Consider the following 144,179-nt stretch of genomic DNA (forward strand, 5'->3'; position numbering starts at 1 on the left):
TGGTCTACTTGTAGTTAAATAGAGAAGTAAGCCAATAATACCTCGATAATTTGTTTCATCAACAGACTTACCAACTTTGTTTTTGGTTAACTTCTTATCTGTGACCATTGGAGTGGCCTTTGGATGAGAGTTTTCCATACCAAATTTCCTGATTATCTCTTTGATGTATTTTTGTTGGTGAATCATAATGGCTTCAATAGCTTGTTGAATTTGTAGTCCGAGGAAGAACTTGAGTTCTCCCATCATGCTCATTTTGAATTATGAGGTCATCAAATATGAAAAATACTTGCACAACCTATTATTAGTTGATCCAAAAATAATGTCATCAGCGTAAATTTGTACAACTAATAAATCGGAACCCTCGGATTTCAGGAACAAGGTTTTGTCAACAGATCCTCTTTTAAAATCATTATCGAGTAAAAATTTGGACAATCTGTCGTACCAAGCCCTGGGAGCTTGTTTCAAATCATATAAAGCTTTATCTAATTTGTAAACATGGTTTTGAAACTTGCTATCCAGAAATCCCGGGGTTGCTCTACAAAAGCTTCTTCATTCAAATTATCGTTAAGAAATCTAGTCTTAACGTCCATTTGAAATAATTTCATTCAGCTGCAAAAGCTATTAATAATCTAATAACTTCAAGACGAGCAACGGGAGCGAAGGTCTAGTCATAGTCAATCCCTTCTTGTTGATTGTATCCTTGTACAACCAATCTAGCTTTGTTTCGTACAATAACTCCTGTGTCATCCAGCTTGTTTCTGAACACCCATCTGGTGCCAATAACATATCGATCTTCAGGTCTCGGAACTAAGTGCCAAACTTTATTCCGTTCGAACTGTTGAAGCTCTTCTTGCATAACAACAATCCAATCTGGTTCAGCAAGAGCTTCTTTGATATTGGTTGGTTCAATAGTGGAGAGGAAGGAGTAGAAGGAGCAAAAGTTATTCAACGTTCTACGAGTTTGAACACCCTTCTTTAAACTTCCAAGAATACTCTCCATGGGATGCGAATCATTATATCTCCATTTCTTAGAAGCTGGAGGCACATCATTGTCATTTGAACTAGGCTCACCTTCTTCGAATGATTGGGATCCAAGAATTATTCCCCCTAAATCCAATCCTGGGGTTGTAGCAAAATCAGGTGTAACTTTGGATTCTGTACCTTGGTTTGGATTCGAAGATATAGCTTCATCAGTTATAACTTCAGTTTCCAAATTCTTGTTTTGAGAGGAGGTTATAGTATCATCAACTATAATCTCAGCTCTTTTTCCCTTATCATTTGAAGGACTTCCAAGTTCATCATTAGTGCCTTCAATTTCTTTATCTTCCTCATCCAATTCTGGAGGATCATCTCTAGATAGACAGAAATCTGGTTTATTCATATCTTCTTCCTCATCCTGCTCAGCTTTATCAAACATATTATTCTCATCAAAAATAACATGAGCACTTTCCTCGATGCATAAAGTTCTTTTATTAAAAACGTTATATGCTTAACTATAATTAGAGTATACAACGAAAACAGCTTCGTCACTTCTGGGATCTAATTTGCTTAAACGGTTTTTGCCATAGTTATGGACGAAGCATTTACCCCCTAAGCAACGTAGATGACAAATGTTAGGTGTTCGTCCTCTAAGAAGCTCATATGGAGTCTTCTTAATGATAGGTCTAATCAAAGCTTCATTGTGAACATAGCATGCAGTACTAATAGTTTCAGCCCAATAATTACGAGGTAGACCATTACACAATAACATAGTGTGTGCCATATCCTCAAGGGTTCTATTCATACGTTCAACAACACCATTTTGTTGTGGGGTTAGTGGTGCAGAAAAATTGTGACCTACACCATTTTCCCTACAAAATTCTATGAAAGCATGATTATCAAATTCGGTGCCATGATCGGTACATATAGAAACTAATTTTAATTTCTACTTATTTTGGACAAGCTTCATTAGAACGACAAACTCATCGAAAGTTTCATCTTTTGAATTTAGAAAGATAGGCCAAACATACCTTAAATAGTCATCAACTAGAACAAAAACATACCTGGATCCGCCTCTACTTCTACCTTAATTGGGCCACATAGATCCATATGTACTAGTTCCAGTGGTTCTTTGGTACTTACCACTCTTTTAGGTTTGAATGACGATCTCACGTGTTTGCAACGAGTACACGAGTCACATAGCGTTTCTTGATCAAATTTTATTGACGGCAACCCTTCAACCAAATCGCGTTTCTTGAGTTTATTGAGTATGGTGGAGCGAATGTGAGCAAACCTCTTATTCCACAAACACGGATCGTCTAAAGTAGCTTTTATGCATGTAAATGAGTTAGGAGGAATTTCATTCAAATCGATCATATAAACATTCCTTTTACGATGACCTTCAAGAATAACACTACTTGTTCCTTCAATTATTAAACGACAAGTATCTGAATGAAAAACAACTTTATTTCCTTTGTCACATAATTGAGAAATACTGAGTAGATTATGCTTGAGTCCTCTAACAAGATAAACATCACTAATAGCATGAGAAGTAGATATACCAACCTTGCCAACGCCAACAATCTTACCTTTCTTGTTATCTCCAAAGGTAACCTTACCTCCATCAAAGGGTTCAAATGAAAGAAACAGGTTTATATCTCCAATCATATGCCTTGAACAACTGCTATCAAGGTACCATAGATTATTTTATTTCACCACAACCTGCAAAGAGATCAGATACAGTTTTTAGGTACCCAAGCAAGGTTGGGTCCTTTAATGTTAGTCACCCTAAAGATTAGATCTTTTCTAACCCAGATTTGTCTAATGGTTTTTCGTTTGATGGACGAATGGGTTTGTATTGGAGATGTCCTAGTCTTAGGTTGAGCTCTAGGTATTCCACGTGGTTTTTTTTCAGGTTGTTTCAGGGGAGCCTTAGTCTTATGAGACTCTTTAGGCTTTTGTGGTTGTTTAGGTTCATTGCTCTTTTTCTTGTAATCAAAAATCATATCATAGAACCAACGGAAGTTATTATTTTTTTCTTCGTTTAAGTTAGTTTCATCCGTGGGTATATCATTTTCTTCAACTACTGTCTTTGACGCTTTAACAAATTGAATGCCTTTGCGTAAATCTTGCACGCTTTTAACACAGTTGTCTCGAATATGTCTCGTATGACCACAGTAATTATAAATCAAGTATTCAAGTAAATTATCATATTTTCTCTTCCTGAAATCTCGTTCGGAAGGAATTGATTTGCATTTAGAGTGGTCTCTACAACCATAGCACTCATGTCCTAAAACCATTTTCATATTATTGTCTTATTGCTCAATTAGGAAATTTAGGACTTTTGTGCTTCCTTCCCACTTATCATGATTCTTTTTAGCATGTAAGAGCAAATCCTTTAAAGATTGAATTTCTTTTAAACATTTGGAATGATCTAGTTCCACATCTTTAGAGGGATTATTCTCTTTAGAGTTGTCACGTAAGTCCTGGAATCTTTTATTAAGAACTCGTACCATTTCCGAATGTAGTTTCTTAGTGTCGGATAATAGGGTTTTAGATTCTTTCAATTGCTGATTTAGAGAATCAATTTCCTTCTTTTGATCTGAAATTATGGCTTCTCTAGCTGTAGCTTCAGATTTAAGAAGCTCTTTGACTTTTCTCAATTCTAAGGTTATAGCTTCATTAGTTATAACCTTGGCTTGAAGATGCTTAATGTTGAGATTTAGTTCTGAGGTTATAGCTTCATTAGCTATAACTTTAGACTCAAGAACCTTTTTCTTAGCATTTGTCGAATCTGAAGTTGTAGCAATACTAGCTATAACTCTAGATTTAAGCTTCTTGGCTTTAGCCTTTAGAAGATGATTCTCCTGAACAATATCTAGAATTTGTTCTTTCAAATCTTTCAATTCTAGATCTTGTTTGTGACAGTTATCAAGATATTGCTCACAATATTTGATTAAAGCATTCATAGGCAGTTTTTTAACTTGTTTCATAAGTTCAAGATAATTTACCTCTTCTTCTTCACCATCTGAGTCAGATTCTCCTAGGAAACAGAATTCTGACTTCGAACTCGTCATATCATCATCGCTTCCAGAAATTAGGTCAAGACTAACGTTGCTTAAGCATAGGTTAGCAACTTCTTTATCTTCAGACCTCTCGTCATCTTCTGTGTCAAGATCTCCCCAACATGACGCCATCATGACTTGCTTAAACTCCTTTTTGGTCTTTTCTCGTTTAGTCTTGTCTTTAATTTTCTCCCATGTGGGACAGTCTTTGCTCATATGATCAGACTCTCCACACTTGAAGCACCCTCTGTTAGCAAACAATGTTTTTGACTCAGTTGCTTTCTTATTAAAGGCCTTATTGTTATTGTTGGAGGATTTTGTTTGCTTGTATCTGAAGAGTTTATTTTTGACGCGTTTGGCAAACAATACCGTCTCATCCTCAATGTCAGACTCAGCGTTTTCACTTGTTGAGGCCTGCAGAGCCATAATTTTACCTTTATTTGGTTCGACTTCATCGTTATCTAGGACGAGATCATGAGCCATAAGAGCTCCTATAAGCTCTTGATAAGATAAAGAAGTAAGGTCTCTTGATTCCTCCATTGCTGTGACCTTAGGACGCATTTTTTTTTTCAAACTCCTAAGCACTTTTCTAGCAATGTCCTCAGACTCAAAATTTCTTCCAAGATTTTTCAATTCATTTATGATAGTGGAGAATCGTGCAGACATGCTATCAAGAGATTCGTTTGGCTCCATTGTAAAGAGCTCATATTTTTGAATAAGCAAGTCAATACGATATTTCTTTACAATAGTTGTTCCCTCATAAGCTAATTCAAGACCATCCCATATTTTCTTGGCCGAAGTACAAAAAGAAAAACGATCGAATTCATTAAATGTCATGCCGTTTTGCAACAGGCTTATTGCTTTCGAGTTTTTCTCAACTTTCTTGTAATCAGCCTCCACATAGTCTTCTTCCTTTTTCTCATAGGTAGTGCCTTCAGTAGATCCGACCAGAATTTTATTCGGTCCATTTTGTATGATCTTCCAGCACTCCCAATCATGTCTTTTTATGTAGTGTGTCATCATGTTTTTCCAAAGTTCATAATTCTTCCCATCAAAGACGGGACACTTTAGGTACTTGGAATCCATTTCACGTGTAAGGCAACGGAATAAAAAGTAAATAAATAAATAAAAGATAGACGGATCAGCCTCTTTGCGGTTAGGCAATCAAGAGCATGAGGCTCTGATACCAATTGAAGAGTCTATCGATCCGATATACTTAAGAGGAGGGTGAATTAAGTATATGTAAATGTACCCACTTTTTCGATTTGTCCGTATGAGCGTGATGTGTTAATTAATTACTCGAAATTTATGAATTAAATTCGACTAACTAATTAACAATGTAAAGCGTAAATAACGAAATAAAGAAAGATGCAAAGGACACCTGATATTTGAAGTGGTTCAGCTTCACACGTCCAAGCCTACGTCCACTATTCACGATTAATAATTTTAGTACCTTTTTACGGATTACAAAATTATCAACCCACTCGTACAACAAACTCTAGTTGTAACTCAATTTGAGTACCGTTAAATACTCGATTTGACTAACATACATTAATAAGAAAGTGCTTGATTGTTCTTCTAGTGTTCACAATATGAACGAGTAAGAAACAATATTTAAGCGCTATTATCTTATCACGATACTTAGGTGTCGTTTGGTTGCCTCATTAAAAGTGGGTGAATTGGAAATTCACGTGAATTGAAAAAATGGGGGTCGTTTGTTTGCCCAAAATCACGTGAATTGCATTTTCCTAGGAGTTTCCAATTCCTCCATTATGGAGGAGTTTAATTACCTAGCCCCCCCCCAGGTAATTGGAAACTCCCGCATGAATCCAACTCCCGCATGCCAACCAAACAAGTTTTGGACAATTCACGTGAATTGACCAATTCACGTGTTTTGTAAAATCACGGGAAATTAATTCTCGTATGGCAACCAAACGAGGCCTTAGAAATAATTGCAATATAAGATAGCACACGACTTTTCTAAAAACAACTTTATTTTGCAAAAAGAATAATAAACTTAAAGACGTTTGCAAAGGATGTTTTATTCGAATGTTGAAAAGTAGTTTAAATGAATTATTATGTGTAGTATTTATAGTAGAAAGGAGATCTAGGTTTTCATCTAAGAAACCCTAGATGTCGTGTGGATTGTTGCACAAGGAAGGAATTAGGTTAGATCTTATTTAATCATTTACAAATCATAAAATCTTGGAAGATAAGAAAGAATAAAATAAAAATAATATAAGGAGATAAGAAATCTCTAACAAATATTATTTTGATTTACCATGATTCTTATCCAAGGAAGAAAAAGATCTTAATCCATTTATTTATTCTAATAATATCTTAGTAAAAGATATGGAATAAATATAAGGAGATAAAATATCTTTAACAAATATTTTGTCTAAGATCTTTACCTAAACCCTAGATATGGTGAGGATCTCGTGTGCAATAAGAAAAGAATAAGATTTATCTTTTTCCTGTTTTAATCCAACAATATCTTAGATAAAAGATATAATATAAATATATAAGGAGATAAAATATCTCTAACAAATATTTATTTAAGATCTTTACCATAAAACCCTAGATACTATATAGATCACGTGTGAAGTATATAGTAAGTAGAAGATCCAATCATATTATTTAACCTAGCAATATCTTAGTAGAAGATATGGAATAAATCTAAATAACCATAAAGATGTAAAATATCTTTAATAATAATCTTATTCAGATTTACCCTAATCTTTACTTACACAAGGAGTATCACATAAGTAGAAGATGGCCCATAAGCCTACTACATCCAACGTGAAACCCTACTAAGATATTAGGTTAAATAAATTAGGGTTTAGATATGAATAAGTAGAAAACCCTAGTTAGCCACCAAGCAACAACCCATAAGTTATCACATAAGACGACCAAACTAAAAGGTAATTATCTATTCATAACCTAATTTAAGTACAAACTTCAATCTACTATAAAGTAGATTTTTTATTTAAAGAATATAAAGATAAGATCTGAAAAACTATTTTCAAAACAATTTAAAATATAAGTCGTGCATTTTTTATTAATGCATTTCAATGTTATAGCTAAATTACCTATAATATTGAGTCTGGTAGGTAATGTTATAACTATAACAGCTATAACTTTACTTACCAAATCATTTCATTAAGTACCGTTATAAGACGATGACCTACGCTATCTAATCTTCCTGGAGATCTTCAATGTAGAATTCATCTCTTCAATTTGATTATGAGCTCCTCTTGAGCTTTATTTGATCAATGCTTGAGAACATAATCTTCAAACTTGATCGCTGACTTTGCTACTTGATCATGAAATCTTCTTTAATATGAACTTGATCAACGAGTAGCGTTACTTGAGAACTTGAGCTTGAACACAAGATTCACTTTGATTTACTTGGAAACTTGTTATTGAAACTTGCCCAAATTATCTTGAAATAGTAGCTAGACCATCCATAACTTTACTTCACAAATCCTCAAAGTTATAGCTAAACCAACTATAACTTTGCTTGCCAATGATGTAACCATGCTTAATCTAATACGACTAAACAAACAATTACGAGCACAAGTATATATATAATTAAGCAAACTTGTCATTATCAAAACATCATCATATAACTATATGGTCCAACACTAGTAGTGGTTCTTACACGGTTAAGAGTTACTATGGTATTGTGTTTGGAAGATTTATGGAGCTGAAGGAGTCGCTTAAGGATAGGACGAGGTTAAGCGCTACTGGTAGGAGTTTTTGTAAATCTCGTTTATGGCACTTTTCTGGTCCTCATATGTGAAAGGTTTTGGTGTGGAAGATACTAATAAACTCATTGCCTGTGGGGAGTGAGTTTGCGAAGAGGAATTTATTGGTAGATCACTCTTGTTAGCTTTATGTTAAGGATAAGATGGAGATTCAATCGGTGGAGCACTTGTTTAGGGATTGTTGTATAGCAACAAAGGTTTGGGCGGACTCTCCTATGGGTATAAATACGAGTTAGAGTTCGAATGTGGATGTTGGGGAATGAATTATAAATTGGATTCATTACTTGGGTAAGATTGAGGAGAGTGAACATCGGATTTTGCAATTTCTAGCGACGCTGTGGAGTCCATGGTTGTTGCATAATAATGTTATCTTTAGAGGTGAAGACGTTCATTCCCCAGTTTTTTTTTTTTTAAGCTGTGGACACAAACAGTGGCGACGGCACTGAGAGGAGGGGAATTCTATAATTGGTCTGGGTAGGGATGATAGTACTCAGGCTATGATTAGCGAATGCCGACCTATCTATGTTATTGGTGGATCAGGGCAATGTCAAGCTGTAAGGGTGAAGGTGGATGCGAGTTGGCATAGTTTTTATGATGCCGCTATTGGTTGGGTTGCTTATGATAGGGTAGGAGATATTCTCTTTGAAGGGGGTGTCAAGACTAAAGCGGAGTCGGCTCTATAAGCCGAGGCTTTGGGAATTCGGAAAGTCTTGGAGTGGGTGCATGATCGTGGTCTACTACACCTGGACGTCTCTTTTGATTGACTTCAAATGCTGAATCAAATTGCAGGATTTGAGAGAAAACATCATTTCATTAAAGGGATACTTGAAGATATATTCCTTTTGTTTGCGTGTTTTCATTGTTTATGTTGTTTATGTTGTAGTTATCAACCTAGGTGGTTGAATAGAATCGTTCATGGACTTGCACATCAGGCCATGAGAATGTAGGAACCCTTTATTGTCGGTTGCCAAAAAAAAAGTATTCAAATTTTACATTCAATCGGTAGCAAGCTAAAGTAAATTTTCTCAAAACATTTAGGTCGGAGTTTTATTTTTTTTTTTTAAAAACATATCACATATCTGATTTCAAGTTTTGCCGATACATTTCTAAAACATTCGTATGTATGTGTTTTGGTAAAAATTTACCGGATTATTAATTTTGATAAGTGAGTGATAGTGATTAATCTATGGCCGATAATGGAATGAATGCGACGAATGTAACGTGAGAATAAACAACGAAATAAGAGAGTGACACGAGAAAATTTTTGGTGACGCGGAAAACCGATGTGGGAACAACTGCGGGGGGAGTCGGAATCCCACCAATTTGCACTATAATCGACACGGAATTATGCAATTATGGAAATACAAGACTTATTTTGCTAGCGAATTGTTGCTAAGTGTAGATGAAAAATTGGGAACTGATGTGTTGAATGTGCTTGAGTTTGAATGCCTTTGTTGCGTTGCTCTTCTATTGCTTATATAGCTGCCAGAGTCAGACTTAGAGTCATAGAACTTCCCTTGCTTCTGCTCCTAAATACCTTGTCAACTTCTTTAAGAATAGGGGTTTGTTGTTGACTCAATTCTTATTCCCCTTTGCACGTGTGTTTTTCCATTTTTTAATTTGTGTTTGTTGCGCTTTTGATCCTACGGCTCTCCACGCGCGACGTCATCAATCCCTCACAATTGCTTTCCTCCAATCGTCGTCTGACACGTCATAAGTGATAAAAGATGTAATTTTTATCCCTAACAATTACCCGCAATTTTCCTTCTCGGCCTCAAGATGGGGAGGGAAATTAGTCTTTCTTGTTTTAGATGCTATGTCGTCTGATATGTTGCTCTGCTTCTACTTTATTTGCAGTAATGCTGCTGCTCCTTGACTTGTTGTACTGTTGCTGCTGTTTCTTGACTTCTCACCTTCTTCCAGGATCTGCTAAGCCTAAGTCTACTTTGGAAATGATTCTGACTCAGAGGAGAAAAAGGGCCGCTGGGCTTCTCTTAAGCCTGCTGAGAAAAGAAAGGCAGATTCTGGTTCTGCATCTGGATCCAGCGCCAGAAAGAGGGCTACTGCTGATTCGGCCACGAAGTCTATTCCCAATGAGATTACTCCATTCGCAACCATGCCCCTGGTCCCTGGGTCTGCTACACCATTTGGCTTTGTTTCTGCCTCGGGGACTGTTCCTGTTTCTAGGTCTAACTCTGCATCTGGATCCCCCGCTGCTGGTGAATGATGGATCCAGCTGGTGGATGCTAGGTCCAGCCTTCTCCTGACTCTACTGTTCTGCGTCTGGTCGACATAGGTGATTCTGGTGCTGAGAACTCTGGCAAAACTTGCTTGCGCAGTTTATATGCAGGTGGTACCTGAGAAATGTTAGTAATGCAACCTAGGTGTGATGACCTTCCAATGTATGATCTAGCGATCTAGCCTATGTAGACACGTTATGAACTTATATGTCGTGAATGCAATGTTTATCAATGTGTCGTGAGAATCATCACGTTTGAGCGTGTGTTGCGAGTGTCGTGGGTGTTCTATCGTTTGCTTTGTATCTTGCCGTTTCTGGCATAATTTTGATTTGTGCATGCACGTTTTACTCTGTATGTTTGGCCATCGCTGTTTGATTGATGGCTTAGGGGTCTAGTACGCCTACTCGTTCAGAGAAGCGAGGCTTGCGTGGGTGCTAATGCAGCGCGGGAGACTGATTGTCCCGGTTGTACGTGCTTAGCCACGGACACACGTCTTCTGTAGTTAATGCAAGTTCCACCAGATTAGTTTGCACTTTATTCAATTAGCCATTTATTTGAAAGAGCATTTTAAATAAACGTAATTTTCATACTAATTTTGTGAAAGAGAATTCATATACTTGAAGCATTAACATGATGAATGTTTGCAAATAAAGTTTCTAAAACAAAAGAGCCTTTGTGTTCCATAATATATGTAGGCAAAAAATTTCATAGCCAGAGAATGTTGAAGTTAGAATATATGCAGGAAAATTTTCAGAACGAGAGAATGTTGAAATCAAAATATATGCAGGAAAATTTCCAGAACCATAAAACATTGAAGGTAAAAATATGCAAGAAAACATATATAAGTGAATTTTGGAGGTCAATCAGATTTTCATAGTCAGAGAATATTTAAGGCAAAATCTAGAACCTGGCGGAGTTGCATCTGGTAGGCTGAGTACCCGGTTGTTGACCGTGTTGGTCGCTTAGGTGAAATACTTTTCAAGCGGATAATTTTCCAGGATTTGGGAACCATTTGTTCCTCCATAGTCATGAGTTGGTAGGCTCTATTTCCCACTTTATAAAGGGTCATGGCGAAATGACTGGATGCAGAGCTTCTATTGGCTGGTGGCTGACATGTGCGTGCCTCTGACAGGCGTCACACCTTTTTGCAAATTCTACAGCATCTTTGCGCATTATGGGTTAGAAGTATCTCTGCCTCAGTACTTTATTTTATTGGACAGGCCTCCTGCCTCTGCATGATTTCCACATTCTCCATTGTAGAGAGCATGCAAAACAACCTGAGATTCTTCTCGATCCATGCATCTGAGGTAGGATCCAACGAGGGATTTCCTTCTTTTTATCTGCTGGCAGGATGTCATTCTGCAGCCAGTCATGGTATGGTTTCCTCCAGTCTAGAGTATCTTCTTCACCGCTGGTGCTGCAGAACCCTCCTACTTCTTGTTCAGGTATCAGTTTTGCTGGCTCCAGTACGTGAACAATTGGTATTTTGGAGATGGCTCCTGCTTTGAACGTTGCCCCCAGGCTGGTTAGAGCGCCTGCTTCTGCATTCTGATTTCTCGGAATTTCCTTGATGTTGAATGTAGTAAACCTGAGGGTCAACTCCTTTGCTAGGTTTAGGTATGCCATCATTCTGGAGTCCCTGGCTTCATAAGAGTCATTTACATGGCTAACTATAAGTTTAGAGTCACTGCAAACCTTGAGGTGTCCGATTTTCAGATCCAGAGCCAGCTTCAGACCCAGGATCAATGCCTCATACTCTGCTTCGTTGTTTGTGGCCTTGAATTCACATCGTATCGCCTAGACTATGAGATCTCCTTAGGGTGATTTAAGGACCAATCCTACTCCTGCTCCTCTTGCGTTGGAGGCTCCGTCCACATGCAGTTCCCACAATTGTTTTCCTTTATCTTCTTCCAGATTTCGAATGTTTTGTTCTGCCTGGGTCTGGAGAGCCGGGCAGAAGTCAGACACAAAGCCTTCCAGAGCCTGAGATTTTATTGCTGTACGAGGTTCAAATTTCAAGTCATAACCGCTCAGGTGTACGGACCACTTTGCCATCCTTCCTGACAATTCCGGTTTTCTCATGACAGTCTTAAAAGGATAATTAGTTATCACGGAAATTATATGAGATTCAAAATAAGGACGCAATTTATAAGATGTGGTAACTAGTGCAAGGCAGAGTTTTCCAGCGATGTGTACCTGGTCTCTGCAGGAAGCAGAGACTTACTGACGTAATATACTAGATGTTGTGATCCCTCCTGCTCTCGTACTAGTATCGTACTCACTGTTGCTTCTGTGACTGAAGGACAGATACAAGAATTGTGGCTCTCCTCGCTCTGGATTCAAATGAGTGGTGGAGTGCTGAGATAATGTTTCAATTCCTTAAATCCTTTCACGTGCTCCTCTATCCACTCAAATCTTTGAGTCTTCCTTTGGAGGTAGATATGCGTCGCCCTTCCCTTCTGTGCTTCCAGACACCTTATTCTCGCTTCTGCTGTAGGTTCCTGGTCTTTCGCTCCTCTTTTCTACTGGGGCCTTTCTGGATACTGAGTCTGAATCATAAGTGTATCTTCTGGGTCCAGAGTCCTCCTCCAGTCTCATGACAGCAATTGCCTTTGTTTGTACTTCCTCAAAGGTAGTGCATGGATGCATTGTAATACTACGTATTTATGAGTCTCTGGGTACTTTATCGAGTAGGCCTTACTCTGTCGAGTAAGGGCGAGTTGCAGTTTAAAATAGTTTCTGACCTGTTGGGTACTCGATCGAGTAACGTGGATACTCGATCGAGTAAGGGGGTACTCGATCGAGTACCTAAGCTACTCGATCGAGTAGCCGGTTTACAGGGGATGATTTCTCGGGTTTTGTTAATAATGCGATTAAATATATAATAGTTTCCGTCATTGTTCTTAAACACTTTTTAAAAACATAAATTACTGTCAAGAGAGAAAACAAAGTACGTCATTCACTTTAATCGCATTATTGGCAAATCCCGGAGCTTGGAAGGTCGGATTTCAGCTTTCTTTATACCGTTGTGATCCTTGCGTCGAGGGTAAGACCTATATACCATTTTTATGATGTTTCTTTAAAGTTGGTTAAACCCTAATTTGGGGATTTGGGGGTTTTGTTGTTTGTATGATTGGTAGTGATTATATGTTTGTATATTAGGAGGAGGATTCGTAGAGGAAGCGTTTTGATATCAGCTTTGAGATCGTCTGATTGTTGTGCTTTCCAGGTAGGGTTTCCCTACTCAGTAGTATTTACATAATGTGTGGTGATTGTGCTGTAGTTAGTGATTGTTGATTGATTCAGACGAATGTTGATGTTGTATTGTAATTGTGATTGTTTGTCTCTGGTTTTCGAGATGCGTTCTCGGCTGAGTGGAGTCACTTGCGGGAGTGGCTTCATGCCCTAGTTTTGCCCTTCGTGGAACCCGCCATGGAAGAGGATGTGCACATTAATGGGACAGGGTTATCGCTCGGTATGATGAGCGGGGATTTGGTGGGTACGGCTGCGGTCCCCCATCGCGGGCTGGTCCAAAGGGGATGCGTCGGTGACGGAGATGGATTGGTGTGGGTGATTGTGTGTGACTCATGAGCTGTGTTGTTTACTGTACTGTTGATTATATAGATTGTGTGAATAGTACTGGCCCCGGTTTATTATTTTAAAACCTGCGGTGATCCACTCGGGGATGGTGAGCAGATATTGAGCAGGTATGAGTTGAGTACTGGGATAGCTGGGATGTGCCACGATCTGACGATAGAAGTCTTCCGCTGTAGCTTAGTAGTTTTCATAAATAATTCAGTTAGATCAGTAGACAGTTGGTTTGAGAACATGTATACGTATTTTGGTTTGGTTTTTGGATTGTAACCTTTCACTAAAGTATTTCTATTTAAACGTTGTTTCATTATTGTTTATTTGATTATCATTGCCTCGGGCAACCGAGATGGTAACGTCCTTATACCTGGGTGGTCCTGGTAAGGCACTTGGAGTATGGGGGTGTTACAAAATGGTATCAGAGCGACGATCCTGAAACCTGTAACCAATGAACCTAATGAATATAGGGAGTCAAATTAAATGAACCCGAGGTAAAGGTTGTAGGAGCTAATGCAAAGGCTTGGGAGACGTCCTAAAGTCGCGAACTCGCCCTACAATTTTGAACCGGTCACATGGGGGGTGTATGTCAAGTCGTATGTGTTGTTTGTTCGCTTGTGTGTGGATGTGATGAAGTGTGTTGTAATTGTTGGATGTTTGGAGTAGAAGGTTGAGAATATGAATGAAAGATTGATGAGACATATAGAACTGTGTTGGAATAAGAAGCATGTTGGATGTTTATTATGTGGCATTTGATAACATGATATAGTTGTTTCGTTAAACATATGAAGAGTTGAGTAGCATAGTATGCTTAACTATGATATAATGTTGTGTTTATAAAGTTGTTTTATATGTTGGGATATGATATAGCATGCGGGTAGCATTTTCGAGTTAGCATGACTCGATCGAGTGGGTCTGACTCGATCGAGTGGGTATTTGACGTTTTTGCAACCAGAATCGAGTTTTTGGGCACTCGATCGAGTACCTCGGGCACTCGATCGAGTAGGGGGTCACTCGACCGAGTAGCCTGGCTACTCGGTCGAGTATGTTAGAGATCAGAAGGTCTGTTTGGGGTCTGATGTCGAGGCACTCGATCGAGTATGGTGGGCACTCGATCGAGTAGCCTCTTACTCGATCGAGTAGGTTTAGGCACTCGATCGAGTGTGTTCTGAGCAGTCCGCTTTCGTGTTTTGAGGTTTTAGTGTGTATGTTTATATCTACCCTTTCTTATATAGTTTCAAGATGTCACCCAAGAGAAACGCTTACTATGCGAGAGCTGAGACCATGAACATAGATGATGTTGTTAAGATGTTGGAGCACCAAGATGCTCTCACTGAGGCTTTAAAGAAAGTGAATAAGGATAATGATAAGGAGGTTGATCACTCTAAGATCAGTCCCTATATAGCGAGTTTTAACCCAAAAGAGTACACGGGAACCGGGGAACCAAAACTTCTTGACAACTGGCATCGTGAGATGGAGAATATACTAGACCCGTTCACTTGTCTCCGATGAGATGAGAGTAGAACAAGCTGAGTTCTACCTGAGGGAAGCAGCTGGCAAGTGGTGGGATACGGTGAAGGTGAGTGCTAGGGAGATGTATGCGAACCAGGGCTGACCTGCTATACCTTGGGGAGAGTTTCAGAGGGCTATGAGAAAAGAGTTTGTACCGGAGCATGTGAGGAGTAAGCTAAGGGAAGAGTTTGATGGGTTTAAGATGACATCTGATTTGTCAGTTGCTGAGTACTACAAACAGTTTAATGAGAAGTCTAGGTATGCTGAGGATATGGGTTTGAGTGAGGAGAACCTGGCGCTGAGGTTTGAGAGAGGGTTGACACCCAAGATTATGGATAAGCTACCTGTAGGAGTCCTTACCGATGTTAAAAGGAAGCTTATGAGAGGGCTGGGAGAGCTGAGAGGTTGGTGGAGATGGCTCAGGAGAGAGTGAGTGAGAAAACAAAGGCTGAGAGTGAGGGTGGTGGCCAATCTAGTCATAAGAAAGGCAACCACACCCAAGCTAGAGGGTTTTCTTCTGGGTCGATTCGATCTTTGGGGCTTCCTTTGGGCGTGGCCGTGTGAGTGGTCGTAGTGGTAGTTGGGGGATGACCTGCTATGGCTGTGGTGGTGTAGGCCACAAGAGACATGAGTGCACAAGTGCACCAGAAGCTTTTCAGGGATCGGCTCGGGGGAGCTATTCTCAGGGACCTGCACAGAGTTATGCGAGTAACAGACCAGGTGGGTCATGGTCTAACCGGGGAAGTCAAAGCTATCAGGGTGGAGGTAACCGCAATGGCGATAATTCCTATCAGAAACCAGCTACGAACAACAAAAACAATCAGGGGTCGGGAGCTAAGCCGACCACATCAGCCAGTACTGTCCAGGGAGGTGGACAGAAGACCAGTGGAAAGCTGTTCATGATGGACAAGAAAGCAGCTGAGGAGGATGCACATGTTATCACTGGTACTTTTCTTGTTAACGGTATTCATACCTTTGTTTTGTTTGATTCGGGGGCGTCTCAGTCGTTTGTATCTTTGAGTCATGTTAAACGGTTGGATTTGAGGGCATATGAGTCTGTAAGTGAGAAAGTTTTTATACCTTCGGGTGAGTCTGTATCATGTGGGAGGTTGTTTAGAGATGTATCTATGGTAGTTGGGCAAGTTGATCTACCTGTAGACTTGCTAGTGTTTCCTTTTGACGGTTTTGAGATGATAGTCGGGATGGACTGGTTAGGAAAGTATAAGGCTAAGATAGACTGTCATCAAAAGAAAGTGTCTTTGAGAGGGCCTAAGGGTGTTAGTGTGTCTTATCGTGGGTTTCTAGTCAAACCCAAAGTTAAGTTGATTGCAGCTGTCACCTTGAAGTCTTATCTGAGGAAGGGATGTCCTTGATCTTGTACCATGTGAGAGATGACCGGATAGAGAGTCTGACAGTTGATCAGATACTAGTGGTGGGAGAGTTTGCAGATGTTTTTCCAGAGGAGATTCCGGGGTTGCCACCGAAGAGGGAGATAGATTTCACCGTTGAGTTGAAACCGGGGACGGGGCCAATCTCTAAAGCACCGTACCGGATGGGTCCTAAAGTGATGGAGGAGCTCAGGAAACAGATAGATGATCTGATAGAGAAGGAATACATTAGACCTAGTGTATCGCCGTGGGGAGCACTAGTTCTTTTCGTGAAGAAGAAAGATGGGAGTTTGAGGTTGTGCATAGATTACAGGGAGCTGAACCGAGTGACGGTGAAGAACAAGTATCCTTTGACAAGGATAGATGACCTGTTTGATTAGTTGAGTGGTGCATCAGTCTTTTCTAAGATTGATTTGAGGTCGGGGTACCATCAGGTGAAGATTAGAGAGATGGTCATACCAAAGACAGCTTTCACGTCGAGGTATGGTCATTATGAGTACGTGGTGATGCCGTTTAGGTTATCTAATGCACCGGCTGTGTTTATGGATTTGATGAACATAATCTTCAGACAGTTTTTAGACAAGTTTGTGGTGGTGTTTATCGATGACATCTTAGTCTACTCTAAGACTAAGGAGGAGCATGAGAAGCATCTAAGGATTGTGTTGCAGACTCTGAGGGAGCATGAGTTGTATGCTAAGCTGTCCAAGTGTGAGTTCTGGTTAGAGAAGGTTGCTTTTCTGGGGCATGTGATCTCTAAGGAGGGAGTAGCTGTGGATCCGGCAAAGATTAAGGCAGTGACAAAGTGGGAAGCACCAAAGAATGTTGCTGAGATCAGGAGTTTCTTGGGTTTGGCTGGATACTACAGATGGTTCGTGAAATATTTCTCCAAGATAGCTAGACCTATAACAGCTTTGATGAGGAAAGAGAACAGGTTTCGTTGGGATGAGAGTTGTGAGAAGGCGTTCCAAACATTAAAGGAGCGTTTGACCACAACTCCTATCATAGCATTGCCTGAAAGGATCGAGAACTTTGAGGTTTATACAGATGCCTCAAAGAATGGGTTGGGATGTGTGTTGATGCAGAACGGTAAGGTGATTGCCTATGCTTCTAGGCAATTGAAGCCGTATGAGGAGAACTACCCTACACATGATCTAGAGTTGGGTGCAGTGGTGTTTGCTCTCAAGATTTGGAGACATTACCTTTATGGGGCGACCTTTAAGGTATTTTCGGATCACAAGAGTCTCAAGTACATCTTCACTCAAAAGGAGTTGAACATGAGACAGAGGAGGTGGATGGAGCTGATTGGCGATTATGACACGTTTTGGTAGCCTGGGATGAAGAAAGAAACAGCTGAGTTTGTGGCTCGTTATTTGATATGTCAGAGAGTTAAAGGGGAACAGCGACGACCACAAGGTAAGATTCAGTCTTTAGAGGTACCTGAGTGAAAGTGGGAATCCATTTCTATGGATTTTATCGTGGGTTTGCCAAAGAGTCAACAGGGTAATAATATGATATGGGTAATAGTGGATCGACTGACCAAGTCAGCTCACTCTGTACCAATGAAAGATACATGGACTAAAGCACAATTGGCTATGGCTTATTGAAAGAATGTGCTTAAGTTACATGGAGTCCCTAAGGACATAGTGACTGACAGAGATGCGAGATTTATCTCAAGGTTTTGGAAAGAGTTGCAGGAATCTTTGGGAACAACTTTGAAGATGAGTACAGACTTTTCATCCCGTGTGAGACAGTCGATCGAGAGAACGATCAAGACTCTTGAGGATATGTTGCGAGCTTGTGTGATGGACTTTGGTGGTAGCTGGGAACAGAGGTTGGATTTGATAGAGTTTTCTTACAACAACAGCTATCACACTAGTATTGGCATGGCACCGTTTGAGGCTTTATATGGGAGGAGATGCAGGAGTCCGATTTGTTGGGACGATAGTGCTGAGGCAGTGGTTCTAGGACCAGAGATGGTACATGAGATGGTTGAACAGATAAGGATGATCAGGGAACGGATGAGAGCAGCTCAGGATAGGCAAAAGAGTTATGCAGATCTACATCGCCGGGATATAAAGTTTCAGGTTGGGGACAAGGTTCTTCTGAAAGTGTCTCCTATGCGTGGGCTTATGAGATTTGGGAAGAAAGGCAAGCTGAGTCAGAAGTTCATCGGTCCTTATGAGATCTTAGAGCGCGTTGGGGAAGTTGCATATCGTCTGGCTTTACCGGCTGCGTTAGAGAGAGTTCATAATGTGTTTCAAGTATCGCAGTTGCGGAAGTATGTGAGTGACCCGTCACATGTGTTAGAGGCAGAGAGCTTAGAGCTAGATGAGTCCTTATCATATCTTGAGGTACCTAAGCAGATTCTTGACCGGAAGGTTAGGAAGACTAGGAGTGGTGAGACAGTTTTGCTTAAGATCCTTTGGTCTAACCACGAGACTGAGGAAGCTACATGGGAGGCAGAGGATGCCATGAGAGAGCGCTACCCTTTCCTTTTTGATCAGGTATGTATGGTTACGGAGACGTAACCTTGTTTCTTTTAGGGGGGTAGCAGATGATCGCAAAGAGTTTTTAAGAGTTTTATACCCCTTTTTATGTTGTGTCGGTATGGTTGTTGTCGTTGAGTCGGGTTGAGTTGGGTTAGTAACATGTTTTATGATGAGTTTTGTTTTGGTTGTTGAGTCGGGAGTGCGTAGTGTGTGTCTTTGTTTTGTTGTGGTTTGAACTTCGGGGACGAAGTTCTTTTTAAGGAGGGAAGACTGTAATACTACGTATTTATGAGTCTCTGGATACTCTATCGAGTAGGCCTTATTCTGTCGAGTAAGGGCGAGTTGCAGTTTAAAATAGTTTCTGACCTGTTGGGTACTCGATCGAGTACCTAAGCTACTCGATCGAGTAGCCGGTTTACGGGGGATGATTTCTCGGGTTTTGATAATAAAGCGATTAAGTATATAATAATTTCCGTCATTTTCTTAAACACTTTTTAAAAACCTAAATTACTGTCAAGAGAGAAAACAAAGTACATCATTCGCTTTAATCGCATTATTGGCAAATCCCGGAGCTTGGAAGGTCGGATTTCACCTTTATTTATACCGTTGTGATCCTTGCGTCGAGGGTAAGACCTATATACCATTTTTATGATGTTTCTTTAAAGTTGGTTAAACCCTAATTTGGGGATGTGGGGGTTTTGTTGTTTGTATGATTGGTAGTGATTATATGTTTGTATATTAGGAGGAGGATTCGTAGAGGAAGCGTTTTGATATTAGCTGTGAGATCGTCTGATTATTGTGCTTTCCAGGTAGGGTTTCCCTACTCAGTAGTATTTACATAATGTGTGGTGATTGTGCTGTAGTTAGTGATTGTTGATTGATTTAGACGGTTGTTGATGTTGTATTGTAATTGTGATTGTTTGTCTCTGGTTCTCGAGATGCGTTCTCGGCTGAGTGGAGTCACTTGCGGGAGTGGCTTCACGCCCTAGTTTCGCTCTTCGTGGAACCCGCCACGGAAGGGGATGTGCACATTAATGGGACAGGGTTATCGCTCTGTATGATGAGCGGGGATTTGGTGGGTATGGTTGCGGTCCCCCACTGGCAGGGCTGGTCCAGTGGACAGTCGGTGACGGAGATGGATTGGTGTGGGTGATTGTGTGTGACTCATGAGCTGTGTTGTTTACTGTACTGTTGATTATATAGATTGTGTGAATAGTACTGGCCCCGGTTTATTGTTTTAAAACCTGCGGTGATCCATTCGGGGATGGTGAGCAGATATTGAGCAGGTATGAGTTGAGTACTGGGATAGCTGGGATGTGCCACGATCTGACGATAGAAGTCTTCCGCTGTAGCTTAGTAGTTTTCATAAACAATTCAGTTAGATCAGTAGACAATTGGTTTGAGAACATGTATACGTATTTTGGTTTGGTTTTTGGATTGTAACCTTTCACTAAAGTATTTCTATTTAAACGTTGTTTCATTATTGTTTATTTGATTATCATTGCCTCGGGCAACCGAGATGGTAACATCCTTATACGTGGGTGGTCTTGGTAAGGCACTTGGAGTATGGGGGTGTTACATGCATGGTCAGGTTCTTGTATAGATCTAAATCCTGGTGTAATCCCTGGCGGAAGGGTTGTATAGCGGTTGCTATATCGCACCTCGGAATTGCCACTTTCTCTTTGTTGAACCAATTCAAGTAATCACGAGTCGATTCCTCAAACCCTTGCACTATCCGGTAGAGGTCACTGGTCTGCTTGTTTGGCTTTCTGCTGCTGGCGTACTGCTGGTTGAATGCATTAACCAGGTCGGCAAAGTTGGTTATACTTTTATTAGGTAGGCCGACGAACCATTGCAGGGCTGCTCCAGATAGGGTCGACCCAAATCCTTTGCACATACAAGTCTCCTTTAAGGATCCGGTCGCGGTGATTACCATCATTTTCTGCTTGTAGTGGTTGATATGATCGAGTGGATCTATGGTTCCATCATAGAGCGTCATGGCTGGTGGTACACATCCTTTAGGAACGCCGACGAGGGCTATATCGTCCATGAAAGGTGAGTCTGCATAGCCATCTCACGCCGCTTTCTCTAATGGACGTGCTACACCTGGTATCCTGTACATTAGGTCCCTCAGCTCCTGGTACTGCTGCTCTAGTGAACTGTCTGCTTCTGCAAGGGGGTTAGAAACAGGCGGGAAAGAACCAACAGGTGTACCTCCTAATCAGGGCCCTCCAGAAAATTGGGCGGACGCTGGATGACTGGTCACCGGTGTTGCACTGATTATAGATCCAGGCTGCCATCCTGGTGTCTATTGCAGGCCTCCGATCCAGGCTCCATTGGTGAACTGGCTGTATGACGGAACTGCTGCGTTGATGACAGGTCCAGATTGACATCCTGATGTCTGGTGTGCGGGAGTACCTGAAAAGGGCGGAAGGTCAGATCCTGACGGAGTGTTAAACAAGGCATTACCCGGTGTCTGCTGCAGGCTGGGTGGATTGTCAAATGACAAGCATCCCAATCCTCTGGGCTCAATGGGTTCGCGGGCTTCCACTCCTGCAAGGTCTAGCCTGGTGACTAGTTCTGACGAAATTGATTGATTTGATCCTCCACCGTTGGTCAGGTTCAGGGCTTCAGGTGCTGGAGCTGGTTTGGGCTGGACTGTTGTCACGATCTGAGCAATCAGGTTCTGGTTGTCTTTCCTCAGAACCTCAATGGCCTGACGCAGAGTATCCATCCCTTGAATCATCACCTGTATCGGGTTAAGCACTGGAGGTCCTCTACTTCTGAGAACTTCTGCACCTGATCCCTCATGGGTCGGGGCTCTAGACGCAGCTTCACCTCTGCTGGGGCTAGTTTCCCTACTGGATCTGGACTGGCTGGGTGCGCCTGCTGCCTTGTGTATCTTCGGCGGCTTCAGAGGCAGAGGCGGAGGCATGGTTCTGGGCGACATGCTGATGGGAACCATCTGGCTGAATGCTGGAGCAGCGCTTACTGATCCTGCAGATGCAGGGGAGAGTCTTGCTCCAAAGGACAGGACTGACATACTCTGGCTGCTGGAAGGACTCTGGCTGGTTCCAGACATGGTGACGGCTGGTTCAGTCTTGCGAGATTTGGCTATAGAAAATGAGCACTATGCCCCACGGTGGGCGCCAAACTGTTTTGGTAAAAATTTACCGGATTATTAATTTTGATTAGTGAGTGATAGTGATTAATCTATGGCCGATAATGGAATGAATGCGACGAATGTAACCTGAGAATTGACAACGAAATAAGAGAGTGACACGAGAAAATTTTGGTGACGCGAAAAACCCGATATGGGAACAACCGCGGGGGGAGTCGGAATCCCACCAATTTGCACTATAATCGAGACGGAATTATGCAAGTATGGAAATACAAGACTTATTTTGCTAGCGAGTTGTTGCTAAGTGTAGATGAAAAATTGGGAACTGATGTGTTGAATGTGCTTGAGTTTGAATGCCTTTGTTGCGTTGCTCTTCTATTGCTTATATAGCTGCCAGAGTCAGACTTAGAGTCATAGAACTTCCCCTGCTTCTGCTCCTAAATACCTGGTCAACTCCCTTAAGAATAGGGGTTTGTTGTTAACTCAATTCTTATTCCCCTTTGCACGTGTGTTTTTCCATTTTTTAATTTGTGTTTGTTTTGCTTTTGATCCTACGGCTCTCCACGCGCCACGTCATCAATCCCTCACAATTGCTTTCCTCCAATCGTCGTCTGACACGTCATAAGTGATAAAAGATGTAATTTTTATCCCTAAGAGTATGTATGAAAATTCGTACTGTATAATTTAACTTTATACCATTCATACCCGCATGAAAACAAAGAATGTATATTTTTGCTCAACCCTTAACCTAAGACGATCAAGTTGTTACCAAGAAGCGTTTCTTGCAACTGTCAATAAGCAATTTTGGATCACTTCGCGTTTGTTTATAACCCTCAATTTGTTTATTTCCTGCAAGAATAATGCAAGATGTTATAGCAGGAAGCACCCTCAACAACCATATTTATCAAGATGCGCTACTATATTCATCAAAATAGGTTAATCTCAATAAGCGCATTGAATGCATGTGAATACCGTAATTCATTTTGGTAAATATTACTGTGTATTGAATGCCATACTTCCTCCGAGCATGGTGCTATTTACTATGTCGTACATTAAGGATATCGGTACAGGGAAACGAAAATAATTTAATCTCAATAAGCGCATTGTCACTTACGAACCGCACTAAAACTCAGCAACAAATATCCGATACAAACATGTCAATGTGCTAGATTATGCTAACTTGTCACAAATTTTCATGCCTTTGGTTTTCGATCCATGTGGCATACCTAGTCTGAGCATTGAGATTCGATCAGATCATGTAGTCATTAATATCAAGAGTAGGAGTACCATGCTCTTTTAGAATGGAATAGCAGTACAAGTGTAGAGTAATCATGCACCTGAATCCACGCTGCAAGCTTAGGTCTTCCAACTGTGAGATCATACTTCTTCACCTCCAGCAAGAAAGGATGATATCTTTCAAAAAATGGGACATAAGCGATATCAACCTGATATAGCAAGAAAATCAACTGAATATTTTTCTTATCAAGGATTTTGAATTGAGTTGGAGAGAAGATGGATATCTCCATTTCCTCCAACACACTTCATTAAAACGACAATGAAAATTACGTAGTCCCTTCCCCTCCCCTCCCCTTTCTCCCATCCAACCAAGGCCTACGAGGGATGGGAGAGGACTGTCAAACCTGCAGGGCAAAACCTAATACATAAAAATCATATGTCTAAGCGGAAAATCAAACATCTGTGATTCTGTTCCTTACCAGACTGAACTGACCCAAGAGAAAGGGACCGTCGTCATACATGGATAGAGCATCTTCAATGTAATCAAAGGCACCTTCTAATACAAAAATACAAATAGTAGAGGATCATTAAGCGGGAATACAAAAATAATAATTTAAAATCAAAGAAGTTCAAATATAGAGGCTTGAACATTCGGAATTCTGCATTCATTCCTTCTGCTTTGAATGAAGGCATGAAGCAGTGACATTTTTGTGGAAAGAGTCTGTGAAGGAGAACAGGACATCTGCAAACTCCTGTTTGGCAGGATCCTGTATAATGAAGCCAGGAGTTAAATTATCAACGGATTTGTCATTGCTGACCATGCTAGAGTATATGTATGTCAGTAAAACCTTACATCTGGCAGTAAAGATGGGCCTTCAAAGTTTTTGTCAATGAACTTAATTAAATCGAGACTCTCTCCTCTGACTTCATTGTTATGCTCTAATGCTGGAACCTGCAGGATTAATCGAATTACAAAAAAGGGAGACAATAGAAAACATTACTTCTTGAACCATAAACAGCTTAAATGAAACTCCCTTTATCCCTACTGTTTTAGCAGGATTTTCCCTGAATGGGTCCGGCTTAATTTGAAGAAGTAATTTGGGTATCTAGTTCTATAAGTTTGGAATATTGTAAATGAATAAGAGAGAAAGACTAGAAAAAAGAATAATACTGTTCAGATAAGCTGAATACGAATTTGTTTTAGTAATTGGATGCTCATAAAAATGATAAGAGACAAGTAGTGAAGTAGTTCGATATTAATGAATGATGGATCCCTTTACAAATGCTAGTATTACAATATTTATAGTCATAAAAATGAACGTTGTATTAGTCTTCAACGCCCTTCCCTTTTGTCGGAGCTGTTGCCGGATTAATAGGGCATATTCCCTATTAATCCGGTTGACTCGTTCCTATTTGGTTGATCTTTAGCTTTCTTTCCCTTTGCACGTCCAGATTCATGGGCAATATGGTTTCATAATTAGACTTAGTCTTCCTTGAGGATAGGACACGAATGTATATCCTTATATAACCGTTTTTCTTATTCTTCACTCAATCTAGCCCGCTTTAATACTCTGTCGGGCTATTCTGTGCTTTACCATCGGGCTTCTCTTCCGGGATTAGGCGGCTGAGTGCTATAATATTCTTCAACACTAAATTTGTCCTTTTGTCTCCTCCAATCACCTTGTAAGGTCGGGCCAAGTTATGGTCGGTCAAAGTAATCTGGGCCTAACAATTGCCCCTTGACATTTTACCCGTCTTTGGATCGGGCCGGGGTGAGATGTCAACTTTACCGGGTTAAATAACAAAGAGAATCATATTTAATCAATGACTCTTAGACTCCTAGTTACCGTTGAACACCATAACGGCTAGGTGATGTCATCTTTGAGAGTTTTGCAATTTCTAGGGTTTTCATACCGTTATACACCTTCTATAAATACGGTATTTGTGACGAATTTGTTTTCCACCAATTTTCTTCCACTTTCTTTGCTAAATTTCTCTCTAGAATTATTCTCTATTTCTCCTGAGCTCTACTCTGCTAACCTATAATTTCTCAATAATTAAGCTTTATCACAATAAATTAAATAGTAAAGAATATGGGAGCCAAGAAACGTCCCGTAGCCCGAAAATCACTGCGCACTTCGGAGGTCTGCTGCGAGCTGAACCCACGATGTCCAGGAGGAAGAGGTGATGGAAATTGATCCTCCCGCTCGTCTTTGTGGCTTTTAAGTACCAGGATTCTATTTTCACTGCTCTTCAATCTCTGGATCCTTACTTTCCTGAAGAGAACTTGTTGAAAGCAAATTATGACAAGATATTAAGGGAGAAGAAAATAATTCCTGAATCGACTGAGGTATGGATTCCTCGAATCTTGTCCATCGAGCTAACTGGGTGTCACCTGGTTGGTTCTGTATTTTTGAATGGGCGTTCAAAGCAGGCTGTAAATTACCTTTTACCCCTTTAATGATCGATATTATTCGTGCAATGGAAGTATCACCTTTTCAGATTATGCCAATGGTTTGGAAACTTATCCATTCTGTTGAAAATTTATGTGCTAAGCACAATCTCACAATTACCCTTAACGATATCAAGGCAATTTATCATATGAAAAATCCAGTTAATGGTCGTTTTAATTTGAGAATCAAGTCGAAAATGTCTCCATTAATTACTAACCTGGACTCTGGAGACGATAAAAGTTGGGCAAAGACTTTCCTGTTTATCCTGACCGACTGGGATCGAGGCTTTGATTATCTCGAGATATCCTCCTTGGAGAGTGGTAGGTTTCTGTACTCTTATTTTGCAATATATATTACATGAAATTAATAGGTTTTGATTTTCACCCGTGTATTTTCGACGGTTTTTGCAGCCCCGATTGGAACTTTGATCCTCTTGACGAGGAAGTCGTTTCCGGGATAGAGGCTTTCCTTGTTATTCCCGAGGAAGAGAGGACCTGCCAGCTAGTTTAGGCGGGAATTATTGCCCCGGTATATGAAGACCAAGCCGATCAGGGTCAAGGTGCCCAAAGGCAAGCCTAGCTCTACTGCTCTTTCCTGTATGTCTTCTATATGTTTTTATGTTAATTGTTATCTTCTTGTCGCTTCTCATCTGATACTTACGTGTATTCTTTACGTATTCAGTATTTAGGTCTTCTACTAGGTTGGCCAGCTTTTCTGCAAAAGATTTGAAGGCTGGGGTCGCTAGGATTGCTGAACAGTCCAAGAGCCAGGAGGCTAGTGGGAGTGACAAAACGCTTGATATTCTGGTTTCGATGTCCACCTTCCCAAGATCCACCCAGGCTAGTGTCACCGGAGGTCGTCCGTGGCTCCAAAAGGAAGAGGGAAGATGTTATCCTTGAAGAGGAGGGAGAGAAAGAGCCTATCCCCGCTCACCAATCGGGAGTATAAGGCAAGTGCCTGCTAGGATTGATGACATGGACGATGCCCGGCACGGATAAATGAATTTTCTGCAAAAATGGGCGGCCGCTCTTGTCTCTAATACTCTTGAGTCGTCTACCGAGTGGGTTTCTATTCGAGCTCTCTTGTGACAAAGGTCGAACTTGCTTCTCAGGCTAAGGAGGTTAGTTGTAAAGGGATATTTTTTATTGTTCATGTGCTTTTTGTTTTGCTTTGTACTTGGCTGATTGATTTTATTATTATTATTTTTTTTTTGTAGGGATTGGATGTCGGGTTGGCTACTGCTTGTCAGCTCAGGGATGCCCAGGCCGGGGTTTCTAGTTTGGAGGAAAAACTGGATAACCTTAATCGTGACTCGCATACATCCAAGAGTAATGAAGTAGTACTTCAATCCCAGTGAGGAATGACTAGAGAGGCAACTAGGGTCGCTATAGTTTGTGAGGTGGCCGCAAAAATGCTTGAGAAGGTTGTCGGACAAGAGTTGGAGGCCGAGAAGCGGGCAATGCGGATCGATTGAGAAAAATGAGGAGCTTGTCTTGAAAAGGAATTAGTGGAGGCGCGGCCGATCTTTGCTCAAGATTCTTTGGGAAAGGCGGGTTGATGCTATGAGGGATCCGGAATCGACCGGGCTAATTGGGATCCGGACCGGGATGAAACAAAGATTGAACGCTCGATCTGATTTGGCCAATATGGGTCAAGAAGAAGAAGTGGATTCTCCTCCTTCCAAGGCAAAATCGATGACCAGGAAATGGTGGATGGTTGTGAGTCGATTCTTGGCTCAAAAATAACTTAGATTTGTGTTTTTATTTTAGGTTTTGGTCTATCCAGGGGGAATGTCCCTGGAATGAATATTTAGGAATTTTTTGGCCCATCCAGGGGGGATGTCCCTGGAATGGATGATTATTAGGTGTGTGGTAGGGCCAATTATTTTGGATGAATAAATATTTGGTCTTTGTTTGTTTCTTTTTGTGTTTTGACAAGGTACTTTTATAATGTTGGATGTGTCTTGGATCCTGACCGATTATCGACTGGATCGAGCCAGCCGATTTTGTCTTGGATCTGCCAGTTTTTTTTTTTTTTTTTTTTGTTATGGGTGAGGTTGTTACCTGTCTGGAGGGCTTACGTCCCCTGCCTGTCTGGAGGGCTTATGACCCATTTATATTATACAAGTCAGGAAGGATTTTTCCAGATTTGTATGTTAAGTGGAGCTCAATATTTAAAGGCCTGTTTTGCAACTGAATTTTGGATAACAGTTGGATATTTGGTGGGGGTGGCCCCCAATCTTTGAGATTTGTTTTAAATAAAATGCAGTATGTAAAACAAGTATTGAAGATTCTACTTGGTAAAAGTAAATATGAGAACATAGATAAGTACTTTGGCACATAATTTGAAGAAATCATATACGGCATTTATTCATGTAATGGCAAGTATCATACATGTAGTTTCATATCAAGCCAGGCAAGAAATGTCAAGATGAAAAATTATACCTGGATTGAGAGATATATTTTATACGTGAAATAGTTTTAAATGTGCAATATTCCAAGCTCTTGGGATCATTTCGCTGTCCAGGGTTTGTAATCTATAAGCTCTCTGGCCGACTATTGAGTCAATCAGGTAAGGACCTTCCCAGGTTGGGGCCAATTTGCCAGCATTCTTTTCTTTTGTGTTTTGGAAGACTTTCCTGAGGACAAGGTCTCCTACCCTGAATACCCTGGCTTTGACAGTTTTGTTGTAGCTTTTCGCAACTCTTTGCTGATATGCTGCTAATCTGATACTGGCTACATCTCTTAGCTCTTCTGTTAAGTCCAGGTTGTCCTCCATTAGAGGTATATTGCTTGTTATTGTGTTCAGGCTGCATCTGGCTGATGGAATGTCTACCTCAGCCGGGATTACTGCTTCACATTCATAGACCAAGGAGTAGGGGTTTTGCTTTGTGGATGTTTTAGGCGTGGTTCTGTCGGCCCGAGGACCAGGGGGAGTTCTTGACCCATCTGCCTTTTCTTCTTTCCAGCTTCTTCTTTATGCAGCTGATTACCACCTTATTACTGGATTCTGCCTGACCGTTAGCTTTTGGATATCCTGGTGTAGATGTTACCAGATTGATGTTCCATTGAGCACATAAGGCGGCTGTTCTTTTTCCCGCAAATTGCGTGCCATTGTCGCATACTATTTCGGAGGGGATGCCATATCTACATATGATGTTGTGTTTGATGAATGCTATGACATCCTTTTCCTTGACTTGCCTGTATGAATCAGCTTCTATCCACTTGGAAAAGTAGTCAGTCATTGCTAGCATGAAAACTTTTTGTCCGGGTGCTTGAGGTAGTTTCCCTACTATGTCCATGCCCCATTTCATAAATGGCCAGGGTGCGGATATGGAATGTAGTTCCTCAGATGGCTGATGGATATATGGTCCGTGAATCTGACAAGCTTTACATTTAGAGCTGAATTCCAGGCAATCGGCCCTCAAGGTGGGCCAATAATAACCTGTTCTGAGTACTTTGCTTGCCAGGCTTCTTCCACCTTTATGATTTCCACAGTATCCTTCATGGATTTCTGATAATATCTGCTCAGCTTCTTGTGGTTCCAGGCATCTGAGGTACGGCCCAGCCTGCGATTTCTTAAAAAGCACGTTGTCAATAATAGTATACGAAGCAGCTTTTATTTTTAGTGCTCTGGCGTCTTGCTTATTTAGGGGAAGGATTCCTTGTTGTAGCCAGTCATAGTAGGGTTTTGTGCAAGAATTGGCAATATAAATTGGGAAACTTTCATCTTGTTTATTTATTGCAGGTTCTAGTAAATGTACGATGGGTATTTTGTCGAAGTCTAGGGGACTGAAGTTAGATCCTAGGCCGGCTAGAGCATCGGCTTGGGTATTCAAGTCCCTGAGAATTTGGTCAATATTGAAATTTCGAAATTTTCCTTTTAAACTTTGAACAACATCCAGATAAAGCATCATTTTGGAGTCTTTTGCAGTATATATCCCATTTACTTGGTTGGAGATAATAAGGGAATCAGTACGTACCTTTAGGTTTTGCACACCAAGGTCAATACATACCTTTAATTCGGCTATTAGGGCTTCATATTCTGCCTCATTGTTGGTGGCCTCAAATGCACAGCTTATAGCATGTACTATCTTATCCCCCTGTGGTGATTTTAGTACTACCCCCAGGCTTGTGCCCCTCATGTTGGCTGCACCATCGACGAATAGGGTCCATTCTAGCTCTGTTTGGTCGCTGGTCAGTTTATTCACTTCTTTTATTAGGTCGGGTTCTACGGTCGGACTAAAATCAGCCACAAAGTCTGCTAATGCTTGGGACTTAATTGCTGTCCTTGGTTCAAATGTTATATTGTATGTGCTCAGCTGGACTGACCATTTGCACATTCGTCCGGACAATTCTGGCTTCCTAAGTACAGACTTGATAGGAAGATTGGTTTTGACTATTATAGGGTGGCTTTCAAAGTATGGTCTTAATTTTGTGCAACTCATAATTAAAGCTAAAACATATTTTTCAAGCAGACCATACCCGATCTCTCGCATCCGAGGCTCTTACTTACATAATAGACAGTCTTGTTGTCCGTCTGCTTCTTTGACCAAGACCGCACCGACAAGATTTAGCTGTGGATGATCGATATACTTTGTCGGGGTTCATTTTTGATTGGTTTTGCCAGCAAGGGAGGAGAGGATAGATATATCTTTAGGTCTTCAAAGGCGGCCTGATGATCAGGGGTCCATTGAAAGTCCTTGTTCTTCCTTAGCAGGTTATAGAATGATTTACACCTCTCTGATGATCTTGAAATGAACCTGTTCAGGGCCGCTATTCTTCCAGTCAGCTTTTGTATGTCTTTGACCGTCTTTGGTGGTTCTAGCTCCAGAATAGCTTTGATCTGTTCAGGGCTGGCTTCTATTCCTCTTTTTGTCACCATATAGCCCAGGAATTTGTCTGCTGAGACTCCAAAGTGGCATTTTTGTGGGTTGAGCTTCATATTGAATTTCTCCAGTATTTGAAAGGCTACATCCAGGTCTTTGACGTGGTCTTCTGCCTTTTTTGACTTGACTACCATGTCATCTATATAGACTTCCATGGTGTCTCCTATCTGGTCTTTGAACATCATGTTGACTAGCCTTTGGTAGGTTGCACCTGCATTTTTTAATCCAAAGGGCATAACAAAGATAACAATATATACCTCTTTCGAAGAATGAAAGCCGTGCTTTCCTGATCTGCAGGGTGCATTTTTATCTGATTGAATCCGCTGGAGGCATCCATGAATGTTAACATTTCGTGGCCTGCAGTGGCATCTACCATTGCATCGATGTGTGGCAGGGGAAATGGATATTTTGGGTATGCTTTGTTTAAGTCGGTGTAGTCTACACAGACTCTCCATTTGCCATTTTTCTTTTGGACGACTACTACGTTTGCAAGCCAGTTAGGATACATTACTTCCCTGATCATTCCCATGTCCAGTAGCTTGTCAACTTCTTGGTTGATGATTTCATGCCTCTCTGCAACGAATTTTCTTCTCTTTTGCTGTACAGGCTTAAAGGATTTGTCAATATTCAACTTATGAGTAATAACATCAGCATCTATACCAGTCATATCAAAATGTGACCAAGCAAAACAAGACATTTTAGTTTTTAGAAAGCTGACCAGATTGGGTCTGATTGAGTCGAGTGCATCTGACCTTACAAGTACTTTCCTGTCAGGGAATTCTGGGTCCAATATGACCTCTCCTGTTTCCATCTGTGATTGTGCTACATATTCTTCCCTGACAGGTGACTTTAATTGCTATGCAAGGGACTTACCTGACCTTGAGGGTTTCAAAGCCTGAGTGTAACATTCCTAAGCTGTCCTCTGTTCTCCCCTGATGGTGGTTATCCCCCATTTTGTTGGAATTTTCACACATTGATGGTATGTTGATGGGATTGCTTTGACATTGTGGATCCATGGTCTGCCCAGGATTACATTATATGATGATAGGCAATCCATTACTCCAAATCTTTCATATGAAGCCACGCCTTCCACATAGGTTGGCAGGCTGATTTCTCCCAAGGTGTTCTTTGTTTCTCCGCTGAATCCAACCAGGACGCTGGATTTCTTGATAATCTTTCCTTCATATATCTTCATGGCTTTGAGGACGTCAAGCATCACCAGGTTAATTGAACTGTCTCCGTCTATCAGGATTCTTGATACCTTTGCTGTGCCAATTTGCATGGTGATTACCAAGCTGTCATGGTGTAGATCTGATATTCCCTGCAGGTCCGAGTCATCAAAGGTAATAGCAGGCAATGACTTGGGCCTGGAAGGAGGTTGAAGTCTGGATTCCCTGGATATTCTTTTGGCAGCTGAGCTAGTCAGACCACAGATTTCTGATCCTCCATTTATGAACTTGACTTCATAGATGGGGGGAAGAGGAGGGGGATCTCTGTCGTTCCCTGAATCTCACTTGTTTTGTCCTTCATCTTTGTTCTTTGGCTGCTGGATTAAATCCTTCAAGAAGCCTTTCTTTAGGAGATATGCCACCTGTTTCCTGAGCTGGATGCATTCTTCTGTGGTGTACCCGATGTCCTGATGGAAGTCACACCATCTTGTTGGGTCTTTCCTGGGGTTGTCGATTTCTTGGGCCATCCGACCGTATCTCCCGGCTTTCAGCGTTTAATTAATCCTGCAGTATTAATAGAGAAGTTATATTCAGAAATAGTTGGTAGGCTAGAAAGGTTACCTTTGTGTTCTTGTGCCATGTTGACTTCAGATCTTTCAGGCCTGGAATAGGGTGCTGATTTGGGGTTGTCTCCTTTCTGGTAGGAGCTTTTCCTGTTAGTGTGCCCATAGCCTTGTTTTCCTCCGGATGAGTTCGTTCTGAAGTTGAGATCTTCTTCCAATCTGACATGCTCTAAGGCGATGGATTGAACAGTGGCAAAGGTTGGGCATGCTTTCTTGGTCGTCCGCATAGATGTCACCGTCAAGCGGGACTCCTTGCTGAAGGCTTCTACCGTTTTCTTCATCACACACAGGAATGGCCACTTTTTCTTTGACAAATCTAGCCAGAATTCTTTGAGAGATTCTTCGAGGAAGTTGCTTTACCGGCCCCGAACAGTTCTTGGGTCTCTTCGCCATATCTCTCGCGCTTGCGAATTGTTGATTGAAGGCATTGATTAATTCTGCAAAATTCTTGATACCTCCGTTTGGGAGATTAATGAACCACTTAATGTCTTTGCTCCGGTCGGGGTTGTACCAAAGCCCTTACACATGCGGACTGCCCGAGTTCACTGGGTATTGAGGCGACCAACATTTTACTCGTTTAAATATGGCAACGTGATTTTGTGAATCGGAGGTTCCATCATAAGTTCTCATGGATGGAACAAGAATTTCTTGGGAGATCAATCTTTGCAATTTCATCTGCAAAGGGTGAATCTCGCAAAGCTGTCAACTTCTACTTCAGCCATAGGGTCCGGCACTCCGGTATGTTTTCTATTTTATTGTGGAGTTTTTGAATTTCTGAAGCATGGCCATCATTATTCTTTGTTTCGATCTGTTTGTTTCGTCATTGGGAATGGTTGGGGTACCAGATAATGTATCCTTCTCCGGGGTTCCAAAATTGGAGAAGTCAATGTTTTTGATAATGGATGAGAATGAGGTTCCTGGTTCAAATCGGTTTTGGAGCCCGAAGCCCGATTTTCCAATTTTTTCTCGGCTAGACTCGACTCCTTGACTTATTGATTTGCATCACCTTGGGCACGCCTTCTCTTGGATTGTTTCCAATTCTTTGATCTTGGCCAGGGCAGCCACTAATTGTTGTTCTGAGGTGAGTTCCACCATTTTTATGTGTGAATATTAAATAAAAGATGGTAAAAGGAATTTTTTGATTAAAGAGCTAGATGCCCCACGGTGGGCGCCAATTGTTTTAGCAGGATTTTCCCTGAATGGGTCCGGCTTAATTTGAAGAAGTAATTTGGGTATCTAGTTCTATAAGTTTGGAATATTGTAAATGAATAAGAGAGAAAGACTAGAAAAAAGAATAATACTGTTCAGATAAGCTGAATACGAATTTGTTTTAGTAATTGGATGCTCATAAAAATGATAAGAGACACGTAGTGAAGTAGTTCGCTATTAATGAATGATGGATCCCTTTACAAATGCTAGTATTACAATATTTATAGTCATAAAAATGAACGTTGTATTAGTCTTCAACGCCCTTCCCTTTTGTCGGAGCTGTTGCCGGATTAATAGGGCATATTCCCTATTAATCCGGTTGACTCGTTCCTATTTGGTTGATCTTTAGCTTTCTTTCCCTTTGCACGTCCAGATTCATGGGCAATATGGTTTCATAATTAGACTTAGTCTTCCTTGAGAATAGGACACGAATGTATATCTTTATATAACCGTTTTTCTTATTCTTCAGCTCAATCTATCCCGCTTTAATACTCTGCCAGGCTATTCTGTACTTACCATCAGGCTTCTCTTCCAGGATTAGGCAGCCTGAGTGCTATAATATTCTTCAACAGCTAAATTTGTCCGGTCTTCGTCTCCTCCAATCAGCCTTGTAAGGTCAGGCCAAGTTATGGTCAGGCCAGGCTAATCTGGGCCTAACACCTACAGATAGTTTTCACTTCCTTATGGATCGTTCTTACATAAACACACGCAGGTAAGCTAGAAAATCCCACATTCATCTCCAAAACACAAAACATGACTAAAAAGGAAAAATAAACTATTGACTTGGACATTCTAAATGAAATATAGCAACTACCTCTATGGGGAGTGGGGGTACCATGTAAGTAAGGCTCGAGTCTTCACTTTGCATTCACATGGTGGTGATTTATAAAGTATCGAGCAACAATTTCCATGTCACGAATGAATTAAATAATTCTACCATCTGAACTTTAAGGGTGTGTTTGGATTGAGTGATTTGGAGGGAAAAGAAAGGGAGGGAGAGTAGGGGATTGAAAATCCTTTGTTTGGATAGCAAATAAGGGTGGAGGGAAATGGAGGGGGAGAGATTTGGAGGGTTCCATTTTCCCTCCTCCAAGACAAATCATAATCTCTCCACAATAGGCAAGATTTGGAAAGAAATTGTATCCAAACACCCACATTTCATTTGCCCTCCCCTTCCCTTACCTCCCTTTCTCTTCCCTCCTTCCCCCTCCCCTTCCTTTCCCTCTACTTTTGCTATCCAAACACACCCTAAAGAGTCTTATGAATAATGATAAGATTAGTGATTTTTATATTTCCAGGATTTGTCTATGCACCAGCCTTTGTGAAAGCAGAAAATTCCGTGTCCTGATATAATTACTTGGATAAAATTTGGATATAATTATTTCACTTATTTGTATACAGTTTGCCTCCAAATCTTTTCTCTGTAGAGGGATTTTTGTTTGCCTTGGAGAAAGGAAAAATGGATCCCTCCAAATCCCTCCCCTCCATTTCCCTCCTACACGTTTTGTTATCCAAATAAGGAATTTTGTATCCTTCCCTTCCCTTTCCCTCCAAAACCCTCCATCCACAGACACCCTAAGCCTTTAGTCTCTCATTAGTTTAACTGTTAGCTAGATAATGTGTAACCAAACTGGATGATTGCCAGGAAATAAAACCAATATTAACTACATGAATGAGATGATTAATCCTCAGTGCTATCTCTATCCAAGAATTACCCATCAGACAGACAACGAGTTCAAAAGACCAAACTCACACACTTCACAATTGCAATATAGCGTCGGTAGAAAATGTGTCATCCTTTCGCAAAATAAAAACGATTAGAAAGGTGTGGCCTATTTCTGTCCATACTCTTTGAAACTCTAGTAAAGTAGATCCACTGAAGGACTGCGTACGTGATTTGGAAATCGTTACACATAACAATTGTGCTAACTGCCTCACTCAGATATAGCAGCAAAATATGTTGGAAGTGATGCCTTTGAAAAAAGGGAAAAACCAAAATTTGGTTTTGCTTCTATCCCACATCGGTGGGGAAGCTCTTGTTTGAGGGCTTTATATTTGTCCCTCCACTTAGATGGTTAACAGAGTGGATCAAGGGGGTTTTTGTTGTGAGACATAGGCTTGTGGGTTTGGGTCCAAACACACACATGTGCGCATCTGCTCGGGCACTGGCTTTGGCAGAGCATCTATGGTGCAGGCCAAAGGTGGGCCCTTTTTTACCTTTTTGCTCTTGTGATATGGGATGACTGTTAGTGGGACAGAGTCTTGCTCCCGGTTTTTCTCTGTTGTTGGCTGCGTTTTAGGGCCACGTTTTTTAGCTCTCTAACTGCTCCTATTTATTATAAATAGAGCATCAGTTCTACACCAGAAACACACACAATTCACTCTACTCTCTCAATCTCAAATGTTTCCTCTCTTCTAAATTCGTTTATGGGTACTGTTATTATCATCGTTCCAAAGCTTCCAGCCTTGAGTGGGCAAGTCTGGGTGCTGCAGTGTCAAACCTTGGGGAACTACCGGCGCCTGCTGATTGCCACCACGGTCGTTCCGAAATAGTTTTCAAGGCAGAGACCTTCATACCTCGTCGTAGCAAATCGGTTATGTTTCTCTACTCTCTCAATCTCAAATGTTTCCTCTCTTCTAAATTCGTTTCTGGGTACTGTTATTATCATCGTTCCAAAGCTTCCAGCCTTGAGTGGGCAAGTCTGGGTGCTGCAGTGTCAAACCTTGGGGACTACCGGCGCCTGCTGATCGCCACCACGGTCGTGCCGAAATAGTTTTCAAGGCAGAGACCTTCATACCTCGTCGTAGCAAATCGGTTCTGTTTCTGTTCTTATTCTTTCATTGTTACTGCACTCTATCACACCAACAATTTGAAAACTATTTTTTGTTGTTGTCTACTGCTGTAACATGTCGTCTGTTTTAGCAAAGACTCTCCCTGATTTGACTAAACTTGATAAACTAGACGGTCATAACTATAAGCGTTGGTCACAGAAACTGTTGATGTTCTTTGAACAACTAAAAATCGATTATGTGTTGTTTAGTGAACCTCCTGCTCCTGTTAATGAGGTAGCTGTTGCTTCGTTTGTAGAGGAAATCCCACCTGTTATTTCGGTTGTTAAGTCAAATGAAGATGATATAAAGAAATTTGATAAGGACAATAAACTTGTTAGATGCCAGCTTCTAAACAACATGACTGACACCCTTTTTTACCTATTTATGGTTCATAAGTCTTCCAAACTGATATGGGAGTCCTTAGAGGCCAAGTATGGGGCTGATGATGCGGGGAAAAAGAAATATGTTGTTGGTAAGTGGCTGGAATTTTAGATGGCTGACGAAAAACCCATCATGGAACAAGTTCATGTTTACGAGAACCAATGTGTTGATGTCGTAAACGAGGGTATGAAATTAGATGACACTTTTGTGGCTAATGTATTGCTAGAGAAATTTCCTCCCTCCTGGTCTGACTATAGGAACCACCTTAAGCATAAGAAAAAAGACCTTTCTTTCCAAGAACTAGTAGGACACATGAGGACCGAAGAGGCAAATCGCCTTAAAGACCAACCTGTTAGTCGTTCTGTGAATGCTTCTGTTGCTGCTGTTAAAGTTAATCTGGTTAAGTCTGGTGGTCCGTCCAATGCTGAGAAGTTCAAGGGTAAGGGTAAGGCCAAGGTTGGTCAGGGTAAGAACCAGGGTCCAGCTAAGAAGAATGGTCCAGGGAAGCATACCAAACCTGTTGCTAAGATTCAGAAACGAAAGGGTCCCATTGTGTTGAGTTTATGGATTCAAGTACCTTAGAGGGGGAGGGGGTGAATTAGGTACTATTTAAAAATTTTAACTTAAACTTTATTAATTTAAAGTGAGTTGAATGAATCAAAAGAGATAAGAGAATACTTCGAATAATATTGCAAGATTAAACGAGTATTAAAATGAATGTTTGCTAAAGTATGAAAGTAACAAATGTTCTGACTGTAGCTATTTGTCTCAGTTTATGGAGTACAGACTGCAGACCAAATGTGACAGTATATGGAACTGTTACTTCGAAAGTTAAGCAAAGCAAAGAAAACGATATAAAGAGCAGCGGAATAAAACAAAGAAAATCAAACACAAGATTTTTGAATTGGTTCGGCAAGAACTCAAGTGCCTACGTCCAATCTACTTTTTATTGATTAATTTTAGTGATCTACTCCGACTACTAAAAACCAGTACAATAAAAAGACAACAACCTACTCCGGTTGTGACACAAGTTCAAGAACTACTCCGTTCTAGAACAAGCCAACTCGCAACCTACTCCGGTTGCCAAAGAGTTGAAGACTACTCCGTCCTAAACTCTACACACAAACTTAGAATGTTATAAAGATCAAGTTTCCACTAGCTTATTCTTAAAAAATAATTGAGATGGACAACTTTTACAAGATCAACAATTCATAAGTGAGAGAGTCTAGTATGTTCAAGTAACAGTAGCCATGATTGTAACACTTGAAGACTTTTAAAAGATTTGCAAAGTAAAGACTCGGTTTTAAGCTTTGAAAAACAATTTGCAAACTTAGATTAAATATCAGGAAAAAGTCTTGGAGTTTTGAGAGGGTGAGGCACGCCTTTTATAGAGAGGATGAGCAAGGGGGTTGTTAGGGTTTTGAGGGTCAAAGACCATCACATGTGATGAGTCTCAACAACCTCCCAAACTTGCACAAAAGAAGTTTCTTATTCAAAAGGCAAAAGAGAAAAACAGTGTTTGAGATTATCCAAAAGTGACCACAAGTTTTCAGAAAACAAAGGATGTGAAACAAGTCACATGATCACAAGCTTTCACAAAAATGGCAAAAAGCAAACCTTTCTTTATGAAAGACCAAAGGGTCAAAATAGCACAAAGAGGAAACAATTTGAAAATGATAATTACTCAAACCACTTTTTCTAGAAGCCCAAATCCTTGTAAAAATCTGAAAGTTATCTTTCAAAATTTGAGACACGTAAATGGCTTTTGAAAGATAAGAAAGTGCTCAAGTATTACGAATTGAGGCAACAGTCCAGGCTGCTGTTACTTGTGAAAGTAACAGTGGTCTTGACTGTTTCTATTACTTTAAAATACTTTACTTTCTAACTTGTAAATTAGATGACACCTAGGACTCAATACAATAGGATGATCAACAACTCAACACTTCTTAATCCAAGCTTGATTTAACCATAAATCCTAAAAAGGTAAACTAAGAAGGCACACATTAAATGGGCATGTTATCATCAATCAAAGGAACCCAACAAATTCCCCCTTTGATGATGACAAGCCCTAAAACGAATGTAAGCAATGTAAACACCTTAATTCAAGATTTTAATCAAACAAGATCATATGAGAGAAGGGACTATATTATCTTATGGAGCAAGAACTTAGATCAAACTTACCATGGCAAGTTTACATTGCCCCAAAACAAGAGTAAAAGTTGTGAAGATTAGGCCTAGTTATGAGTTAACCAATATGCAAAGAGATTAAGAGCATGAGTTTACCTTTTCCCCCTCTTGACATCATGAAAAAAGGGTAGGGATGTCAAAAGCATTCAAGAGCAAACACACATAAGAAAACACAAAAAGACACACATAAGCGTGACAAGATAACAAGGTCAACACAAACATACGGTTTAACATAGTCTAACCATAGTTCACCATGGCTAAAAGTAGTTTAACATACACCACCAAGCAAAATATTAAGAGTGAAAAAAGTTTTGAAAAAGGGCGCAACAAGGTGGGACAAAAGCAAAGATAATATGGGAAGGGGAGTTTGTTTAAGGGGAGGAGGCTTGGTCACCATCCGACTCTTCACCCAAGGGATCCTCGTCCAACGGGTCAGCTCCACCATCGTCACCGTTCTCCTTGGTTGAGACAAGAGTGGAAATAATATCCACTTCTCCACGAATCATGTCCACGGTGGAGGCAAGAGCCGAGATAGCCACATATTTTTGAAGCGCATCTTGCTTCACCCAAGCACTCAAATCCGCAATGGCTTGAAATACTTCACTCAAACTACCCGTACCAACATGACTAGAAGACCCACCCTCCGGATCCGTTTTGATTTTCACCGAAATAAGTTCATCATTTTCAACCTTAATCAACATTTTTCCCATTTGCCCGTCACTCATCGTGTCACACATATCCAAAGATCCCACACTAGAGCTAATAAGAACTCCTTGTGCCTTAAGCACCACCGACAACCACATACCATAGGGAAGATGAAGGACACTTTTTGAGGGTTTTCGGAGTTTAGCCTAGATGAGGGCAAAGCGTTTGAACATTAGCCCAATAAGATTGACCTTTTTGTGAGTGGCTATGTGATAGATGAGGTATTGTTGAGCTATGGATAATTTGCCCCGATCACCCGAAGGGTAAAGGGAGCGACACAGTATGTTGAAAATTAGGCGAATGGAAGGGGGTATAGTGGTGTTACTCACGGGTCCACATGTTACAGCTTTGGGATACACGACTTTGGCAACTGATAAAGGGGAGGCATAAGCTAAGGGAACCCAAGACTCGGCTGGGAGATTGTCATAACCTCCGGGTGGAATATTTAGAGCAGTGGCAAAATCAGATTGAAGGAGTTTAAGAGGTTTACCATTCACTTTAGCCGTGACGAAATCACCGGATTTGTCCACATTCACAGTCGCGAAAAACTGAACCACTTCACTTACAAACACAGGTTCACGAATTTCCAGAAGCTTTTCCCAACCTTGAGCAACCATCATATCTCGGACTGAATGAAAAGCAGGAGATTCGTACCAAGATTGATGATAAACTCGAGGGGAGTGAATAGCTTTGGGGTTCATCAATTTCTCACAGTTTTTGTAGATGGAGGTAGGGAGATCCAAGTTTTCAAGTTGTTGCCAAACACTAGCCATATCCCATTTGGAAATCAAGGATACAGAATCTGAAGGAGAGAGGTATACCAATTTTTTCTTGGAGGGTTTTGATTTTTTGGACGGGGGTTCAAGAGACGGTTCAACAGGAGGATTGATTGTTGGGGTTTCGATTTTACTTTGTTCAACACTTTCAGAAATAGGGGTAACGGCGATGAAGTAGCTTTATCCTTTCTTTTATTTATTTTCTTTGACGGAGTCGGAGTGAGATCGGCAGACATAGACGGATTCTCAGTTGTACTCGCCGGAGTTTCTTCACTTTCATCAATATCCACATTCACAGTTTCGATGGAGGAGCTGGGGACCGCAGTATTCTTTTTGCGACCACCTCGGGTTCGACGTCCAACCATGGTGGAGATTGGGACATCGTCAGATGGGACCGTGGTTGGTGGAATAGTGGCAAGAGGTGTTGGGTGAGGGTTTACTAGTTCTGGGTTAGGGGTAGGTGATGGAGTTGTGGATGGGTTTTGATGGCGAGGAAAGGCATAGGAGTCTTTTTTAGATGGCATTGTTTGAGAGGTAGCTGGTGGGTCTGTTGATGTGGATGGGTTAGTCATTTTCACGGGTTTGATGGGGATGGTGGTATTAAAGGAAGTTTTGACCATGGTGGGTAAAAGGAGGGTTTAATGGGTAGGTGAAATGGAGGGAGTTGAAGGTGAAAGGTTTGTGGGTTGTAGGGATTTGGACGGGATTAAGAGAGGTAGGTGGCCCAAACAATAAATGAGGTGAGTGGGGTAGTTGGCCCAAAAAATTAATTTGATCACTCGAAATAAAACGCAAGGTAGCATAATATAAATGTAAATTTAGATATGAGGTTGAGTGATTATCGACTCACAAATATGGTGTCAATTTTCGGTCTAAAAATGATATGAATGCACTTAGAACACTTAAGAACATATGTCCATTTTAGTTTAATCAATTAAGGAAATTAGCAAAACTCACACTAAAAATCACAAGCAATTAATTAACCCAATTTCTAGTCTAAATTTCTCAAAATGTTCTCTTCAAGTGGCTTAGTGAAAATGTCGGCAATTTGATTTTCGGTTTTGCAAAAGATAAGTCTAACATGTCCTTTCTCCATATGATCACGAATGAAATGATGACGAATATCAATATGTTTGGTTTTAGAGTGTTGAATAGGATTTTTGGAAATATTTATTGCACTCGTATTATCACACATTATGGGAACGGAGTGAAAAATAATACCAAAATCCAAGAGTTGTTGTCTTACCCAAAGGAGTTGAGAACAACAATGTGCGGCACTAACATACTCGCTTTCGGCCGTTGAAAGAGCCACCGTGTTTTGTTTCTTTGAGCCCCAAGAAATCAAACAAGGACCCAAGAATGTTGCAATTCCGAAGGTGCTCTTTCTATCAACTGTACACCCCGCATAGTCCGCATCCGAAAAGCCTATGAGATCAGAGGACAATGTAAGGGATACCATAAGTAGAGATTTTGTGTTCCAATAAAATACCGAAGAATTCGTTTAACGGCTTTAAAATGGGATTCTTTCGGATTTGCTTAGAACCTAACACATAAACAAACGCTAAAGAGAATGTCGGGACGACTTGCGGTCAAGTAGATTAGTGAGTCTATCATACCTTTATACACCTTTTCACTAACATTCTTACCGAGTTCATCTTTGTCCAATTTGGACCCGGCTACCATAGGTGTATCGTGTGACCTACCATTTGTCATCCCAAATTTCTTAAGCATTTCCTTAATGTACTGTTGTTGATGAATCATGATTCCATCCTTTGATTGTTTAATTTGGAGCCCAAGGAAAAATCCTAACTCACCCATCATGCTCATTTCAAACTCCGATGTCATTAGTTCCGAAAAATATAAGTAAAGGAGTTCATTTGTTGCACCAAATATAATGTCATCAACATATACTTGTACAACCAACAGTTTCATCGATCGTGACTTTAAGAACAATGTTTTGTCAACGGAGCCTCTTTTAAAACCATTTTCAATAAGAAATTTAGACAATCTATCATACCAACACCTAGGTGCTTGTTTTAAACCATAAAGAGCTTTGTCTAATTTGAAAACATGGTTAGGCAAATCATTGTTCTCAAAACCCAGTGGTTGCTCTACAAAGACATCTTCTTCCAAATATCCATTTAAGAAAGCGGTTTTAACATCCATTTGGAAGAGTTTAATGCCTTTGTGAGCCGCAAAAGCTCTAAGTAATCGTATGGCTTCAAGTCTAGCTACCGGTGCATAGGTCTCATCATAGTCAATACCCTTTTGTTGGTTATAACCTTGCACCACTAGCCTAGCCTTGTTCCTTACAATTTCTCCCGAGTCGTCAAGCTTATTGCGAAAGACCCACCTAGTACCAATGACGGTACGATTAGGCGGTTTAGGGACTAAGTGCCATACCTCGTTTCTTTTGAATTGATTGAGTTCTTCTTGCATAGCAAGCAACCAGTCTGCATCAGTCAGAGCGACTGTTACATTTGAAGGTTCAATTTGAGAAAGGAAGGCATTCTGGGCACAATATTCGTTGAGATGAGCGAGATTGTTGAGGGATGATCTTGTTCGAATTCCCGAGCTGAGTCCGCTTGTGAGATTGGAGAGTGGATGAGAGCTTTGATGTTTCCACTTCTTTGGAACAACTGTTTCTTGTTCCCCCTCAGCAGCATCAGTCACGGTGACTGTTTCTTTTTGCTTGGAGTGATCTTCATCATCACTGTTTTGGGTTGATTCAGTTCTGGAGGTGAAGGCAACAGTCGTTGGGTTTGTTTCATCCAGAGAGGAAACAACAGCAGGTGTGCTACGTGTTCTGCTGACTTCCTTTGAAGGTAACAGTCCCTATGTCTGTTGCGAATCATCGTTGGGAGCTTCTACTTCCTCGAACACGAAGTCCTTTCGAACAAGACCAATCTCAAACTCATCATCATCATCATCATCATCTTCCGCGTTTTGTACCTGTCCAAGCACACTAGATTCATCAAAAATGACATGGATGCTTTCTTCAATCAACATGGTTCGTTTATTGTAAACTTTATAGGCCTTGCTATGATCGGAGTAGCCAATAAATACTCCTTCATCACTACGTGGATCGAACTTACCCAAGTTGTTTTTACCATTGTTATGAACAAAACATTTGCTTCCAAAACATCTAAAATATGAAATATTGGGTTTTCTTCCACGTAGCAATTCATAGGGAGTTTTATTCAATATACTCCTTATCATGACACGAGTATGAATGTAGCAAGCGGTATTTACCGCTTTGGCCCAAAAGTTCTTAGGCAACTTACTACATAATAACATTGTTCTAGCCATACCTTCAAGGGTCCTATTCATCCTTTCAACCACACCATTTTGTTGTGGGGTTCTAGGAGCCGAGAAATTATGGTCTACACCATTGTCATCACAATAAGCACCAAATGATGAGTTTTCGAATTCGGTTCCGTGATCGGTTCTTATTGAAATAAGTTTTAAATCAAGTTTGTTTTGAATCTTTCTTAACCAAATTAGAAACTCATCAAATGCCTCATTCTTAGAGCTTAAGAAGAGTGCCCAAACGAACCTAGAGTAATCATCAACAATGACACACACATAACGACTACCACCTCTACTTCTAGTTCTCATTGGTCCACACAAGTCGATATGTAGAAATTGTAAAGGTTGAGATGTACTTACAATTCTTTTGGATTTAAAGGAACTTCTAACATGCTTGCCTCTAGCACATTCATCACATACTTTATCAAAATCAAACTTCATATTGGGAATGCCTTCAACTAAGTCGAGTCTTTTAAGGGTATTAAGAGTTTTAGTACTAACATGACCAAACCTTTTATGCCATAACCAAGGATCATTGTTCATTACACTAATGCAAGACATGGTGTGACCAGATAGAGTGTTCAAATTATTTAAGTACACGTCTTTGACACGTCTTCCTTCGAGTATTAGTTCATTAGTAGTGGCATCAATTATTCGACACATATTAGCACTAAATTCTACAATATTACCCTTATCACAAAGTTGAGAAATACTAAGGAGATTATGCTTCAAACCTTTGACAAGCCGCACGTTGTCGACACAAAGTAATGGTGACTTACCAACCATTACAATGCCAATTACTTCACCTTTCTTGTTGTCACCAAACCTTACCGTTCCACCATTGTATGCTTTAAGTGAGAGGAATTGGCTTCTATCACCCGTCATGTGACGAGAGCATCCCCTATCCAAGTACCAATTGCGGCCGCCTCTCATCAAGCCCTACATAAGATTAGATTTTGAGTTTAGGAACCCAAACAAACTTGGGTCCCCTTTTGTGATCAACATATCTTATGGTGTCTTTCCTAATCCATATTTGCTTTATTACTTTGATGTTCTTGTTAATATCCTCAAATCTTTTTCTACAACCATTGAAAACATGACAATTCTTACCACAATAGTTGCAAATAATGTACTCAGGAAGACCAACGTATTTCCTTCTTCTAAAATCAGTTTTAGGCTTCGGATGCAACAACACCTGATCTGTTCCATTTGAAGCCCAAACCCGCAACTTTGTTACATCTCTCGGTTTGACTTGTGAGAAAGTTTAACACGGTTTGACTTCCTTCCCATTTTTCAGTGATGTTTTTGGCTTTAACAAGTTCATTGGTCAAGTCATTGACTCTTGAGAGGAGGTGCAAATTCTTTTCTTTTTCCCTCTTGAGTTCATCATTGTTTACACTTTCAAAAGACAATCTTTTCTCAATTATAAAGTCATGGGTGTGGTTGTTGAGCTTAGACACGAGATATCCGACCTTTTCTTTGGACTCTTCATACTTAGATGTCATCTCATCAAGACGTTTGCTTAGATCAACGAATTCATCGGATCTATGACGAGAAGTGGATCTAGAAGTGCTACATTCGGGCATACCCTTTTGAAGAAAAGTAAGCCTTTCATGAAGATCTTCTATTTCTTTCTTGAGACAAAATACCTCACCTTTTAGACACTTGTTTTCATTTACTAAACATTCAATTTTCTCATTGGACTTATCTAAATGTTTGTCAGAAGTAACAGTCTCAGACACTGTTTCTCTTAGGTCTACAATCTCAACCACAAGGTCATAGACTTCATTTCCGAGAGCATCTTTGTCCTTCAAAAGATCATCACGTTCCTTGGTTATTGAGGAAACTTGCATCACCAAGGTAGTGTTGACATTTTCAAGGTCAGATACGTCTGTGGGGGTCATCTTAAGACGCTCTAGTTCTTTAGTCAAATGTTTGTTTAACTTGTTGACTCTTTTAACTTCATCACAAGCCTCAGAGGTGACAGTGACACTGTCTGTTGCTTTTAGTTCATTTTTAAGATTAAAGTTCTCTTGAGCAATTTCATCAATCTCATTTTGCATTACCTCAAGCTTATCATTTTGAAACCGACACTTATCAAAAAGTTGGTCAAGAAGCTTACATACTTTATCTTTGGAGTAAGTTCTAGCCTTGGCCTTTAGATGATTTACCTCGTTGTCGGAATCGGATTCGGAATCATCGGGATTAGCCATGAGGCATCTTAAGTGTTCGTTTTTTGAGGTTTTTGAGACTTTTTCTTTAAGATGACTTGTAAGACACATTTTAGCCTCTAGTTCCTCCTCGATGAGTTCCTCATCTTCCTCGGAGTCGGACATTCCCCAAATAGCACTCATGACTCTATGTTTATAGTCCTTTTTAACCTTTTCTCTTCTTTCCTTTGATTTGATATCATCCCACTTGGGACATTCTTTAATTTGGTGAGTTTTATCACCACATTTAAAGCATCCCACGGTGGAGTTAGGTCGTTTCTTAGGAAAGCGTTTTTTCGAGTAATTATTAGTGAAACTTTTGTTTCCTTGACCATTGACTAACCCGGCTAGATTCCTTGAGAACATAGCAAACTCGTCTTCCTCCTCATCTTCTCCATCACTTGGAGAGGATGTGAGGGTAAGACTTTTTCCCTTTCAGGACTCACTAGAATGCTTGTCGAGATTAAAATCGTGAGCCATTAGTGATCCCATTAGTTCATGAAGAGATAGGGTTGACAAGTCTTTAGCTTCCTCTATGGCAGTGACCTTGGGTTTCCACTTGGAGGTTAGACTACGAAGGATTTTTCGAATGATGTCCTCGGACTCGAAATTCCTTCCTAGACTCTTAAGCTCATTAATAATATATGAAAAACGTGAAGAGAAACAATTTATGGACTCGTCCTTTGACATTCTAAACATCTCATATTGTTGCATGAGAAGGTCAACACGGTGTTTTCTTACTTGGGACGTCCCTTCATATGCAAGTACAAGGGAATCCCGAATAGATTTTGTCGTAGGACATCCAGAGATTCAACAAACTTCCCCCTCACCAACACAACGTTGAAGAATCGACATTGCTTTGGAGTTCTTTTCGGCAAGTTTGAAGTCATTTTCATTGTAATCTCTTTCCTCCTTTGTTTTGGTGAAACCGTTTAAGATATCGGTTTCCTCAATAACAAGAGGTCCATTTTTGATGATGTTCCAACATTGATAATCTATGCTTTTGATGTAATGTTCCATTTTGAGTTTCCACCATCCAAAATTCGCACCGGTAAAGACCGGGATCTTGGAGTGTTTCTCGGAATCCATTACCCACGAATCAAACTCTAAGGCGATTAGCCTCGATCAAGAGCACGAGGCTCTGATACCAATTGTTGAGTTTATGGATTCAAGTACCTAAGAGGGGGAGGGGGTGAATTAGGTACTATTTAAAAATTTTAACTTCAACTTTATTAATATAAAGTGAGTTGAATGAATCAAAAGAGATGAGAGAATACTTCGAATAATATTTCAAGATTAAACGAGTATTAAAATGAATGTTTGCTGAAGTATGAAAGTAACAACTGTTCTGACTGTAGCTATTTGTCCCAGTTTATGGAGTATATACTGCAGACCAAATGTGACAGTATATGGAACTGTTACTTCGAAAGTTAAGCAAAGCAAAGAAAACGATATAAAGAGCAGCGGAATAAAACAAAGAAAATCAAACACAAGATTTTTGAATTGGTTCGGCAAGAACTCAAGTGCCTACGTCCAATCTACTTTTTATTGATTAATTTTAGTGATCTACTCCGACTACTAAAAACCAGTACAATAAAAAGACAACAACCTACTCCGGTTGTGACACAAGTTCAAGAACTACTCTGTTCTAGAACAAGCCAACTCGCAACCTACTCCGGTTGCCAAAGAGTTGAAGACTACTCCGTCCTAAACTCTACACACAAACTTAGAATGTTATAAGGATCAAGTTTCCACTAGCTTATTCTTAAAAAAGAATTGAGATGGACAACTTTTACAAGATCAACAATTCATAAGTGAGAGAGTCTAGTATGTTAAAGTAACAGTAGCCATGATTGTAACACATGAAGACTTTTAAAAGATTTGCAAAGTAAAGACTCGGTTTTTAAGTTTTGAAAAACAATTTGCAAACTTAGATTAAATCTCAGGAAAAAGTCTTGGAGTTTTGAGAGGGTGAGGCACGCCTTTTATAGAGAGGATGAGCAAGGGGGTTGTTAGGGTTTTGAGGGTCAAAGACCATCACATGTGATGAGTATCAACAACCTTCGAAACTTGCACAAAAGAAGGTTCTTATTCAAAAGGCAAAATAGAGAAAGAGTGTTTGAAATTATCCAAAAGTGACTACAATTTTTCAGAAAACAAAGGATGTGAAACAAGTCACATGATGACAAGCTTTCACAAAAATGGGAAAAAGCAAACCTTTCTTTATGAAAGACCAAAGGGTCAAAATAGCACAAAGAGGAAACAACTTGAAAATGATAATTACTCAAACCACTTTTTCTAGAAGGCCAAATCCTTGTAAAAATCTGAAAGTTATCTTTCAAAATATGAGACACGTAAATGGCTTTTGAAAGATAAGAAAGTGCTCAAGTGTTATGAATTGAGGTAACAGTCCAGGCTGTTGTTACTTGTGAAAGTAACAGTGGTCTTGACTGTTTCTATTACTTTAAAATAATTTAATTTCTAACTTGTACATTAGATGACACCTAGGACTCAATACAATAGGATGATCAACAACTCAACACTTCTTAATCCAAGCTTGATTTAACCATAAATCCTGAAAAGGTAAACTAAGAAGGCACACATTAAATGGGCATGTTATCATCAATCAAAGGAACCCAACACATTGTTTGCTATGTCTGTGAGAAAACTGGTCACAAAGCCTACCAGTGCACTGAAAAGAAAACTGCTGAAGCCAATGTTGCTGTGACTGATGACGTCATTGCTGATGTGGTTGTGGAAGCTAATCTGGTGGGTAATGTTACTGAATGGGTCTTGGATACTGGCGCTTCCAGATATCTCTGTGCTGATAAGGGATTATTTGCTGAGTTCGAGGAGGTAGCTGATGGAGAATGCGTCTACATGGGTAATTCTTCATCTGCAATGATCACATGCAAAGGCAAGATCTTTCTCAAACTCACCTCGGAGAAAACACTTGCTCTCACCAATGTTTTATTTGTACCCTCATTGCTTCGAAACCTCGTGTCTGGTGCCTTATTGAATAAAGCTGGTTTGAAACTTGTTTTTGAGGCTGACAAGGTTGTAATGTCGCGTAATGGGGAATTTGTGGGTAAGGGTTATCTTTCTGGGGGTCTTTTTTTATTGAACACTGATTCAGTTTTTAATAATATTGCATCTACTTCTGCTTATATTGCTGAGTCTATTGATGTTTGGCATGGTAGATTAGGTCATGTGAATGTTGACTATATTAAAAAACTTAGAACTATGAGTTTAATTCCAAGTTTGACGAGTCAAGAATTCTCTAAATGTGCTAGCTGTGTTGAGGCTAAATTCACAAAGAAACCTAGTAAACCTGTCACAACTAGGAATACGAGTCTTCTTGAGTTAATTCACACCGACCTTGCTGACTTCAAAAATGTTGCAAGTAGAGGTGGTAAAAATTATTATGTTACTTTTATAGACGACTGTTCGAGGTACACCCGAGTATATTTGCTTAAGACTAAAGATGAAGCAGAATAATCGTTTATAAACTTTAAAAATGAAGTCAAAAATCAACTCGACAGAAAAATTAAAAGGGTAAGGTCTGATAGAGGTGGTGAGTATAAATCTAGTTATCTTGCCGACTTTTGTGCTGCTAACGGTTTAACACATGAGACTAGTCCACCTTACTTACCTTAGTCTAACGGTGTAGCTGAACGAAAAAAGAGAACCTTAAAAGAGATGATGAATGCTATGCTTTTAAGTTCTGGCCTATCTGACGATATGTGGGGGGAAGCAATTCTATCGGCTTGTCACATTCTTAACCGTGTACCTCATCAGAAACTTGACAAGACACCCTACGAGATTTGGAAGGGCTATCCTCCTAACCTGAGTTATCTTGAGGTATGGGGGTGTTTGGCTAAAGTGGGTTTACCAGACTTTAGGAGACCTACCGTTGGAACAAAGACCTATGATTGTGTTTTTATAGGTTATGCTCAAAATAGTTCTGCTTATAGATTTATGTCTTTAAGTGATCGTTCTATATCTGAAGTTAGAGATGCTGGGTTTTTTTAGCATGTTTTTCCATTACAGAAGAATGTTGATTCACCTCCTAGCTTACCTATTACATCAATTGATATCTCTTCACATGCTAGTAGTAGCACTTCAATTGATCATGTTGTTGAACCTAGAAGGACTAAGAGACCTAGATGTCCAAAGAACTTTGGAGCTGATTTTGTTTCAACTTTGTTGTCTGAACATGGATACACTGTTTGTGCTAGTGATGAATTTGTTTCAGCTTTTTTAATAGAGATGACCCAAAAACGTATAGTGAGGCAATGAAATCCATTGATGCTAACTTTTGGAAAGATGCTATTAAAAGTGAACTTGATTCTATTGTGTCTAATTAGACTTGGGAGTTGACTGCTTTACCTAAAGGTAGTAAACCCATTACGAGTAAATGGATCTTTAAAAAGAAACTGAGACCCGACGGTACAATAGAAAGGTTCAAAGCTAGACTTGTGGTTAGAGGGTTTACACAAAAGAAAGATATTGATTATTTTGATACTTATTCACCTGTGACCAAAATATCGACTATTAGAACTCTTGTCGCCTTAGCTGCTATTCATAACCTTTTTATACATCAGATGGATTTCAAAACTGCCTTTTTGAATGGTGAGCTAAGGGAAGAGATTTATATGTCGCAACCCGAGGGTTTTCTGGTAAAGGGTCAAGAAAATAAGGTGTGTAAACTGAATAAATCACTATATGGTTTAAAACAAGCACCTAAACAGTAATATGAGAAATTTAACAACACTTTGGTAAGTAACGGCTATATGGTTAACAATTTGATTCATGTATTTATTCAAAAGTAATAGAATCTGATTATGTCTTATATGCCTTTATGTTGATGACATGTTAATACTTGGTAATAATTTGGAGGTAATAATTAAAACCAAAGAATTTTTGTCATCACAATTTGAGATGAAGGACTTAGGAGAAGCTGATGTAATCCTAGAAGTCAAGATTATTCGAAACTCTAAAGGAATGTCTTTAAGTCAATCTCATTATGTGGAAAAAGCGTTGAAAAAGTTTAACTGCTTTGATGATGTGCCTGCTAGGACACCCTACGATACCAGCATACATTTATGTAAAAACTTAGGTAAGAGTGTATCCCAAGAAGAGTATGCTAAAATCTTAGGTAGTGTTATGTTTCTTATGAACTGTACCCGGACCAGATATTGCATATGCAGTTAGTAGACTGAGTCGTTATACACATAACCCTAGTAGTGAACATTGGAGTGCTCTTCGTCGTTTACTAAAATACCTAAAAGGAATAGTTGACCTTTGTTTGCATTATGGTAAATTTCCTGCTGCATTAGAAGGATATTGTGATGCAAATTGGGTTTCAGATAACGATGAGATCTGTTCTACTAGTGGTTATGTCTTCACCATGGGTGGAGGTGCTATATCATAGAAGTCTTCTAAACATACCTGTATTGCACGCTCTACCATGGAATCGGAGTTCATAGCTCTTGAGTTGGCAGGACAAGAGGCTGATTGGTTGAAAAACCTATTGGCAGATGTACCAGTGTGGGGAGGTCGGCAAACACCGGTCTCCTTACATTGTGACTCGCAAGCTGCTATTGGTGCTGCTAAGAATAGTGCTATAATGCGAAGAAACGACACATTCAAATCAGGCACGCTCCAGTTAGACAACTCCTTGATAATGGAGTTATCGCTTTGGACTATGTGAAGTCCGAAAGCAATCTGGCTGACCCCTTTACTAAAGGGTTGACTAGGAGACTAGTCGTTGAAACGTCGAGGGGAATGGGGCTTAAGTCCTTAAGTCAAGAGTGACTAGGTCTCAAGCTTCTATTCCTATGGCGTTGTATGATTCATAGCCTTAAACGGTGGTGCTTTTGAGATGCACTTGATGAATTATACACCAGGTTGGACTTATATCCTTAATGGCTCGTGTAAGAAGTGCTATTGAGAAGCACTTGAGCCACCTACGTAGGTGTAATAATCATAAAACTATGAGAAGTCTGGTGAATACATCTATTAGTACCAAGGTAAACGCAAGGCACTAAAGAGCGCGTTGCACTTTGAAATCGTGGAACGATCAAGATCTGAAGGTATGATATGTGTTGTGGGGGGTATCGACCGAAGCTCAACTAGGAATTCAAATCGCAAGATATTCTCTCGCTGTAAGTAAGTTGTTTCCTCATTTCACTAAAGTGTAACTTCAAATCGAAAGATATTGATACCTAAGTATCCAACCCTTCCTTTACCCAGAAATTCTTTTAGTTGTTTTCTTCGCCACCAGTGGGGGATTGTTGAAAGTGATGCCTTTGAAAAAAGGGAAAAACCAAAATTTGGTTTTGCTTCTATCCCACATCGATGGGGAAGCTCTTGTTTGAGGGCTTTATATTTGTCCCTCCACTTGGTTGGTTAACTGAGTGGACCAAAGGGGCTTTTGTTGTGAGACATGGGCTTATGGGTTTGGGTCCAAACACACACACATGTGTGCGCGCCGGCCCGGCCTGGCTCAAGCTTGGGCTCGGGTTTGGATTTGGGTAGAGCACCTGCGGTGCGGGCCAAAGGCCCTCTTTTACCTTTTTGCTCTTGTGTGTATATGGGATGTCCATGTGCAGTGAATGTGTCTAACAGTCAGTCAATATGACTGTTAGTGGGAGAGAGTCTTGCTCCTTGTTTTTCTCTATTGTTGGCTGCGTTTTAGGGTCACGTTTTTTGGCTCTCTATCTGCTCCTATTTATTATAAATAGAGCATCAGTTCTACACCAGAAACACACACAATTCACTCTACTCTGTCAATCTCAAATGTTTCCTCTCTTCTAAATTCGTTTATGGGTACTGTTCTTATCATCGTTCCAAAGCTTCCAGCCTTGAGTGGGCAAGTCTGGGTGCTGCAGTGTCAAACCTTGGGGAACTACCGGCGCCTGCTGTCGCCACCACCGTCGTGCCGAAATAGTTTTCAAGGCAGAGACCTTCCTACCTCATCGCTGCAAATCGATTCTGTTTTTGTTCTTATTCTTTCATTGTTACTGCACTATATCACACCAACAAAATATGGTGTAAGAATCTTGAAACTGTCATCCTAACGTGACGTTGAAAGTTGAAACATACCAGTCTCCGCCTTGACCCCACTTCATCCCTACTACCTAGCTACCCTACCACCTCCAGCGTAACAACACTTGTGTTCAGCTTTCCGTACATCCCGATTTTTCACCCAAACAAGTGCAACACTTTGGTCTAATAGTCAACTCAGAGTCTCAGACACTTGTCTCATGCTAAATCGTAACTAATGCATCATCTCACATAAACCTTATTTTCCAGCCAAATAAGAATTGATTAATGTAATTCTCAAGACATTTTCCTCATATCAATTCTATACTGCGTCAACATTTAATATTTTCGTGATGGATATGGGATAATTTGAGACACATATGTGACGCCGAAAACAATCTTCCTTTGATCCGAAATACACTTTTTTAAAAGAAAATAGTACACATTTGACAAACTCTAAAAAAAAAGGATATTCTACATGATAGCCCTCAATTTTTCGACTTTCTACATGGTATTCTTACACTTTTTAAAACATACATGGTACTCCTAATTGTTGTCATTATCACTAAGTGTACACCTAAACTTTATTTTTCATCAATTAAACTCAGTTTTAGGCGTTAGGTAATGACTTGGACGCGTACCAAACTTGTCATTTATTATCCCATGACATAAGGACTCTATTGGGCTCAATATCCATCTCGATCCTAATAATTATTGATATTGTGGGATTTATCTGTATGCATCCCTTTAACTTTAAGGATTATAACGAATTTATTGTGATGATAACTGGTCATAAAATAAATTGCATAAACAAAAGTAGAGAATGAAGAAACAACCTTCGATCCTAGCAAAATCGGCCTAAGAACAATATCGCAATGATATTCACCTATCAGTTGCATCCAAGACGATATGAGATATGCCCTTTGCTTCTTGCTAGAATCGATCCCCAAATTTTCTGTAAAATTTTAGGTTTTTTGTGTTTTCTTTGATGAGAGGAGGCTAGGTCAGAATTCTGATAGAAAATTAATCTCTCTACTCCTCTTATTGTGCCGAAAAATAAATGTGAATGAGGGAGATCTTATTTTCCCTAAATTCGGCCCATCTAACCGAAGTTATGAGAAATTATTTTCTCTTTTTTTCGGTTTTTCTACTTACCAAAAATAAGGAGATTAAATCTTCTTATTTTGGTAGTATACAAAATGTATAAAATGTATTATTTATAAATTGTCATTTATATCATTCCGTATTAATAAGTCTACACACAACAGATTGCAGTGGATTTATTAATGCCGGGCTGTGACAATATCGTATAATATATACTTTAACTTGCTAATTAAATATAACTGATTACATTTAATTACGAATTAACATATTAATTCGTCCAAGCTAACATTATATACATTAATTAAATATAACTTATTATATTCAATTTATGAATTGACAGTTAATTCGTCTCAGCTAATATTATTTAATCGGCATTAAATAATCGTCTCATCAACACGTTGACTAACTGTTTAGTCATATAAGGCATCAATATGATTACATTTCCATAACCACATCTCTCAAACACATCCTTTAGGTGTGACTTTTAGGGACCAGTTGATCACCGCCATCAGTATGATAATAACGTCAAACTTTCTAGCAAGCCAACCGTTATTAGGTAATCGTTAATCAACTGATAAAATACGAAGTATACCCTTGTGAACCTTTAGGAGATTTATAAATGTTATCACACTAATTTGTGGAGGACACAAGCTCCAACAAACTCCCACTTGTCCTCACAAATGTATGTGCGATAACCGATTCTCATATCCTAAAATTTCTCCCACTCAATGTAAAACAATTTGCAAAGTCCGTAATTACAAAGGTCGTATTTTACAAGCGATCATTATCAAGAGTGGTTTCCCCGACTAGAGAGTAACATAACTGATCAACGAATCATCATTCGAGCATGGCCATGCATTTCAGTTACAACTCCTCGAGTGGCCCTGAGAAAGAACTATACCTGATAAAGGTTGGATATTTTCCTCAACTCGAATCCTGCAGATGTAAGCACAGTATGAAATGACCGAGAAAAAATCTATTTAGCCTCCAGTTACGGCAGACCGTGAGAAAGAAACCAAAGTCACCCAAAAACTGCCTTAATCTCAAGAGACAGTCTATAGTCAAAAGAATCGACTCTAGGAACACAATGGATGTCCTATCCACGACCAGGCACCTAATGTTATTAAACATTTAGGACTCCATTACGTTGTCACAAAAATTTGTCCGACGAGGTATCGTTATAATCTCGCATTTGTGATCGATCAGTCAACCGTTTGACTTATGGCTCGTTGAACCCACCATCAATCGACTGCACAATATAATAGCCAGAGTTATCAGCTCACTAAGGTGATTACGGACCAAACAAAATATAATATAATTCAGTTCACTTTGTGGTGTTCAATGTTGTCAGTACAATCCACATGAAAAACAAAATATTATAAGAACGATGAAGTTATAAATAGTATATGAAAAAGATAATGTATCCAATCCATAATCAACTACTACAACTCAGGAACACGTTTAATTCCCATGGAACTAATGTGCCCTTCATGCTTATCAAAATTCAACGGTTTAGTGAGAGGGTCCGCGATGTTATCATCCGAAGTTATCTTGTCAATCACTATCTCTTATTGCTCCACATAATCACGGATTAGGTGAGCTTTCCGATGTACATGTCTAGATTTGTTGCTAGACTTTGGCTCCTTAGCCTGGAAGATGGCACCTCTATTGTCACAATAGATGGTGATCGGGTCATTCGAACTAGGAACTATCGTAAGTCTTTGTAAGAATTAATGCATCCATATAGCTTCCTTAGCTGCTTCCGAAGCGGCATATTACTCGGATTCAGTGGTAGAATCTGCTACAACACTCTGTTTGGAACTCTTCCAGCTAACCGCAGCACCATTAAGAGTGAAGACGAACCCGGACTGAGATTTTGAATCATCTCGATCCGTTTGGAAGCTAGCATCTGCGTAACCAATTGCGCATAACTTAGTATCTCTTCCATAAGTCAATACCCTATCCTTAGTCCTCTGTAGGTACTTAAGGATATTTTTAACAGCTATCCAGTGTGTTTCACCGGGATTCTTTTGGTAACGACTCGTCATCCTTAATGCATATGCCACGTCTGGACGTGTGCATATCATGGCATACATGATTGATCCTATTGCAGATGCATAAGGAACACGACTCATGCGCTCAATCCCTTCAGGCGTCGTGGGTGACTGAGACTTGCTCATCTGCATCCCCGACATCATTGGAAGGTTCCCCTTCTTGGAGTTGGTCATGCTGAACCTCTCAAGAATCTTATCCAAATAAGACTCCTAACTAAGTGATAACGTCCGTCGTGATCTATCTCGGTAGATACGGATTCCCAATATGGGTTGTGCCTCACCCAGATCTTTCATCTGGAAATGGTTCTTCAACCATTCTTTAACGGAAGATAGAAGAGGAATGTCATTCCCAATCAAGAGTATGTCATCGACATACAATATCAAGAATACAATCTTGCTCCCACTCGACTTGATATATAAGCATGGTTCCTCAACCGATCGAGTGAAACCATACTATTTTATCACCTGGTCGAAACGATGATTCCAACTCCGAGAAGCTTGCTTAAGTCCATAAATAGAACGCTTAAGCTTGCATACTTTCTTAGGATGTTCAGGATCTATGAAACCTTCGGGTTGCACCATGTACAACTCTTCCTCCAAATAACCGTTTAAGAAGGCAGTTTTCACATCCATTTGCCAAATTTCATAGTCATGAAAAGCGGCAATCTCTAAGATTATCCGAATGGAACGTAGCATGACTACGGGTGCAAAAATTTCATCATAATGCAATCCGTGCACTTGAGTGAAACCTTTTGCCACTAGTCGTGCCTTATAGGTATCTGGTTGTGCGTCTACAGAACATTTTATTTTGTAAAGCCATTTGCACTGTAGAGGTTTTACCTTATTAGGTAAATCAACAAGATCCCATACGTCATTCTCATACATGGAGTCCATCTCGGATTGCATGGTTTCGAGCCATAGCTTTGAGTCGGAACAAGCCATAGCACCTTTATTGGTAGCGGGTTCATTACTCTCTAGGAGCAAAAAGTCATTCTCCTCGACCATACCAATGTATCTGTCCGGAGGATTAGAGACTCTACCCGACCTTCTAGGTTCCTCAGGAATATTAACCGTATCATCAGTTGGAGGAACAACTTCCTCCATCTGTTCCTCGGTTGTTGGTTCTTGAATCTCCGACAGCTCGAAGGTTCTATTACTTGTCTTGTTCTCGAGAAATTCTTTCTCTAAGAACGTCGCACTAGCCGCAACAAAAACTCGATGTTCGGTAGGTGAATAGAAGTAATGACCAAACGTTCCTTTTGGATAACCAATAAAGTATGTCTTGACCGATCGCGGGCCGAGCTTATCCTCGTGTCTCCACTTGACATAAGCCTCGCAGCTCCAAACCCGAATAAAGGACAAGTTGGGGACCGTTCCCTTCCACATTTCATATGGAGTCTTGTCGACAACTTTAGTTGGATTCGGTTAAGTATAAGAGCAGCTGACAAAAGAGCAAAACCCCATAATGAAACAGGCACTACCGTGTGACTCATCATGGATCGAACTATATCAAGTAAGGTTCGATTTCTCCATTCGGACACACCATTTAATTGAGGTGTTCCAGGTGGAGTTAACTGAAAAACGATTCCACAGTCTTTAAGGTGTTGATCAAATTCATTTGAAAGATATTCGCCAACCCGGCGGAGTGCTTTAACCTTTCTACCCAGTTGGTTCTCAACCCTGTTCTGGTATTCCTTGAATTTCTTAAAGGACTCACTTTTATGCTTCATTAAGTAGACATATCCGTATCTACTCAAATCGTCCGTGAAAGTGATAAAATATCTATAGCCATCTCTAGCGGTAATTGACATAGGTCCGCAAACATCAGTATGTATGAGTCCTAATAGGTCACTAGCGCGTATTCCAACACCTTTGAAAGAAATTCGAGTCATTTTGCCAATGAGACATGATTCACACGTGCCATATGTAGAAAATTCGAATGCGGGAATAGTCCCATTATCGACGAGTTTCTTTACACGTTTCTCATTTATGTGTCTCATTCGACAATGCCATAGATAGGTTTGATCTTTGTCACCAACCTTTAATTTCTTATTATTCACATGTAATACTTACGTGGTTTGATCTAAGATGTAAATTCCATTCATGGAAACTGCTTTGCCATAAATCATGTCATTTAAAGAGAAAATACAGCTATTATCCTTTATTAAAAATGAAAAACCGTCCTTATCAAGTACGGAAACTGAAATAATGTTCTTAGACAAACTGGGTACATAGTAACAATTATTTAAAAATAACTCAAAACCACTAGGGAGTTGGATTACATATGTTCCCTTCGAGACTGTAACACCCCCATATCCAGAGGAGCCTTAACTAGGCCTTCCTTAGCATATAAGGGCGTTACCATCTCGGTTGCCCGAGGGAAGTAATTATCAAATGTCAATAAAAGAACTATTAAGTTATATTACAAGCGGTTTAAACAACAAACGATGCAAAAGGTACAACTCAGAATCTACTCGCCACTATAAATAAACCTCGTGAAGACTCATCCCTGCCCGGACTCCAGCTATCCACAACATCAACACCTGCTAAGACCGACTGCTCACCATAAGGGATCACGGCAGACACATAACAAACAAACAACCACACAAGGTCAGTACTGAGACAAGGTAAGACAATGGCAACTATAAACAACAATACAAACAAAGATATCAGTCCCAACCGCAATCACAATACTCCAACCAAATCACATCGATCGTCCCACCGGACTGACCACGCCGGGGGGGACCGCAGCTGCTCCCACCTAAGCCCCGCTCATCATACCGAGCGATAACCCTGTCCATTAATGTGCACATCCCCTTCCGTGGCGGGTTCCACGAAGGGCGAAACTAGGGCGTGAAGTCACTCCCGCAAGTGACCCCACTCAGCCGAGAACGCATCTCGAGAACCATCAACATCGATCACAACCATCACGATACAATAACTATAGCAAACAACCAAACACAACACAGCCACAGTATCCGACACACTAGACCATCTACAGAAACTGAGTTGGTGAACCTACCTTTAAGCAACCGCAACCAATCCACGCCGACAGATAACATATCCAGCGACCAAGCAAAGCCTATAACCACCATACAAACATCTATTACTATTAAGCAAACCCTAACTACAGAGACAAAGGCACGGATGATGACCATGACATACCTATTAGGGAGAAACTCAGCAAAAGACCGCTACCCGACTCAAGAGACGCCTTCCTAAGGTTCAAGGATCTTCAAAAGTCTTCCATGGAGGTTTTGAGGTGAAGGGAAGGGGAAAGAGGCGACTGAAGGATAGGAGGAAAGTGGCGGAAGTGATTTGCGGATTTAACAAAACGCGATATAAAACCCTCGCTGAAAACCCGACACTCGATCGAGTACCCAACATACTCGATCGAGTAACCCCCTACTCGATCGAGTAACCTAGCTACTCGATCGAGTAGCCTCTACTCTATCGAGTACCACTCTTAACACGCACCCCTAGATGGTTTTGGCATACTTTCCTAAGATTACTCCCGCTCCCAAGGACAGTCAAAGATGGTCAAAGGGTCCCTAAAAGGGCGGGTATTACAGTCTTCCCCCCTTAAAAAGAACTTCGTCCCCGAAGTTCACCTCACCCATCTCCCGCTCGGGACACGGGAACAACACGTCCTCACTCATCTTCCCGCTCAACCCATTACTCCCTGGAAATATCATTTCCCCCCCATGTCATCATCATCACCGTCTATACTTATATCTAATGACTTTTACTACTATCATGCAAGCACTATTACCGTTAACCGTTACTTTATACACATATAACATCAAACCCGCAATGCAAATCACCACAACGATCACCCGACGTACAGTGACAACTATCAAACTATCGATCTAGAACCTGTCTCATATCAACTTTCACGGGATACAACTAATGCCACCATGTTACTTGGCAATGCGATTCGAATACGATTTATCGCACTATAACTATTCTTCATGACCACACTCCCTTAAGAACTAAAGCAAGTCGTTATACTTTTTTTTTTTTTTTACATGATACCAACCACATTATAAACAATTACCAACAACGTTATAACAAGTAAAACATTATTCAAAGGCAACCTTTTTATTTCGCGACATTACTCTTCCCCTCTAAAAAGGAACTTCGTCCCCGAAGTTCACCACCCTAATTTCAACGCGTGTCATTTATTATTTGCATCTTAATCATTAAAGAAAACCATATTATTTGTTGTGGACATTACTCGCTAATTATACACTCGTTAAGTTAGAAATCATACGCAAGTCACCGGAATAACTAGTTACCGTTGACAACACACGTTAAAATGATATGCACAACTATAGGCGAAGTTACAACTCCGATAATTAGATCGTAATGAGGCGTTTGCAATATTAACAAGAAGTTATTACCGCCTCACTAATTGTAACAAGAAATTATTCCGCTTCACTAATTGTAACAAATATGCTTATAATACTTCAATTATGACTTGTAACATATGAAATTAACGGTTCAAAGGTGTTACTACGCACTCACAACTACTTTAAACATTAAACTCGCAATTATAAAACAATTGAACATTTTTAATTTTCGAAAACCCCCTGTAACAGTGCTACTCGATCGAGTAACTAGCGGTACTCGATCGAGTGCCATGCTACTCGATCGAGTGTCTTGGCTACTCGATCGAGTGGCTTACAGGTCAGAAACTTTTTCTCATTTTATCCTGTAGCTACTCGATAGAGTACGGGGTACTCTGCAGAGTACCTACAGGCCAATTCCTCATAAAACCTGTCACGAGTTAACACCCATGCGCATATTTGTCATATAAAACCGAGTCGGGACGACTCCCCGACTTCTAATATCCTGCAACCAGTTAGAATATCAAATCCGGCCTTATGGCCAATCATACAAATCCAACTAAGTCTCAATAATAAAAGGAAACAACTACCAAAGTCTAACAACAATATCACCATCTAACATCAACTACCATCAACAAAGATAAGAACGAGGAGTATCACTCCTCCTGCTGCTGCTGCTGCTCGAACATCACCTCATCATTACCACCACCACCTCCGGCCATGCCCGCACCTGATGAACCCACCCCCGCATCACCTCCTGCTCCTGCTCCCGGGCCCACGTACCATGGAGTCAAGCCACCATAAGGGAAGGACTGAGGTGCCCCCCACGTCGACTGATCCATCCCGTATGAATGGAAAACCCCGGAGTAGTTCCCAGCTCCGCTCCACCAAACTGGATGTGGTCCCTCGGTCCCTATCCCCTGAGCGTACGCCATCTCGTGCATGTTCCGGAGTGTCAAGGTAGATGACACTCTCTCCGCTGAATCGGATCGCGTCTCCGGGGTGTCGAGGTAAGGGTAGCATGGAAAAGGCTGCTGCTGCTGTGGTGCCACTGGCTGTGGCCTAGCCTCCGTGGCCCTCTCCCTCACTCGACGGGGTCCCCTCACCACTCTAGGTCTCTCTACCGCCTGAACTCCCGCATTCTCGCCCTTCGTCGGCTCCGGCATCTCCTCAAGGATGGCACCGTCAATGAGATAGGTCTGTAGCTGGCGGGGTCCGTCATCATCCTCCTCCTCCTCGTCATCGGAGTCCACCGTCACTACGGTCGGCTCCAAGGGCTCCGTGGGTGGGAGGTGCTCAGGAGCTGGAATCTTCATCCAACTCATCCCATGCACCCTCCATGCTAGGGTCGCCAGTCACCAAGGTCCTCAACCATTTCAGGTCGAGATAGTATTCACGATCCATGGTAGGCACTGGGGTAGCTAGAGGCATGTACGCCGAAGAAGCCTCAAAGGAGGTTAGCTTTTCAGCTAACCGAGTGGCAATAGCACCACAACTCAGGTACCGGGAAGAGGAAGAAGCCATCAAGGCAAGGGCAGCACAAACTATAGAAGGAGCATTAAAGACCACTTTCCTGGCCCGCTCCGGGTTGAGGTACGACATCAAAAGTAAAACCTCATGGTTATTCAATTTCTTGATATCCTTTCGGTCATAGAGGAGGTTCGAAGAGAGAACGGAGAAAGACCCTCAAGGTAATATGTCAACATCATTAATCGGATGTTGCTCGAGGTGGGAGCTTGCTTCCCGTCAAAAGCAAGGCATTAGGCGGCGACGCCGCACTCACCGGAATGTCGGTAAAGGAGTCCTTGGGAGGCTTGGCCAACCCAAGGTGAGAGGCAAACAGTCCATAGTCAACAAAACCGGTATTCATCAATCTAAACTCGACACTGACCCCGTTGGGTCATAGTTAAAAGAGCTCATGAACTCCAAGGTAAGAAAAGGGTAAGTATGCTTCCTCAGCCTATACAAACCCGTAAAACCCAAGGTCTCGAATATGTGACGGACATCCGTCTCTATCTCCAACTCCTCTAATACACTGGTGTCTATACACTTGGTAGGTCTCAATTTGCGTTTTTGTAAGGCTACAAAACGCTCCCTTTGCTTGAAGTCAACAAAAACAATCAGGGTATTCGGGACCGGGTACCACAGGTCCACTTCCTTCCCCTAGCTCAGGTGGGTTACCCCTCCCCCGTTTACTTTGGCGGGTTCCAAGATTCAGTCTCGGCATCTTCTTTAGGTATAAGGTCAAACAATTTGTATAAAACATGTAGGCATATACTTCATACAATTTGAGTTCTATATACTTAGCAAGTTCCCTAACTCATCAACCAGTTCAATATTTGAAGCACATAAATCATGCCATTAAACTTAGATGCTCAGCTAGGTACACGCATTTCATTAATGGTTTCCTCAATTTTAACATATAGTCTCAGTTTGTAGCCACTTATAAACCGCAATTATGAAAATTTGGCATGTGAACACATATTCTCAGCAATTCGAATATCCTAGCATGCTTCTAAAGGTCGTTCCATTTACATTGCTAATTACATGCTACTAATTCAAGAGGAAGAATAATTTATGGTATATCATCATCACTTTCATATTATGTTCAACAACTCAACTAAAATTTTCAGACGGTCTTTACAGCTGTGAAAATTTCGGCATATATTCATCACTCATCGATTCTATTAGCATAATGAAGTTCAACTCATGCTTATACTGTCAATTACAACATCAATTTTTCAATTATAACTCCCGAATTTCCATTTAAGGCACTTTTAAGACGGAGTTTAAGGCAACTTTCTAAGGGTAAAATCATCAAAATCTATCCTCCAACATGATATAAACAATACTTAAGGCTCAATTCTTCCATCTAATCATTGTAAAACAACCAAAAATCGATTTCAATTTTGGAAACCCTAGAAATTTCGGGTTCAATCTTTGCAATTTCTAATCTAATTTACAGCAATTAACCATCAACAAACATGGAAAGAAGGCATGTGAATCATGTTTCAACAATTAAAATCACCAAATTGGTCATTATAATCGAAAATTTCAGATTGTTTTACTTTCTTAGCACATTCAAAGCAATAAACCATGTACATTAGGAAGAATAGCATATCTTGATTGATGAACAAGTAGAGAAACGAAATTAAACTAAGAAATCAACCCCAAGAATCACTACTAACCCAAGAGAAAGAGAGGACTTGAGAGGGAATAAGGAATTTGAGAGTAGATTAGGTGGAGGTGTGTCGAAATATAGAGGAATAAGAAGAAGAAATAGAAAGATGAAGGGTTTTAAGAAAACCCGTAGGAATTACTGCACAGTAACCTACTCGATCGAGTGCCTGGGGTACTCGATCGAGTACCACCCTACTCGATCGAGTAGGAGCTAAATCATCGAGTAACTGCAGGAATTTTCCCACATCCCGACATCATAGCTTCCTAATTAGATCGAGTGAGGTCTACTCGGTCAAGTAAGCACTCGCACTCGGTCAAGTATAGTTAAGTACTCGATCATAAGTACGAAGTAACTTGAAGATTCCTGCAAAAATAACACCGCGTGTCGATTCCAACTAAGTTCGGAATTCGGCACTCATTATCAAGTTCATTCACGCATTACTATTATTAACAAAGCCTACCATATTGTCAAACAAATGAAGTTTATTCCACTTACACTACACCCATTACCCTACTCGGTTTACCTGCTACCGAATCTTCCGTAAACATAATCACGTCATCGTATTACATTTAAGCTTACTTTATATATATTACTACTAAATTGAGACATTTAAATTAACATTAGTTCATTCTTTCATTTGACATGTAATTGCATGATTTTCATAATAAATGAATCTATCACTTCTCGCATAAATGCATACTTTTAAACAACTTAGTCGATCATGTCTTACATTCTATCATAAGCAATTCACCTTGCACGAATCAAATATTACGCAGCGGAAAAATTTCGACCATCCTATAAGGCAATAACGCATTACCATATGCTATGTCTCGAATTATAACTCACTATACTATAATTATCATCATAGCAGCTACATAAACTTTCGTCACATATCTCATAACCATCATATAAGCTCATTAATCACCCAACGAGCTTCAATAATCTCATTAATAATTACCATACTCGGCCCAAACATTACTATCACACCTCTATTAATTCTAACAAGAACTTAACCGGAGGTAGCTCCGGCACAATTAACATACATAGCACACATAGACACACGGACTCCACATTCCCATCCCATGTGACTGGCTTAAGCGTCATGGGGCCAAGATTTTGAAATGAGGGCGCCTACTCACCCAAAATCTAGCATCAGCCGGGGCTCCCATTACACATACACCAGGTTCATTTTATTAGACTCCTTACGTTCATTATGTTCATTTGTTACAGGTTCCAAAATCGTCGCTCTGATACCACTTTGTAACACCCCCATATCCAGAGGAGCCTTAACTAGGCCTTCCTTAGCATATAAGGGCGTTACCATCTCGGTTGCCCGAGGGAAGTAATTATCAAATGTCAATAAAAGAACTATTAAGTTATATTACAAGCGGTTTAAACAACAAACGATGCAAAAGGTACAACTCAGAATCTACTCGCCACTATAAATAAATCTCGTGAAGACTCATCCCCGCCTGACTCCACTATCCACAACATCAACACCGCTAAGACCGACTGCTCACCATAAGGGATCACGGCAGACACATAACAAACAAACAACCACACAAGGTCAGTACTGAGACAAGGTAAGACAATGGCAACTACAAACAACAATACAAACAAAGATATCAGTCCCAACCGCAATCACAATACTCCAACCAAATCTGTCAATGACTGTCCACTGGACCAGCCCTGCCAGTGGGGGACCGCAGCCGTTCCCACCTAAGCCCCGCTCATCATACCGAGCGATAACCCTGTCCATTAATGTGCACATCCCCTTCCGTGGCGGGTTCCACGAAGGGCGAAACTAGGGCGTGAAGTCACTCCCGCAAGTGACCCCACTCAGCCGAGAACGCATCTCGAGAACCATCAACATCGATCACAACCATCACGATACAATAACTATAGCAAACAACCAAACACAACACACCCCACAAAGATCCAGACACACTAGACCATCTACAGAAACTGAGTAGGCGAACCTACCTTTAAGCAACCGCAACCAATCCACGCCGACAGATAACATATCCAGCGACCAAGCAAAGCCTATAACCACCATACAAACATCTATTACTAACAAGCAAACCCTAACTACAGAGACAAAGGCACGGATGATGACCATGACATACCTATTAGGGAGAAACTCAGCAAAAGACCGCTACCCGACTCAAGAGACGCCTTCCTAAGGTTCAAGGATCTTCAAAAGGCTTCCATGGAGGTTTTGAGGTGAAGGGAAGGAAAGAGAGGCGATCAAGGATAGGAGGAAAGTGGCGGAAGTGATTTGCGGATTTAACAAAACGCGATATAAAACCCTCGTCGAAAACCCGCACTCGATCGAGTACCCAACATACTCGATCGAGTGAACCCCTACTCGATCGAGTAACCTAGCTACTCGATCGAGTAGCCTCTACTCTATCGAGTACCACTCTTAACACGCACCCCTAGATGGTTTTGGCATACTTTCCTAAGATTACTCCCGCTCCCAAGGACAGTCAAAGATGGTCAAAGGGTCCCTAAAAGGGCGGGTATTACAGAGACAGCAGCAACTCTAGCTCCATTCCCGACTCGCAGGTCCACATCACCCTTTCCGAGAGGTGTGATGTTTCTTAGGCCCTGCAAATGATTACACAGATGAGAACCACAACCAGTATCAAGTACCCAAGTTCCGAAACTTGCATGGTTAATATCAATCATATGAATATAAGATGACATACCAACAGGAACGACGCGGCTTGCTTTTATGTCCTCACGGTACACGGGACAGTTCCTCCTCCAATGTCCAGTCTTGTGACAATGGTGGCACTCAATGTCGCCACCCTTGCTCTTTGCCTTGCCCTGTGAGTCACTAGTCTCACCAGGCCCACTCTTACCGTTTCCTGGCTTCTTGAATTTTGGCTTACCTACAGTTAGGTCGCCTGGAGCTTTGCCCTTATCTTTACCCTTGTTGGAAATCGTGAGAACATCCTGCTTCATGTTCCCACTCAATTTCATATCCTTCTCGGTCTGTACGAGAAGTGAGTGTAGCTCATAAGGACTTTTCTTTAAGTCATTCATGTAGTAGTTCGCCCTGAAAAGGGCAAAACCATCGTGAAGAGAATGAAGCATTCGGTCAATGACAATGCTCTCACTGATTTTGCAATCAAGTGCCTCCAATTTCTAGACATTCTCAATCATGTTAAGAATGTGTGGGCTAACCGGTTGGCCCTTTTAGAGTTTCGCATCAAAGAAGCGACAGGTATGCTCATAAGTAAAGATTCTCGGTGCTTTTGAGAACTCGTTAGTGAGCGTGGTGAAAATCTTGTTTGCACCCTGGGCAATGAAGCGTCTCTGCAAATTGGTTTCCATTGCAAAGATGAGTACGTTCTTTATCGTACCCGCTTCCATGACGAAATCACTATAAGAAAGTGACTCGTTAACTCCCGCATTGGGGCCTGGGTTTACCGGTATTGGCTCAGTTAAGTACTTGAGCTTACCGTCAAAGAATGGCAAGATTCGTAGTGCGTCCTCCCAGTCCGCAAAGTTGGACCCATCATTCTTCAGTCGCGTGTACTGATTCATGTTGTCCATAAAAACTTTCAGCCAAGACTCACGTCCAAGTGTGGCACTTGGCATTGGGATTTCGTTATTTCCAGCCATTTGTTATAATAGTAATATAAACGTGTTCTACACTACGAAAAGAAGAATAAATAATAAGCATGTGCATCGATTTTAATTTAAGTCTAATGCAATACAGTTATAACGCGAAGACTCATGCATTTATACAATTGACCTTCCTCAAGAATTATATAAATTATCCCAAGACTCAATTATCTGTAAATTGATAAGCCAACCTTTTGGCTAATTCTACTGTTAGAATTCTTGGTCGATAAATTTATGTAAATTCTATCTTTAGTCCATCATAATCACGAGAAACTCTTCGGACTATAATGTTGAGATAAACTAAGTCAACACAAACTACTTACCCAACGTAGAAGGGTCATATTATGCCTACCGACGAAGAAGGGATTCATAGTTGTTTGCCCTTATAAAGACTAGTCTCAATTTCTATTTTAGAGGAAGATCCCATCAACTTTGTTTTAATTCATTTTAAGTGAACTAATATCTAGCATGCGTGAATGAATAAACTAAGGTGATGGCTTAATAAACATGTGACATCTATATGTCTATGAAAACTAACATACAACCTATATGTGTCAATTTTCATGCATTTTAGTAGGTGGTTTGGTTTTAGGCTGAATATGATGCATTAACTAGCATGTGAATGAAAAGCAATAAGAACGGTAAAACGTAAAACAAAATAAAGTCCTAGTGTGGCCTATCCTATCAAAATGAACATAAATACAACTTTAGAATCCATCCTTGGACCCGAAAAGCTTGTCTTGATGTTCCATCTTGATCCATGTAGCGGGAGTGAGCTCCAATCTCCATCTTTAGTCTTCTCAAAAATCACAATTTAAAAATTACATAATAAACCTATTTACATTCTAATTTCAAAACCGTAATAAAAGAAAACCAAACGGAGATACGCGATCTCAAATTACATTAAAATTATGTTCCCATCATTACGAAAACATAAGTTGACTAAGGCCACACTAAGTATTACAAATTACAACCGATTGCAAAAATACGTAAATAAAACCATTCAACGATTCATTCAACTAAAATAAAATGCATCAACTAAAAATAAATTAAACATGCAAGACATAATTCTTTAATTATGTAGATTAATTTTATCCAAACCACCTATTTAATTGATCAAATTAAGTGACAATTCCTCAATTACTCACTATAAATTTAATCTTAATTCATATTAAACTTGTAATATGAATTTAATCCAACATTATTTTAAACTTCTTTAAAATAATTAGGTATCTTCAAATTTTTGAACTGTTTCAAAAACATGCAATCATACATTATAAAAGTAATGTATAATTATAATTATTGGCCAAAAACAACAAAAACAAAAGAAACCCCGTTTTTTTTTATAGTCTCGGCAAAACAGTAAAAAAAACAGATTTTTTTTTTCCAGCTCGGCTGAAATAAAAACAGAAACCCAAAAAAAAAATATATTTCCTTCCTCGACAATTCTGAAAAAACCGAAAAGAAAAACAACCCTTTTTTTTTATAGCTCACGGTTTAAGCCAAAAATAAAAATAAAACAGTTTTTTTTTTATTATACACGACTGATAAAAAAGCGAAAAACAACCCTAATTTTTTATCAATTCGACAATATGCCCTAAATTGCAAAAACATGATATTGATGAACAAAATCGTTTATTGTTGCTATTAACAAGATTGGCATATTCATCTTATGATTTAAACATGTAAATTTATGAAACATGATTCTAAACAACAATTTAGAACCATTTATGCCAAAAACAATATAGCAAAAAACAATTTATCATCAACAACAAGACGATTCCATTTACATTTTAACTTAATCTTCATTAAATCAAACATCTACCAATTTATCATATGATTATTTTAACTGATTAAAACAACAATATGAAAAATCAAAATGGAAATAAATCATCAAACAAAGAAAAAAAACAAAAAAACAGACGGCAAAAAAAAAATTCCTCTCGGTAAAATTTTTTTTTTTCAGCCGAAACCTTTTTTTTTTCTTTTCGAAATTCCTTTGCTCTTTTGCTAAATTCATTTATGAAAATCAGCAAAATAAAATCGTGGCCTTGGCTCTGATACCACTTGTGGGATTTATCTGTATGCATCCCTTTAACTTTAAGGATTATAACGAATTTATTGTGATGATAACTGGTCATAAAATAAATTGCATAAACAAAAGTAGAGAATGAAGAAACAACCTTCGGTCCTAATAAAATCGGCCTAAGAACAATATCGCAATGATATTCACCTATCAGTTGTACCCAAGACGATATGAGATATGCCCTTTGCTTCTTGCTAGAATCGATCCCCAAATTTTCTGTAAAATTTTAGGTTTATTGTGTTTTCTTTGATGAGAGGAGGCTAGGTCAGAATTCTGTTAGAAAATTAATCTCTCTACTCCTCTTATTGTGTCGAAAAATAAATGTGAATGAGGGAGATCTTATTTTCCCTAAATTCGGCCCATCTAACCGAAATTAAGAGAAATTATTTTCTCTTTTTTCCGATTTTTCTACTTACCAAAAATAAGGAGATTAAATCTTCTTATTTTGGTAGTATACAAAATGTATAAAATGTATTATTTATAAATTGTCAATATCATTCCGTATTAATAAGTCTACACACAACAGCTTGCAGTGGATTTATTAATGCCGGTCTGTGACAATATCGTATAATATATACTTTAACTTGCTAATTAAATATAACTGATTACATTTAAACATATTAATTCCTCCAAGCTAACATTATATACATTAATTAAATATAACTTATTATATTCAATTTACGAATTGACAGTTAATTCGTCTCAGCTAATATTATTTAATCGGCATTAAATAATCGTCTCATCAACACGTTGACTAACTGTTTAGTCATATAAGGCATCGATATGATTACATTTCCATAACCACATCTCTCAAACACATCCTTTAGGTGTGACTTTTAGGAACCAGTTGATCACCGCCATCAGTATGATAATAACGTCAAACTTTCTAGCAAGCCAACCGTTATTAGGTAATCGTTAATCAACTGATAAAATACGAAGTATACCCTTGTGAACCTTTAAGAGATTTATAAATGTTATCACACTAATTTGTGGAGGACACAAGCTGCAACAGATATATATGGGCTAAAAAGTTTTTGACGGAAAATTTATTGAATCCTTGCCAAATTATCACGTCCAAAGATGGATATTGAGCCTAATAGAGTCCTTATGTCATGGGATGATAAATGCCAAGCTTGGTTACGCATCCAATTAATCACTTAGCGCCTAAAACTGAGTTTAATTGATGGAAAATAAAGTTTAGGGATACACTTAGTGATAATGACAACAATTAGCGGCATCATATATGTTTTAATAAGTGTAGGAGTACCCTATAGAAAGTCAAAAAATTAAGGGTACCATATAGAATATCCCAAATATAAAAAAAAAAAATAGAATACTCTTATACTGACCTTGTTTGGCGGGTAAACTTTGTGTTTGTACCAAGCAGGCCTGTTTTTTAAATCAATTGGCACCAACTTGGTCTTATCTTGTAATCCCTGTTTTACAGAAATGTACTAGTAAACGATATGAGCACAATAAATGAATATTTCGGATTCGGATTCGGTTGACCGACTGACTGACCTTACAATTGCGGGTGATCCATACTCTTTGAGCATATGGGCAAGTGTAAGAAATGTACAACCTGAAACCAATTTGTGTTGTCACAAATACTCACATTCAAATTTATAATATAAAATAATATAAAATATATATAATTAAATTCAAATTTATAATATAAAATAATATATATAATTAAAGGGTACCTTGTTGTGCCAACAAAAATTGGAGGTGGGTCAGAACTCAGAAGTAGAATCAACGGCTGTGGGCAGAAGCTCTTCTCCTTTCCCAAAGAAAAATACGATACCAGAGTCTCCAATTATAATGAATTACCTAATTTTACAATTAACTGATTAAGATACCAGCTATATTAAATTAACAAAGAGATAATAAACCATATGATTAATAGAGTCCTATCATAAATATAATTATTGTAGAGTTATAGTTGCATTGTATTAGAACACGTCTTGCGTCATTCCTATATTAATGATAATTGTCCCTTGCCATAAAAATCATACTCATTGTAGAGTTATAATTTATTTATTACTATAATAATAATAATAATAATAATAATAATAATAATAATAATAATAATAATAATAATAATAATAATAATAGAGGTTATATATGTATGATGAGATGCAATCGATAAGATACATAATAAAGTTTAGGAGTTAACTGTCACTCCTGTGGTTTTTTTTTTTTTTTTTTTAATCCAGTCGGGTGTAAAGTGAATCTCAAAAATAAAGTTGGATTTTTTTTTTTGGTGCGAAAAATAAAGTTGGATTTTAAAGGTGTTGTTAAGAAACCTAAGGAGAGATTTGTGACAAAGGGTTATACTAAAAGAGAAGGTGTTAATTTAAATGAAACAGTTTCACCTATTACTTCAAAGGATTCTTAGGTCTTTCATTGTTCATGATTTAAAGTTATATTAAAATGGATATTGTCATTGTTCTTTTTTGAATGATTTATAAATTGAAGAAATCAATTTATGAATTGAAACAAGTTTCTTGTCAATTGTGTATGAAGTTTTATAAGTTTGTGAATTTTAATAGACTTGTTGAAAATATTAATGATATTACAAGATCAGTGGGAGGATATTGAATTGATATTCCTTGTTCTTTATGTTGATAATATTTTACTTGTTTGTAATGATCTTGGTTTGTTGCATGACACAAAAACAAATATTTTCATTATCTTCGACATGAACGATTTGGGGGAAGTATGTTTTGTACTCCCTCCAATTCACAATAAACCTCCATATTTCTTTTTTCGGTTATTCACAATAACCTCCCTATTTCCTTTTTTAGTAAGTGTTTGTGTGGTCCAAATCTAATTGTATGGTGGGGTAGTGTATTTGTGTGGTCCAAATTTAATTATATGGTGGGGTAGTGCGTTTCCTTAATTTTTGTGCCAAAATGAAATGGGAGGTTTATTGTGAATTGGAGGAAATACTTGGTATTAAGATTGTTTGTGACATGTCTAACAGAATGTTAGGATTATCTCAAGGAGAAATGTTGAGTAAACCTAGTGTAACTCTCATATCTAAAAGTGAAATTTTAAGTAAGAATGAATGTTGTCCTTAAAGTAAACTTGATGAGAATACTATGTAGAATATTGCTTATGATAGTGTTGTTTGATGTATGCTGAAGTTTACTAGACCTTGGAGGTTGTGTTTGATGATATGAAAACCGGATATAGGATTTGGTTTTATGTTAGCTGTTGGTGCTATATCTTGAAAGTGTGTCAAACATAATGTACGTTTTATGTCTAATTGTCCACCTATATTATAGAGGCAAAGATTATAGCTTAGCCATACAAATCATGCTACTCTTTGGACTCTTTCTCATGTCACAATAAACCCAGGATTATCTCATCGTCTCTTTCTCATCGTCGCTTTATCATCTCCGTCACTGTTGTTGTCATCGTCTCTTTCTTTCTCTAATTATCAGGTAATATCTACCGCTTTATGGTTTTAGGTTTTGTCATCTCCGTCATTATTGTTCTTTCTCTAATTATTTTATTTGCATGTGTTTTTCTAGATCATTATTGTTCTTTCTCTAATTATTATTCGCTTAATTAGTTTTTCTGTGTTTATTAGTAAAATAAATTAAATAAAATAAAATAAAGAAGAAGATGATGGAGAGGAATGCATAAACTTAATTAATTGATATATATATATATATATATATATATATATATATATATATATATATATATATATACATATATATATACATATAAACTTATTTCATTGCTAAAAATACAATTCTTAGATGTTCATATAAGGATGCATTCTCTTCTATGATATTCATCCTCTCCTCTGCTATTTGGAGGTTTCGTTCTGCAGATGCTATATCGTCATATAGCTGCATTATCTGCGGCTCTAACAAGCCATTTTTTTGGCGTCCTTGAGTGCGATCCGAGCTTCCTCAAGGTAGCTCCTGTACCTCCTCTCGATTTCCAGCAACCGGCGGATGAAACTCTTGTTGTACTCGGTCATAATGCATGTATTACGAACGGTATCATTCATTGTTGAAGGAAGTTTGAAGTTTATTAGGTTTTAAAGATTTAGGGTTTGAGGTTTAGGGTGGAGATAGTGATATAATGGAATGGTTATTGAGATAATGCATGAATTTATACTTAGTAATATGTCGTTTGAGTTGTTTTTTAATTAATATGTTTAGGAAGTTGTGCCAAATCTTATAACCCTTCTCATTCCATATATTGTGTCCTTTCATATGGAGGAATTTGGCAGTAATATTGCATATTATGCATCGGAAGCATAAAGGGGCAGTAATAATGCATGCATCTAGTAATATATATATTTTTTTTAAAAAATCAACAACGGTTATTTAAAAAAAACCCGTTGTCTTTAGTTATAACAACGGTTTTTTCTATTGTAACCGTTGTTATAACTTTCCCACCAATAATTAGTCACACTTTCCACAATGAATGTCTTGTAACGACAACGGTTTTTAACCGTTGTTAATAGTTTTCACAATGGGTTTCTTAGATAAACCAACCGTTGTTACAACCTTTAACAACGGACGCTTTAACAACGTCCGCTTTTTTATATAACAACAGTTTTTGACCGTTGTTATAGCATGTATCTGTAGTAGTGAGTGCTCCTAAGCATTCGAGCATCAACAATCTTGGGGCAATAAAATATTGACTCATGCATAAGCAAAGTATAGATACCTCGCGCATCTACTATAGGACTATAAAAATAATTAAATATGTTTAAAACTTATGATTATATACATGAAATGATTATGTGAACAAATGAATTCAAATATACAAGTGAATGCATACAACTGTTGGAGCTGGTGTCCTCCACAAATTAGTGTGATAACATTTGTAAATCTCTTACAGGTTCACAAGGGTATACTTCGTATATTTAATCAGTTGATTAACGTTTACCTAATAACGGTTGGCTTGCTAGAAAGTTTGACGTTATTATCATACAGATGGCGGTGATCAACTGGTCCCTAAAGGTCACACCTATAGGACGTGTTTGAGAAATGTGGTTATAGAAATATAATTACATTGATGCCCAAAATGACTAAAAAGTTAGTCAATGTGTTGATGAGATAATTATTTAATGAAAATTAAATAATATTAAGTTGAGACAATTAATCACAATTCGTAAATTAAATATAATAAGTTATATTTAAATTAAATATATATATAAGGTTAGCTTGGACGAATTAATCTGTTAATTCGTAATTAAATATAATCAGTTGTATTTAATATCAACAAGTTGAATGTGTCATAGTGGTAATAGTGAGGGTGCACATACCAACAGGTCATGGGTTCGATCCTCACTAGATGACAATTCAACACATATTATATATTTTTGGAAAGACCAAAAATAAGGAAATTTTTATTCCTTATTTCGGTCAACATAGGCCGAAAATTAGGAGAGTGGTATCTTTCCTAATTAACTTGGTAATTCGGTCTATATAAAAAGAAAGGGAGAGAATTATTTCTACCCTAATGTTTTTTCTTGACCTAGCCTCTTCTTTCTCATCACAAGAACACAAAGACAATTAAATTTTACAGAAAATTTTAGATTGATTTCTAGCATAATCAAAGGGCATATCTCAGATCGTCTTGGGTGCAACTAATAGACGAATATCAATTTTGATAATGTTCTTAGGCCATATTTGCTAGGATCGAAGGTTAATTCTAAATCTTTTTACTTATGTTTATGTATTTTATTTTATGACCTTAGATCATCTTTATTAAATCGTTATAGTCCTTCTAGTTTAAGGGAAGTATACAGATTTATTTCCCACAAGTGGTATCAGAGCACTAGGCTACGATTTTAATTTTGATGATTTTCATAAAATTTGTATGTGAACAATAGGATTTTCGAAAAAAAAAAATTAGGGTTTCGGTTTTTTTTTGTGGTTCGAAAATCTTTGTGCCGTTTTTTCTTGCCGTTTTTTTTCTTTCAGTTTGATGATATTTTTCCATTCTATTTTTCATATTATAGTTTATAATCAGTTAAAATTATCATATGAAGAATTGGTAGTTTTGATTTAATGCAGATTAAGTTAAAATTAAATGGAATCGTCATGTTTATGATAAAAAGATTATTTTTGCTATATAGTTTTTGGCATATAAATTAATCATGTTTATTATTTCATATGCATCATGTTCTAATAGCAAAGGTAAACAATTTAGTCATCAAATCTTGTTTTAGGGCATATTGCCGCAAAAAGAAAAAAAAAGGAGGCCGTTTTTTTTTAGGGTTTACCGAAAAAAAAAAACTTTATTTTCATTTTATTTTTGGTAAACCGAGAAAAATAAAAAAAATTAAGAAAGTTTTTTTTGTTGCCTTTTTGCCGAAAAAGAGAGAAAAAAAAATTTATGGAAAGTTTTTCCTATTTACCGAATCAAAATAGGAAAGGGTTTTTTTTATTCAGCCTTGACAGCTGAAAAAATATATAAAAAAAAAAACATTTTTTGTTTTTTTCAGCCATGACCAATTTAAAAAAAAATTGAATTTGTTTTTTTTTTTTATTTTGGCCAATTAGTTATTGTGAATCGGTTCACAATTTAATGATACCGAGTTATTTTAAAGCAGTTTAAAATTTTGACGGATAGAATTCATATTACAAGTTTAATATGGATTGAGAATGAAATTAATGTGATTAAATTGCGGAATTGTCACTTAATTTAACTTAAATAGGTGGTTTGGATAAATTAATCAACATAATTAATGTATTGTATTATGTTTGTTTAATTTATTTTAGTTGATGCTTTTATTTTTGTTGAATGAATCGAATGAATGAATTTTATTTACGTATTTATTTTTGCAATCGGTTGTATTTTGTAATACTTAGTGTGGCCTTAGTCAATCATGTTTTCGTAATGAAGGAAACATGATTTCTTATGTAATTATGAGATCTCGAATCTCCTTTATTTTAGTTTTGGGTTTTTGAAATTAGAATGTAATTAATAGGTCAATTATGTAATTTTATTTATTGTAATTTCAAAGAAGACTAAAGATGAAAATTCAAGCTCACTCCCGCTACATGGATCAAGATGGAACATCAACACAAGCTTCTCGGGTCCAAGGATGGATTCCAAACTTGTATTTATTGTTCATTTTGATAGGATAGGCCACACTAGGACTTTTACTGTTTTTTTTACGTTTTTCATTTTATTGCTTTTCATTCACATGCTAGTAATTGCATCATATTCCGCCTAAAACCAAACCACCTACTACTAAAATGCATGAAAATTGACTCATATAGTTGTATGTTAAGTTTTCATGGACATTCAAATGTCACAGTCTATAAGCCATCACTTTAGTTTAAATCATTCTCGCATGCTAGATAATAGTTCACTTAAAATGAATTAAAAAGTTGATGGGATCTTCCTCTAAAAGGGAAATTGAGATTAGTCTTTATAAGGGCAAACATCTATGAATCCTTTCTTCGTCGGTAGGCCTAATATGACCCTTCTACGTTGGGTAAGTAGTTGTGTTGACTTAGTTTACCTCAACATCATAGTCCTAAGAGTTTCTCGGGATTATGATGGACTAAAGATAGTATTTACAGAAATTTATCGACCAAGAATTCTAACGGTAGAATTAGCTAAAAGGTTAGCTTATCAATTTACAGAGAATTGCATCTTGGGGTCATTTATATAATTCTTGAGGGAGGTCAATTGTATAAATGTTTTGAGTCTTCGCGTTATGATATTAGTTCATTAGACTTAAAATAAAAACGATGCACATGCTTATTATTTTATTCTTCTTTCGCAGTGTAGAACACGCTTATTATCAATAATACTGTTACAAAAAATGGCTGGAAATAACGCAATCCCAATGCCTAGTGCCACACTAGATCGTTCGTCCTGGCTTAAAATGTTCATGGACCAAATGAATCACCCACTCGATCAAGAATGATGGGTCCAATTTTGCGATGCTGGGAGGCGGCATCGGAATGCGCCACTCGCCGACGATGTAAGCTCGGGTATTTAATCGAGCCAATACCGGTCAACCCAGGCCCAAATGCAGGAATCAACGAGTCACTCGCTTATAGTGATTTCGTTATGGAAGTGGGTGCGATAAAGAACGTACTCATCTTTGCAACGGAAACCAATTTGCAGAGACGCTTCATTGCCCAAGGTGCAAACAAGATTTCACCACGCTCACTAACGAGTTCTCAAAGGCACCGAGAATCGTTACCTATGAGCATACCTGTCGCTTCTTTGATGCGAAACTCCAGAAGGGCCAACCGGTTAGCCCACACATTCTTCACATGATTGAGAATGTCGAGAAACTGGAGTCACTGAATTGTAGAATCAGTGAGAGCATTGTCATTGACCGAATGCTTCATTCTCGTCACGATGGTTTTGCCCTTTTCAGGGCGAACTACTACATGAATGACTTGAAAAAGAGTCCTCATAAGCTACACTCCCTTCTCGTACAGACCGAGAAGGATATGAAATTGAGTGGGAGCATGAAGCAGGATGTTCTCACGATTCACAACAAGAGTAAAGGTAAGGGCAAGGCTCATGGCGACCTAGCTGTAGGTAAGCCAAAGTTTAAGAAGCCAGGAAACGGTAAGAGTGCGCCTGGTGAGACTAGTGGCTCACAGGGCAAGACAAAGAGCAACGGCGGTGACATAGAGTGCCACCATTGTCACAAGACTGGACATTGGAGGAGGAACTGTCCCGTCTACCGTGAGGACATCAAGGCAGGCCGCGTCGTTCCTGTTGGTATGTCATCTTATATTCATATGATTGAGATTAACTATGCAAGTTTCGGAACTTGGGTACTTGATATTGGTTGTGGTTCTCATCTGTGTAATCATTTGCGGGGCCTAAAGAACATCATACCTCTCGAAAAAGGTGATGTGGACTGCGAGTCGGAATGGAGCACGAGTAGGCTGCTTGCCTCGAAGGGAACATATGTAATCCAACTCCCTAGTGGTTTTGAGTTATCTTTAAATAACTGTTACTATGTACCCAGTTTATCTAAGAACATTATTTCTGTTTCCGTACTTGCTAAAGACGGTTTTACATTTTCAATAAAGGATAATAGTTTTATTTTCTCTTTTAATGAAATGATTTATGGCAAAGCAGTTTCCATGAATGGAATTTATATCTTAGATCAAACCACGTAAATATTACACATGAATAATAAGAAATTAAAGGTTGGTGACAAAGATCAAACCTATCTATGGCATTGTCGAATGGGACACATAAATGAGAAACGCGTAAAGAAACTCGTCGATAATGGGACTATTCCCTCATTCGGATTTTCTGCATATGGCACGTGTGAATTATGTCTCATTGACAAGATGACTCGAATTTCCTTCAAAGGTGTTGGAATGCGCGCTAGTGACCTATTAGGACTCATACATACGGACGTATGTGGACTTATGTCAATTACCGCTAGAGATGGCTATAGATATTTTATCACTTTCACGGACGATTTGAGTAGATACGGATATGTCTACTTAATGAAGCATAAAAGTGAGTCCTTTGAGAAATTCAAGGAATACTCGAATAGGGTTGAAAACCAACTGGGTAGAAAGGTTAAAGCACTCCGTTCAGATCGATATGGCGAATATCTTGCAAATGAGTTTGATCAACACCTTAAAGACTGTGGAATCGTTTTGCAGTTAACTTCACCTGGAACACCTCAATTAAATGGTGTGTCCGAACGGAGAAATCGAACCTTACTTGATATGGTTTGATCCATGATGACTCACACGGTAGTGCCTGATTCATTATGGGGTTTTGCTCTTTTGTCATGTGCTCTTATACTTAACCGAAGTCCGACTAAAGCTGTCCACAAGACTCCATATGAAATGTGGAAGGGAACGGTCCCTAACTTGTCCTTTATTCGGGTTTGGGGCTGCGAGGCATATGTCAAGTGGAGACACGAGGATAAGCTCGGCTCGCGATCGGTCAAGACATACTTTATAGGTTATCCAAAAGGAACATTTGGTCATTACTTCTATTCGCCAACCGAACATCGAGTTTTTGTTGCGGCTAGTGCGACGTTCTTAGAGAAAGAATTTCTCGAGAACAAGTCGAGTAATAGAACCTTCGAGCTGTCGGAGATTCCAGAACCAACAACCGAGGAATAGATGGAGGAAGCTGTACCTCCAACTGATGATACGGTTAATATTCCTGAGGAACCTAGGAGGTCGGGTAGAGACTCTCATCCTCCGGACAGATACATTGGTATGGTCGAGGAGAATGACGTTTTACTTCTAAAAAGTAATGAACACGCAACCTATAAAGGTGCTATGGCCTGTTCCGACTCAAAGCTATGGCTCAAAGCCATGCAATCCGAGATGGACTCCATGTATGAGAATAACGTATGGGATCTAGTTGATTTACCTAATAAGGTAAAACCTCTACAGTGCAAATGGCTTTACAAAATAAAGCGTTCTGTAGACGCGCAACCAGATATCTTTAAGGCACGACTTGTGGCAAAAGGTTTCACTCAAGTGCAAGGATTGCATTATGATGAGATTTTTGCACCTGTAGTCATGCTACGTTCCATTCGGATAATCTTAGCGATTGCCACATTTCATGATTATGAGATTTGGCAAATGGATGTGAAAACCGCCTTCTTAAACGGTTATTTGGAGGAAGAGTTGTACATGGTGCAACCCGAAGGTTTCATAGATCCTAAACATCCTAAGAAGGTATGCAAGCTTAAGCGTTCCATTTATGGACTTAAGCAAGCTTCTCGGAGTTGGAATCATCGTTTCGACCAAGTGATAAAAGAGTATGGCTTCACTCGATCGGTCGAGGAACCATGCTTATATATCAAGTCGAGTGGGAGCAAGATTGTATTCTTGATATTGTATGTCGATGACATACTCTTGATAGGGAATGACATTCCTCTCCTATCTTCGGTTAAAGAATGGTTGAAGAACCATTTCCAGATGAAAGATCTGGGTGAGGCACAGCGTATTTTGGGAATCCGTATCTACCGAGATAGATCACGACGGACGTTATCACTTAGTCAGGAGTCTTATTTGGATAAGGTTCTTGAGAGGTTCAGCATGACCAACTCCAAGAAGGGGAACCTTCCTATGACGACTGGGATGCAGTTGAGTAAGTCTCAGTCACCCACGACGCCTGATGGGATTGAGCGCATGAGTCGTGTTTCTTATGCATCTGCAATAGGATCGATTATGTATGCCATGATATGCACACGTCCAGACGTGGCATATGCATTGAGTATGACGAGTCGGTACCAAAAGACTCCAGGTGAAACACACTGGATAGCAGTCAAAAATATCCTCAAGTACCTACGAAGGACTAAGGATTGGGTATTGACTTATGGAGGCGATACGAAGCTATGCGCAACCGGTTACGCTGATGCTAGCTTCCAAACGGATCGAGATGATTCAAAATCTCAGTCCGGGTTCGTCTTCACTCTTAATGGTGTCATGCGGTCACCGGAAGAGTTCCAAACAGAGTGTTGTAGCAGATTCTACTACTGAATCCGAGTACTATGCCGCTTCGGAGGCAGCAAAGGAAGCGATATGGATGCGTCAATTCTTACAAGGGCTTTCGGTAGTTCCTAGTTCGAATGACCCGATCACCATCTATTGTGACAATAGAGGTGCCATCTTCCAGGCTAAGGAGCCAAAGTCTAGCAACAAAGCTAGGCATGTACTTCGGAAGGCTCACCTGATCCGTGATTACGTGGAGCAAGAAGAGATAGTGATTGACAAGATTGCGACGGATGATAACATCGCGGATCCTCTCACCAAACCGTTGAATTATGATAAGCATGTAGGGCATGTTAATTCCATGGGAATTAAACATGTTCCTAAGTTGTAGTACTTGATTATGGATTTGATACATTATCTTTTTCATATATTATTTATAACTTCATCGTTTTATATATATAATATTTTGTTTTTCATGTGGATTGTACTGACAACATTGAACGCCACAAAGTGAACTGAATTACATTATATTTGTTTTGGTCCGTAATCGCCAATGTGAGCTGATAACTCCGGCTATTATATTGTGCAGTCGATTGATGGTGGGTTCAACGAGCCATAAGTCAAACGGTTGACTGATCGATCACAGATACGAGATTATGACGATACCTCGTAGGACAACTTTTTGTGACAACGTAATGGAGTCCTAAATGTTTCATAACATTCGGTGCCAGGTCGTGGATAGGACGTCCACTGTGTTCCTAGAGTCGATTCTTTTGACTATCAACTGTCTCTTGAGATTAAGGCAGTTTTTGGGTGACTTTGGTTTCTTTCTCACGGTCTACACGTAATCGCTAAGTAGATTTTTTTCCGGGTCATTTCATACTTGTGCTTACATCTCAGGATTCGAGTTGAAGAAAATATCCAACCCTTATCGGTATAGTTATTTCTCGGGGCCACTCGAGGAGTTGTAGAATCAAATGCATGGCCATGCTCGAATGTTGATTCGTTTATCGGTTAAGTTACTCTCTAGTCGGGAAAACCACTCTTGATACTGATCGCTTGTAAAATACGACCTTTGTTAATTCGGATTTGCAAATTGTTTTACATTGACTGGGAGAAATTTTATAGGATATGAGAATCGGTTATCGCACATACACTTGTGAGGACAAGTGGGAGTTTGTTGGAGCTGGTGTCCTCCACAAATTAGTGTGATAACATTTGTAAATCTCTTACAGGTTCACAGGGGTATACTTCGTATATTTAATCAGTTGATTAACGTTTACCTAATAACGGTTGGCTTGCTAGAAAGTTTGACGTTATTATCATACAGATGGCGGTGATCAACTTGTCCCTAAAGGTCATACCTATAGGACGTATTTGAGAAATGTGGTTATAGAAATATAATTACATTGATGCCCAAAATGACTAAAAAGTTAGTCAATGTGTTGATGAGATAATTATTTAATAAAAATTAAATAATATTAAGTTGAGACGAATTAACTGTCAATTCGTAAATTAAATATAATAAGTTATATTTAAATTAAATATATATAAGGTTAGCTTGGACGAATTAATCTGTTAATTCGTAATTAAATATAATCAGTTGTATTTAATATCAACAAGTTGAATGTGTCATAGTGGTAATAGTGAGGGTGCACATACCAACAGGTCATGGGTTCGATCCTCACTAGATGACAATTCAACACATTATATATTTTTGGAAAGACCAAAAATAAGGAAATTTTTATTCCTTATTTCGGTCAACATAGGCCGAAAATTAGGAGAGTGGTATCTTTCCTAATTAACTTGGTAATTCGGTCTGTATAAAAAGAAAGGGAGAGAATTATTTCTACCCTAATGCTTTATCTTGAACGTAAAGACAATTAAATTTTACAGAAAATTTTAGATTGATTTCTAGCATAATCAAAGGGCATATCTCAGATCGTCTTGGGTGCAACTAATATGCGAATATCAATTTTGATATTGTTCTTAGGCCATATTTGCTAGGATCGAAGGTTAAATATAAATCTTTTTACTTATGTTTATGTATTTTATTTTATGACCTTAGATCATCTTTATTAAATCGTTATAATCCTTCTAGTTTAAGGGAAGTATACAGATTTATTTCCCACAACAACAACAGAAAAATTGTATCAGAATCATAATAATATAAATTTAGTATAGATAGAAATACTTACAAATTAATTTGGTAGAATTGTTCAGTATGAATCGAAATCAAAGTTGAATATATATATGTTTGCAACAAACCTAAATTTGCTGATTCTCCCAAATTTGTTATCGATCTTTGAATAGAGAATCGTGCTGATAACGTGTTATAAATCTATATGAGAAGAGAAGAAATAATGTAAGAGAATGTAATAATATATTCTTAATATCTTCCATGTACAAAGTGTGTGAATATATATATATATATATATATATATATATATATATATATATATATATATATATATATATATATATATATATATACATCCATAACAATGTATAATGATGAAGGGTAACAATGGTTGGTGAAGAGTTACAATGGTTGGTGAAGGGTTACAATGTATAATGATGTTAAATTATAATGCGGTTTGTGTAAGTAAATTAGTAACTGCTTTCACGTGATTCCATCGATGCGACATATTTTTTTTGGTGGAATGTGAAATATATTATAAATCTTAAATATATAGTTCATTACAAATCATCGCACCAATCTGAAAATTACAAGTCCACAGACTCCTATCAATTAATCATACTTTGGTTCCCATGGAAGGTGTTGAGCTTTGAGAGACCACTTTCTATCGTTACAGCGCCTAAAAATAGCTTGTTTAACCTGCAAACAAGAGTAGTAGGGGAAATGACAATAGCTTCCAATCGACAAATATTCCTAGCATGCCATATATGATACCATAATGCCACAATTGCAGCAAACACAATTTGCTTCTTCATAAGAGACTTGAACGGCCATTTTAAGCACCAGTCAATGAGGCCAGTAGTAGGGAGATCATGCTCAAGCCAAGTGCTCATTTTAGTCTAGCACTGCTGACTAAAATGGCAATCATAGAGCAAGTGTTGGTGTGTCTCAAGATAATGATGATAGAGGAAACATAAACCATCAGAAATCACACCAAATTTGAGCAGGCGATCCTTGGTCAGTAGCCTCTCCTGGATAGCCAACCAACCAATAAAAGAATGCTTGGGAATACTGGTTTTGTTCCAGACAAGGGAAAGCCAGGGTACCTTATTCTGTTGCCCAAGTAACCACTTATAACCACTTGACACAGAGTATACCCCATTATTAGCAGACCAGTTGCCATTAACATACCCAGCTTTCATAATGTCCTTCACCTGACAAATCTTGCGCCAAGTCCAGCTTGAATTAGTAGTTGGAGTGTACTCCTGCCAATCCCTTCCTTTCATATAAACATGATCCACCGATTTAATCCACATGTGATCAGACTTAGATGCCAACCACAGGTGTATTTCCCTATAACAGGCTTACTCCAGAGTCTAGCATTAGCAATGTCCACGCCCCCATATCTCTTCTCATTACAGATTTTCTCCCAAGCCACTGCTGGGAATTTCAAGTGTTGATCTGATCCTGACCATAAGTAATTTCTGCATACTCCCTCTATCCTATCAATGACAGTAAGAGGTATCACAAATACTCTAGTCCAGTATATGTGTAACTGAGTCATGACACCCTTAATGAGGACAAGTCTACCTGCATAACTCATTTTTCTAGCCCCTCAGCCCTTGATTCTACCAATTACGTTTTTCACCAATCTGGTACAGTCCCCTACAACCATTCTCTTGTAAGAGATAGGTAAACCAAGGTAACGAAAGGAAATATTCCAACCTTAGACCCAGAGATATGCAGCATATAATCCACCTCAGCAGGAGCCATACCATTAAAATATATCTCAGAATTTTCATTGTTCCTTGCAAGACCAGAAGCAGCTGAGAAGGTGGCAAAGACTCTAAGAAGGATAGAAACAGATCCTCTGTCGCCTCTGCAGAACATCAAAAGGTCATCTGCAAAATATAAGACAGGTGTAAGGCCCTATAGAGAGGGTGGTAATTAAAGTCCACCCTGCTAGTTATGTCAGCTAATACCCTGCTCAAATACTCCATACAAATGGTAAAGAGTAGGGGGGACATTGGGTCTTCTTGTCTAATTCCTCTCTTCCCCTGGAAATAGCCAAATGTTGAGCCATTAAGTGATAAAGTAAACCAGGGAGTAGATACACACTCCATAATCTACCTTACCATCTTGTCAGGAAACTTCAAAGCTTGCAGCATTTGTTCAATAAACCTAAACTCAATAGATTCATATGCTTTTTTCAAGTCCACCTTCATGATACACCTTGGAGAACAGGCTTTCCTTTTGTAGAGTCTTACCAAGTCATGACATATAAGGATATTATCCACAATATCCCTACCTTTAATGAAAGCACTCTGAGTTTCATTGATAATAGAAGGAAGGACAGCAGCAACCCTATTACAAATCACCATTGAAATTATCTTATAGACCACATTGCAGCAAGCAATGGTTCTGAAATCAGCAACAGTCTCTGGTCTGGTTTTCTTGAATATAAGTGTGAGGGTAGTAGATATAATCTGCTTCAACATGTTCCCTAAAGTGAAGAACTCTTTAACAGCATCCACCACATCATTTCCAACAATCTCCATTGCATCCTTAAAAAATTAAGAAGTATTGTAAACCCCCTCATACCAAGGTACCTTACCAAGGACTATCCTAGCATGCAAGGTTGTTACCATCTCGGTTGCCCGAGGTAAGTATATATCAAAAGCAACAATCCAAAAACACATTTATTAAAGTATAAAGAGTTAGCGATTACATTATCTCAGACCAACTCAAAATAAAAGTATAAGATCTCAATACAACTGAAATCAAAGACAACTAAACTTGTAACAACGGAAGCTAGACTCGAAGTGGTGACTCCCCATGACTGCCCCATAGCTACACATCTGCATCACCTGTCACAATCTGCTCACCATCCCCGAATGGATCACCACAGATTTTATAAAATAACACGGGGTCAGTTACTGAATAATCAAAGTAAAAAAAGTATGATAAGGTAATCAGCTGATCAACATCCACCTCCGTCTCCCAATCACACACAATCACTGACTACACACCGAGGTGTGTAGCCCTGCCATATTACTCATTGCAATAGGCAATCCTCGCGCCAGTGGGGGACCACAGCCAATCCCCACCTAAACCCCGCTCATCAACGAGCGATAACCCTGTCCCATTAATGTGCACATTCCCTCCCGTGGCGGGTTCGACGGAGGGCGAAACTAGGGCGTGAAGCCACTCCTGCAAGTGACTCTACTCAGCCGAGGACGCACCTCGCGAACCATCATCATCATCAATCACCCCAACACCACCACCAACTCCAATACTCTAACAACAACAGATAATCACAACAACAATTACCACAATCGCAATACAAACTTAAATCAATTAAACAGGAATTGAGTAGGAAAACCCTACCTTTTCGCAATCCGCTATGCTGCAATCAATCATACAATGTGCATAACAAATACCACATCGTCACCGAAAACAATTATAATCAACAATCTCCAAATTAACCCAAAACAATCATTAGGGAAAAACCCTAAAGACAATCTATTAACTGATTACAAAGCACCAGAGACTCACCAACGAAATCGAGACAAAAGACGGAAGTGTAGACTTATGATCGACCAATTAGCCTTGAGAGTGATTAGGGTGATTAGAGAGAGAGATTAACATCGTTAGGTTTTGGTAAAAATGATTTAGAAACTGTAAACATAATTTATATAATCTCTAATCACCTTAACCAAACCACGGAGAATAAGACCCGTCAGACCGGATACTCGGTCGAGTATAGAGTATACTCGGCCGAGTACCCTCTACTCGATCGAGTATTCCACATACTCGGCCGAGTGTTCCTGGGCAGTAGCCAAATAGGATACATAACACACTTTACTGGACCGAGTAGGCCATACTCGGCCGAGTACCAGGCTTAGGAAAACCGTAGTATTACAGTCTTCCCTCCTTAAAAAGAACTTCGTCCCCGAAGTTCCAACCCAACCTACAAAAACATGGACACCTAACACTAACTCCACCAACCACGCTCCTTTCCATAATATGGCTCATGATATCGTCTCAACTACAGTATAGTCTCCCAATACTAACTCCATAATACCATCGAACGACCATAACATAAGTGTTGCCAACTCTGTCTCACTTCTATAACGCTCGCTAGCACTCTCAATTCCAAGACAATCCACCGTACAAGATCAACCATTAAAACGGAATGTTACATTCTACCACCCTTAAAACAAACTTCTTCCTTGAAGTTTACTCACACTCGTAAACATCATACTACTACTAGCACTACCATTACCCGTAATAAAATCAACTCCAACACAAATCCATCTTTTACTCTACACCAACACTCAAACTTCCAATTTTACTATAACATGTACAACCATCAAACTCTGTTTGTCGCATCCTACTCCTCTTAAGATACATGTTACGTCCCCGTAACTCACTAATACTAGGTCCTTTGCTATACTTCCCATAAACCTCATTACCATCGCATGTCAACGATTACCCACTATAACCTCAAGACCTATAACCACTCCTATATCCAGGGCTCTCTTTCACTCATAGTTCTCGTGCCTCCAATTATTCTGTACTCACATAACATATAACATGAAATCCTCAGTATCACCATTACTCCATCTCTTCCACATTACCGCAAAATGACATACTTCTATATACATATACACTCATCTCCACGATCTTAACTCAAAATCCATGATTATTACACACACTCTCATTAGCTTCTCAAGTTCACCTCTTTTATTACCACAAAACTCACTCTTGACTTGACATGATACTAAGTCCTAAAACTCCGTACTCACTGTCCCAAGAAAAGGTGCTAAACCACATGTAGTTCCAGTTTAATACCACACATGGTCCACAATTCTCTTGCCACAACTATGTCCACCAATGCCTCAACTAAAACAAGATCAAAAGTACTCCAACAACCTCTCACTACTGTGTCTCATTAACAAAATATTACTATACCATAACAACAACAAAACCATACCCAACTCTCTTTCATATCATACTCTATACTCACTCCCAAGCCGACACTGGTAAGAAACATCGGAAAACAAAGCAACGGTCTATATGCCCCGACCGACACTGACAAGAAATAACATTAAACAAATAACGATCTATGACAACACGAAGATACTCGTATCACAACACGAATTACCGTGCACAGTTCACAACAACCACATCGATAGCCATCACAACTTTTACAATCTCATAACATTGACTGAGTACAACTTCCTTCACTAGAAGACTTTCTTAAAACCGCTCTACTAGATCACAATGCAGCATACTACACGGAATAACAGATAATAACCTTATGAATACCATCCATACTATGACTCTTGAGGTCGGAACCTCACACCTTTACTTACAGATATCATACATACACATATAAGTATAACATATGACGCAGAATACACATATAACGACTCGTAACTATCACACCACACCATTACTCGTGAGGTCAGAACCTCACACAAAGTTTTACACACCTCATGGACCCATAATTGAATCTAACTAGCCAATCCTGATCACGTAAGTTACCACTTGATAATGAATACCTATCATCCGAACTTAACTCAGGTGCCCTTCATAACATATCCTCTCATACACACAATTATCACCCCCCGACAAACGTAGCCATAACATCAGTACCCAACTTCCAGCGAACACCTCATATATCCACATCTTGTACTCCCTCACAACCATACATACTGATCAATCTCCACAGAATCAACCCCATTAGGACAACTAACTTTCCTAATGTAACATCATCCTCAACCGCTAGTGACAATACTATGACACCAACATCCTTCATGCGACTACTCTCTTACTATCACTTCTTAATATAACAATCCGTTTCCGCGCTTTGTTTATCATCCAAAATAACGAACATTAAATCAATCAACAAAATCTACCTCATCATTATTTCCAATTCTATCCTTTATCGCGTCGTAACCTAATCCACCAAAATTTCATATCGCATAAACACTCTGCCAACTTCTTACTCCCTTAATACCTCAAAACCGACGGCTAACATGTCGTCCTGAATTCCTATATAACTATTAACTCACATCGTCTCATAATGTTGTCTTGCCTTTCCATGATTCCTTATTTTCATGTCCCATAACTTTGATCAACGTTCTCCCAATTTACCTCCATCCAGTAATACCGCTTAATAATTTATCTTCTTCCTTCTTCTACCTAACTCCTTAATAATCCAATTACCTTCTTGTTGCTCCACAAATCAAATTCCATTAATTCATATCGATATCTTCTCTTTCTTTCTGATTACTGATCCTCTCCCATCATACTATTCATTCGCACTTGTCACCATCAAGTCCCCACAACTAACGGTTACCCTTTAATTAGTTATATATCCCTTTCGTATCCCTAGAAAACCAACCATTCACCTCATATCGTTAATTGCCCAAAGAATTATACACTAGGCTCACCTCATGATAATCCAAACTCCAAAACTCAGTCACTATCTACAAATCGACGTCGCGACGTAACTCCATCTAAGTTCACTACATACCCCTCTCCTCTATCCCTCTATAACAACCTTTCATTACATATATCCTTAAGCAACTCAATCCTAACCGTCTCTCTCCATAAATCCTTACATATACCACTATGTCACTATTCATATTCCTCATCCCAATCTTTCATTCTAACGTTTCTTTACACTTACTTCACCCTTGCCCATATACACTTACTTTTATATTACTCAACACACGACTATATCACTCATCATATCTCACAAAACATGCTCTTTACCTCGATTAGCTCATCATTCTGCCCTTTCCTTTTTTTCCCACTATCCCTCACAACCACATATAACTCATATCCTTCATATCCAACACATATCCCTCATAAGCCGGCATTCTCCATATCATAACATCCGGTAACTTACGTATCAAGACCGTCACGTATATAAAAGAATGCTTTAAGACTTAAAACATACGTGTGCACATACCCCACGACTCAAAACAAATGTAAGAACATATAAAAAAACATAGCCAATGACTCAATATGAATTTAAGAACATAGGCAATAACTCAAAGCAAATGTAAGATCATAGCCACCGACTCAAAACGACCGCCCACAGAGGTACTCGGTCGAGTACATAGCATACTAGGTCGAGTACAGTGTACTCGGTCGAGTAATGAGACTACTCGGCCGAGTTCACGACACCATAAGCTGAACAGAATTATCATAGGAAGAATACTCGGCTGAATATGGAATACTCGGTCGAGTATGAAATATACTCGGCCGAGTAGGGCCTTCTCGGTCAAGTATCGGCACAGTTCTCAGCACCGTCCAGTTTTCGTAAAACAGTCATATCTCACTCATTACTTGGTTATTTTGGGCATGTGACCTATCGATAGAATCGCAAGAAGACAAGATATTACCTGCAATTGGAATTACAACAATATCATTTCTAGAACTCGACTTATGACAGTTTTAAGATAGCCCTTCCATAATCGGTCTTCATACAAATCAAATTTTCTAAACCAAAACAATTTGAACATGCATAAGGCAATAACAACAACTCAATACTTCAAGAAACCAGTACATAATTGAACTCTTATTATGCCCACATGAAAATTAAACACGACATTCATATATATATAGACGCATGACCTTAATCATATGCTACTACCAACATACCAAACATTAACATCATCATAATCATATACACATGAACCACTACTATTTTGAAAGCCACGTATTAAACAGGTAACATGCTCGACATATATCATGCTCAAGATCTATCGTATAAAAATTCACAATTCATCCTTCATATATTACCACGTTCCAACACTTTCACCATTCCTCCAACAACTTCACAAGATTCATGTTATAGGTATCAAACATACATGACTCAAACATACAACAGTTTCCCCCCATGTGACCGGCTTGAGATCTTAAGGGCCTTAATGCGACTTCGGGACATCTCCTAAGTCTTTACGATTGCTCCAAACAACTCTCCCCGACTTCATTTTATTTAGACTTCCTAAGTTCATTGGGTTCACTAGTTTTAGGTGCCGGAATCATCGGCTCTGATACCACTTTGTAACACCTCCTCATACCAAGGTACATTACCAAGGTCTACCTTAGAATGCAAGGCTGTTACCATATCGGTTGCCCGAGGTAAGTATATATCAAAAGCAACAATCCAAAAACATATTTATTAAAGTATAAAGAGTTAGCGATTACATTATCTCAGACCAACTGAAAATAAAAGTATAAGGTCTCAATACAACCGAAATCAAAGACAACTAAACTTGTAACAGCGGAAGCTAGACTCGAAGTGGTGACTCCCCATGACTGCCCCATAGCTAAACATCTGCATCACCTATCACAATCTGCTCACCATCCCCGAATGGATCACCACAGATTTTATAAAATAACACGGGGTCAGTTACTGAATAATCAAAGTAAGATAAGTATGATAAGGTAATTAGTTGATCAACATCTACCTCCGTCTCCCAATCACACACAATCACTGACTACACACCGAGGTGTGTAGTCCTGCCAGATTACCCATCGCAACAGGTACTCCTCGCCGCCAGTGGGGGACCGCAGCCAATCCCCACTAAACCCCGCTCATCAACGAGAGATAACCCTGTCCCATTAATGTGCACATCCCCTCCCGTGGCGGGTTCCACGGAGGGCAAAACTAGGGCGTGAAGCCACTCCCACAAGTGACTCCACTCAGCCGAGGACGCACCTCGCGAACCATCATCATCATCAATCACCACAACACCACCACCAACTCCAATACTCCAACAACAACAGATAATCACAACAACAATTACCACAATTGCAATACAAACTTAAAATCAATTAAACAGGAACTGAGTAGGGAAACCCTAACTTTTCGCAATCCGCTATGCTGCAATCAATCATACAATGTGCATAACAAATACCAGATCGTCACCTACAACAATTATAATCAACAATCCCCAAATTAACCCAAAACAATCATTAGGGCAAAACCCTAAAGACAATCTATTAACTGATTACAAAGCACCAGAGACTCACCAACGAAATCGAGACAAAAGACGGAAGTGTAGACTTGCGATCGACCAATTAGCCTTGAGAGAGATTAGGGTGATTAGAGAGAGATATTAACATCGTTAGGTTTTGGTAAAAATAATTTAGAAACTGTAAACATAATTTATATAATCTCTAATTACCTTAACCAAACCACGGAAAATAACACCCATCAGACCGGATACTCGGTCGAGTATCCGGTATGCTCGGCCGAGTACCCACTACTCGGTCGAGTATTCCATATACTCGGCCGAGTGTTCCTGGGCAGTAGCCAAATAGGATAAACAACACACTTTACTCGACCAAGTAGGCCATACTCGGCCGAGTACCAGGCTTCGGAAAACCGTAGTATTACAAGTATACCCATCTGGGCCAGAAGCTTTATTAACTGAAATAGAATTTAAAGCATCAAGAATTTCCTGGACTGTTATCTCCTTAATCAAATCAGAACTCCGCTCCTATGAGATCAATCTCCCTTTCTTTTTTACTAGACAAGGGGGAATGAGCATGGGAAGTGGCAGGAGAACTTTCTTAGAGGTGCTTGAGCATTCTGTGCAATATCAAGTAATTGAAGAGGAACCAGGGGAGCAAGGCCTTGTCATTGAGAATGGGTAGTATAGGTTTCTGGAACGTGCGTGGTATGAATAGTGTAAAAAACATAAGGATATTAGATGGTTTTTGCATTCGAATAATTTAGGAGTTTGTGGGCTGTTAGAAACTAGAGTAAAAATTGCTACTATTAATAAAGTTCATCAAGGGATTGGCTCTCATTGGTCTATGGTTCATAATAATGATAGCCATGATGGAGGCAGGATTTGGATTATTTGGGATGCAAGTAATTATGATGTGGAAGTCTTGAGAAGTGAGGCTCAGGTGGTGCATACTAGAGTTACTTTCCTACCAACTGGGAAAGCTTGGTGGTTATCAATGGTGTATGGATTTAATAGGTTGGCTGAACGTGCTAGTTTATGGCAATCTATTAAGAGTATGAAGAATGCTGTTAAAGGTCCTGGGTTGTTATGGGTGACTTTAACAACGTGCTAGCTATGAATGAGAGAATTGGATCAGTGGTTACTGATGCTGAGGTTAGGGATTTCCAGGAGTGTGTTGATTATTGTGGGTTATGTGATATTCCTGCTCAAGGTGCTTTTTTCACATGGACAAACAAACATGAGATTGGGGATTTAAAATTCAGTAGAATTGACAGAACTCTTGTCAATGACAGCTGGTTACTTGAGTTTCCAAATACTATTACAATTTATCATCCTGAGGGTGTATTTGATCATTGCCCGTGCACCTAGTAACGAAACTTAACATGTGGGGGAAGGATCCTAACTTCCATAATATTGTTCAAGCTAGGTGGAGTGTTCAGTTGTATGGGTATAAAATGTTTCAGCTAGTAAAGAAACTTAAGCTACTGAAACAACCTCTGAAAGAGCTTAACAGAACTGGATATGCCAACATAGAGACCACTGCTCAGGTTGCATTGAAACATCTTCACAATGTTCAGATGCAGTTGCAGGGTGACCCTACTAATGTTGGTCTGCAGCAGGCAGTTAAGGATGCTGATCTCCTCTATAAGGATCGTGGGCAAGCTTTGAGAAGTTTTCTTGCACAAAAAGCAACAGCACATTGGATGAGGGATGGAGATGATAATACTCATTACTTCCACAGTGTCATTAAAGCTCGTAGGATGCAGAATAGGATCCTTGGAATTTATGACATGGATGGTCAGAATCACACTACCTCGACTGATATTGAAGCAGCTTTCATAAAATATTATAAGCATATTCTGGGTACACAAACTAAGGTGGCTAAGGTGCATATTGGCATTGTTCAGAGAGGAAAGGTGCTAACTAATGAGCATAAAATGAGGCTGATTGTTGATGTGTCTGATACTGAGATCAAAGAGGCATTGTTTTCTATACCTGCTGATAAAGCACCTGGTCCGGATGGGTATACCTCACAGTGTTTTAAAGATTCTTTTGAGATTACTGGAGCTGATTTATGTGGTGCTGTGAAAGAATTCTTTACTGCTGGACGAATGCTCAAACAAGTCAACTCTACCACACTGACTTTAATTCCTAAGAAGGACAGACCTGTGACAGTGGCTGATTTTAGGCCAATTGCTTGTTGCAATGTGGTTTATAAGATTATATCTAAAGTGATTTGTGCCAGATTAGCAATTGTGCTTCCTGATATCATTAGTGAGAATCAGAGTGCGTTTTTAAAAGGGAGAGACATTGTTGATAACATCCTGATATGTCATGACTTAGTGAGGTTATACAAAAGGAAATCTTGCTCTCCTAGGTGTTTAATGAAGGTGGATCTCAAGAAGGCATACGACTCAGTTGAATGGGAATTCATTAGGCAGATGTTGGTTGCCCTGGAGTTCCCTCAAAAGATGATTCAATGGGTTATGGAGTGCATATCTACTCCCTGGTTTACATTGGCTCTAAATGGTTCTACTTTTGGGTACTTTCAGGGGAAAAGAGGGATCAGACAAGGAGATCCAATGTCTGCTCTTCTTTTTACCCTTAGCATGGAGTACCTTAGTAGAATTTTGAATTATGTGACAAGTAACTTGGAGTTCAATTACCATCCAATGTGTAGAGCTCTCAGGCTAACTCGCTTGTGTTTTACGGACGACCTCCTTATGTTTTGCAGGGGAGATAGACAGTCTATATGTACCATTCTGAGAGCTTTTACTACTTTCTCTAAAGCCTCTGGACTAGTAATGAATAGAGAGAAATCTGACATCTACTTTAATGGTATGTGCAATGAGGATAGTCAGTATGTGATGAGGGTCTCAGGCTTCAGAGAAGGGAATTTCCCTTTCAGGTATCTGGGTATTCCTATTTCATATAAAAGAATGGCTATTGGGGATTGATCTAGGCTTGTGGAGAGAGTGGTAGTGAGAATTCGAGGTTGGGGAGCTAGAAAGCTCAGTTATGCAGGTCGCCTTGTACTTGTTCAGGCTGTTCTTTCACAGCTGCACAGTTTTTGGGCTTGAATTTTTCTCATTCCTGTTACTGTGATGGACAGAATAGAGCTTATTTGTCGAAATTATTTGTGGACTGGTTTTGAGGAGTCTCTGAAAACTGCACCTGTTGCTTGGACTAAGGTTTGTACAGGAAAAAAATCTGGTGGTCTTGGTATTGTTAACTGTAAACTGTGGAATGTGGCTATGCTTGGCAAGTACGTATGGTGGCTTGCCTTAAAGGCAGATCATTTATGGATACGATGGGTGAATCACATGTATATCAAAGACCAGCATTGGATGGATTATGTTCCAGCTGTTAGCTCTAGCTGGACTTGGAGGAAACTTTGCCAGGTCAAGGAGCAACTTAAACCTACTTACTGTAATGGTCACTGGGGGACTAATGCAGGGAGATACACTATCTCTGAGGGTTACAGTTGGCTTCAAGGTGATCAAGCCAAGGTTACTTGGCATCCTTTTGTTTGGAATCGTTTCAATATACCCAAGCATTCGTTTATAGGATGGCTGGCTATCCAAGGAAGATTACTCACTAAGGATAGACTAGTACGTTTTGGGGTTATTCAGGATGCTACGTGTGATATATGTCTGAACCATGCTGAAGATCAGTCTCATCTACTATATCATTGCTGTTTCAGTAATCAATGTTGGGCTATGCTTAAGGCCTGGTTGGTTGTGGATTTACCTGGCTGTGGGATACTTGAATGGTGTAGCTCATGGAGATGCAGGTCTCTCATGAAAAAAAGGATTATCTGTGCTGCGGTGTTGGCCTTGGTGTATCAGTTGTGGCGGGTTCGTAATGTATGCATGGTGGACTGTTACCTCCCTTCTCCTGCAAGTGTAGTTAAAACTGTGCAACAAATTGTTCAAAGTAGAGGTCAGCAATGGAAGTGGACTTCTAAGTACCAATGTACGAGTTGGACCCCTTGGATGTAATTTGTTCTATCTGTAGTAGTTCATAGTAAGGGTACTATGGTTTGAGTATATTGGTGATTGTATGACATTATCTTAATTATTAATATAATTTTCACATTTCAAAAAAAAAAAAAAAAATCTCCCTTTCTGCACAGTAGGGAAATGAACTGCCCTGACTTTCTTGCTAGTTCCCAGAAGCTCTTTGTAATAATCAATAAAAGCATTCTCTATATCCTCACTTTGATTACATGGAACCCCATTCAGATCTTTGATACATAGGATTCTGTTCTGTAGCCTCCTAGCCTTAATTAGACTATGGAAATAAGAGGTATTCTCATGTCCATCAGATATCCATTTAGATTTAGCTTTCTGACACAGAAAGCTCCTCTTGCCTTCCTCCAGTAATTTATAGCTATCAAAAGCTGCTTTTTCCTCAATTCGGACTTCCAGATTCAATGGATCCTCTTGAAGTTTCCTTTGCATAAAGTATATGTGCATTTGAGCCACTTTAGCAGATGTCTCAATGTTAGCAAAAGCATTCCCATTAAGCCCTTTTAGAGGATGTTTAAGCCATTTGAGCTTCTTTACAAGCTGGAACATCTTATACCCCTCAACTTCAGAGTCCCAGACATCCTGAACAATTTGTAGGAAGTCTGGATCCTTACCCCACATATTAAAGTATTTGAAGTTTCTTTTTCTCCTTACCCCACTATTTGTCATAGTGATAGTACAGGGACAGTGGTCAAACAAGCCTTTAGGATGGAACATGATGCTTGTATCAGAATATTGCAGGAGCCGGTCATCATTGCTCATTACCCTATCAATTCTACTGAATACCATATCACCTGGTTCATGTTTATTATTCTAAGTAAAGTAGGCCCCCTGAGCAGGGACATCCACCAAGCCACAGTCTGCCACACAATTCTGAAAATCTCTAATCTTATAACTAGATACTTCAGAACCCAATCTCTCACTCATAGCTAAGACATTATTAAAATCTCCCAGGTAAATATGATGCGACATATTTATCCTCTTCTTTGCTAATTGTGTTCGTGTAACATATTGCATTTGTTTGATAAAGGGCTTTAATCATTAATCATCAGAATTAATTATGTGACTTGCAGTATGTTATATTAGTAACAACATGATTTCATTCGTAAAATTTTATGTGAGGCGCCTCCTTGGTATCCATGGTATAGTGTGCATTGAAGTTTATATCTAGTTGATTTCTATGCAACTTACTTTGGAAATTATGACTACACATTTTGATTACATTGTATGAATTTTGTTTAATTATAAATGCCCAGAAGTTCGCATGTAAATGATAGTGGCCAGAAGTTCACAACTGTGAATGTATGAACTATATTTGAGTTTAAAATGGCTAAAGCGGTCTTTATTAAAGAAAATTTATTTTGGAATTGATTTCATGTTCGCTTTCAGTTGAACAACTTAATGAAATCTAATTGAAAAGTCATAAATCCCATCCAACTAATTATCTAATCCATTCACAATAGTGAATGTGATATCTCATAAAAACTGTACCTGAAGTAGAGATCGAAGATGTGGCTTAAAAATGAGCCTAACTAATGATACGGCCTTAATTGAGCCTAATATTGCGGCCTTAATTGAGCCTAATAAGAAATCCTTAATTGAGCCTAATGATGCGACATTTATTGAGCTAATTTCGTCCACCATTGAAAAAAAATATCTCATGAAAGTAAATATCTCATGAAAAGTCATGTGAGACTCATATACGCTAGAAGTTTGGTATGAGAAATACTATATAAGAGTTAAAATTTGAAATTCATATGATGACCTCAAATTCATGGTATTTACAAATATTCAAACTATGACCAGAAGTTCATTATGTTTATAGATATATATTGAAACTGTGACCTGAAGTTCATAGTGTGTACAAAATTTTCACTTTTCATGTAATGAATATATTTTGAGCAATATTAACTCGGGATTATAGATGGATATTTGCAAAATATGAGATACTCTTAAAACTTGAAAATCATATCAAATCGATTCAAAAAATTTTCTTGTAACAAATGAGATATCATGTTTTGAGGATGAAATTATTTTATCTTTCATAAAAATAATGTAGTTCTATAGACGCATTATATGTGGTGTAAGTGGCTTAAAACAGTTTTTGTGAAATCTTGTTTCACATGTGGCTCGGCAAACTAATGAGATAATATAGTCGTGGGCCTTGTCCTATTGGTTACCATCATTATTCCTTGAAGTGAATATGGAATTGCCCGCATAATAGATTTTATTGGACGAAATATACCAATGACAGTGGTTAAGTATGAGCATGTAAGATATTTTCATGAGTTTTGTGTTCATTTGAAAACACTGCTTTTTCCCACCAGAAGTGGATATTACTTCACTCTTGGAATAAAAGTGATAATTTGATCAACTTATGATATATTATGAAGTAATTGGCTGAATAATACAATTAATTTGAAAGTTGTTGAATATTGCATCACCCCTGAAGGGAGTAATTGATTCGTAAGTTCGATTATAATCAATTTACATGAATGTGTATGTCATCATTATATGTTGATGTTTATAATTGTTGATCTTATGATAAAATTATATATCAAAAAATACCCAAAGAGTAACATAGTCATGTTCCCTAAAGGAATACTGATGAGTCTTGCCTACATACATGAGACACTTGTTGTGTCCTATGTCACATCATTTATCTGGCCAGATATGAAATTTTTAATTTGAGTTTATATGATACGAATATTGCTAACTAGATGATTAGCATGAGAAATTATAGCAACTTAAAATGTGGCGTGTGATAAGTGAAGTTTTCGAAACACGACCAATGCTTATGAAAGATTAACACGGATTCTGGGCAAACTGATGAAGTCGATATGAAATGGTTAGATGTGACAATTAAGGCCATCCGGGTTCATATTATACCCGTTTTCATAAACCGGGAGTTTATCATAAAGAAAAGATAAGTGCTGAAATTCTCTCGTGTAGAAATTTTATTATAGGCAAGCCACTACACTGAGATTGATTATATGTGATGTTGGAGATCTAAACACTACTCGGAGTTGAATAAAGAACTTAAATATTCATGTATGGATTGACGCTATAATGAAGTGGCTTATAGCTACATATTGAATTTTCTGAGTAGTTCTCGTGATTAAAAATCACATTTTGATTATTATATGTAATTAGAGGTGGCAATCGGGTCACTCGGGTCGGTTATGGGTCGGGTCAAAGCGGGTCGGGTCATATCGGGTTCGGGCTATATCGGGTCAGTGACAGGTTCGGGTCGGTTCGGTTCATGTCGGGTCGTCTTCGGGTCGGATCATTAACGGGTGGAAAGTCGGGTCGGGTCAGGTTATCAGCATATATTTTATCTTATATATTTAGTTTTAGATGGTAGTTTTATGTTTAAATAATGGGTAGGTGTATTAATTGTAATTTTAAGTGAAAATAATTATGATGAATGTCGATTTGGTGTTATTTAAACCATTATTAAGCTAATTCATTATCGGGTCATCTATCGGGTTGAGAAAATATCGGGTCACGGGTCGGTTCGGGTTCAAAAAAATAAGGCTACTATCGGTTATCAGGTCGGTTCGGGTCGGGTCAGTTTGGTTTTGGTTCACCCAATTTTCGGGTTGTATCGGGTCGGGTTTCGGGCGGCTCGGGTTCCTCGGGTCAGGTCAGCTTTTGCCAGCTCTATATGTAATCGGTGATCTCTTGAGTTAGGCATTGTGATTCAGCACATATAAAATCCAACTGCAATATATCTTACTCCCCAAAATATTTTGTTATTGTACAAAAATGCCCATGTAAAATCTCATCGATGATATGAGAAATTGATATCTAAGGTGGTTATGACAAATTTTGGAATATATATTGGTTAAAAGCTGGTAAAAACAAATATGGAATAATCCCTTACTGAACCAGAAGTTCAGATAATGTTATACATCAAATTCATTGAGTAGAGGTTTTGAATTTGATATAACAAAAATATTTTTACCAGATTGATACATATACACCTGAAGTGTAATTCAATAAAAGTATAGATGAATTGACGGTTCCACTATGAAAATTAAATACATGATAAATAGCAAGATGAAGCAGTTGGTATTAAATAAGAATGCTATATTTGGAGTGTTCCCGAAGTGACACAGATATCTGAATGATAATAGATGGCCTAAATGAATATAATGGTACCAAATATATATTCAGATTCAAATATCATTGAACAGTACTGATATTATCAAAAGATGATAAATTATATCGATATATTATATGGAACCTATATATATTTGCGCGCGATATCTTATGCACTCGTAATGGGGATCTTCTACTTAAGTTCATTTTAATTGTCGACATATAATCAATTATTATAAATGAGCTCATGGACATGAAGTCCATACATTGACCTGAAGTCAATATATGTTATGATTCTTGGAAAATAAACTGTACAGTTGGATTATTGAGTTATCACCATGTGCATTTAGAGATAAGTACATTATTTGTATATTAGATTTAATATATATCCATCATTGCATTATTTTATAAATGTTGTTTAGAAAATAGGTTTCATATCATATGAATTCACATATTTCATAATATTGTTTTTAACTTGTTATATTATAAAAGGAGAAATGTTATCTTATAAGACACTCCAACGAAGATAACTCCCTGTAGGAACCTCTTGTAAACGATCATCAAATGATTATGATGTCTGATCAATTGAGTTTTGAAAACTCTTTGGTTATACATATAAACCTCTACCATACGATTGAAATATTATCGTGATTAGTTCCAAAATGGAATATTCAAAATATTAAAGAGTTTATTTGAAATAAATTGTATTGTCTCAACCTGCAGTTTGAGCATATGGAAATTCATACATGAATGAATTTCTTGTCAAATATGTGCAAATACTTTATGCTTCAGAAGTATCAAAATAGCTATAAAATAATGTACTAAAAGTCTACAATAAGGATGTCAATCCATATTGTAATATGATTTTGCAAGAAAGATCGATGATTTTTCAATCAGATTGATTCTCCTGAAGAGAATGAATTCAGAAATGATAGCTACACTCTTTTTCCCTTCGACTAGGTTTTTTTGTCCAAATGGGTTTCTTTCCTAGCAAGGTTTTTAACGAGATAGCACTATAAGCGCATTAATACGCTATAGTCATGATCATCATGATTATTGAGATGACTATTGGTTTAGACATATAATATTATGTCATCCATTGAGAAGAATTAAAATTATTTTCTCTCAAAATTGCGGAGGTAGTTTTTTGAAATGAAGATCAAAGGGTTATCATGAAATGATTACCATATCCAGATTATGAGTTCCGAAGAAATGTGATATTGAAACTATCAAGGATTTCTATTGATTGAAGATATCACGTTTGATATCAACCACGATGGGTTCTATTTCAATGATCGAGAAATTACGACAAAGCATGGATTATTTCGAGATATATCAAGTTATGTAATCATCAAGGGTAGTTAACACGCGTTGTACTCTTTTTCCTTATCCATGGTTTTGTCCCACTGGGTTTTCCATGGAAAGGTTTTAATGAGGCAGCTTGTTATGCGTGTCAGGAGAATATTGTCATCATGAGATATTGTATTATTTTAGATAATGGTCATCCAAGGGGGAGTGTTATAAAATATATAGTGGTTGACCATGCATTATACCCTTCGTTCCTAATCATTGTAACCCTTCACCAACCATTGTAACCCTTCATCATTATACATTGTTATGGATGTATATATATATTCACACACTTTGTACATGGAAGATAATAAGAATATATTATTACATTCTCTTACATTATTTCTTCTCTTCTCATATAGATTTGTACCTTACTACTTATGGCTTCACTAAAAAATCGTTAGCCTATAAACCAACTTCTTTGTCATTTGTTTACTTTAGTTAGGTTCTTATAAGTTTAGTTTATAAAAAGTAAGCTCTTATAAATTTAATACAACTCTTATAAGTTCGGTTCAGAAAATAAACTAAATTCATACTCATTTGTCTTATAAGCAAAGCTCCTATAAGTTCAATTCAGTTCGGTTTCTGTATGTTCAATTTAACAAAATTAAGTCCAAAAGAACGAGCCTTAGAGTATTTTTAACATCATAATCATAGGAATATAGGATATTACAAATTGGCTCGTGCATTACCCGGGCGTTAAATTTTGATCAACTTTTAACAAATTTTATGATAAAAAAAAGTGACTGCTTTATATGTTAAAAAGTGAGAAGTTCTAAAAATTCGTCACTAGTTAACCTAATAAAATGAGCACACATACAACAAAATGGTCATTCTTTAAGTAATTACACCATACGATAATCTTATAAAATAATATGTGAATCAGTTATTAAATTTGATTTAAGCTTATAGAATACCCAAATATTTGGTTAAAGAGGATATTACTTCAATTCATGAGTAACGATGGTCTTGATTGATTGGTTAACACGAACACTTTTTTACCATAGTTAAAGAAGGTTTAATTTACTTCAATTCATAAGTAATTTAGTTCAACTCTTATAAGTTTAGTTCGTAAAAGTAAAGCACAATTCATACACATTTTTCTATAAAGCTCTTATAAGCTCAATCCAGCTTCTATAAGTTCAGTTAAGAAAAGTTAAGCTCCTATAAATTCAGTTCAGCTTTTATATGTCTAATTTAGAAAAGTTTAGTTCTTATAAGTTTAGTTTAACAAAATTAAGTACAAAAGAACAGGATTTAGAGTATTTTTCATCATAATCATAGAATATTACAAATCGGCCCGGGCATCACCAACAACACAAACATTTTATAAAAAAAATGATAGTGCGTTGTAATACTCGAATCTTTACACCTTACCATAAAATCTTTACACCTTACCATAAAAGGAACAAGGGTGTACACTGTTCAAATGAACAGTAATTGTGCACATCGTTTCAGCTCAAAACGACTTCCTTGGCTGCGTTTGGTGTAGAGCTCTTGGGCCTTTTATTGGACTTCCTTTAGGCGTTGGGCCTTCTCCTCACATTATTATGTTAGATTCTATGTGTAGTCTGTCGGTCTGTCCCCATCCCCTTCCTTTTATCTTTCCTAAACCAAACGCACACCTCCGCCTTTCCTCTTTAATCAACAATGGCGATTCATCGCGATCACTCCCAGGTTTGTTTTGCGTTAAATAATTCTTTGGAGTAGACTCAATTCATTATGGGTATGTTATTGTGAGCATACAAACAAGTAATTTCGCAAACCCTAATTTGCTCGATCTCACGTAAATCAATCGAACCCCCATTTAATTCGACAAAGATATCGATTTTCCCAGGGGTTTGTCTCTCAGCTCATTATTCTCTGTTTTTAGGATTTTTTTGCGTCCTAATTTGATTAATTCGATGGATTTTGGGAGGTTTTGTTTGCAGGTGGGGTCGTAAGTTTAGTACAAGCAAGGAGGAGTAAGTTGAAGCGGAGGTTGATGTTGAATATGCTTATGTTATCGAAGGTGAAGGCGTCGAAAACCGGGGCGTTCGGAAGTCCAATGATAGTGAATTAGGTTCTCTCTTTGGGGTGGGCGTTACTGGTAAACTACCGCCATTGCTGACTCCTTTTCATTTGTCTATTTTTGACTACCAAATTTCTATATTATAAATGTCGTAACTGTAAACTACCAAGTTTTGCTAACTAAATTACATTGAAGGTACTCTCCCTTTTGCCATTCTCTTTGTTTCATGGATACTTTCATTTAGTACTCTCTTCATCCCATTTATATTGTCGTCATTTGATTTGATTAGATGTTGTATTTAAGATAAAGGTTATTGCCTCATTGATTTTCATGGTGAAATCACAGTTGTATGATTTAAGAGTTTTTCCTCTAATCCTAATTTGACCATCAAATGGGTGAGGCAGGCCAAGTTTGGGTTAAGTCGATTTTGTTAGGTGTATCCCGTAAACTACAAAATTGGCCTCTACAGGTTTGGCTTGGTAAGACTCGTAATATGAATTGTTGTTAATCATAGAACTCAACGTGTTGTGTCAACTCATAATCCTCTCAAAGGTTAACAGTAATGATAACCCTTTCAACAATTAACAATCTCTTCTTTTTCCTATTAGCAAGTTCTTGATTTGAAAATTGTTTAGTCAAGCTTTGCAGAACATCAAGATGGTGTATGCGCCACATGAACAAGGGTTGTACACTGTTCAAATTATTTCCCTGATTTTAAGACCAAATAACCATTTGTTAGGTTATTTTTTAGTTGACAAAAGAAAAATGATAAATTAGGTTGATATCGACCTATGTCCAGTATATTAAGTCACAAACTGTTATTATCAAGGAAGATTGTTCACCCTCTTACAGAGTTATTAGTAACTCAAACCCCCTTTTGATCGACTTAGTTTGGTGCCCTTTTTATGTGTCTGGTGGTGCATACGTTACTTTCCAAGTGATGTATGGTGATATACTGATATATTTAAAGTAATTTTTTTAAATGAGCCATATCAACGATTAAATTTTTAGGCAAAATCATAAGTCTATATCAGCCTATGAAATACAAATCATAAGTCTATAGGGTGTCCTACCAACTGATTTTGTCAGTTGCTTAAATCAGTTGCTTTCTTACTATTTACCATATCTATTTTCCATATAGCCAGATATGGTAAATACTTGTAATGCATATCATTTGCTTTTTTTACTATTTACCAATGTCCAGGACATTGGTTGATAGTCCTCAACGCTAAAAAGTTGGATAACTGTGTCAGATAATGATTCTGGTTCCCTTGCAATGCAAACAAGCGTGAACAACCCTAAGGGTGATTTAAGTGAGCATATGGGGATTTAAGGAAGCAATCTAAAGAAAGAAGTAATTCTAAGTTGTTCAAATTTTGCAAGCACACTTTATATTCTAGAATTATAGGGAAAATGCTATTTTTGATAAGGATGACGGCAAGTGAGCTAAACAAGTAGAGGATTGACATACTGCCTTTGTAATGTCCTTATTTTAGAAACTATGGTTTGCTATCTTTAATATATTTCTGGTTGTATACTCCGTACTTTCTCGACAATCGTATTGATTTTTTAAATGTCAATTATGAAGATGAGACGACTTTGAGCAAAATCACTGCCACAATGTGATTGAAGGAGCCACGAAGAAGGCATACAAGAAGGTAAAAGTTGATATAAGTTTCTTAATTGTTTGTTTTACAACTCCAGTTCTCCTGCAATTGATTTATTATAAGTTGATTCGTTGACTTTGATAAACTTCATAAAGTTCTTGCCAAACTATATGCCTTTTTAACTTGCGATCCGAATTAGGATTCTGGTTATAGGAGAGGGAAAACCACAAATAGAAACGCACATCGGTGACTCTTCCAGTATTGGGCATAGGGTTTTTTAGCAGAATTAACGCTTACGTAGCTAAGTGTTTCTCTTAAATGTCCATGATATTTAGGATGGTTGGTAGCAGTGGTTAATGTAGTTGGAGTAACAAGGAGAGTAATGAGTGGAAGGTAAAACAGAGGGTGGTATAATAAAATGGTGTTGAAGTCTGGTATTATATTAGTACCCATGCTCTAACATCTTAAACCAGGCCGGCCCAAATTATCATGGAAAACTCTTTATAAAAGTATGTAAATGAAAATTAGTGAGAATATATGATAGTACGAATTATTTCCTCTGGTTTGGATGTGCCTGTTCTGATGAGTTTGTCTATGGATAACTCCATAAAAGTAAGCCCGGTTAGGTCTATTTACGTTCTCCGTTTTCGCCAATTGTTATTATTTCGCGTTCTGGGTGCTTCTGTTTAGTTCTATTATTTCATTCTAATTTATGCTCACCATGGGACATGTTTTACTTTTTTTAGTCTTCGGGATTGTAGCCAAAGGTGTGTAAATCACTTTCTCCATTTTAAGTTTTTAGTATGGATTATCAGATCAAAAGAAGAAGCAGAGGGAGAAGGAGATAACGAGGGAGGGAGGGAGGAAGATGACTGACATTTTTTTATTATCGTTGGAGAAAATTCCTTTTGTAATGGCTAGGTGACGACATACTGCCTCAATGGGGAAACAAGGAAATGAATTGGAAGTGCTACACGGAATTGTTCAATCTCTATTGATTTTCGTAATCATTATGTTATCTCATATTGTAGTTGTGTACACATGTGTGACGTCTTGACGAGTTACTTGTTATTTTAAGGTGATTGGAGTAGTGTAGGTCTATAGGGCTTTAGTATTTTACACATCCAACAAATGAAATTTCAATCATGTAATTGTTCTTGTTCTTATTATATTGTAGATAGTCATTTATATTTAAGCGAACTGGAGTAGATGAATTGGGTTTTTTATGTTTTAAATTGAGTTGGATTATTATTGAGAAGTTTTGTCTTGAAATTACAGTCTTTGTTTAATTTGATAGCTACTCCTTCTAGCATAAATTTGTTTGGCTTGTTTTAGGTTTCAAAAGATGCACTTTTTGAGTTGCAGAATTATTTTTGCTTGTCAATTTACTGATGTTCAAACATGGCAGGTTCAAATTAAGGAGAATTTGATGTTCAAACATGGCAAGTAGAAAAGCAGGGGGGGTTTTCGCACGGTTTTACAAAATTCAATTGAACCAATGCATGTATAATGAATTTCCGTAGTATGCTGTATCTTTTTTCCGGGGTAGCCTGAGGCACAATAGAAGCTGATGTTGTGTAATGTGTGGAGTACATCACTGAGCATCGTACGCAACAAACATTAATACTGTTATGTGGGAAGTTCAAAAGCATGGTCTGCACACTTGAATAATGATTTCAGCAATTCTCTGAATTGTCTTTGTTTAATCCTCAGGAGCAATCGGTTAACATTAATCCTAGCTTTCTACGAGGTTTTTATAAGCAAGCTTGAAATCGCAGGCGGATCGATTGCAGTACTCTGGTATCATTTTATATTGTCTGTATAATGTGAAAAGATCGTTGATTATATCGAGGTTTTTTTTTTTTTTGAAGAAGAAATAGGCCTGAACGAAATTAATTTTAATTTAAGCCTTAATAAATATGCCTAGAAGAAAATTTCAAAGAAAAGGTTGTTCATAATCCATAAAATCTAACCAGAATTCAATCATCAGAATAAGACAATTTAAGGTATTTGTAAAAGAACATCTGATGATTACGATTGAAATAGTAATAAAGAAACAAAAAAGATATAAAGATCTATGCCATTTGTTTTTGGTTTTGAAATGCATTTTAAAGTTGGTAAAAAAATCGTATTTCCTGAGTTAGACGAGAAGGATTCGGATGTACGCAGCCTGAACCTTTAAATTTTTTAAAAAGAACATGTGATAAATAAGCCCTCTTGTAGTTTGCTCTTGGTTACCATATGTCCATATTCATAAAAAAAGAAAAGGTAATAATTCTCTATGCCATTTCTTTTTGCTTTGAAATTGAATATTAAAGTTGGTGACCAAATTCGTATTTTCAGAGTTAGTCGTCAGGGATTCTGATGTACGTGGCCTTTTGATGTTTTTCATTGAAGTCGTGATGTTCTTTGGATTATACCGTTTGGTTGTAAACTAACGCCATTGTTAACAAGTGTATTTGGATATGCATCAGTATGAACTAATTTCTCGTATTTAATTGCAGGGGAACTCGAGAAATCATGCCTTGCAGCTTGATTAGAGACTCGGAAGCCATTGCAACTCCCGGCTCAACTACACTGCGTACATGCTCAGGCGTGATGTGCCTGTTGTGTGCAAAGCGCAAATCCAACAACTTCGGAGATGGAAGAGTTCTTTGCTGGCTTTCACCTTCAACAACGAGAACAATTTAGATGGATCTTTCGGTACAAAAGGGGGAAACATAATCAGGTATTTATATAATTTCCAATGGTTTACATTCGATTTCTGTCTATTGATTTACTTTAACTTCTGGTTTAAAGTATTTCTTACCCGAGTTTGGATAAATTTCTGGAATCAAATTGGGTTTAGATTTGATTATCCATAAATATGTAGGTGTAAGCAAACAACAACATAGGTGCATGGTTTCTAATTTTGGTTAGCCAAAAATATAATTTCCTTAGTACAACTACATTTGGATGCAATCATAAATCATAATGACAGACTTCAATTTGAGTGTAGTTTAACTAACTGAACGCTAATGACATGGTTTCTAATTTTAAATCAGAACAAAACCCTCCGGTAAACACAGTGGTACCGATCACCGCAGTCAATAGAGTGGATTCCCGAAGAATAAAGGATCTCGTGGCAGCGGCGTGAGATAACGGCGTCGGTTCCCGGGACGGAAACATACATAGATAAAGCAGATATATCCAAATACCATAGTATGCTTTCTATTTATTGGCAGACCATACAGTTGTTTGGTGACCGGGTTTATGGTTTCGCCATGGGCTCCTGACAAGATCTAGGGATAAGGTCTAAATTCAAGGTATGTCTTTGCTTTCAGTTGTTTCCGTTGACTTTAATAATGAAAAACGGAGAAAGTAATTCATATTTTTGCAGACGATATTTGGGTTGATCTTCATTATTATAGACGATACTCAATTGCATTTTTTTTTGTAGCATTTTCAGAATTTGAGTTGGCAGAAAATTATGAATTGTTAACTAAGTTTTACTCTACTTTGTGATGCATGTTTCAACTGAATATGGGAGCTCAGCTGATAGTATCCGAAGGAAAGAATAGAATGTGTGAGAAAATATGTGGTCCACATCTTGCTCTGATTTGCGCTTGATGTCATTTGGAGCTGCTGGGTCCATGGTCCATGTTTGGTTGCTTAACACCTGCTTTATTGTCTTACAAGGTCACAAAGGCTGCCTAAGTTAATGAGGTACCTAGACTACCTACACTTGATAGAACTTTCAGGCCTCCTAAGATTTGGTAGTAAGCATAAAAGGTTCCCCTTGTATTGTGTGATTGTGTCAGACCTGTCAGTATTTTTAACGGGAAAGAGATGAGATAGATGAGTAATAGGGATAACATCAGTGAAGATGACTTTTTGACACCTCAAAATTTAGACGGTTTTTGTAGTTTTATTGTATTTTACATTTTTTATTTTATTCTTTGTGAGGGATGTTTTAATTAAAGGTAAATAAATGATTGGGACGGAGGTTGTACATTTATTTAAATTGTTCCGATTATGTTTAGTCAATTTTGAGATAATTTTTTGAAGGAAAAATGTTCTTCTGGGTTATTGTCATTTTCAGAATTGTGTAGTAGTAATGTCGCTTTATATTTAATATCCCGATTGCCTATTTAGGGGGCAGCCGCCTTTGCCCCTCTTCAACCACTGGTTTTTCTAAAGTTCAAGGTTTTTGAAGATCCGATGATTTCGACTGCTGATAAAGTTACTATTCATTGAGTTTTTTGCATTTATGGATAATGGATTATGTAACTTAATTGGGAGTAGGAATTGGTGTTTTTTTAATCAAGTTTGAATCTTTAGATTTGGTCAGTTAATATTCTAATTTTGAAGTTTCTCATTATCCAGTTACCATATGCCAGCAGTCTAGCATAACAGTAGTTACACATTATATGAGTAGTTACACATCGTATGCTTCTGATATATCTTTTGTTGAATAGGATCTGAAATTTGAACCCTAAACATATGGCGTCTAAAGCGGACAGAGTTGGATCGGCAGGGCCTCTCAAAAATACCCTTAGTAGAAGAATTTGATGTTCCTAAAATCAGTTACCGACACTATTTTCCTCTGGACTTTTAACAAACATTAGAGGCGATTGCTGGTGCACTGCCCTTTAAGTGTAGTTCTATCGGAAGTGTCGAACACACCCCAACAGCTTTCACGGCATGTATGTCTATTCAACACCACAAGAGTCTCCAAAGTTCTACCTATATGGTTGGGGATATAGGTCCAAATTTTATCTTGGCAAAGCAAAGCCTAGCTTGGTTGAGAAGGCTATACAATATTTAAACCATCTACGACATTGAAGTTAATGATGAAAACTATGATCCTAAGAAAATCGAGTCTGATGCAATATTGTGTGACTATAATCTAAAGACGTGTCTGAGCTTGGAAGGAAACATGCCAACTAAGGCCATGTAATCACACCACGTTTGAAATTTAATTAACTCGGGCTACTTATCGTGTAATCACCGATATCTAGAACTTGCCTCTTTTATAACTACGTAAACTGGATTATGTGAATTGTGGTTAATTTTATGAAAACCCTCTTTATAACTTTGTAAGAATTATGGATTAATGGTATCTTAATTATTCGTACTTTTGTTAATTTAAATCATTATTCACTATTTAAGTTCTCAAATCTGAAATCAATTATATCGGTTTCTATATCTTGGGGTATCGCACGCGGTGCATGCGATACAACAACTAGTGAAATGAAAAGGGAATAATAAGGAAATACCCACAAAATGAAGCACGGATTTTAAATCTAGTTTGGTGATTGTATAAGAGGAAGAGAAACACGAGTAATCGATTTGGGTTGTACAACTACAACTACAAGAGCGAAATTAGGAGATACTCCCTCCATTTTCCTATTTTTACCCATTTGCTTTTTGAAAGTCAAAGTTTTTGAAAACTATTTATTTATAAAACTAAAACATTTACAATAAATATCAAGACATCTTTCACGAAAAAAAATTTCAAGAAAAAAAACTAACATATAGACATCGAAAAATACGATTAAAGTGGCTTTTTGGAGACAATAATAAAGCAAATGGGATGAAAATTAGAAAATAAAGGGAGTATATTCATATTCATGGTTGTTGATGTTGTACAACAGACCTTCATTTTCATACTCGCCATTTTCACTCCCCCTTGCCTTGCATATCCATATCATCCATTATAAATTTTGACTACTTTTTAGTTTTTAAAGCATAATACTGTATTGGCTTTTATTTAGGAAAAATTGAATATCACATCCTTTTATGTACAACTTTTTCAAATTTACTACTCCCTTCTATTCTCTAAATCTTCCACAATTCCTAAAACGGCAAATTCACAAAGATCTTCCACATTCCTTATTAGTATATTATTTGTGGTTATCATAAATTATAACTCCACATTCTCTCCCTTACTTTCATTTACATCCACATATCACCATACCACTAAATTCTACCCAAAAAGTAATGTTGAAGAACTTAGTGAATACTCCGTAGGAGGGAGTAACTTTTAAAATAAAATTTCAAAATTACTCCTTTATAAGAGAGTTTTGATATAAAAAATTACTACAAAGACCTAGCTCAGGTCAAAATTAGAAGAAATGGACTAAAGTACCCTTATTTATAACACATATCTTATCATAATTTACCTTCAATTACTAGTGATTCAGTGATTTCAACTCCACCTTTGATCATTGTTAGGTAATTCATTCTTCTTTCTTCTGAAAGTAAAATTGTTTATTCTGTTTTGATTTTCATTAATCAACTTCAATCCTTAGTTTAATTAAACCCTAATTTAAGTTAATTTAGGGGTTTTTGATTTATGATGTTGTTGAGTTGCGATTCTTTGAATTTGGTTCTTTTAAATGCTTAGTTAGTGGTTTATCTTTTCTTCAACTCACCCTAATTTATTTATTTTCATTGTTTATTTCACTTTAATTGAATAATTTCGGGGCAAAAATGCTCTGTTGATTAGTGTTGAACATTTACACTTTCCTAACCTGCACTATAATTTTGACATGTAATAAAGGATTATCTATTGTCTTTTGTCCAAGAAGTGACATTAGCAGCTAAACGACCATAGTAACACATCCTTGGACTATCACAACTACATTGGGAACTTGAATATGAATTAGCACCTGACAGATTTCATGTGTATGTCACATTAAAGAAAGGGGGCGAGAAATGAGAGGGAGACGGAGAAGAGAAAGAGAGAGAGAAGAGTGAAGGTAGAGAGAAAGGAGGGAAATGTTTAGAGTAATAATAGAGTAATAAGTACAGGGGCAAACTGGGAAGAGAAAATAGAACAAATTTGAGTTTGGCCAGAAAATTGGTTTAATTATGACTTGAGTTAGGTCTTGGTAGTAATTTTTGATTGAAATTTTATTTTCAAAGGTAATAAGTTAGAAAAAATTGTACTCGTAGATAAAAGGGTGTAATATTGAATTTTTCCTTTTAATTATGAATCTTCTCCATTTCCTATAACACAAATTCTCACTTTAGATGGACACTATCCGTCTAAAGCTGCAGACGGATAGTGTCCGTCTAGAGTGAGAATTTGTGTTATAATTCGTCTCATTGTAGACGGACACTATCTTTCTAAAGCTGTAGGCGGATAGTGGCCATTTCACAAAATGCAAGTAGGAGGGCAAGTGGGGATATCTATTTCCCACCCACTTGCACTATCCATTCTCATTTTGTGAGAGTGACACTATCCGTCTACAGCTTTAGACGGATAGTATCCGTCTACAATTAGACGGATTGTATAACACAAATTCTCACTTTAGACGGATTGTTCCTATAATACAAGTATACAACAATATTAAATTGTTATTCATCAACAACTCATCAAATAATGAACTTTTAGATCGTTCGGGAGCAGAATCTAGACCATTAATAGGAAACGAAACGAAATTGATGTAATACTACAGTTTTCTAAGTGGGTTACTCGACCGAATATGGCTTGCTCGGCCGAATAAGTGTGTCGTGTGTTTTTGGACAGTTTACTGCCCAGGAATAGTCGGCCGAGTATGGGAATACTCGACCGAGTAGAGGATACTCGGCCGAGTATACTTTATACTCGACCGAGTATCCGGTCTGACGTGTTTAATTCCGCGGTTTGGTTAAGGTGATTAGGGGTTATTATAAATTACGCTTTTACGGTTTCTAAATCATTTTACCAAAAACTCAACGACACTCATATCTCTCTAATCACCATACTCACTCTCAAGGCTAATTAATCGATCGCAAGTCTACACTTCCGTCTCTTGTCTCGATTTCATTGGTAAGTCGCTAGTTCTTTGTAATCAACTAATAGGTTGTCTTTTAGGGTTTAGCCCTAATTATTGTTTTGAGTTAATTTGGGGGAAGGGTTTATAGTGATGGTATGTTATCATTGTGTGTAGGTGACGGTGTCATGGAGTATTACTTCTGATTGCTTGTGTGTGCTTGGATTGCGGAAAGGTAGGGTTTTCCTACTCGGTTTACTGTTTAATTGTTATAAGATTATGTTTGTTTTGTTGTACGATTGATTTTCTGCTGATCATTGTTGGTGTGTTGGAGTTGGTGTGGTTGTTGTGATGGTTGTTGATGATGTTCGCGAGGTATGTCCTCGGCTGAGTGGAGTCCTGCGGGAGTGGCTTCACGCCCCAGTTTCGCCCTCTGTGGAACCCGCCACAGAAGGGAATGTGCACATTAATGAACATGGTTATTACTCGTTGATGAGCGGGGCTTAGGTGAGGATTGGTTGCGGTCCCTCACTGGCGGTGAGGATTATCTGTTGCGATGGGTAATATGGCAGGGCTACACACTATAGTGTGTACTCAGTTACTATGTGAGATCGGGAGTTGGAGATGGATGATGATCAGTAGTTTGCCTTCTGTACTTATCTTATTTTGATTATACAGTAAATGACCCCGCTGTTGTTTTAAAAAATCTGTGGTGATCCATTCGGGGATGGTGAGGAGATTGTCACAGGTAATGATGATTATTAGCTATGGGGATGAGATGGGGAGTCATCACTCGAGTCTAGCTTCCACTGTCATCAGGCTTACCTTTATTATTTCAGTTGTTTAGTTCTAGCAAACAGTATTTTTGTTTTTTGATTTTCGAACATGTAATTGACAGGCTAATCGTATACCTACCAAAAATAACCAACTGGTCTCTAACTAATATAGCTAGGGAAGTCGGGATCGTATCCACAGGGAGGCTATTTGCAGATCTAAATGTCAATTCAAGTATGTCTGAGTCACAAAACTGGGAATTTTGAGTTGGATTTTGTCTATTAACTAAGGTAGCAAACAAAAGAAAGTAAATTATAAACGAATTCAAATAAGAGAGAAACGGCTGGGATGGTCGGTTCACCGCGGTCTACAACGATCTAAGGTAAGGTCAACGGTCAGCAATAAATGGTCTGAAGGGTATTGAATAGGTCCTCTCGGTCCACTGTTTGCAAAAGAATTCTAATGTAGCTCTCGCCCTAATTAGAGTGCCCTATTGTTCATAGCAAGTCTTCGCCTTTTCCAATCTCTCGATCCAGGTCAAGGTTTAACAAGATGGTCAATTAATTATGTGCACTTAATCAATTAAACCGCTATCAGATGCCACGGTTAACAATTCAGACGGAGTAAATCGCTAAACCTAATAACCTAGCACAATACCATCATACAACCGCGGACCCCCTAAATCCTAGCACAAGAGAATTAGCTACTCATAACTAAATGAAGAACAACAATGAAAATAGAAAATAGAACTAAAGATTACATGATGGAATTAGATAAATATTGAATTGGCATAAAACAGAATTAACAAGAACAGTAAAAGAACAATAATAAAAATAAAGCAGATGAACAAAGAACAATAAAGATTACCCAAAGTGAAAGGAAAGGAATTACAAGTTTAGATCCGAAATTGAGAGAGCAAAGTAACGTAGTACTAGTTTTTAGCAGTGTAAATATGCCCTAATTAAGTTCTCAGCTTTTCTTTATATAGGAATAGCTGATAATTATTAACTAAATAACTAATGGGCCGAATTAACAAGTAAAGCAAAAACGTCCTGGTAAGTAAAATAGTCGATCGACCAAAATTCCAGTCGATCGACTAAATTAAGCAAGCGTCAGGTCTCCAGTTAGCAAAAATTCGATCGACCAATAGTACCATTCGATTGACTAAAGATACCAGTCGATTGACCAATAGTACCAGTCGATCGACTTTTCTTCAGCGCGCATTTTCTGCAACGCGCACTGAATTTCAAACGGCCACCATTTCTTCGTTACTTGGGCAAATAAAGCATTTTTGGTGGAGTTGGAAAGCTAAGTGGATAAGCTTTCACCTCCACTTGGAATCCCTTGATTATCATTTGTAGAAATCGAGTTATGGCTATTCAAAGTAGGCACAAGTAATGTGAAGCCTTTCTTTTGCTCGCTAAGCATCTTTACTTCACTAAGTACTCCAAAAGGATGGTTTCCATGCTCATTTCCATCAAGACCAAGATTTTAAGCTTTCCTGATGAGTTTTAGCTTATTTGCACATACTCGAGCCTATAACCTGCATAGAACACCACACGGCCCAAAGTAGACGATTCATGGGAGAATAGTAGCTAGTCGCTACTAAATAAGCATAGAAATGCGTGCAAATGAGTAAGGTAAATGTACGAAATAGGCACGCATCAAACCTCCCCAAACCAAACCCTTGCTTGTCCCCAAGCAAGCAAAGACTAAGGATAAAAACAAATAATGGTACGGTAGACAATCTCAGAGCTAACTATGCTTTACACGCCGAAACCAATTTAATGTAAGCAACCGAAACCAATGACAAAATCAATTGCAAACGAGTTACACGTATGAAACAACTTACTGAACCTTCAGGCTTGAAAGACTCGTATATATCGGACTCTCACGGTTCGCTCATCACTCGTTAAAGAACATGGTGAGTATATAATGTAAGATAGAAATAAATAAGACACTCACCTAACTGCAACCTATAAGAACATGCATGCAGTCCAACATGATAGTCATCGCTACCGACCGTACATATGCATTCCAACCAAACAGGACCAAGTCTCATGCCGAGGACTTACAAATATGGTGAAGTGAGGCAGTTGGGTAAGAAGGGGCAAAACATTTTTGGAAAAGTGGAGGTAAGAGCCAAGCTAGTACCAAAACGAAACCAATAGTAAGAAAATCCCGTTCAACAACCAAACCATATAAGATAAAACCATGCCAAAACTGGCATAAACTCACACACCAAAACAAATTACTCCTTAGATAATTTGGAACAAGAGCATAGGTGTGAACTATCTTCTTTTTCAACTTGATTTTCTATTTTTCTCTTCTTTTTTTCATTTTCACGTTTTTTTTCTTTTTTTTTTCAACTTCTTTCATTTCCTTCTTCTCAGACCTTTCACAACAAAACGGAATGCCTAGATTGACAGATACACATGTTCCCAAAGATGTTAACCGTACTAGCTCGACTAGGGTAGGCTATATAGGAATGTGGTTAACAATTGGGTCAAAATATGTCAATTTGGCTAATGTGAGGCTCAAGGGTAAGATAAGAAGAAATAGGATGCCTCTCCACATGTGATACTGCCACTAACCCGAATGCATACAGTTACTAAGAGACAAATGTCATGCTTATGCAAATAGATGTTACATGTCTTATAAGGAGTACTACTCTCATCCTAGCATGAATCTGATCATGAATGTCATCAGTTTATTTAGCTCTAATACCTCAGAAATTTTGAGTAGGTTGCCGATATTAAGTCAAGTTTATTCGTTCAGAAAAGTTGATCACAAACTTGTAGATTATGCAATGACTGTACAAGATTGATAAAGCAAGGCTTAGGCGAAAAATAAAGCATAGACGCAATTTCATCATTTTCATCTAACCGTTCCGACTCGACCTAATATGCAAAAGAAAAACATGTTTTTATAATTTTTTAAAAAAATTTGATTTTTTTTTTTGATTTTTTTTATAGTGGAAAAGGAAAAACAATGCATACAGAAATGTAATAAACATGCAAACAGAAATGCAGTAAAAATGCAGATGGATGCAAACAGACAGATGCATACCCTCCCCAAACCAAATCACACAATGCCCTCATTGTGTTCAACAAACACCATCAGCAATGCAAAATATAAAGGGAAAAGGGGGTATGCGAAACGAGATGAAAACAAATAAAGGAAAGTAGAAGCAATGGGAACTTACAATTTAATGACCTCCCCAAACCAGCCAACAACAAGGGAGGTCATGGCCAGCTGCCACAAGTCATTACCCACAGAGAAATTGGGATCATCATCGTCTTAAATAATGCGCTAATTTCCATGGTTAGTCGATCAACCAAAACAAGCAGTCGATCGACTAACATCTTCAGTCGATCGACTGGAAGGACCTGTCGATCGACTTTTTCCACTCCATACGCAGCACAAACTCGTCGTTCATTCATAGTTTGCCAAGACGACTTGCCTCTACATCGATGCACCTGAAAATAACGCACATATCTCCCAACAAAAACCAGAGCACGCGTCCCAATTTACGCAGTACCAAACGGAAATAAATCCTAATTACAACGCAAATAAAGCAAACAATAAACTAAACTAAAATGTCTTTTGCTAAATAATAGCTTATTCCATTCGGGTTGCCTCCTGATCAGCGCTGGTTTTTGAGGTTCCGCTCGACCTTACTTCATAAGTATTCAACAATCAGGCGGCTCACAACTCGGCCGCTGACTAAATGAAGTCCCCTCAGCATTCCTCTTGACCTTAGGCCACCATTCAAACTTTGCTTTGAAAATAGAAGAGCGTCCCGCATCATAAGCTTCCTTACAACACTTTGCACGTGGCAAAGGATCTCCTTTCTGTCCACCATAATCAGCATCTCTAGCCTCAGAAAACGCACCCAACGCACCAAGTCCGCCTCCCGAATCCTCCTGGTAGCTCCACCTGTCATGTCCTGCAAAAGGAGATACAAAAGCACAGTCCTCCATCTTTCTCCCAACATGGGGCGGAGGTGTCACAGTAATAGCAAAACAAGACTCAACTGTAGGACTATCGACTACCACATGGCAAGGTACAACATGCATAGGTGCCCTACGGACACTATATTGGGTGTAGGTCAGCTTCTCACCCCCCCACTTTAAAGGTTAGAGTCCTTGCTCCTACGTCAATAATTGCACCAGCAGTGTGCAAGAATGGTCTCCCTAAGATAATAGGCGTATGGGTATCCTCAGGAATGTCCAAAACAACAAAATCGACGGGTATAAAGAACTTCCCTACCTGCACAGGAACATCTTCTAGGACCCCTAATGGACGCGACAAGGAACGGTCTGCCATTTGGACAGTCATATTTATGCATCTCAACTTTGTCAACCTATCTTTTGAGCTAAAGACAAAGGTAAGACACTGATGCTGGCACCCAAATCACAAAAAGCATTATCAATAGTCAATGGATAGAAAAACTACCTGGGTCAGCCAATTTAGGTGGAGACTTATTTTGTAGGAGCGCACTACACTCCGCAGTAAAAGCAATAGTCTTTACCTCATCAAAATTCCTCTTACGACACAAAATTTCTTTCATAAACTTAGCATATGAGGGAATTTGAGTAATAAGTTCAGTGAAAGGTACCGTTACCTGCAGATCCTTCACGACTTTCATAAACTTCTCGAATTGCTGCTCAATCTTTTTATTCAGCTGTCGCGCTGGAAATGGAAGCTTAATCGCAATAGGTGGCTCAGCAGCTTTACTCTTCCCTTCATCTGAAATGGACGCCTTATCAGCAGTTGAAGGCGCTTTACAAGCAGTAGACGACGAATCAGCAACTCCGTCTGGCAAATTAGTCGATCGACCACTTTTTTCAGTCGATCGACTAAAAGGACCAGTCGATCGACTACTTTTTTCAGTCGATCGACTAAAAGGACAAGTCGATCGACCACTTTTTTCAGTCGGTCGACTTTTTTCAGCTTTGTCAATGTCCTGTTCTGCTGTTTTAGTCGATCAACTTTTTTCAGACGTTACAGCAACTTCGTCAGCACTTTCATCTTCCGCATCAATATCCAGATCTTCAATAATAACCTCGTTGTTCACCAGGGACATCTCTGGTCCATCATATGTAAGACCACTTCGCAGATGTATCGCATTAACAGTCTCGTGAGGCTTGTCAGGTTTAGACGGCAATGTACCTAGCTGCCTACTTATATTTTGGCTTGATAACTGGGCAATTTGGGTGTCCAAGACTTTATTGTGAGCCAATAATTGAGCGATTAAAGCCTCCTGCTTTTGTGAAGCAGCCATTTGTTGTTGTAGCATATCTTTAATATCTGACATATCACTGCTCGAAGCCTGAAGAGGAGCCTGCGTCTGCTGAAACTGCTGTTGAGGAGGCCTAATAAAGTTCCCAAGTGGTTGATTGCCACGATTTTAAGGGATGATGTAAGGATTGGCCGACGTAGGAGTAGGTTGGAACCCATTCTGATTTCTCTCAGCGAAGAAATTAGAATACGGAGTACGTTGCTTGAAGGATTAATAAGCATGAACTTGCTCTAAAGTACTCATGCAACTAGCTGCAATATGACCATGAGCACCACATCGCTCACAAGGAACCTCCTGCTGAACCAAAGCATTAACTGTCTGCCGACTTCCTAAGGACTAAGGTGTCTTTAGTTCGGCAATCGCGGCAGTTAGAGCCTCTAACTGAGTTGCAATTTCACTATCCAAGCCTCCTCCTCTTTTGCTACCTCTTGGATTATCATACTCAGATGTGTGAGTAGCTATCTGATCAATTATTTTCCAGGCATTGGCATCATTAGTGTTGTCCTGGAATCTACCGTTGGCAGCTGAGTCAAGTAAGGCTCTATGGTCGTCATACAGCCCATTATAACACTGGTTACAGAGGAACCAGATCTGGAAACCATGATGTGGAACAGAACGAACCAGTCGTTTAAAACAAACCCATGCCTCATTAAATTCCTCATCAGGACTTTGTTTGAAACTCGGAATTTGGCTTCGGAGAGCATTAGTCTTCCGGGGTGGAAAGTATCTCTTGTAGAAAGCAAGAGCTAATGAATTTCAGTCCGTGACACTATGAGCTTCCATATCCAAATCACGCAGCCACTTTGCTGCATCATCTCGCAGGGAAAAAGGGAAAAGTGTCTGTTTCACTTGCTCCTGAGTCACCCCCGCAGTCAAAGGGACGGAGCAGCAGTAATTTACAAACTTCTCCATATGTTTAGTTGGGTCCTGACCAGACCCCCCTCCAAATAAATTTCGCTCCACCAAATTGATGTAAGATGGGTGAATCTTAAAAGTACCTGTGTCCGTAGTGGGGCGCTTGAATCCCTTGGGAAGAGAAGCAAGAGTGGGATCAGAGTGACTTGCTAAAGTCGGCATGATGGTAGTAGGGGCAGAAGTAGACGAGTCTTCCTCTAAAGACTGATTTTCTGCAAGGAATGTTGCGTAAGCTAAATCAAGCGTACTCAAGTCTTCTGCTTGATATATCTCCTTCCAAAAGTTTCGTCTAGCACAGAGAGTCCTTTCTGGTTCTGGATCAAAGGGTATGAGTTCAGACCTGAAAGACCTAACATAAACAAAACTAGCACTGAAAGGTGAGAAACGGTCTCAAGGAACACAGGTTCCTCGAGACAAGAGACAAACTGAAATAAAACAAATAGAAAAATGCGTCGCCTCCCCGACAACGGCGCCAAAATTTGACAGGCTAATCGTATACCTACCAAAATTAACCAACTGGTCTCTAACTAATATAGCTAGGGAAGTCGGGATCGTATCCACAGGGAGGCTATTTGCAGATCTAAATGTCTAAATGTCAATTCGAGTATGTCTGAGTCACAAAACTGGGGGTTTTGAGTTGGACTTTGTCTATTAACTAAGGTAGCAAACAAAAGAAAGTAAATTATAAACAAATTCAAATAAGAGAGAAACGGCTAGGATGGTCGGTTCACCGCGGTCTACAACGATCTAAGGTAAGGTCAACGGTCAGCAATAAATATTCAATTGGCATAAAACAGAATTAACAAGAACAATAAAAGAACAATAATAAAAATAAAGCAGATGAACAAAGAACAATAAAGATTACCCAAAGTGAAAGGAAAGGAATTACAAGTTTAGATCCGAAATTAAGAGAGCAAAGTAACGTAGTACTAGTTTTTAGCAGTGTAAAGATGCCCTAATTAAGTTCTCAGCTTTTCTTTATAAGGAATAGCTGATAATTATTAACTAAACAACTAATGGGCCGAATTAACAAGTAAAGCAAAAACAGCCTGGTAAGTAAAATAGTCGATCGACCAAAATTCCAGTCGATCGACTAAACTGAGCAAGCGTCAGGTCTCCAGTTAGCAAAAAGTCGATCGACCAACAGTACCAGTCGATCAACTAAAGATACCAGTCGATCGACCAACAGTACCAGTCGATAGACTTTTCTTCAGCGTGCATTTCCTACAATGCGCACTGAATTTTAAATGGCCACCATTTCTTCGTTACCTGGGAAAATAAATAGTTTTCGGTGGTGTTGGAAAGCTAAGAGGATAAGCTTTCACCTTCAATTTGAATCCTTTGATTATAATTTGTAGAACTCGAGTTATGGCTATTCAAAATAGGCACAAGTAATGTGAAGCCTTTCTTTTGCTCGCTAAGCATCTTTACTTCACTAAGTACTCCAAAAGCATGGTTTCCAAGCTCATTTCCATAAAGACCAAGATTTCAAGCTTTTCTGATGAGTTTTAGCTTATTTGCACATACTCGATCCTATAACCTGCATAGAACACCACACGGCCCAAAGTAGACAATTCATGGGAGAATAGTAGCTAGTCGCTACTAAATAAGCATAGAAATGCGTGCAAATGAGTAAGGTAAATGTACGAAATAGGCACGCATCAGTAATCATTAACTAATTATACTTTAATAAATGTTTTTTTGGATTGGTAACTTTTATGTACTAACCTCGGGCAACCGAGGTGGTGACGGTCTCTCATACTAGGATGGTCCTGGTAAGGCATCTTGGTATGTAGGGGTGTCACAAAGTGGTATCAGAGCGACGATTATGGAACCTAAAACCAATGAACCCAATGAACATAGGGAGTTTAAATTAAATAAACCCGGGGAGAGTTGTTTGGAGCTACCGCAAATACCTGGGAGACGTCCCGAAGTCGCATTAAGGCCCTTACAATCTCTAACCGGTCAACTTGGTGGTGTCTTGGGAGTTGCTATGTGTGTTTGGAGTAATGTGTGTTGTACTTGTAGCAGTGATTTTTGTGAAATTTTTGGATGAAATGAGAAAATAATGCGTGTTGTACTTGTACCTTTACGTATATGTTGGGTAAAGTATATTTTTGGTATGAATGAAAGTGATTAAAGTATATGTAATGTGATGCGGGGTATGTGTATATGATCATGATGATGTTAATGCTTGGTTTGTTGGTAGTAGCATGTGATTAAGGTCATGCGTCTATATATATGAATGTTGTGTTTAATTTACATATGAGTATGATAAAAGTTCACTTATGTATTGGTTTTTAGAAGTATTAAGTTGTTATTGTTTGCCTTATGCATGTTCAAGTTGTTTTGTTTAGAAATATTGATTTGTATGAAGACCGATTATGGAAGGGCTATCTTAAAACTGTCATAAGTCGAGTTCTAGAAATGATATTGTTGTAATTCAAATTGGAGGTGATAGCTTGTCCTCTTACCCCAGAATGACCAATTAACTACATAAAAAACTTTACATCCGGATAAAAGAAATATAATCTAATATAATCAACTTTAATATATGTATGTAATTCATTTGCGTTTTATGTTCGATCCCGTATATAAATGTTATTCCATCTTGAAATTATGTAATTTTATTATTATGTAATTTTGTTTTAAAAATTATGTAATTCAATTTCATTTACTCGCATATGTAATTCATTCTGCGTATATGTTATTAATTTTATTTACACGGAATGTATAAAATTATTTCATAATATTAATTCATAGAATTTTTTCATAATATTATTTCATAGAATTTGTTGTAAGACGGAATTTATCGCATGTTTGAAAAGACGGAAATCTGAAGAATTAAATACATTGCACACTCACGGATCCCACCATAACATGAATTTCCAAAAAAAAAAACTTGCATTAATGACGTGGCGCGCTGAGAATTGAGTATTGTCTTTTGTATTAATATAGATAAGATTTTAATATTAATTACACCTTCCCTACGTTCCTATAAATACCGACCTTCCCATGCTATTTCATGCAACTCACCCTACTCGACCGAGTATCTTTTATACTCGATCGAGTATCCCTTATTCGGCCGAGTAATCTTTATGTGATAATTCTGTTCAGCTTCTTGAGTCGTGAACTCGGCCAAGTAGCTCATTACTCGACCGAGTGTCCTGTACTCGGTAGAGTACGTCATGCACTCGACCGAGTATCTCTTTGGGCGATTGTTTTGAGTCGACGGCTATGTTCTTACACATGTTTTGAGTAGTAGGTTATGTGCACATGTATGTTTTGGGTCTTAAGGCATTCTTTTATATATGTGACGATCCTGATATGTAAGTTACCAGATGATATGATATGGAGAATGCCGACTTATGAGGGATATGTGTTGGATAAGGAGGACATGTGTTATATGTGGTTGTGAGGGATAGTGGAAAAATAAAGGGAAGATTGATGAGCTAATCGAGGCAAGGAGCATTTTTTGTGAGATATGGTGAGTGATATAGTTGCGTGTCGATTAATATAATAGTAAGTGTATATGGGCAAGAGTGATGTAAGCGTAAAGAAACGTGAGAATGAAAGATTGAAAGGAAGGATGTGAATAGTGACAACTTGAGAGGTGTAAGGATTTATAGAGGGAGATGGTTAGGATTGTGTTGGTTAAGAATATATATGTAATGAAAGGTTATTTTAGAGGGGTGGAGAAAAGGGGTATATAGTGAACTTAGATGGAATTCTGTCGCGATGTGGATTTGTGGATAGGGACTAAGTTTGGGAATTTGGATTATCAAGTGGTGAGCCAAGTGTGTAATTCTTTGGGAAAGTAACGGTATGAGGTGAATTTTTGGTTTTTTAGGGATACGAAAGGGATATACAACTAAGTAAAGAGTAACCGTTAGTTGGGTGGACTTGAAGGTGACAAGTGTGAGTGAGTAGTATGATGGGAGAGGATTAGTGATAAGAAAGAATGAGAAAATATTGATATGAACTAATGGAATTTGAGTTGTGGAGCAACAAGAAGGTAACCGGATTACTAAAGAGTTAAGTAGAAGAAGGAAGGCGATGAACTATAGAAAGATGGAAGCAAGCTGGAAGAACTTTGACCAAAATTATGGAACATGAAAGTAAGGAATCATGGAAATGTACGATAGCATCATGAGAGGATGGGAGTTATTGGTTATATAGGATTTCTGGACGACATGTTAGCCTTAAGTTTCGAGGTATTATGGGAGTAAGAAGCTGGTAGTGTATTTGCACGATATGAGATTTTGGTGGAGAGTTAGGTAACGATACAATTAAAGATAGAATTAGAAATAATGTTGAGGTAAATCTTGTTGATGGAATTGATGTTCGTTTTTTGGGATAATAGCCAAAGAGAGGAAACAGATTGTTATATTAAGAAGTGATAGTAAGAGAGTAGTTGCATAAAAGATGGTGGGTCGTAGTGTTGTCACAAGTGGTTAATGATGATGTTAAATAGGGAAGATGGGCATTCTAAAGAGGTTACTTTTTGTAGAGGCCGGGTTGATATGTATGGTTGTGAGGAGGTATGAAATGTGGTTATAGGAGGCGGGTGCTAGTAGTTGAGTATTAATGGTATGGTTACACTTATCAGGAAGTGGTAGTTATGCGAATGGGAGAATGTAATAGGAGGTGGATACGAGTGAAGCACGGGTGAGAGGTAACCTTTATCAGGTGGTAACTTACGTGATCAAGATTGGCTAGTTAGATTTGTTTATGGGTCCATGATATGTGTAAATGATTGTGTAAGGTTCTGACCTCACGAGTAATGGTATTCCGTGTAATATGTTGCGTTGTGATCTAGTAAAGCGGTTTTAAGAAAGTCTTCTGGTCAAGGAAGTTGTACTGAGTCAGATTTAAGGGATTGAAAAAGTTGCGATGTCTATCGATATGGTTGTTGTGCCTTGAGTGGCGATCTGGGCACGGTTATATAGATTGCTGTTTATTTACTGATGAGAGGAACTGTCGAAAGTATATATCAATTATATAGATTGTTGTTTGTTTACTGTTGTTTGCTGTCAGTGTCGGTCTGGGAATATAGAGTGTTTTTTTTTTGTTTAATAATGTTTCTTACCAGTTTCGGCTTAGGAGTGAGGGTAGCGTAGGATATGGAAGAAAGTTGCGTATGTTTCCGTTGTTGTCATGGTATAGTGATATTCTGTTATTGGGACATAGTTGGGGAAAAGAGTTTTATGGAATGGGTGTGTGCTAAGCTAGAAGCGGCAAGTGGTTCGTGATCTTTATTGGGACAGTAAATATAAGGTGTTGAGAACTAGCATTATATTGAGTTATAGATGACTTTTACGGCAATAAACAGGAAAACTTGAGGATCTAGCGTGAGTGTGCGTAACAATTATGGATCGTGAGTTATGATTTTGGAGATAAGTGCATGTATAAAGAAGTATATCATTTTGCCGGTAATGTTGACGAGATGGAGTACTGGTTATACTGAGGATTTTATGATATAGGTTAGATGGAGTGCAGAATAATTGGAGGCACGAGAACTGTTAGAGAAAGGGAGCCCGGGATATAGGAATGGTTGTAGGCAGTGGTGGAGCTAGGGAGGGGCTAGCAGGGACGGTCGCCCCCGCTGGCATTTGAAAATTACGAAATTTTTAGTTAAAATTTCCGAATTTTTTTGAGTCCCCCTTATAATATTATCGTTTCGCCCCCGCTGAAAATTTTCGCCCCCGTTAACTTAAATTCCTGGCTCCGCCACTAGTTGTAGGTGTTGAGGTTATAGTGGGTTATCGTTGACAAGCGATGGTAATGAGGATTATGGGAGGTATAGCAAAGGACCTAATATTAGTGAGTTACGAGGACGTAACATTTATCTTAAGAGGAGTAGGATACGACAAGAGAGTTTGATGGTCATACAGGTTGCAATTGGAAGTTTGAGTGTTGGTGTAGAATAAGGATGGATTTGTGTGATTGTTGATTTTATTACAGGAATGGCAGTGCTTGTAGTAGTGTGATATTTATGTATGTGAGTAAACTTCGAGGATGAAGTTCATTTTAAGGGTGGTAGAATGTAACATTCCGTTTTGGTGTTTGATCTTGTCTGGTGGATTGTCTTGGTATTGAGTTTGATAGTGAGCGTTATGAAAGTAAGACAGAGTTGGCAACACTTATGTTGTGGGTATCCGATAGTACTATGAGGTTAGTGTTAGGTGTCCACGTTTTACAGGCTGGGTTGGAACTTCGGGGACGAAGTTCTTTTTAATGAGGGAAGACTGTAATACTACGATTTTCTAAGTGAGTTACTCGGCTGAATATGGTTTACTCGGTCGAGTAAGTGTGTCGTGTGTTTATGGACAGTTTACTGCCCAAGAATACTCGGTCGACTATGGGAATATTCGACCAAGTAGAGGATACTCGACCGAGTATACTCTATACTCGACCGAGTATCCGGTCTGACGGGTTTAATTCTGCGGTTTGGTTAAGGTGATTAGGGATTATTATAAATTACGCTTTTACGGTTTCTAAATAATTTTACCAAAAACTCAACGACGCTCATATCTCTCTAATCATCCTAATCACTCTCAAGGCTAATTGATCGATCGCAATTCTATACTTCCGTCTCTTGTCTCGATTTCATTGGTAAGTCTCTAGTTCTTTATAATCAGCTAATAGGTTGTCTTTTAGGGTTTGGCCCTAATTATTGTTTTGGGTTAATTTGGGGGAGGGGTTTATAGTGATGGTATATTATCATTGTGTGTAGGTGATGGTGTCATGGAGTATTACTTCTGATTGCTTCTGTGTGCTTGGATTGCGGAAAGGTAGGGTTTTCCTACTCGATTTACTGTTTAATTGTTATAAGATTATGTTTGAATTGTTGTACGATTGATTATCTACTTATCATTGTTGGTGTGTTGGAGTTGGTGTGGTTGTTGTGATGGTTGTTGATGATGTTCGCGAGGTGCGTCCTCGGCTGAGTGGAGTCACTTGCGGGAGTGGCTTCACGCCCTAGTTTCGCCCTCTGTGGAACCCGCCATATAAGGGAATGTGCACATTAATGAACAGGGTTATCGCTCGTTGATGAGCGGGGCTTAGGTGGGGATTGGCTGCGGTCCCCCACTGGCGGCGAGGATTATCTGTTGCGATGGGTAATCTGGCAGGGCTACACACTTTAGTGTGTAGTCAGTTACTATGTGAGATCGGGAGTTGGAGATAGATGATGATCAGCAATTTCCCTTTTGTAATTGTCTTATTTTGATTATACAGTAACTGACCCCGTTGTTATTTTATAAAATCTGTGGTGATCCATTCGGGGATGGTGAGCAGATTGTGATAGGTAATGATGATTATTAGCTATGGGGACGAGATGGGGAGTCATCACTCGAGTCTAGCTTCCGCTGTCATCAGGCTTACCTTCATTATTTCAGCTGTTTAGTTCTAACAAACATTATTTTGTTTTTTGGATTTTGGAACATGTAATCATTAACTAATTATACTTTAATAAATGTTATTTTGGATTGGTAACTTTGATATACTAACCTCGGGCAACCGAGGTGGTGACGGTCTCTCATGCTAGGGTGGTCCTGGTAAGGCACCTTGGTATGTGGGGGTGTCACAACTGACGTGGAAAAAAATTTGAAATTACGGAGTAATTATAAATGACTTAATTAATATGCCGGAATATTTATTAAGTCACAAAATATCCGTAAAATCTAAACCAAAAGTCAAGTTATAATACAATTCTTTAAATCAACTTTTAAGAAATAAACTGTAACACCCGTAATTTTTATAAAATCTATTTTTGGCTTATTGTCACAAACTTATATTTTTAAATTATTTTTATAAAATATAGGTATATATATATATATATATATATATATATATATATATATATATATATATATATATATATATATATATATATATATATATATATATATATAGTCAATATCATATTTATAGAGTAGTCGGAATTTATAGACGGTTTCGGTAGTAATAACCGTGTAGTATTTCGTTTGGGCTTACGTTTCACTTGGGCCTTTCTTTTTCTCTACAACACCCTTTTTCCACCCACCCTTCTCATAACACTCCATCTTCTTCCTTTGTTTTTTTCTGAAAAATAAACCCTTAAACCTCCAACACTATTATCAAACCTTCTTAACATTCTTAGTTTCACTCTTTTGTGTCTTAGTTGAAGGACTTGAGGACCCTAAACAAGACTCTTACATGGTTGACGAGGAATTGGACGAGTGAAGTTGCTTTCAAGATAACGGTGATGGGTTACTCGACAAAGTGTCAAATTTGCATGCTTTGGTTGTTAATTTAGTCTTTCAATTGTTAAAATCTGAATTTTTGGTTGTGTTTTGCTTGAATTTTGGTTGGATGTGTCTCACATGAGTTTTCTCACATGTTTGGATGAAAGTTCCATGCTTTATTGTCTCAAATCCGTAATTTGTTGAATTTCCGTTTCAAATACGATGTTTTTCTGAGTTAGAATCATGCTAGGACATGTAAACAATTCTTGTGGAACGATTTTGTTTGGTTTCAATGTGTTTGGGAGTCGATTTTGAACTGTCGCGCGTACTGTGTACTCCATGCCGGGGGCCCAGAGACCGGTACCCCCACAGGCTGGGAGTTCACTGTATGTTTTTGAAGAATTTCAAGCATTTGTACTCCCAACCGGTGGGCGGGGCCGGCTTTCCCCCCCCCCCCCCAGGCTGGGAGTGCACTGTAAGTTTTTGAGTTTTGAAGGAGTTTGTACTCCCAGCCAGTAGGCAGGCGGCCGGTACCCCCCCCCCCCATAGGCTGGGAGTGCACTGTAAGTTTTTATAAATTTGAAGTGTTTGTACTCCCAGCCGGTGGGCAGGCGGCCGGTACCCCCACAGGCTGGGAGATCACTATAACTTTTGAAGGATTTTCAAGGAGTTTGTACTCCCAGCCGGTGGGCCGGGGGGCGGTACCCCTATAGGCTGGGAGTACACTATAAGTTTTTGAGATCTTTCTTAGTGTTGAGGTACTCCCAGTCGGTGGGCCGGTGACCGATACCCCCACAGGCTGGGAGTTCACCGATGATTTTTGTTCACTTGTAACTTCTATTAATCATTTATTTGGTTATGCATCTTTCTTATGATTGGTAATTGGTTAATTTAGGACTTGTTTACGTTATAATCATGTAAATTAATGTTGCTCTTATTTGTGACTCGATTGTGACGTGTTACGTTGTCTTGTGAGTCCCTACTAAGTATATGTCTTACAATTGCCGAGTCGAGTCAACATGAAATTGGCTGACTTAGTTATTCTACTTCCTTAAATGTGTATTTATTTTAATGTAATATGCCTATCTCTTTATGATTATTGTTTACATCCCATTGTTCATTGTTGCTCAAGTATGATGTATGATTAATATGTTTAATTAAGTGCCTGTTTACCTGTATTTTGACATAATGTGGTTGGGAGAACCCTGAGTTGCTCCCCACTAACTGTGGCGTTCATGTTTACATGAATGACAGGTATTAGTTGGTGCATCTATGGGGTGAAGACATGTGTGAGCTAGCAAGCACCTTGACCGTTGGATCTTTGTCTATCGTTATGCTTAGACTCACCTTTTAGACTTGTTATTCGTGGGATATATTTTCCCCCTATTTTTTTAGACTTGGTTTGTAATAACCTAAGTTTACCTATTGCTGCACTCGTTTCATTTTATTAGTGATTCCCGCATGTTAAACTTTAACTGGTAATAAGAAGTTTTAAATATTTCCTATTTTTCACTTAAATTTTTTAGTTATATTTTTCCGCATTATAGTGGGGTGTCACATAAACCGTAAATGTATCCTCTAAAATGCAACAAATTTGGAACATAGGACTTTAATCACTTTATTTAGGAGGGAACCGAGGAGAGGCGAGATGCGAAGATAAGGAAAGATAAAGAAGATAAATCTCTTGGACATTCTTGTCTAACTCTTTCAAAATGGCTTTAAAGTCGCTAGCCACAACTTAGCTCGCTCATCCCAGTGGATGAAATAAGTTAGTCCTATCCGAGATGATCAATCTAATTTTCTTACGTTTAAAAAAAATGGAGTAGAATAAATACAGTTTAGCTCCAAATCTATTTTACGTTAGAGGGATTTTGATTTAGCCTAAAGAACGAACTGAATTCCATTTATTTGTCCACCCCTCTAGTCCTTTCCTCTTTATTTGTTAATCAAACAGGAATTTTTTGGATAATGGGGATTTTTTAGCAAACTAATTGGGAATTTAGGATTTATTTCAAAATATTTTGACCCAATGGATCCACGTCATCACTTTTTTTTCCAGTTTTTATGCAAAATCGCTAAAGTCCCTAGCGGCTTCACTAAATAGCATCTCCCCAACACTTTCCAGTAGCTACTGAATGTTTTACACTAAAAGGCAACATGGTAAGCCGCTGGGGTCTCTTGCGGCTTTACCAACGATTTCAGTATCAAGAAAAGGTGTAAAGTTGTAATTTTCCTTCCAGTGTAAGCTGCTAGGGAACCTAGCGGTTTTGGTATTGTATATAAAAGAAAAGCGCAAATTCTATCTCATTATTTCTCATATACACAAAACACCCGAAATCCCCAAATTGAAAGAGAAACCCTAGTTTTCAAAAAACCCACTTTATCACCCAATTTATACCAAATTTCAATCAATTGCTTATCTATCAACCTCAATTGGATTAGTATTCAACTCAAGGTACTAATTATTCTATTTTAATTTAGTATTGTTCATTAGCTTTAGTTGATTTTCCACATAGTTTATTAAATTAGTTTTACCTTAGTTTAGAATTCTAGTTGTTCATCTTATTAGTTTATTTGTTCCACTTAGTATTTTACTATAATTTTAATTACCCATTGACTTGTTGGTGGAATGATGAAATAGTGGTAAATCTTGAAGATCTTAGCTATAAGGGTGGTTGTGAAAGTTTTGTTATTGTTAATAATAATATTAGTTTTAATGAGCTCAAGAGTGAAATATAGAAAAAACAAAATTTGAGCTTAATATCAAAATAAAATTCCCAAGTGTAAGAGGTTACAAGGTATTATTCTTGAGTAATGATCGTATTTTGAAAGCTATGTGGGCAAGTGTGTGTGTCAATCAAAAGCCGCATCGATGGATTTGTTTATTGAGTTGATGCCTCTTGAACAAGCTCTTGAAATTACTCAAACAACTTTACAACCCTCTAATTTATCATTCACAAATATGCTTAGTCAAGTTAAGGATCCCGAATTGATATGTGTCTTTGTCAACTAATAATAATGTTGACGAAGCGCCCATAGATGATAATATTTTTGGAGATGAGATTGAAGAGGGGATTGAAGAGGGGGATGCAATGTTGTTGCCGAGTGAGGATGAGGATGCTATGGTAGATAGACCTTGTTTCTCAAACACGTCCTAACACCGAATATATCAAGGTTCATGCTATAAACGTTGAGAATGTAAACAACTGGTATAAATCAAGTGTGGCTCCATTTAAGAATGGTGGGGAGTTTAGTGTTGGGCAAGAATTTGCAAGCAAAGAGATTTTGCGACAAGTTGTCACATCATACGTCCTTAGAATAAACCTACCGAATCAAAACCACAAACCATGACGTTTAAATTTAATAGAAAACCCTTATCTTGTAGTGGGTATTTAAGAGCGAGTAAAAAAATTATTTCAACAGATGTCTTCACAATTGTGTCATACAAAGGTCATCATGAAGCGTCTTGTGTGGTTCGCAAATAATGTGGCCCTTAATTGCGCACATTTAGTCCCCTAAATGAACCTATTTTGCATACTAATATAGCATTTCATGGCCATTTTGTCCGTCAATTCCTTCCTATTTTGCTTTCTTATGCATTTTATATGTCTTGTAGGAAAGAAGATAATGAGGCGGAATTCCCGTCTCTCGTGCATATTCGGAAGCTTGTTGACGACCTTGGATGGACTAGTATGAAGAGGAGGCAAGAATGATGACCAAGGATGTAGGAATAAAGAGTATATAGAAGGATCATAATCTAAAAAGCAAGAACAAGGGAAGCTGCAGCCCAACCCGCTCGGGTCAAGCGCAAGTAGAGCGAGTTATAGCTCAATCCGCTCAGGACAATCTCAACCCGCTCGGGTTGTGGCTCAGGATGCTCGTTTTTCTCTCGGGACGAGTGGATTCCTTTACAGGACTAAGCGTGCTGCATGCTAGGACACGCGTATCATTGAGGGAGTTGTAAGCTAATCCGCGGATGTCCATCCGGACTTGCAAAGATCTATTCCACACTTAAGCATTGTTGTTTACTAATCTACCCCTGCTTAACCTAATGATGTACCACTATATATACTCCATTTGTAATAATCAAGAGATCAAGCTTCCTTAGATTAGATTAAGCCTTCATTAGGAGTAGATTAGAATAGATTAGTCTTTAATCTTTCCACAAATTACACATTAATCTTTCCTCAATAATTTCTCATACAATCTTAGATTTAGCTTGGTACTTAGAATTCTTGGGTTTGTATTGAGGAATTGACAACTCTCCACCATTAATCAAAGGGTTTCTTCAATTGTTCTTCCATTTCCTTTGTTCAATTCAAGTTGTTTACATTTGGATCTCTTGGGTATGTATTTGAAGATTAAGTTACAAGTCTTTATCTTTATTCAAGGATTCTTCTTTATTTATGTTAATCTTTACTCTCCAAGTTGGTAACACTCTTAATCCCTTTTTTATTTACTTGTTAATCTCTTGTTTATTGTCTTGCTTAATCATCATGTTCACTTGTGTTGTGATGTTTTACACCATTGTTAGCATAATAATCATGATGAGTAGTGAGTAGTCTCTTAACTAGGATTAGTGGGGGATTAGGGGAGTTAATCATGGAATAGATTTATGCTTAATGAGTTCATATGAATGTTTGCTTATTGTTCTTCAACTTATGCACATGTCATGTTTGATGAAATGCTAGACTATGAAACCTTGTATTTTTTACCCATCTCTTATCTATTCAACAAGTCTTGTAAGATATAAACCAACTCAAGCCTTGTTAGACCTTACATATTGTTGAGTAGGGTAAACCCAAGTCGACTTGTATGTTTTGTTTAGTCTTAACCGACCTGGCTCCGAGATGCAAGTTTCCTAGGAATTGGTTTATCATGCATGTAGTCTAATAGGAAGAATTAAGTCGACTTGTAGGTGTTATAAAGTCACAAATGACTCGGCTCCGGGACCCAATTCTTCCTATGAACTATATGACATGAACTAACTTAAATCCAACAATAATAAATTGCTTGCATCTATATAACTCATTATGCTATCTTACCATGATTTCCATATGATCCCATGATATCCTAGTATCCTTTATTACTTGTTTACATCTTTATTTGCTTTATTGATTATTTTATTCTATTGCTTTCTTAGTTTAGAATCATCAACCCATTTTAATTGTGACAACCCTAAGTACAACTATGATTAGATTGAACAATTCGAGTACCCCCGTCCTGTGGATCGACCCAGACTTGCTTGCTATGCTAGTAGTTGGGTATAAATGTGTTTGATGGCAGACAATAAATGACACACTCACCAAAATGGCATCGTTGCCGGGGAGGGTGTTGTGTATTTGAATCGTTCTTTTGTCTAGTTTTGGTTATGCTTCTTCTTGAGGGATCTTGGTTCCTTGAGAATTTTAATTCTCTTAGTTGCTTTATTTCATTTGTTCAACATGTCTACTTTTTGGCAATTTGAAAATGAGTCATTTGATAAATATATTGCAAGATTTGAAGATTATATGACTCATGCTTGGCATCATGGTTTTACTTTTTCAAATTATGAAGCATGTTGTGTTTTGTTTATAATGGCATGAACCTTGAATCCCGCAACTTGGTATTTCACATGAGTGGTGGTAGGATTTGTGAGATGAGTTGTGAGGAATTTTGGGAATTTGTTGAGTTCATGACCACCCATTGTCTTAAGAAAATTGTACATGACATCTTTTAAAGTGCCAAGGAAGGTATGGAAGCGATAAAAACCACATTTCAAAAATTCATTGAGGAAAATTATGATGAAAATGAGATTTGTGAAGACGAGACACTTTCCTATAACCTTGAGCCAACCTACTATGCCCACAAATTTGCCCTCCTTGGGAAGATGGTGTGATATATGAAGAGAGTGACGATGAAAAGGAGTGCATTTTTGATTGTGAGACCAATGCTTGGATGTCGTCATCCTACTCTTCTTGTGTGACAATGAACCCAACTTCCATGAAATTTGATGTTAATGGGCAAGTTGAGAGTGAGATGGATATGAGCTTGAGTGAAAACTCACCCTTTGAGGATGATATATTAGAGGGAGACAATTGTGTTGAGCTTGGTGAGCCTTGTTACGACAACCCCTTTGATAAAGGTCCTTGTTGGGATGAAGAATATAAGGACATTTGGGAAACCCAAATAGACACCCTTGAAATCACCTTAGATGATAATGAGAGTACTTGCATTGAATGTGGTGATTTTGACTATTTGGAGGATGAGTTGAGTGAATTTCCAACCAACTACCCATTTCATGTTCCTACCATCCATCATATCTCTTATGATTTTTGTCATAACGTTCTTGACATGCTTGCTCGGTCTATTACTTGGGAATTATTTCATTGCATAATCTTGTGTTGCTATCCATGCTTATTTATGCCCCACTCCCAAGAATTTGACCGACTTCTACGTGCTTTAAGTGCTAGTGATGATTTTCCATGAAATTATTAATTGGCAATCTTTGGTTTGATGGAGTTCCTCAATAACCATTAACTTATATATATGCATTTAGTGTAATTTTGCATTCATTCAATCATTTAATAAATTGCATGAGAGATGAAAAGGAGCGATCTCATATTTTTAATTGAGCTTTTTGAAGGAAATTGATGAAAATGAGAAGGTAGAAAATGTAAAGAAATTAAGAAAATGAAGATTTTGGGCTTGTACACATCTTTTCTATCATCAAAAAGGTGTTGGGTCAAAATTGCTTGAAATCCGTGTGTCCCGAGCCCAATCCATGCGTATTGAAGGCCAAGAAAAGAAAGAAATTTCCCTGCCCAAGGATCTGCGCGATTTTCTGAGAAAACGAGCATTCCAGACTTCAACCCGCGCGGGTCCAATCTAACCCGAGCGGGAGAACAGCTAACTCGAACGGGTCCATTTCAACCCGAGCGAGTTCAGGCTTAAATTACAGAATTTTTCCAGGAATCCGGGCAGATCATTACCAACCCGCCCGTGTTGAGCTGTAAACCCGTGTTTGCTCCTTATTTCATCCGTGACATAGCTTTACACTCTCATCTCACCTACCATCTTCATCCTCTACCTTCAAGCTCAACCCCAACTCACAAAACATCACTCAAATGTCCATCAAATCCAACCAAATCACCATCATATTACTCTAAAAATTATTCTAATCCATTTCTACACAATAAAAACCACCTTTTCAACCTTCTACATACACAAAATCACCCATTTTCATCATTTTAAAAATTGAGGCTCCAAAAATCCCTGAGCTACAATTGTTTTTCGGGTTTGATTTTTGCCTTCTAGCATCACTTCAATACTTCTAGTGTTCTAATAAGGCATTTTCAAGGTTGTTTGGCTCTTATTTGTGAATATTTGAAGCATCTTTGTGTAGTGATACTTGGTGGATTTTAAGACTACAACAAATGAGTTTTTGGGGCAAGAGTAAGACTACTACTACTAAGGGATCAAAGAGGAGAAAAGGAAGTAATTCTAATGCTCCACCGGAGTTCCAAATGCAAGAAGAGGAGCTAGTACCGGAGATAGAGCAACTTGATGATTTCCCAGAGGTAGTATTCATCAAAAATGAGCATAGGAGACGATTAGTGAAACTACTAGGTAAGGAATTTGAGCCTACTCGCTTCATTTGTCGTCAAATTTTGGATAAACTTGGTATTGAAGGACAAACCGAGTCTTTCTTTAGAGGAATGGGTCTTGAGACTTTGTTTTATATGCATGAGGAGACATATCTTAGCCTCACATTGGAATTCTTATGTAGTCTCAAAGTTTTTGAAGGAGAAAGATATGGGGTGTCTTTGGAATTTAGCTTGTGTAATGAGACCCACCAAATACATTTGGGTACCTTTGGTGAAATTTTTAGATTTGTGATACCCGAGACCGACCTTGAAAAACCCGTGGGGTTCACGGAGTCACAATTGTGGAGAGCGATCACCGGGTTGGAATTAAATGGTTTTAAGAGGTGTCATGCTTTCTACATTCATCATCCCGTTATTAGATTGTGGCATCAATTTATTGCGGGGACTATCAATGGTAGGAGTGATACGGGAAGTATGAGTCAACTTGACATGACTTCTCTCGAGTCATATTTGAATGTCCAAGGTTTGGCAAAGTATAACTTTAACCCCGCACTTAAATTACTTGCCCGGTTTCGGAATCTAGCAAAGGGTACGACAAAGTCAAAGGGAATTGTGATGGGTGGTCTTATGACTAGGCCGTCCAATGTTTTATGTCCGGGGTTTAATGATGATGAGAGGTATGTAGGTCTTCCCGGAGACACTTTGATTGATGAGAAGGCTATCCTTAGGCATGACAAATGGTGCAAGTATAATGATTCGGGAAGCATTGATTGGTACTCCAAGGGAAGCACTACATTCACCATTCCTTGTTGGGACCTTCCTCCTACCATGCCTAGGTCGAGCTACCTTGAACCTATGCCGAGCTACCTCCTCCCCATTGAGAGGATGGTGGCTCCAACACCTAGGAGACGTGAGGAGGAACCTTCTACTCCTTCCCATGCACCATCACCATCCCAAGGTCCAAGCCTTGGATTTCCACCGTTCCTTCATGGTGTTTGGCCCTCTTATACGGAGATACCTCCATACCCCCATGTCTACCGAACCTACTCACCTCCTCCTCCTCCTCCTCCGGGCACCCCGCGATCGGCCATGGATATCTTGATGGGTATGATGAGCAACATGGATTTTAGGATCCACCAAGGGTAAGAAGACAACTATTTGGCCCTTTATCCTCAATACTACCATATGACACAACAAGGGTTTATTGATTCTAATGGTCCTAGGCCTTCTTGGGTGCAACCTCACCTTGTGTTCCCAAACCAAGGCATGAATGATGATGATCAAAGAGGAGGAGAGGAAGAAGAAGAAAGTGAAGATGATGATAGCCTTAATGATGGAGGCTTTGATTGAGATCGTGATTGTAAGACCCTTTCTTTCCCTATCTCTCATGTATAGTTACATTGTAATATATCTCATATGATTAGATTAGTTTGCATTGTATTATATCTCACATGATTCATGTAGTTAGTTGCATATAGACTAGAATTCATACATAATCAATAATGACCAAACCTATTCCTTTCTACACTAGAAATAGTGCTTAAATCGGTTTGAGAAAGTTTGATCATAAGTGCCTGTAGTTTAATAGAGAACATGGATCATTTAGTGTAGTTTAGATTGCATTCATTTGTTATATATGTCATACAAAATTGCATTTATTTAGAGCATTCATTCATATCATATCATTGCATTTGTACTTGATTTCCATAAAACTTTAAAAATCCAAAAAACATATATTTCTTTTCCATTCCTACTTCTACATGTACATTGAGGACAATGTCCAAAATAAAGTGGGGGATGGGATTTATATTCCAAAATACAAAAAAATTGAAAAATTTCGAAAAATCCCAAAAATATGTTCTTTAATTTTATAAAAACAAAATTCATAAAAATTTAAAAATTTCATAAAACCAGAAACATGTTCTTTAATTTAGTTGTGTAGAATTGTATATACTTGTGTTTTTGTTCCCTTCTCACATAGATACAACACTACATTTGAGGCATTGTCATGGGAATGTGAAGACCGCTTGGTATGATCGCTCTAATCCCTATTACCTTTCCATTTATTTTCATTATTATTATGAGGAGGATGGGCTTACATGTCAAGGAGGATGTGGTGTATTTTGTTGTTTCGGTTTCTGTATCTATGTGTTGTTAGGAGTTTGCATTTACTTTATGTGGCATAATGGTTGATAGAAGCATATGCATTAGAGTTGTATATATGTTAGTTGCATCATGGCATGTAGTTTACATGGTTAGAAAAATTTTGTGAAAATGCCTATTTGGGAAGCTTGACAAGTGTATATAAGGCCCTTGTAGATAATTTTTCTCCTTGAGACTTTGTTTGCTAGAATACCCTCAAGACACCCTAGAAGGTGTCCTACTAGTATCTTTTGACCCATGGACTAAGGCCTAGTCAAGAGTACCTTGTGGTGTGATAACTCCTTGGCTACCGTTTATTCTAAGGTGACCTTTGAAGTCATACAACCGTTCTTACACTTCTATCATCATATTTTGCCAACAAAAAGGGAATGGGCACAAAAATATCCAAATTGAGTTCAAGTACCAAAATCAAAATCAAAAAAGTTTGCAAATTGCATCAATGAAAAGAGGAGCAAAAATAGACTCCTATGCTTTAATAAAAGTACCCTTGTTACAAATGAGGTTACTTTGAAAAATGTTCAACAATGCAAAAATCGAAAAATTGCCAAGTATCAAAAATGTCAAACATCAAAGAAATGGCAAGAAAATTATTCTCAAATGTCAAATACCACAAGAAATTGGGGGGAAAAACAAATCAAAAAGCAAACTACCAATGTGAAACTCAAAACATCTTGATCCCTTTTATCCATTGATCTTATTTGTTGCATGGTGGAAAGGGGAAGATCCTTCTTCTTATCTAGGCAAGAGAGGGAATTCCGCGATCCTACAGTGTTTCTAACACCATAGGGAGCCTACTCTTGACAAAAGCATTTAGAGATTGAGGATAATATTACCCTAGTTTGACATAACTTGGAGGTGATTTGCTTGTATCCTTTTAGACTTAGTAGTTTGGAGAAACAATAAATATAATGGAGTGTGTATCCATAAATTGCTTCCCTTGTAGATGATTTCCGCCACTTAGATGAGGAAAGTGGCTATTCTTTTGTAGATGCATCCATTACTTGTTTTGTGTACTTAATGGTTGGATGTATCGCCATTTTGGCAAGCCCCACCTTGCCTTGCAAGAAGGCATCTTACCTCATAGATGTCTTGTTGTGAGTTAAAGAGGCGGAGTGAGACCCGCTAATTGTCTCACATTGGTTATATTATTATTAGGATAGTTTAAATAAAGGTCTAGTTCCAGTCACCTCTTTACTCGGGACGAGTAAAAGTTCGGTTTGGGGATGTTTGATGTGGCTCTTAATGTGCACATTTAGTCCCCTAATTGAACCTATTTTGCATACTAATATAGTATTTCATGGCCATTTTGTTCGTCAACTCCTTCCTATTTTGCTTTCCTATTGCATTTTATATGTCTTGTAGGAAAGAAGATAATGAGGCAGAATTCCCGTCTCTCGTGCATATTCGGAAGCTTTTTGACGACCTTGGATGGACTAGTATGAAGAGGAGGCAAGAATGATGACCAAGGATGTAGGAATAAAGAGTATATAGAAGGATAACAGACTTAAAAGCAAGAAAAAGGGAAACTGCAGCTCAACCCGCTCGGGTCAAGCTCAAGTAGAGCGAGTTACAGCTTAACCCGCTCGGGACAGTCTCAACCTGCTCGGGTTGAGGCTCAGGATGCGCGTTTTTCTCTCGGGACGAGCGGATTCCTTTACAGGACCAAGCGTGCTGCATGCTAGGACCCGCGAATCATTGAGGGAGTTGCAAGCTAATCCGCGCATGTCCCTCGGGACTTGCAAAGCTCTATTCCAAACTTAAGCATTGTTATTTACTAATGTACCTTTGCTTACCCAAATGATGTACCACTATATATACTCCATTTGTAATAATCAAGAGATCAAGCTTCTTTAGATTAGATTAAGCCTTCATTAGGCGTGGATTAGAATAGATTAGTCTTTAGTCTTTCAACAAATTACACGTTAATCTTTCCTCAATAATTTCTCATACAATCTTAGATTTAGTTTGGTACTTGAAGAATTATTGGGTTTTTATTGGGGAATTGACAACTCTCCACCATTAATCAAAGGGTTTCTTCTATTGTTCTTCCATTTCCTTTGTTCAATTCAAGTTGTTTACATTTGGATCTCTTGGGTATGTATTTGAAGATTAAGTGACAAGTCTTCATCTTTATTCAAGGATTATTCTTTATTTATGTTAAATCTTTACTCTCCAAGTTGGTAACACTCTTAATCCCTTTTTTATTTACTTGTTAATGTCTTGTTTATTGTCTTGCTTAATCATCATGTTCACTTGTGTTGTGTTGTTTGACACCATTGCTAGCATAATAATCATGATGAGTAGTGAGTAGTCTCTTAACTAGGATTAATGGGGGGTTAAGGGAGTTAATCATGGAATAGATTTATGCTTAATGAGTTCATATGAATGCTTGCTTATTGTTCTTCAACTTATGCACATGTCATGTTTGATGAAATGCTAGACTATGAAACCTTGTATTTTTTACCCATCTCTTATCTATTCAACAAGGCTTGTAAGATATAAACCAACTCAAGCCTTGTTAGACCTTGTATATTTTTGAGTAGGGAAAACCCAAGTCGACTTGTAGGTGTTGTAAAGTCTTAACCGACTCGGCTCCGAGATGTAAGTTTCCCTAGGAATTGGTTTATCATGCATGTAGTCTAATAGGAAGAATTAAGTCGACTTGTAGGTGTTGTAAAGTCACAAATGACTCGGCTCCGGGACCCAGATCTTCATATGAACTATATGACATGAACTAACTTAAATCCAACAATAATAAATTACTTGCATCTATATAACTCATTTATGCTATCTTAGCATTATTCCCCTATGATCCTATGATCCCATGATATCCTAGTATCCTTTATAACTTGTTTACATCTTTATTTGCTTTATTGCTTATTTTATTCTATTTCTTTTTTAGTTTAGAATCATCAACCCATTTCAATTGTGACAACCCTAAGTGCAACTACGATTAGATTGAACAATTCGAGTACCCCATCCCGGGATCGACCCCGACTTCCTTGTTATGCTAGTAGTTGGGTATAAATGTGTTTGATGGAAGACAACGACACACTCACCAGCAAACCATCTCTTGATCATCCAAACTTAAAGGGAGAGTTTATTAGCAATGTTATTAAGCATCGTGTGAAAGGAGATTGGTGGGGATAAGGTGATTTTGTTAAGGGCATTTATAACAAAGGTATTCAACTTCAAGATCTCTTATTGGAAGACTTGGATGGCAAATCAAAGAGCACTAACGGATCTTTATGGTTATTGGGAGGAGTCTTATGCATATCTTCCTCGTTACTTAGATGATTTAAAAGAGGTAAATCCCCCAACCGTTGTCCATTTTGTCAATAAGTCCATTAATGATCCCAATGTTCAACAATCTGATAAAGTGTTTTGGTTATTTGGTCCCTCAATCAAAGGTTTACCTCATTGTAGGCCCATTATTACCATAGATGGTACTCGTCTCTATGGAAGATATAGTGGGGTTTTGTTGATTGCCATGGGAGTTGATACGAATGACCAATTATTTCCATTAGCGTTTGCCATTTTTGAGAAGGAGAACTATGAGAATTGAAGTTGGTTTTTGGCTTGCATAAGACATTGTGTCACACGGCGTAGTGGTATTTGTGTCTTGTCTGACCGACATGCAGGTATCTTAAAATCAATGGCTTAAGTGGGTAGTGGTTGGGAAGAGCCATACGTATTTCATAGGTATTGTATTCGACATCATGCATCCAACATTAACAAGAAGTTCAAAGATTCAGATTTGAAATCAACTTTCTCAGATACCGCTATGCTGCACCAAATTCGAAAATTTAACTTTGGTATGGAGAAAATTGGTTTGATCAATGTGAATGCTAAAGCTTTATTAGAAAGCATCCCTCCAAGTAAGTGGTCTCTTTCTCAAGATGGTGGTAAAAGATATGGTAAAAGCATAAAGAAAGCATTGAGAAGTGGAATAACTGCAAAACAAGATTGACTCCTCGTGGTGTTCCTTAATGGTTACCTTGACTACAATGATGTATACCTACAATGGTATCGTATCATCACGCATCTAATAGTTAGCAACCTCAGTGCACAAACACAAGGCGAAGCTTTATATGAGAAGAAACACTATTTCTATCCGAATGTGGCGGACAATATGCTACTTGTAAGTATTTCTTTAATTTTTACAACCATTGTATATTTAAATTTGTTTAATATTTGTTTAATTTTAACTACCATTGTAATTGTGTATGATTGTTTAGTATTAGTTTTATTTTAACAACCCCTTGTACTTGTTCAATTGTTGTAGACGGAGGGTCATATTTTTAACTATAACCAATTAACCATGCTACTACTATGCTTGCTAACATGCCATATGACGTACCAATAACGCATACTCAAATATTGCAAGAGATGCAGTCAATGTCACTCCAATGCTTGCAAGGTTGACAAGGGCATCTAATCCAACCCATTGAGGCCGAACATCTAAGCCCTCCACACCAAGAGGGTCCTAGATATCATTTCTATCACTTGGACCATAGACTTACTCTGATCCGTGCTGAGGACACACCTACCGGTTCAAGATCAAGATCAAAAACAAAGAGAGGTCGCTCGAGAATAGGCTAATTTGTCATAGAGTTAGATGGAATTGCTTAATTTGTATGAACTTTAGTTTTATTTCAAATTATGACTTTAGTTAAATTAGATGGAATGTTGTATGAACTTTGTTTTTAATTTGGTTATCAATGACATGAATTGCATTTCCGGATTTAAAACCCGTGTTTGGAGTGTATATATGAAATGTGTGTTTGAAAGGTGTAATATCCTCCTTTTACCCGACCAAGGTAATTGGGAGATGTTACCATCTCGGTTTCCCGAGGCAGTGAAATCAGAGCTGCAATTAAGAAACAATTAATATAAATAAAGTATTTAGTGGATTACATAACCATAAATGAAGAAATGAAATAAATGATACAACTCATGACTACTATACTCTTCTAAAGAATAATATCTCATGCCGATTCGACTCCAAGTTTGAAGCTCATCCCGTCTCCCGCGTGACACCAAAACAACCTGTACTTAACCTGCTCCCCATATGATCGGAAATACCATATGGATCGACACAGGCCACCCCGGAAATAGGTGACAATTACACAGACACACAACACGTCAATTTCAATAATTAAACATACGACACAACATGATAGGTAAATATGCAATATGCCAATAATATGAATGAGAGACGATTATACCATCACCACGCCCATACCGGGACACGCCCAGACGTACCCACAACCACCGGTGCCAGGGACATGCCCACGACACCATGCCTCACAACAAGGTACCGGGACACGCCCAGACGTACCGGGTCCGGAAACCAACCGGATCCCCTGCCAGACGTCGTGCCTTAACCACATGAGTCTCTCCGTACTCAACTCATTAATGTGCACATCCCTCTTGAAGTGGGAAGCTCCAAGAGGTGACCCAACCGGAAGACGGTCTCCCAACCGCCTTCCGTCTCCTCAACAATAACCAATTAATCACAAGCCGACATATCCCCAATATACATGACAAGCACAATAAATGCAAGACACTACATATTATACCAATTCCGACTCATTAAGCAACACAATCCACAAATACGAAATAAACATCAATTCCTCAATATCCCGACTCCCAGATTCGATACAATCCAAAATCATGTCATAATGCAATACCAATACACATGAGAGTCACCCGAATCCTCAACAAACATGGTATAATGCAATGACTACACAATAGTGACATGTATGATAATCCAACATTATTGCAACTGAATAGGATTGACCTACCTTTTAGCATACTCCATAAGTACTCGAAACCACCAAGGATCCATCTCCTAAAACCGTCTCATCCTACATACATTGTATAATAACTATCACAAAGCATTCTACAACAACTAATAATACTAATTACTCTCTAATTACTTCACTTAATTAATCAATCCCTAATTAAAATCCCCTCATAAAACTACTAGCAAGGTTAGGTTTTACTAATTAAAGAACAAAGGGAGAAGATGAGTATAAACTTACAAGTGTCAAAGGATAAGCAAGAACAAGAATTAGGGAGTGAATATTCAAAGGAATGAACTAGATCTTGTGGGTAATGTGTAGTGTATAGTTTATGAGTTTTAGAGAGATAGAGTGATAAGGTGAGGTGAGAAGTGAAAAATGGGGAGGAAA

General features: G+C 38.5%; 1 protein-coding gene, 1 long non-coding RNA gene, 1 other non-coding gene and 1 pseudogene across 10 annotated transcripts; 2 read left to right on the forward strand and 2 right to left on the reverse strand.

Annotated features, from left to right (window-relative positions):
• Nucleotides 1-22,905: 22,905 nt before the first annotated feature.
• Nucleotides 22,906-84,057, reverse strand: LOC141632327 (glutathione S-transferase L3-like; annotated as a pseudogene).
• A 6-nt stretch (nucleotides 84,058-84,063) lies between these two features.
• LOC141632329 (uncharacterized) lies at nucleotides 84,064-85,722 on the reverse strand. The gene is made up of 4 exons (XM_074444883.1): nucleotides 85,295-85,722; nucleotides 84,890-85,043; nucleotides 84,584-84,666; nucleotides 84,064-84,517 (listed from the first exon to the last, which is right to left on the reverse strand). The coding sequence occupies exons 1-4, from the start codon at nucleotides 85,720-85,722 to the stop codon at nucleotides 84,064-84,066; spliced, it is 1,119 nt and encodes a 372-aa protein (XP_074300984.1).
• A 17,487-nt stretch (nucleotides 85,723-103,209) lies between these two features.
• On the forward strand, nucleotides 103,210-110,351 carry LOC141633091 (uncharacterized). 8 transcript variants are annotated; one of them, XR_012537897.1, is made up of 7 exons: nucleotides 103,210-103,328; nucleotides 103,583-105,320; nucleotides 106,678-107,069; nucleotides 107,774-107,997; nucleotides 108,314-108,574; nucleotides 108,804-108,974; nucleotides 109,727-110,351. It is a non-coding gene; the product is annotated as an uncharacterized LOC141633091 (long non-coding RNA). The 8 variants fall into 8 exon arrangements; XR_012537901.1 differs by lacking the exon at nucleotides 109,727-110,351 and having other exon boundaries at nucleotides 106,678-106,875; nucleotides 106,983-107,069; nucleotides 108,804-109,290; XR_012537896.1 differs by lacking the exon at nucleotides 109,727-110,351 and having other exon boundaries at nucleotides 103,583-105,140; nucleotides 105,251-105,320; nucleotides 108,804-109,290.
• Nucleotides 110,352-119,685: 9,334 nt separating this feature from the next.
• On the forward strand, nucleotides 119,686-119,792 carry LOC141636489 (small nucleolar RNA R71). Its single transcript, XR_012541095.1, has one exon. It is a non-coding gene; the product is annotated as a small nucleolar RNA R71 (small nucleolar RNA).
• Nucleotides 119,793-144,179: the final 24,387 nt, after the last annotated feature.

This window comes from Silene latifolia, chromosome Y (assembly GCF_048544455.1).
Source record: "Silene latifolia isolate original U9 population chromosome Y, ASM4854445v1, whole genome shotgun sequence".
Classification (NCBI taxonomy): Eukaryota; Viridiplantae; Streptophyta; class Magnoliopsida; order Caryophyllales; family Caryophyllaceae; genus Silene; species Silene latifolia.

Coding starts and splice junctions, on each gene's coding strand:
- LOC141632329 (XM_074444883.1), bottom strand. CDS start 85,722: ATGGAGATTGTTGGAAATGATGTGGTGGATGCTGTTAAAGAGTTCTTC. Junction 85,044..85,294: donor TTTCCTGACAAGATGGTAAG/GTAGATTATGGA, acceptor GATGTTCTGCAG/AGGCGACAGAGGATCTGTTT. Junction 84,518..84,583: donor AGTGGCTTGGGAGAAAATCT/GTAATGAGAAGA, acceptor AGCCTGTTATAG/GGAAATACACCTGTGGTTGG.